Source organism: Hemitrygon akajei, unplaced genomic scaffold, assembly GCF_048418815.1.
Source record: "Hemitrygon akajei unplaced genomic scaffold, sHemAka1.3 Scf000050, whole genome shotgun sequence".
In the NCBI taxonomy this organism is placed as follows: Eukaryota; Metazoa; Chordata; class Chondrichthyes; order Myliobatiformes; family Dasyatidae; genus Hemitrygon; species Hemitrygon akajei.
Genome location: NW_027331936.1, coordinates 6,687,845 through 6,832,023, shown reverse-complemented (window position 1 = coordinate 6,832,023; position 144,179 = coordinate 6,687,845). Strand labels below are relative to the sequence as shown.

The 144,179-nt window shown below is 45.2% G+C and overlaps 2 protein-coding genes, 1 long non-coding RNA gene and 1 other non-coding gene across 4 annotated transcripts; 2 read left to right on the top strand and 2 right to left on the bottom strand.

Moving 5' to 3' along the window:
* Positions 1 to 29,651: 29,651 nt before the first annotated feature.
* On the top strand, positions 29,652 to 75,645 carry LOC140721106 (uncharacterized). Its single transcript, XM_073035970.1, has 11 exons — positions 29,652 to 29,702; positions 31,374 to 31,433; positions 51,264 to 51,432; positions 52,843 to 52,937; positions 55,082 to 55,363; positions 57,176 to 57,342; positions 62,704 to 62,875; positions 62,976 to 63,041; positions 72,780 to 73,026; positions 73,831 to 74,517; positions 75,555 to 75,645. Exons 4-11 carry the CDS (start codon positions 52,928 to 52,930, stop codon positions 75,643 to 75,645), a joined length of 1,722 nt encoding a protein of 573 aa, XP_072892071.1. The 5' UTR covers positions 29,652 to 29,702; positions 31,374 to 31,433; positions 51,264 to 51,432; positions 52,843 to 52,927.
* Positions 75,646 to 75,818: 173 nt separating this feature from the next.
* Positions 75,819 to 77,083, top strand: LOC140721125 (uncharacterized). The gene is made up of 3 exons (XR_012097320.1): positions 75,819 to 75,965; positions 76,121 to 76,288; positions 76,431 to 77,083. It is a non-coding gene; the product is annotated as an uncharacterized lncRNA (long non-coding RNA).
* Positions 77,084 to 88,151: 11,068 nt separating this feature from the next.
* On the bottom strand, positions 88,152 to 99,058 carry LOC140721104 (uncharacterized). The gene is made up of 2 exons (XM_073035969.1): positions 98,996 to 99,058; positions 88,152 to 88,532 (listed from the first exon to the last, which is right to left on the bottom strand). The coding sequence occupies exons 1-2, from the start codon at positions 99,056 to 99,058 to the stop codon at positions 88,152 to 88,154; spliced, it is 444 nt and encodes a 147-aa protein (XP_072892070.1).
* A 4,607-nt stretch (positions 99,059 to 103,665) lies between these two features.
* Positions 103,666 to 103,757, bottom strand: trnar-ucg (transfer RNA arginine (anticodon UCG)). The gene is given in 2 exon segments: positions 103,666 to 103,701; positions 103,721 to 103,757. It is a non-coding gene; the product is annotated as a tRNA-Arg (tRNA).
* Positions 103,758 to 144,179: the final 40,422 nt, after the last annotated feature.

Sequence of the window (144,179 nt, the reverse complement as noted above, 5' to 3'; positions counted from 1 at the left end):
GATTCTAGAGAGAGATTAAGAGCAAAAGGCACAAAGTTGGTCCTCTGGAAGACCGGAATGGCAATCCACGTGAGGAACCAAAGCAGATGGTGGAGATCTTAATTCTTAAATATTTTTCCATCTCTGTTTACTCAGGAGATGGACAAATAGTCTATGGGAGTGTGGAAAAGTGGCATTAAAATCATGGACCCTATACAGATTAAAGAAGAGTAGTTACTTTACTTTTCGAAATAGAAGATAGAAATCTACAGCATATTCCAGGCCATTCAGCCTAAAATGTTGTGCCAACCATGTAACCTACTCTAGTAACTGCCTAGAATTTCCCTAGCACACAGCCCTCTGTTTTTCTAAGCTCCATGTACCTATCTAAGCGGTTGTTAAAAGACCCCATTGTATCTGTCTGGACCACCGCTGCTGGCAGTGCATTCCACGCACGCACCACTCTCTGTGTAAAAATCTTACCCCTGACATCCCTCAGTATCTATTTCCAAGCACCTTAAAACTATGCCCCCTTGTGTTAGTCATTTGAACCCTGGGAAAAAACCTCTGGCTATCCACACGCTCAATGCCCCTCATCATTTTATACACCTAAAAAAGGCTCTAAACATAAAGAAGGAAATTATACATTGGATTGGAGATTTGTTAGAAGTATAGAAAATTATGAGAGTATAGATAGGTTAAATGCAAGCAGCTTTTTCCACTGAGGTTGGGTGGGTTGACAACCAGTGGTCATGGGTAAGTGGGGAAGGTGAATATTTAATGGGAACATGTGGAAAAGCTCTTTACTGAAATGGTTGTGAGAGTGTGGATTGAGATGCCGGTACAAGTGGCGAATATGAGCTCGGTTTCACCACTTAAAGGAAGTTTGGATGGGAGCCTGGATGGTAGGGGTATGAAGTGCGATGGTCCCAGTGCAGGTAGTTGCATTAGACAGCTTAAATGTTTTTTTTCAGCATTGACTAGATGGGCCAAATAGCCCATTTCCATACTGAACTTCTCCATGTTTCTATGACAGAGAAGCTGGCCAAACTTGTTTGGAAGGGAAAGGTAGGAGTGACAACGGAGCAACAATGGCTGGAGTTTCTGGGAGCAAATCGGGAGCTGAGTGATTCCACAGAAGTGGAAATATTAGAAAGACAGGAGTACACAACCGTGGCTAAAATGAGAAGCCAAAGCCAACATAAAGCCAGAGAGAGGACACCTAATAGAGCAAAAACTTTTAGAAGCCAACAGCAGACAACTAAAAAACTCAGATGAGCTCAGTGCATGGAATCATGATATTAATGGGTCTTGGTAGCACCCAACTGTCTGAGGGATTTAGAGGAACAAAATATCTGGGGCCTCGATATCTCTTGAAAACCAAGGTTCCCTGTACCAGTTATCACTCAACTTTTATTTTGGCAGGCACATACAAACTCTACACCCTCAAAATTTCACTTCTGAAGGCCTCCCACTTACAAGTACTCCATTGCCAGGAAACAGCCTGTACCAAACCACACTTGTTAGATCCTTTCTGATACCATCAAAATTGACCTTTCTCCAATATAGAATCTCAACCCATGGTCCAGACCTTTCTTTTTCCATATTTCCTTTGAATCTCATGGCACTATAATCACTAAATTCTGTCACCAGTCTTGGATCATTTCCTAACAGGTTATTGCACACTTCTACATCGGGAATTTTACATACTGATTAAAGGCACATTTGACAAACTTTACCCCATCTAGTCCTTTTACAGCATGGGAGTCCCAGTCAATATATGCAAAGTTAGAATCACTTACTGAATAAACCTAAGTTTATTGACATGGTCTACAATCTCTCTACAAATTTGTTCCTCCAAATCCCTCAGACTGTTGGGTGTAAACAAGTCCCAATAATGGCTACAATATCATAATTCCCTGTCCTGAGCTCATCGGGCTTTCCTACGATGCTTCTTGCATTGTGATATACACAGCTCAGCACATTCATCGCACCATGCTCAACCATTTGATTGCTGACTCTATCTGAGGTCTGAACAACATCTGATTGGTGTCAAGAAAACAAACTCTCCCTCATTGTCACAAAAACAAAGGAGCTGATTGTGGACTACAGGAGGAATGGAGACAGGCTAACCCCTATTGACATTAATCAATCTGTGGTTAAGAAGGTGATGAGCTTTAAGTTCCTTGGCAGAAACACCACCGAGGATATCACATACCCTGACGAAGGGTCTCGGCCAGAAACATCGACAGTGCTTCTTCCTATAGATGCTACCTGGCCTGCTGTGTTACACAAGCATTTTGTGTGTGTTGCTTGAATTTCCAGACATCTGCTGATTTTCTCGTGTATACGTACCGGCTATGTTGTGAAAAAAGCACAACAGCACCTCTTTCACCTCAGACGGCTGAAGAAGTTTGGGATGGGGTCCCAAATACTAAGAACTTTCTACAGGAACACAACTGAGAACACCCTGACTGGCTGCATCACTGCCTGGTATGGGAACTGTACTTCCCTTAATTGCAGGAAACTGCAGAGGGTGGTGCGGACAGCCCAGAACATCTGTAGATGTGAACGTCCCACTATTCAGGACATTTACAGAGACAGGTGTGTAAAAAGGGCCCAAAGGATATCGGGGACCAAATTCACCACAACCACAAACAGTTCCCGCTGCTACCATCCAGGAAACGGTACTACAGCAAAAGGACCAACAGGCTCCTGGACATCATCTTCTACCAGGCCATCAGACTGATTACTTCATGCTGATACAATTGCATTTGTATGTTATATTAACTGTTCTATGTACAAACTATTTATCATAAATGACTATATATTACACATTGCACATTTAGACGGAGACGTAATGTATAGGGAGGATCGATGTAATAAAGTCAATTCAATTCAATTCACACTCTCCACTGTCTGTTCTGTCATTCTGGCTCCCATTCCCCCCTACAACTTATTTTAACCACATTACCCCCCACCCCCCACCCTACCACTAGCAACCATTACCACTAGGATATTAGTCTCCTCTTGTTCTGTCCCCCTAACTAACGAATCCCCTATCAGCCCTTTGACTTTCCTCTGCCAGGTAATTCCCCCCAACAGCTTCTAAACTGTTCCACCTGTTGTTTTTTGGGGATGGCCGCAAGAGTACTCTGCGATGGCTTTTTAACCTCATTCCCCTTCCTGACTCTCATCCCGTTTCCTGTGTCCTGCAACTTGGGTGTAACTCACCTCTCTTCATGTCATATTCATCACCCCCTCCAACTCCTGGATGATCCAGAATTCATCCATTTCTAGCTCCAACTCCTTAAATTGCAGCTGGACACACATCTTGTAGGTGAGGGCATCAGGGACACTGGATGTCTCCCCACCTTCCCTCCAATGTCCAGCATCTGCAGAGTTTGTGATTGGAAGTGTAACAAAGGTGATTTTCTCAACTGGTGATGTAAAAAACCCGATTTTGTTCCCTTTTTCGGAGTTCCGAATCCTTGCATTTAGATAGCTGGAGCTCAGCTTTGTTTGAGAGATCCATTGGTTCCCATTCCCTGATAAGCGGGAAGCTCCCCAGGGGCCCGTGTACGGATCGTGGGGCTGAGAGAGAGGGAGGTGAGCAGGAAGGTCACAGAAACTGTCTGTCAGTCGGTGTTTAGGACAGTCGCCCGGAGATAATCGCCTACCTGCGTCCGATCCAGCAGCCGTGCTCCTGAGGCCTTTTGTAAACTGCGCGCATGCGTGATATTCGTAAACGTCATCAACCTTGACGCCTGCGCATGTGACCGATGCTTCAGCGCAGGCGAATTTTTTAATACAGGGCATTATCGGTAATCACGGTGCCATTAAAAGTTTCTTCAAGCTCCGGTTCCATCTACAAACCTCATTTTTTTTTTTGTATATAGAAAACTCAGCAGCTGTTTTAACGCAGAAAGCGGCTCCCATAAACAATATACTCAATATCAAAGTGTATCTAACTTCAAAGTGCAATCCTCTTACAAAGGCAGATATAAAACACAGGAGATTCTGCAGTTGCTGGAAATACAGAGACGCACACACACAAAATACTGGAGGAACTCTGCAGTTCAGGCAGCAACTAAGCAGAGGATTACTAAAATAGCAAAGGGAAAAACAGAGAGCTGAGAATACTCCACCGCCGACCCGAGGGTGCGGCAAATCCCTTCCCACCATGGCCGGCATCTGACGGCCCAGTACTGTCCGGAATGTCCTTTGGAATTCTGAATAAAGGACAGGATCCAAAATATCCCTGGTTCCTCCGGACCATATTCCTCCCATACTGGTAAAATGATCCTCGGTGGGAGAGGGGTGGGGAGTGGGGCGGAGGGAGAGGCATGTGTGGGTTCCGATTCGGGGCCAAATAGGGACAACGTACAAGTTTAAATCCCGATACATTAAGGCGGGATGAATTTTTAGAGTACGGGGAAGATGTGATGTGCATGTTGCCGGGGCAGTTTCCCTCATGACTTCAGAGAGACGGAAAAAGCGAGGGGCTAGTTTCCGCCATTCCAGTTTGAGTGGACGATCTTTACTTGAACAGAGACCCGCTTGTCAATATTGAAAGAGGGGCCAAGCCGCCTGTGTATGTTGGCCTTGGCCTGCAGCCCGGCTGAACTTCCTTTCCGAGTCTTTGTCATTGAGACATCTTTGAACAAATTACTCGGCGGAGGGGACCCCGACATCTAATTCCTGATCAGGAGACTGAGCGGGCAGAAACTCAATTTGACATTCGAATGGGGTCAGACCCAGCGGTGAATGCTGAAGGGTATTGTGGGCGGACTCGGCCCGGATTAAATGGTCAATCCAAGAGGGCAGATTCTCGGACAGAAGGCAGAGAAGGGCTCGCTCCAGGTCCGGGTCCGTCCTCTCAGCCTGCCCATTAGTCTGAGAGTGGAACACCCACTGACACAAGCTGATGGGGAGGATCAGAGACATTGCCGGGAGTCGGTGGCGAAGAGGAAGATTCAGAAGGAGGGTTCAGTGAGGTGGTGTGTGGTCTTTGGATGTGTGTGAAACGTGTGCGGTGGGTGTCGGTGATTTCAATGCGAAGGGCCTGTGCTGATGGAATGGACTCGGGGGGTTTCCGTGTAGGAGGACCGGGCTCATTCGGACAGGTTATTGGAGGAGACGTGTGTTTACTGGGAGGTGTGTTTAATGAGCAGGCGAGCTGAGGGGGAACGGTCTCTGGTGGAGAGATGTGGGTACAGCCCGTACGGAAGGCGCTGGGTGATTGGAGGAGGTTAGAGGAGGAGTTGTGGTGTCTGTGGGGGCTGAGAGATTCCGATGGTCAGTATCTGTAGCTACTTGGAGACACGCGTAGTCAGTGTGAGATTGTCGTGCAAGAGGCGTGTTTTATTATCGGGAGTCACGAACTCCAGTATTTTATTTCATCTGCTATATTTCCCATTAACCTTCCTCTATATCACGGTTTTGTTTTCCCAGAGTTTTTCCGCTCTCCTTTGATGATTATAAAAATTTGGAAATGCTACTGACATCTGAGGAAGTCCAGTGTGAATCCTTCACCGGTCCGGAGAAACAGCAACATTTCAGGGCTTGGTTCTGCACAGTCGCGCTCCCCGTTATTGCACGTTATCAAATCTCCATGGCAACCCGATTATCCAGCAGCGTTTGGGAGTCAGTAACTGCCCCGTTGCATTAGCTTACGCAACTTCTGCTTCACTGAAGGGTTTTCCCGTGTTACTAAGAAGGATTTTTTTAACAACTTCGTTCTAATATATCTCAATTGTCCCAGTGAATGCAAATTGAGCCCCTTCCCTGCATCTCCATCCTCTGTGCGGAATGTGTTTTGATTCCCGGTCAGATTCTTCGAGACACAGTCACTGTATTCTTCCGGTACCGACCGTCCACAGTCCTTACACCCACTCTGACTCTGCCTTCCAAATTCTCAATCATCCCGGGAGACTCCCCACATCTTCTCTCTTCTAGGCATAATTTAAGTACCTTCTCCAAATCTTCCATATAACTGAAAGCCAACGTTCTTAGCATTTGACTGTCCTACAAAACTTCTATATCATCCGGGCCGATTCCATCACAGCCTCTCATCTTCAAAGGATAATCTAACCCCTCTCGCCAAATCACCCGTATCACTGATAGCAAACGCTCTTAGCAATTATATTGCAAGTTTATCGTTTGATTGTCACGATAAGAAGACAACATAAATAATAAAAATTAACACTGTGATTGACCTTTCTGAAGCAAAATTGCCGGGCACACATTAGTCCGACGGAAGATAATGTCAAAGGTGAAAACCAGGCAGCTTCATCACAATAATAGACTCATGACCGCCCCCTTCAGGAGTAGTTGGGGTAACGCATTCCCTTTCGTCCAATGTGATCACAGGCGATCGGCACGTTTTATCACATCCGTTCAATATGATATTCCTCAACAGACCAGCAAGAGCTTCCGGCCCGGAACGTCGACTGTACTCTTTCCCATAGATGCTGACTGGCCTGCTGAGTTCCTCCAGAATTCTGTGTGTGGAACCTGTAATTCGACAAGAAGTGCATCAGCTGCACGAACTTCCTTCTAAAACCTTCACTCCACGGAATATAAGCATCGAGAAATCGCCATTGACCGCGGTATTCGTGAAATATGGTGGAAATGCTTTCCCGTCATACAGTCAGCATTCAGCATGGGGAATGCTTTCATAGCCTAAGAACGTTGCTGGAAATTTGAACTCGGTTAAACTAATCAATAGAATAAAGTCCCTCCTCTCACTTTGTCTGGGAAGTTAGTCCCATAGTGACATGTGGTTGTACATTTCATTTGGTTCACGTTTGTAAAACTACCGTCCGGCCTGTTCCTGAGCAACAACAACGAGACCGCTCTCACTGCCGACTGGTATGTACAAGCAATTCATTCCGTTCATTTACAACTGATATTTGTGGTTGTTGCCGACTGTGTCAGCGATCCTGCACCACGCGATAGGGGAAATGTGTGAAGGGGTTAAACGATGGCATTGGAGAGCGAGGGGTTGGAAACGGAACTGCAGGAGAGCGAACAACTCCGGACAATCTGGATTTAACGCATTTCCTCTGTCCACAATGCCGGTTATGACGTCAGATCTCCATTGCTATTAGTTATTCTTCTACATTCTTCAGGTTTTATCTTCCGCCCGTTTTAATCTCCGAAAACACTGTAATGAAATGATTTTACATTTATTGGAATCGCACTGACAATCCCTAATTCCAAACACTACACCTACGGATAAACTCAGAGAGCGCGGCTGCATCACCACTGAACGATTCTTTGCTCTAATTGTGTAACATTGAATGTGCTGTCTTCACTAAAAGACATGTAACCCCACTGGGACATTAGAAAGCACCATAACCGATCATGCAGGTAGAATTAGAAAAGGCGCAGCGGGAGACCCAGCATCTTCCAGTAGCTTCGGCATTTCAGAAATATTTTCCTAAGCAATACAAACATGGGACACGACTTTGTCAGTCAGAGACAGACTACTCACGTCAGGAACGAGATACTCAAAGGAATAGGTCTGAATTTTAAATCAGTAATCAGACTCTGCCGGTACCTGCAAGTAGAAGTGAATTCAGGATTTTGCTGCATATCAAGTTTAAAACATTCTAATGGGGATCACTAAACTGAACATACGGCAACCCCACCCTTTCGGCCACTTTTCCTCGGAAAAATTTTACGGGAAACAAAGCAGCACGACAGGTGCAGGAATTTCGAGACGTTTCTGATGTTTCAGTGATTAGAAACGACTTCTCATTGACTTAACGCTGTATATGATACGCCAATTCGGATTGCGTAGTATGTTTCCAGAAATCCCGAATCAGACGAAGGAGCAATTTTAATGGCGGGGACTCGATCGAGATATGAAGTCGCTCCGCTGATTGGGACGTTTCTCCGGAAAGTGTCTTTAAATGCTGCAAACCGGGCAGAGATCAAAATCAGCACGTCAGCTTTATATTGAGTTAATCCTGGGTAGGTAGAGTCAAACATAGTTAATTGAACACTCTTAATTAGATAATCTGTACTGTTTGTGTTTATTTTAATATACCGGCTGTCAACGGGATAAGGACAGACGTCTGAATTTCCAGACGTATCGCGCTCTTTTGAAATTGGAGAATGATGACGAATATATTCAGACCAGCAGGAAAACCGGACAGAAAGTCGCCAGATGATTCTGACTTTGAACTTGCATTTTAAAATCTAAGAACAGGCGTTGAAAGCTTGAGAAACCGGTGTGATGTGTCTTTGAATCAGAATAAATGTAATAAGATCATAAAACCCTTGAAAACAATTAGGCCATTTGGCCAGTCGAATGCACTCCGCCATTCCGTTATGGTTGATTTATAGTTATTTTTCTGCCTTCGCGCCCCTAACCTTTGACGCCCTGATTAACTAAGAAGTTATAAAACTCTGCCTTAAACCCATCCAGTGTCTTGACCTGCACCGCCGTCTGTGCCAATCGATTCACAGATTTACCGTGCGTGGCTAAAGGAAAAAAATCCTCATCCGTGTTCTAAATTGACATCTCTCAATTCTGTATCCTCCCCTCCTAACCTCCCCCACTACTGGAAAATGCCCTTTCCACTCCACTCTATCGAGGCATTGCAACATTCGAAATGTTTCAATCAGATCCCGCCTCATTCTTCTGAACCCCCGCGAATACAGACTCGGAGCCATCAATTCACAGGAATTGTTTACAACCCATTTGCGTGCGACACGTGACACTGCAAAGAGGTCACAGTTCAATACCATCACAGTCCAACAGCCCTGGGAAACAATGAAACCCGGAATATATAAAGCAGGACATTAGCTTGAATGATCCGGGCAGTAATGGCTCGAACTCAATGTGAATGTATACATTTTAGAATTAGTGTAAGGAACAAAGCGTAAGGTCTTTAAACTTGCTTCTAAACGTTCCCCATGTTAGACATCATTACTGTGAAGGGCCGGTGCTGCAAACCTGCTGTAGCAAGGATAACCTGTATTTACTGTGTGGAAATACTGTCAGGCCAATGGGAAATGTGTCCCGATGTGTTGTCAAATTAGAGCGAAGTTGGGCCGAAGCAAAATGATTTCTCATTCATACTGTGGGCTTCGACTTGTGCCGAAACTAGAGAGCTTCAGCCAGACAGAGAAAGAAAAAAAAAACAATCACCCTGCAGAAATAAATTTAGCGAAAACACCGAACAAGAGAGAGAGAGAATGAACGTTGGGTGTCCGGTTCGGGAGCCACGACCAGCACTCTGCAAACTTTTAGGTAATACCCACCTCGAGAATGGGTATATATGTTTTCAATATTAGATACCCGGGTGATTTAATCTGCAAAGGAACATACATTGCTACGGGAGGGATGTAATCAAACGCCGTTATCAATAACGGGAAAGGAGAGTCTGAATGAAAGGCGATGCAGTCCTGCTGGGAAGAAATGTAATCACTGAGAATAACGATTTCAGGGAGTTCAATTTATTACCATCCCTGTGGATCAGGTGTGCGATTACTTCCGATATTGGAACATTATTTGACGCGTTCATTTGAGCGGTACAGACTTCTAAAAAAATTCAAAGCTGAGGTAATGGGGGAGAGCAGAAGAGCTTTCACCTGCTCTCTGAATCTGGTCTGGGTCACTCCGTAGATAAATGTATTTGTGCAGCTGCTGAAATTCTGAATCACAGAACCCCAAAACTGTGCCTGAAAAAGGCGAATAGACATTTCCAGGTCTGTGTAGAGGCATCGCATGAGAATGAAGACCAGAGTGGTTGTCGCCCAACAGAGAAGGAAACTCGCCGACAGGCTGAAGAGCAGAATGATGGATTGTCTCTGACTCTCCATCTCCGGATCTCGCTGTTTCCCGAAATTTCCCCATCCCTTCAGCCTCCTATGGACTCTGCCCGCCGCCAGTTTCTGTCTGACGGTCAGAGCATTGAGGGTCAAAATGAGGAAGAAACGAAGTAGCGGATTCAACAGACGGTCCACCCAATAAAACCCCTCAAACGATCCCGAGAAAAGAAGTACGGACCTATCGAAACAGACCCAGATACCCATCACCAACAACACCTTACATGTATATGACATAAAATGGTATGTTTTTAAAAAAGAAACCGATCGATATTGCGCCAATCACTATACCCGCAATTTTGGGGATGCAGTAATTTGTTTTATATTGAGCGGAGCAAATGGCCACAAAGCGATCGAAATTGAAAGCGACAGTAAACCACACGGAACAGTCAACGGCCACGTGACACAGGACGTAGTGGACAAGGCAGAACGGAGCGTTGTCCAGGAATCTGTGAAGTCTGTTTGCTTGACCCATTTGGTGGAACAGGACTTCGATAATCACCACCATTAGATCCGCCGCAGCCATCGCCACCAGGTACCGCGTGACACATTTGGAGAGACCGCGGTTTCCTCGGCTGAGAATGATGATCGCAACAAGGTTAACTACAGTGAGACAAAAAGGACCAAAAATAAGAATAAAGAAATGCAAACGTATTCTTTGTAGAAACACAGCCGTCAATTGGTCTCTTGAAATTAAATCTCTGCTGGACATTATCAGTGGAAGTAAAAAGATACTTTGTTTGAGCACCTGACCGCAGCATAAAGCGTTTTACAGGAGCGCATGCTCACATTAATCTCTTCACGTTCACCTGTACAGCAGCGATGAGCGAAGTCTAGGAATGATAGATCACAGAAACGAGTCCTTCGGCCCAGTATCTCCATGCTGACCGACATGGTCATCTGATGCCGTTGTCCGTGATTGGGTCAGATTCGTCAAACTGTCCATGTGTACTTTAAATATTGTTAACGACTCTGTTGCTCCCATTTCCTTTCTCAGGCTGTTCAATACACAGAGCAGGTTCTATGTGAGGAAACGTCGCTCGTAATCCAGCTACATTTCTGCCCTCAATAAAATGCCCCTCGGGCGAACCTCTCCCTGTAACTCAACCCCGAGAGTCCCTGCAGCATCTTTGTGAATACTGTCTGCACTCCTTTCAGCGGACTTCTGCCTTTCCTATAACAGGGCGACCAAGACTGTTCACAGAACTCCAAGCGCGGTATCTCCAAGGAGAGGGGAAGTGTAATTGAAGTGCGCATCTACGCTTCTTTCCGAAAGTCTGAGTTTCTATTCGATTGCAAGGTCAGATTCTGAAAACAAGATCTCGCACCCCAGCAACCTTCCCTCTGTTTTTTTTTACTGCTTCGGGGACAAACCATTGCTCTGAGCAGAACATTGTTACCCGGTCTTAAAAGTGCTCGGCACTTGTAATGTTTTTTTTTAATCTGTAATATGCAAGTCAAACGATGACAAAACATAACACACAACACACGTAAACACTGTCAGGCAGTCACAATTGACAGGGAGGATGCAACACTGAAATGTTCTGACGAGACGGTGATGGTGGTTTCTGAACAGTGAGCGACCGACTTCCATTCTGTCTTCATTGTGACCATTTGTGACAGTGTTGTAACTTGAAACAATGACAATGCACGTACGCTGAAGCTGAAATGTTTCAATGTAAATGTGGTTAGTTTAGCGTTTACCCATTTATGGATTATATTCATTAATACAGTTAAACTTATCATTATATTACCAAAGATTTCGAAAGATTTTAGCATATTTTCAAAATGATGTTAACATGGTGTAAAAGAAATTCCAGCTGCTTGTCCACAGATGCCATGTTCGCGGGGAATTTCAATCATGGCGAGGCTGTGGTATGGAATTGATGATAGGCGCAGTAAAATAAGTCCTGATCCTTCGAGCCGGAATCGAACCAGCGACCTAAGGATGACTCCATTTCCTCTACCGTCCTCCGCTCTACCAACTGAGCTATCGAAGGAAAAGCGACACCAAGTTTCTCCACGTTGGCTCCTACCCACAATCATTATGCAGGTTTCAGCTTGGCATCTGTCGACCGATGGCAAAAGCCTGCCTATGGCAACTATCTCGTCCTTCCAGCACTGGGGGCCACAGGCCACGGTGTGACGCCTATCACCGCGCTTCTGACAATTCTAGGGACACTACGATTCCAACACAGCTCTTTGATCGTCCTCGCCCGTTCAAATCAAAGGTTACTCAGCTTTCTCTTTTCACCCAGTAACCAGGGCAATGTCCTTCTAACCACTCACCTGATTTATGCCTGAATCGTCGCCTGCAGCTCATGCATTACTGAAACACCAGCTGCCAGCCGGCTTTCCCTCCTATCGGCTTTCAACGCAGCAAACCTACGACATTTTCTCCCGGCCCTTTGACTGAGACACTTTCCGCTCGCTCTGCGCCAACCGCATCTTTTGTGCATTCCAAGTTCAGGGATTTGATGCGACGAATCCTCTGAATACAAAATGTCAATGGAGAATGCGAGCATCGATCTCGCTACCTCTCGCATGCTAAGCGAGCGCTCTACCATTTGAGCTAATTCCCCAGCACATCGCGCTAAACTCCTATAATTTGCTCCGTTGGACAAACATCATTGCATGCGTGCCACTGTTCACCGATGCACAATCAGCAGCTCACAGACAGGCATACACTCTCACTCACTCATCAGTAGTTGAGAGCGGCGTGAGGTCTCTGCTTCCGTATAAGTAATCGAAAAGTATTTACCCGGGATACCGACAAATATAATCACTGTGTAACAAATAGCCCTGTCTGGAAATATTGTTAATCCATGGCTGTTCTGTTTGGAATGTCAATTTCTAAATTTCATAAAAGTTGTAAATAGCCAGTAAATGTACTCAAACAGTTATAACAACGCCCAGAGAGCAAATGTCTTTCGCGCCTTCTGGGTGAAACTCTTCACCGATCACACGTTGTTGAGAGTCCACCGCGTCTGGATGTTTCCGTCCTCAATGTAGCTGAAGCACAGAATGACGTACTTTTATAGAGCAATCGGTCACCAATAATGAAAACAACTTGTACAGTGATTGGTGCTAATTACCGCTAGTTAGCAGAAATATCTCTGCTCTGACGAACCGTGATGCCAGTGGGGAAATAACACGCCTTATTTCATTGAACTGAACGCAACACCAGTCTGAAGCCTCAAGAGACGGCCGATGCTGGGATGGCAACAACAGATGCGATGTTGTCAAACTACTCCGTGTAATGATAGGACATTATCTGCGCATCGCTGGTGACGACAGGAGTCTGTAATCCTGTGGGAGAGTCCACCTCATCAGCGCTGATTCCGCTCTCACACTGCGAGTGGAGTCTCTGTCTTGTTACTTCCCCGTGATGACGCACCCTTTCATGTGATTCACTGTCACTTTGCTTGCGGGGATTTATTTTTTACTGGACATTAACATGAACGATTTCTGGCGCAAACCCTCACTGTTTGCACTGTTACCGGAGTCAGTCGCAAACACTGATGTTGGCGAGAATGCGGCCCTACGATTAACCGAGGGGTCCGTGGATACGAGGAAGGGAACCCCTGCTGTAAGCCAATTTACTACCGCATTCACAGTGACAAATGACGGAACACTCCGGAGCAACCACTCAGGCCCGACATTGACAAAGGCTTTTTTCTAAAGTCCAGGCGGACATGAGCCACTGCGATTCCTTCATCAGCTTTCCTGGTCACCTCCGCGAAAAACTTTGTAAGATTGTTCAGGCACGACCTAACACGCACAGACCTAATAAGGCCGAGTCTAAGCAAATATTTACATATTCGATCCCGTAGAATATCTGCTAATAATGTATCCAGTTCTGACGTCGTGTTCAAGGACTGAGTCCCAGAATCTATCTTAAGTAACCGAATTCATTTGCAACCATCCAGTTCTCAGGCACCTGATCCGTGACAGACCGCGACAGACCCAAATGCGGTGGAACCAACACGCCGGCAGATTGTGAAAATGAAAGAATGTTGAAATTTGATTTTGAGTTTTACAATAATGAACCGTAAGACGAGGGAACGATTTCAGATGTAGAGAGAGTGAGCAGCTTTAAGTTCCTGGGTGTCAAGATCTCTGAGGATCTAACCTGGTCCCAGTAAATTGATGTAGTCATTAAAAGGGCAAGACAGCGGCTGTACTTTATTAGGAGTTTGCAGCGATTTGGCATGACAGGCTGCATCACTGTCTGGTGTGGAGGGGCTTCTGCACAGGACCGTAAGAAGCTGCAGAAAGTTGTAAATCTAGTCAGCTCCATCTTGTGTACTAGCCTACAAAGTATCCAGGACATCTTTAGGGAGCGGTGTCTCAGAAAGGCAGCGTCCATTATTAAAGACCTCCAGCACCCAGGGCATGCCCTTTTCTCACTGTTGCCTTCAGGGAGGAGATACAGAAACCTGAAGGCACACACTCAGTGATTCAGGAACAGCTTCTTCCCCTCTGCCATCCGATTCCTAAATGGACTTTGAAAGCTTTGGACACTACCTCACATTTTAATATACAGCATTTCTGTTCTTTTTTAACAAATTTTTGATAATCCTTTCACTTGTTTATTATTATGTTTAAATTTATTTATTATTTTTATTATTATCTCTGCTAGATTATGTATTGCATTGAACTGCTGCTGTTAAGTTAACAGATTTCACGTCACATGCCGGTGATAATAAACCTGATTCTGATTCTGGTTTGCTAATATGGGCTTGGACTGCGCTATAAATCTCCGCACTGAGTGCAGTATTGATCCGGTTGCATGGCGGCCCGGTATGGGAACACCGATGCCGCAGAACGGAAACACCTGCACAAGGTAGTGGATGCGTCCCATCCCATCACAGGAAAAGCCCCACACACCCGACAGGTGAAAACACAGGAAACTAGCGACACATCTACAACGTGTGACGTCACAAGGAAGCGGAAGGCGTAATCAGGAGCGCCCACCTTCCAGGTGATTCTCTTCTACCCCGGCTTCCATCGGAAAGAGACACAAGACCAGGTTTAGGAACAGTTCTTCACTCCGACCATCAGGCACCTGAAACAACGCGGATTACTTCACTCACCGCAAAACTGAACAGATTCCATAACCATGGGCACACTTTCAATGACTCTGAGAGTCATGTTCTCGTAATATTGATGTGATGTAATCATCTATCAAGTTATCAATTTTTCTGTCTGTCTAATTTTCTATTTACCTATATCTATCTATCTATCTATCTATCTATCTATCTATCTATCTATCTATCTACCTATCTATCTATCTATCTATCTATCTATCTATCTATCTATCTATCTATCTATCTATCTATCTTTTATTCATTCATTCACTCACTCATTAATTTACTTACTTACTTACGGTTTTGCATTATTATTGACTTCCTCCGTTGGCCAGTGTGATGTGACCGAGTTGTCTCCCTGATACACAAGCCAATATGCAAAGCCATTGCAACAGGACACGCAGAGCACGTTGTGGCCACGTAGCTGTTGTTCCCAACCTTTCCCCGTAGTTTGCTACCGAAGCATTCCCCAGGACTGGGTTTTGTCGTAGGTTTGAGAACAGAATTTTCCATCACGTGATGAGTGCCAACCCCGGCTGACAAGCCCCATCCGTCCGAAGCCATGGTGAGCTGCCTTTGCTCCTCATCCTGTCAATAGAAATGGTTCCGCCGGGCTTAGTAGTTAAACCTCATGTGATGTTCAGGAGCTGGACTGGTTTAGACGGTGTAGACAACTCAGAGGTTGCTTGGGAAAAACACCATTGAGAGAATTTTTATGTACTGGGAGTTAATCAGCATTACCAACCCCGTTAATCTCAAGCATAATGAACTCTTTCATTCTGATTTTTATTTAGTTTTTTTTCAGCTCAAGCTGGTCCAACTTGCTGTATGTGCAGAGCCGAGGACACTTATTCTGGAGTTGTTTAGTATTGTGGCTTTCTGGAGATTTACATGTCTATTGCTGTGTAAGTCTAACTGTTTAATACTAATGCATGGTGTCATTGGGATGAGACCAGTTATGAATATTACTATTGGACAATGTATACTAGACAATGTCTGTTCGGAGGGTCTAAGCTAATCTGGCGGAGGATTGGAACCGAAGTGAACGTGCAGATGATTAGCTGGTCGGTTTACAGAGCCAGTGGGTAGAGAGACTTCTTAACAAAGAGAGGCTGATCATGGGGCAAAATTGCAATCAACAGGATGTTGCAATGCAAAAGGTGGACAAAATCGAAAAGGGTGAATGTAGGACTAAAGGTTTTATACTTGAAAGCGCACAGTATATGGAATAAGGGAGATGAACTTGTAGCACAGCTGCAGATCGGAGTGTGAGGAGTTGTGGGCATCACTGAACAATGGCTGAGAGAAGATTTTAACTGGGAGTTTAATGTCCCAGGATTCACTTTGTACTTGGAGGACAGGCAGATAGGCCGAGGGGTTGGTGTGGCTCTGTTGGTAAAAACAAAATGAAATCAAATCATAAAAAAATAGGTGACATAGTGTTGAAAGGTGTTGAATCATTGTGGGTGGAATTAACAAACTGCGAAAATAAAGAAAAGACCCTGATGGGAGTTATATACAGACGTCCAGACCAGAGTAATGATGTGGTTTGCAAATGACAACGGGAGATGGAAAATACATGCCAAGCGGGCAATGTTCCGATCATCATGAGCGATTTCAATATACAGGTAGATTGGGAAAATGAGGTTGGTGCCAGATCCAAACAGGGGGAACTTCTGGAATGCCTCCGAGATGGCTTTTCGTCCAGCTCTGGTTGAGCGAACTGCGGGATCAGCTGTTCTCGATTCGGTGTTGTGCAATGAACGGAAGTACTGTGGTACACCTGTAACTGCAGACCTCCAGTTAGAGAGGCCACTACCTATTACCACCCTCTGGTAAATCCTACCACATGACAGAATTCACCCTGCAGTTTTGTCTTATGCTCTTATACCCTGATCATTTGCAATAGCATTTCAATCTTCTCTTTTAAGTCAGCACATTGCCGGTGTTTTTTAAAAATTTTGATTTACGAAAGTCGTGTGTGTCTGGAATGGCTATAAGTTGTTGTTGGATCAAGTTCTATTTGTAGTAACGCACGCTGCCTTTTATGAGTTAGCATTTTAAAGCAAGAAATTGGTGAATGATGCTTGTCTACTGATTTCACTTGTATCAGTAATCAAACTGAGTTAATCTGCTGCAGGATCCTGTGCTGCGGTCGATTGTTTCAGTTTTCTCGTGACATTGTCGGCTTGAATTTGTTGTTCTTCTGTATTTTATATTGGTTCAGAGTTCACCACCTTGTGTTTCCCCGTTCCTGGGAAAAGGACTCCTACTCTGAGCCAAACCTTCGACGTTTCCTTGTCGACATCGACTCTGTTCAGATCGTGGGGATGTCCTCCCCAGAGGGTTATGTTCTTCCATTGGTTAACTCTTTCTTCCGAAGTGATAATTTTGTCATTTATTTTCTATATTGTACTTTTATTTAAGTTTATTGATCTGGTATCCATATCAGAATTCCACATGCTCGCTAAATCCTTTCTTCCTTGATGAAAAGTTATCTTTCGAAGTTTAATCTGACTGGTGTGTAAACTTATTACGTCTGTTATTCCTCTTCCGCCTCTGTCCGAGGTACCTGCTCTCAAGTGTATGTAGTGTTTTCTAAAATTTCCATTTCAGTTGTTATTTTTCTTTATCTATTTTTCCAGATTGGTTTTGGAAAAAAAAATATAATGTATTTGCAGCAAATCTGTTTGTTGCCTTTGTTCTCTGTTCAGTATTGAGCTCTTTCTGGCCCATTTTCTTAAGCCCTGAAGGGGTTTATTTTCATTTATCACACTATGATCCAATTCGTTTGCATTTTGATATCCCAGGTGTTTATCTGTTTCATTTCCATCCATCGGGAGTATGGGACATTGCTGGTCTACTCGCTTTATTTCATTGTGTTTAATGTTCTGTGGTTGTCCAGACCAAATGACACGTTTCTCTAGTGTGGGGCAGAATTAAATGATTTTTGGTAGTCAACATAACAACATGAAAGCTTTCAGATATTCATTCGGGCTTGATTTAGAATTACAGAATCTATTATCAGTTATCTTTACATATTTTCACACCCTCACGGCATACTTTCCGCTCTTCTGAAATTATATTGTGATTATCTCAGTGAGTGTCGAATAGCTATGGGATGCATGATGCTACAATTTTATATCCTGTTTGTAAACAGGTAAATTATTATCAATGGTATTATTGCTGCTGCATGTTTTTTTTTCCTTTTGCTCTCAGCTCCGGCTGCTAAACCCTGAGGCACGAGCAAACCTCACACACCTACTTCTCAATTCGTGTGAACTTTCCAGCCACTCTATCCGTGTGAACTATCATGGCGTTCTGGAGACTGACATCAGTATTGCTGTGTCGGCCTCATTGTTTAATGCTACTACGTGCTGACTTTTGGATGATGCAGATGTAGCTTTCACAATTGAGACAATGCGTTACAGGTATTACCCATCAGCAATAGCGATCAGTTAGTAACAGAAGGAGTTTGTATTTATTAACAAGTACCTTTACTGTCTGAGCTAAATCAGCACGTGAATGTGCACAGCCGAATAAGTTTTCATGAACCTGGGTAAACTGTCAAATAAGCGAAACGATGATTGCCGGTGAAGAGTGGGGATCCACAGGGCTCCATGTTGGAACTGATTCTTCTTACGTTTCATGTCAATGATTTCAGTGATGGAATTCATCGCCTTTACTTACAATGTTTGCAGGCGATTTGAAGACAGGTGAATGGGCAGGGAGCTTTGTGTAAGTAGAGAGGCGACAGAGGCACCGACATAGATTAGGAAAATGGGTAAAGAAATGGCAGATGGAGGGTAGTGCCGTCAGAATTATATAAGCGAAGTCAGAATTAGATCCTGGTTTTCACTGTTGAAAAATTATGATTGACACAACCAAGATAATCCGGACGTGGATTATCCCGTGCGAAGTTCGGGCTATGGGACAAATTTGTGAAAGATAGGAGGAGGCGTTGGTAGTGCTGAGGAAGCAATGTGATTGCAGCAGGACACAGGCAAATTTGAAGAATGAGCAAACATGTGGCAGATGGAATACAATATTGGGAAATGTACCATGGTGCTTTTTGGCAAAAGGAACAATAGTGAACTATTATCTGATTGGGGAGAAGGTTCTAACAACAGAAGTACAGAAGGAAATATGAGTCCTCGGGCAAGACTCCCAGAAGGTTAATTGACGGGACGAGCCTGTGCAAAGAAGGCAAATGTAACGCTGGCATTTATTTAGAGTAAAGTAGAAGATATAAGCAAGGAGATAATGCCGGCAGTTTATAAGACCCTATTAGGCCATACTTAAAGCATTTAGGATCCATATCTCGGAAAAAGTGTGCTGTCGTCGGAGAGAGTCCAGAGGATGTTCAAGATGATGATTCCGGGAATGAAGGGGTTAAGTTAAGAGAAGCGTTTGCCAGCCTTGGGCCTGTACTCCTGCACTGACCTAAGTTTATTGAATGCGGGTGGTGGGGCGGCACATCTCACTGAAACCCACTCAACTTGCCTGTCTTTTACTATTTATGTATATGAACAGCTCTTGATATTATTGGCTCACTTACCTTAATTATTCATCTTGACTCTCCTGTGTGTTTTTTTTTGGTTATGTAAAAGCTTTCCAATGTTCTAGCTTCCCACTGTTTTCTTGCTATTTTACACGACCCCGCTTTTGTTTTTATCAAAAAACAGGAGACAATCTGTGGATGCTGGAAATCCGAGCAACACCGACACAAAATGCTGGAGGAACCTCGGAGGCCAGGCAGCATATATGGGAAATAGTAAACAGTCGTAACCCTAGGTGATTTCTAAAGTAAGGACATGTTCGACACAGCTTTGTGGGCTGAAGGGCCTGTATTGTGCTGTAGACTTTCTTTGTTTCGATGAGAGAGAATGGCAGTGAGGAGGTATGGATGAGTGAGAGAGGTGCTGTGACTGGTCGGAAAAATTAGACTAACTGTTTATTCATCCACAGTGCAAAGGTTGTTAGACGTGGCTAATCACAAATCACTGAGCAAATCCAGGGTGAGATTACAGTTTTTGGTCTCTGTATTCCACACCAGGAGTTTCACCAGGGTCTGGTGTAAGCGGCTGTCTGGCCTTGCACATTCCACATTCCAGTGAGTGGTCACTCTGCGAAAATGAAATCCAACCGGTTCAGCATTTCACTCTCATTCCGATGTGACAGCATTCACATTAGTATTCTGCTTAACTATTCCTGCTGCAGGGAAGGTCAGCGAATCTGAAAACTGATATAAAGAACAGTACCAATGGTCTCGAAACTGCAACGTTACCAATTACCAGCTTGCTGTGAGTTTCCGGAATTTTACTACTTTTTCCTTCAGACTCACATTATCTACAGTTGTCTCTAAAAAATTATTTCATGATTCCTTAAAAAAACGAGGTTCTGACATTCACCAGACCATATGACTTGGAGCAGAATTCAGCCTATTGATTCAGCTCCGCCATCCCATCATGGCTGATCCCTGATCCCACTCAACCCCATACATCTGCCTTCTTACCATATCCTTTGATGCCCTGACCGATCAGGAGACTGTCAACCTCTGCCTTAAATATACCCACAGACTTCACCTCCGCTACAGTCTGTGGCAGAGCATTCCACAGATTCACTACTCTCTGTCTAAAGAAAAAAATCCTTTTTTCATTTTTTTCTAAACAGTTACCCCTCAATTTTGAGGCTGCACCCTCTAGGTTTGGATACACCCACCATCCTCTCCACATCTACCCTAGCCGGTCCTTTCAACATTCGGTAGGTTTCAATGAGATCCCCCAGCATTCTTCTAATTCCAGTCAGTACAGGCCCAAAGCTGCCACATGCTCCTCATATGTGAACCCCTTCATTGCTGGAATCATCCTCATGAACCTCCTGCGGTCACTCAACGATGACAACACATGGTTTCTGAGATATTGGGCCCAAAACTGTTGACAATACTGGAAGTATGGCCTGATTAGTGTCTCATAAAGACTCAGAATTCTCTCCTTGCTGTTATATTCTATTCCCTTTTAAATAAAGGACAGCATTGCATTTGCCTTCTTCACCACAAACTTAACCTGTAAATTAACCTGCAGGGAGTGTTGCCCGAGTACTCATGATCTTTTCTACACCTGTGATGTTTGAATCTTCTCCCCATCTAGATGACGGTGCGCACTATTGTCCATTTTACCAAAATGTGTTATCATACATTTCCCAACACTGTATTCCCTTTGACGCTTTTGCCCATTCTTCCAATTTGTCTGAGTCATTGCTTCATCAGCACTACCTATTGCTCCACCTGTCTTCGTATCATCCACAAACTTTGCCACAAAACCATCCATTCCATTATCTAAATCACTGACAAATAATGTGAAGAACTGTGGTCCCAATACTGACCCCTGAGGATCACCCCTAGTCACCGGCAGCCAATGAGAAAAGGCCCCTTTTATTCCCACTGACAGCCTTCTGCCTGTCAGCCATTCCACTATTCCAGTAATGCCATAGGATTTTAGCTTGTTAAGCAGCCTCATGTGTGGTACCTTACCAAACGTCTTCTGAGAATGTAAGCAAATTACATCCACTGTCTCCCCTTTGTCCACCCTGCTTGTTACTTCCTCAAAGAACTCTAGTAAATTTATCGGGCAAGATTTCCCTTTGCAGAAACCATGACGACTTTGACTTATTTTATCATTAGTCTCCAAGTTCCCCAAAACCTCATTCTTAGTAATAGACTCCAACACCTTCCCAACCACTAACTTAAGGATAACTGGCCTATAATTTCCTTTCTTTTAAGGTCCTCGCTTCTTAAAGACATTTGCAATCTTTCAGTCAAACAGATTTGTAGGTGAAGGAATTGGCTGGTGTCGCATTCTGGCTGTACACAGAGATAAGTGCCAGGTGGAAGATTAGTAGGGGAGGATCCCTGCGGAAGGGTAGATGTGTTAGGATCCCTTTGGAGATGACCAAAGTTGTGGAGAGGTGCAAAGGGGATAGACAGGCGGTGGCGGGGCAGGAAAGAGAAGACGGGGGGTGAAGGCACCAGAGAGCGGGGAAGGGTGTGGGGAAAGAAGGAACGGAAGAGAGTAGGAAAAGAGTCTAGCGGGGAGGAGAGAGCATGGGATGAGGAGAGAGCGAGAGGGGGGAGAAGAGAACTGGGGGTAGGTGGGGGAGGAGAGAGCGGGGAGAGGAGAGGGCGGGAGGAAAAGTAGACGGGGGGGTTTCGGAGGAGAGCACAACGGGGAGGGGCGGGTTGGAGGAGAGCACAACGGGGAGGGGCGGGTGGGAGCAGAGCACAACGGGGAGGGGCGGGTGGGAGGAGAGCGAGTGTTTTTGTAATGAGAGACAGACACTCTATAACCAAATGATCTCGGGTGTAGCGGCTCAGACTGGAATCTCCGTGCACGGTGAGTACACCGTTCACCCGGGACCGCACTGAACTCCGTCCGGTTTCAACATCACAGTAAGTGTTGTCTCCGATTCTCCAGAATCAGGGAACGATTACAACGGCGTTCGGCTTCTGTCGGGATCGGGAGGGAATTCAGTGGGAGAAGGGAACTCTGAAATCTTCAAATTAACGAATTAATTATTGACCAAATGGATTAAAAGAAACGATTGCCTTCAATTGCAAACATTCTCCAGTTGTTTTCGTTGCTGCAGAAAAGCCTTTCACACCGACAATGATATGCGAAATGTCCCCACGGGGCAGGGACATAGTCTCTCTCCCTCTTCTCCCTCTCATCCCTCTCACTCCCTGTCACTCACTCACATACACACGAAAAACTATTCGGAATACAGAGCTACTGTAAGATTTTGCCATTCGGATCGTCGCATTGGACAATGCCACAGATATATTTATTTAATTAAATCGTGTATTTTTAATAGATATGTAAAAAACTCTTAAAGTCTGATAGCAATTCTAACAAGTTGACATTCAGATTGCAGACACTGATGAACTTCCATTTCTATACCATCGGTGTTTTTTTTGTTTTTCCCCTGTAACAGAAATATTTAAATGCAGTGTAAAAGTAGCTTTGTTCACAGTTTAAGGTGAGCACGGAAAGTCGAACTGGTTTGTTTGGTTTCAACAGAGAAGCCGCGCCCTGCTGGAATTCGCCCCGGGGACACAGAGAATCGCGCGGTGAGTTTTCACAGATCAGCAACACCCCCGCCCCCCCTTCCCCTCCTCCCCGGTAGCTACTAAATGGCCCTCGCCTGACTGTCTGATCATTCTTAAGGTGAGAATAATTCAGCTTCTGATAACTATTTCTAATCTTTATTTCCAACCGACACGTTACCTGTGTTTTGGATCAGTGATCAAGAAGTTATTTGCAAACAAGAGAAAATTTGCAGATGCCGGAGCAACACACACAAAATGTTGGAGAAACTCAGCAGGCCAGACAGCATCTAGGAAAAGAGTGAACAGACGACGTTTTGGGCCGAAATCCTTCGATAGGACTCCTTTCCGAGATGACGCCTGGCCTGCTGAGTTCCTCCGGCATTTTGTGTGTATTGCAAGAAGTTATTCGCTCTGTTTCAAGACACTTCTGTCGGTCGTGGTATTTGTGTTCTTGCATTATCCTGTCTGCACGGTTGAGATTCTCCACAGTTTACGTCAAGGTTAAAAACAGTTCCCGAATCAGGGGTTACGATTCCAAAGCAAGCGTACGAAAAGCTGTTTAGCCAACACAGCTTCTAATAATAGAAAACTGAACCGTGTTACAATAAGTATCTGTTACTAAAAGTTAAATTAAATAAGTATTGCAAAAATGAATTCAGTGAAGTAGGTTCGTGGGTTTCATGTCAATTCAGAAATCGGATGACAGAGGGAAAGAAGCGGTTCCTGACTAGTTGAGTGTGTGCCCTCAGTCTCCTGCACCACCTTCCTGGTGATACCAATGAGAAGAGGGCATCTTCTTGGTGAAGCAGATCCCTAATGACTGATGCCGCCGTTTTGAGGCATCACTCCATGACGATGTCTTGGATGCTACGGAGGCTACTGCCCATGATGGAGCTGACTGAACTGACAACATTGCTGAGAGTATTTCGATCCTGTGCAGTAGCTTCACCACTTCCCCCACCCCACCATGTCAAGCGATGTGCAGCCAGTTAGAACTATTTTTACGGTACAAGTGTAGCAATCTGGGTTACCTGGGTTTCAGCACTTAAGTTACAGAGAAAGGTTGAACAAGTTAGGTCTCTATTCATTGGAGCGTAGAAGGTTGAGGGGGGATTTGATCGAGGTATTTAAAATGTTGAGAGGGATAGATAGAGTTGACGTGAATAGGCTGTTTCCATTGAGAGTAGGGGAGATTCAAACAAGAGGACATGATTTGAGAGTTAGGGGGCAAAAGTTTAAGGGAATCACGAGGGGGTATTTCTTTACTCAGAGAGTGATAGCTGTGTGGAATGAGCTTCCTGTAGAAGTAGTAGAGGCCAGTTCAGTTGTGTCATTTAAGGTAAAATTGGATAGGTATATGGACAGGAAAGGAGTGGAGGGTTATGGGCTGAGTGCTGGTAGGTGGGACTAGGTGAGATTAAGAGTTTGGCATGGACTAGGAGGGCCGGAATGGCCTGTTTCCGTGCTGTGATTGTTATATGGTTATATGGTTAATCTGTGAGTCTTTGGTCACATCCATAATCTCGTCAAACTCTGAATGAAATGTAATGGCTGCCATGTATTCTTTGTAACTGCATCCGTATGCTGGGCCCTGGATAGATCCTCAGAGATGCTGACACACAGGAACATGAAGTTGCTTACTCTTTCCACTGCTGACCGATCAATGACGATTGGTGTGTGTGTGAGAACTCATCTTACCCAATCAGAAGTCCACAATTAGACCATTGGTCTTACCGATGTATTGAATGTATTCCCAGGATATATTGTATTGAAGGAAAGGCAGATGAGCTTAGGTCATTTATCAACACATGGCATTATGATATTGTCACCATTATTGAGACTGGCTTGCAGAGAACTGGCAGCTCAATATTCTGGGGTTCCGTTGTTTTAGACATGACAGAGCGTGAGGGATTAAAGGGGTAGGGGTGGTTTCACTACTCAGGGAAACGGTCACGGCAGTGTGCAGTAAAGGCAGATGGGAGAGCTAATCTAGTGAGGCTTTATAGGTAGATCGGATAAATAAAATTTGTTTGAACATATTAATGGGTCTGTCTTATAGACCACCCAAGCGTCTATGGTATTTAGAGGAACAAATTAGTACACGCCAGAGAATATTGCAAGAAACATAATTTGTTATAACTTGATTTTAACCTTCCACATACGGACTGGAACTTTCATACTGTAGATGTACTCATGTAGTTGACAAATGTCCTCAGGAAAGTTTCATTAATCAGTACATTGAAGTCCCAAAGACTCAAGTGTGACACTTGATCTCCCGTTAGGGACTGAGATAGGACAGACGTAACAGAAGTTTGTGTAGCGAAACTGTTTGCATCTGGTGATCACAATGCCATCAGATTCAAAGGAAGTATGGAGAACGATGGCTCTGCTCCGTGGGATTGAGGCCCTGGTATAGAAAAAAATTACGTACAAAAATGCTGGATGAACTCAGCAGGTTGGGCAGCATCCGTTGAAAGGAGCAGTCAACGTTTCGGGTTGAGACCCTTTGTCAGCACTAAAGAAGGAGGGGGCAGGGGCCCTATAAAGAATGTGGGGGGAGGGTGGAAAACCAATCAGAGGAAGGATCGAATTCTTGAACATCGAATTCTCCAACTTCCTGTAATTCCCTCCCTCTCCCTTCCCCCAACCCACCTTCAATCTGTCTCCTCTTCTAGCTGCCTATCACCTCTCATGACTCTGCTCCTTCGACGACTCAGAGTGCTTTCCCCTTAAATTCCTTCTTCACCTCTCCTGCCTATCCCCTCCCTGCTTCCCCTCCCACACCCTTTGATCTTTCCTCTGATTGGTTTTCCATCCTCCCCCCACCTTCTTTCTAGGGCTCCTACCCCCTCACTCTTTAGTCCTGATGAAGGGTCTCGACCCGAAACGTTGACCGCTCATTTCAATGGATGATTCCCGACCTGCTGAGTTCATCCAGCTTGTTTGTACGTCTTGATTTGACCACAGCATCTGCAGTGTACTTTGTGTTTAGAAAAAAAATAGAACGGTGCAGGCAGGTAGGAAAAAATTGAGGTACTTGTGGAGTTCAGAAAATGCAAGATAAGATTGAGGAAAGAAACCAGGAAGGCTATAGGGTGGCATAAGGTTGTCCTAACAGACAAGGTGAGGGATCATACAGATGTTTTAAAAGCAAAAGTATTTCAGGGGACACAATTGATTGTCTGGATTATTAGAATGCCAACGTACGCATGGAGCCAAAACAGGTAGAGGTGTTCTTAAGTGGATTTTTGCTTCTGTGTTCACTCGTGAAAATAATCTATATAAGTGAGACAAAGGAGAAGTGAGGCCACGGATGTTATACAAATTACGGATGAGAAAGTGTTTTGGGCAAATTGGGCAACTTCGAGTGTATAAATCCCCAGTAACTGAGAAGTTCAGTCCTTGGAGCCCGATGTAGGTGGATGCAGAAATTACAAAGATGTAACCGTTATGTTTAAATTATGCTCTAAGACAGGAGAGCTACCAGAGGATCGGAGGATAGCTAATTTTGATCAACTGTTTAAAAAAGGCTCCAAAATTAAACCAGGAAATTATAGGCCGGTGCACTTGCCATCAGTTGTCTGAAGACATTGGAAGGACTGGATATAGGAGTATTTAAATAAACAGGACTGATTAGGGACATCCAACATGACTTTGTGTGTTCTAGACAATCTATTGAGTTTTTCGAAGAGGTTACAACGAATGTTACCAGGAAAGTTGATGAAGGCAAGGCTCTAGATATTGTCTACATGGACTTTAGCAAGGCATTTGGCAAGGTCCCGCATAGGGTGTTGACCAATAAATTTAATTCTCTTGGCATTCAATTGAGTTAGTAAATGGGAGTAGATATTAGCATAGAGGAGGAAGGCAGATAGTGGTGGCAATTGGTTGCCTGCCTGACTGGAGACCTGTGACTTGTGGATTTCCAGAGGGATCGGTGCTGATATCCATTGTTGTTTGTCATCTATATCAATGATCTCGATGACAATTGGATTATCCGGATCAGCAAATTTGCAGATGGCACCAAGGTTTGGGGTGTATTTGACAACGAGGAAGACTATTGGAGCTTGCAGTGGGATCTGCACCAGGTGTAAAAATGTCTTATATTGGCAGATGGAGTTTAATGTAGGTTTGTGAGCTGTTACACCTCAGTAGGATCAACCTGGATGGGTCTTACACAATGAAGGGTTCGACACTGAGGGGTGCGGTAGGACAAAGGCATCCAGGAATACGGGTCCATAATTCATTGAAAGTGGCAGCACACCTAGATAAGGTAGTAAAGAAACCTTTGGCACATTGGCCTTCATAAATTAAAGTATTCAGTACAGGAGACTGCATGATATAAGACAGTTATGAGGCCTAATTTGGAGCATGTTTGCAGTTTACGTCACCTGCCCACAGGAAATATGTAAATAAGGTTGACAGAGTACAAGGTAGGTTTACAAGGATGTTGCTGCGATTGGAGGACCTGAGTTATAGGGGAAGAATGAATAGGTTACAACTTTGTTCCTTGGAACGCAGAAGATTTGGGGGAGATTTGATGGAGGTCTACAAAATCATGAGGGGTATAGATAAGGTAGAGGGATGAGGATAGTGAGGGTTAGGTCAGGGGATAGAGCGGAGTGAGGCTCCCATTTTTAATCGGCAAAAAACTCTTCCCTCCCCCATGCTCATTTCTATCAGTGTGTCATTCCCTCCCTGTCGACCATTTTAACGTATGTGATGATTTTCAGTGAGTGCGTCACTCCTGCTCTCGGTAAAACTTCTGGCCATTTGGAATAAATTACTTTTAAGAGAAATAAATTCGACAAGTATTTCCGGTGGGGTGTGGAATGAAACCGTGGGCGAGAAGGGTTCTTGTGACAATAGTTGTCCGGATGGAAATGCAAACATCTTTCCCTTTTTTTTCCGGTTAGTGGAAATATATAGGCGAACGTCTTTGCTTTAATTTCAACAGAAATGCGGCACCCTGGACCTGAACAGGTGAGGGATGTTTGAGCTGAAACTCTATCCATTCCAGTCAGTCTTTCTTACACAGAGGGTGGAGCTCAGACCCTCCCAGAACCCGGACTGGATCAAATTCGCAGCCCAGGACTCGCTGAGTTAAACAGAGGATACTCCGCCCCATTGGTTACGATGAAAGAAAAAGGAGAGATCCACACGGAAATCCGGACAGAAAGGTTAACGCAGCCTGTTTGTTTTCCTCTTTAGTGTTGCTACATTGACCCCACTCCCACCTCCTCCCGCTGTCAGACCCGTCCTGAGCCGGTGAGAGTTAGTGTGACCCGGACTGCTGCAGTCCCGCTCTACTCCGGCTCACCCGGCCCTGTTCATCTGTAATGAGCGACGGACACATCACAGCCGAGTGGGCTCGGGAGCAGCAGCTCAGACTCAACTCTCCGTACAGGGTGAGCACACCGGTGCAGGACCATTGTGGGTCACCCGGGAAGTCAGACTGTGATTTCCCGGGACCACACTGAACGCTGTTCGGTTACAACATCAGAGTTAAGTGTTGTCTTTGACTCTGCACAACTATTCAGCGTTTACAGCGAGACTTGGCTTTGCTTCGAGATCGGGAGTGAATTTAGTGGGAGAAGGGAGTCCTGACATGTTCATGTTACCGAGTCAGTTACCGTCCAAATGGATTAAGAGAAATGACGTCTTTGCCGTCAATCAGAAATACTCTCCTGGGTGATTTCTACTGAGTGTGAGCAGAAGGCATCTTTCACCCCGGTAGTGACATGTGAAATATCCAACTGAGCAGTGACCCGTCATCGATCTGTCTGAAACAAGAGAAAACAGCAAATGCTGGAAATCAGAGCAACACACACAAAATGCTGGAGGAACACTGCAGGCCGGGTAGCGTCTATGGAGAAAAGAACAGTCGACCTTCCAGACCCCAGCTAATGTATTTTACATCGCGTCATTGGTTCTATCGCTCTTCCCTGTACCACAAAGAGTTAAACTTTCTTCACGCTTGAATGACAGTGTTTTCACTGGAACACTGGAATTTAGAAGGATGAGAGGGGATCTGATTGAAACATATAAGATTATTAAGGGATTGGACACGATAGAGGCAGGAAACATGTTCTTGATATTGGGGGAGTCCAAAACCAGAGGCCACATTATAAGAATAAGGGGTAAGCCATTTAGAACAGAGTTGAGGAAAAACTTCTTCACCCAGAGAGTTGTGGATCTATGGAATGCTCCGCCTCAGAAGGCAGTGAAGGCCAATTCTCTGGATGCTTTCAAGAAAGAGTTAGATAGAGCTCTTAAAGATTGCGGAGTCAAGCAATATGGGGAGAGGGCAGGAACGGGGTATTGATTGCGGATGGTCAGCCATGATCACATTGAATGGCGGTGCTGGCTTGAAGGGTCGAATGGCCTACTCCTGAACCTATTGACTGTTGTCTATAAAACTGCACCCTCAGGCACCAACAAACATTCCACTCTCAAAATCACTGAGATCTCATTTAATCTCCATGGTGATGTTTGTTTGGAGACAGAACGTACGCTGTGCTAAGGAACAGAATAGAGAGAGAACCGCTGATAAAGCTGTGCGTTTAGTTAATGATTATCACCAGGAGCTGACTGAATATTAACCAGGGTGTGTTCATTAATTACAGAACCCGTAACGCAGCCTTACTGGGACAGGGTGGTAACAGAACCTGGAGCCGCTGTACACGGTAAGAAGTTCATTTTACTGAAATATAAACATCACAAAGGCAGTCACCCACTTTTATGAACAATTGAATGAGATTGATAACGTATTGTGTTGATCGATATTAGAACTACAGCGAATCGCTTTTAAATGAATTAATAATTCCCTTCATCTAATTGAATGCATTGGCTTCTTGTGCATGTCCCAGCGGGAACTGGTGCAGATGGACCTGTTATCGGAATCGCCGCACTGCCAACCCGGCTGCGAATCATTAGCAAAGGCTCGGGAGGTGCGAGCTTCCCGCATCTCGGAACTGTCCCCGGGCTACTGCTTGCAGTAACAGGAAGCCGATCCGTCCACACTCGGGGTTTTACTGATCCCCGACCGAGGGAACTGAGGATTCGCTTTGCTTATTCCTTCACTAACCGGATCGACACTATCTGTCCATCCTAGATGGCATTTCGGTTGGTGGTCAAAAGCATGGAAGCACCCACATTGGAGATTACAGCCGGGGCGGGGGGTGGTCGTGGGGGAAGGCGGTGTAAGGAGTTGATGGTTCCATTATATAGTCGGTTGGTGGGACCTGTTGTGGACGACCGCCTGCAGTGTTGTTTCCCTTCTGTCAGATGTGAGTGGGTAGGTGGGAGATCAAAAGAAGGTTTAGCAGAGAGACATCTGCCCCCGTGAGTTTTTCTATGAGGAATCTGGTGTGCTCTTGACCTGCGGTATTACCTAAAACAGGGGAGAACTGCTTCTACACATTACAGTTTTTTTTATAACAATGTACTTGATTGTATCCGCGGTAATTTGGTAAAATGATTGGGAACTTCGATGAGACATAAAGTATGCCGCGGAGCTTGACAGGGACTAAATAGTTCCTGCTGTGTGAGGATCTGAAACCAGGCACCGCCAGTTGAAGACAGTTGAGATGTTTTCCCTCTCTCTGTGGGTCTAGTGTGTCATGGGAATGACCGTCCTCAATATTCAGGAGAAGGAGAGTCTTTCAGTTAATATTGTAATCCTGCAGTGTAGTGGCCCTTGATACACAAATGAGTGAGATGTTACAGGTGAGAAGCAGGACTGATGAGCCGAGATCACAGTCAGATCTGCGTTGGTCACAGTGAATGCGGGATGCCAATGTAATTAAATCTCCCGTCAGCCACTTCTGGCTGACAAAAACACATATCAATGGGCACTGTACTGTGCACGTCCCGTACCTAATACTGCGGCCACTGGTTGTATGTCCGTGGTTTTCTACATCTGTAGCCCGTCCATTTCAATGTTCGACATGTTACACGTCCAATGCCACCTCTCTGCACAATGCGTTTGTGGCGTAGTTATTTGAGTTACTGTCGTCTTCCCGGCAGATTGAACCAATCTTGCTTTTCTCATTCAATCTCTCTCATTAACAAAGCGTTTCTGCTCTCCGAACTGCCCCTCACTGATCTTCTTCTGCGCCAGGAGTTCAGCAGTTTCTGCGAAATTCAAACTGCACCCTCCGGCACCGACAAACATTCCACTCTCAAAATCACTGAGATCACATTTCATCTCCATGGTGATGTTTGTTTGGAGACAGAACGTACCCTGTGCTAAGGAAAAGGTCACGGAGAGACCTGCTGGTAACGCTGTGGGTTTAGTTAATAATTATCACCAGGAGCTGACTGAACATTAACCAGAGTGTGTTCATTACTTACAGAACCCGTAACACAGCCTCACTGGGACAGGGTGGCAACAGAACCTGGAGCCGCGGTACACGGTAAGAAGCTCTTTTTACTGAAATATGAACATCACCAAAGCAGTCGGCCACTTAAATGAGATTGAGAACTTATTCAGTTGTTCAACAATTGAACTGTTGCGAATCGTTTTTGAAAGAATTAATAATTCCCTTCGGCTAATTGAATGCATCAACTTCCTGTGCTTCTTCGTATTGATGCTGTTCCACCAGCATTTTGTTTGTGTTGTCTGTTGTCTTGGCTTTTCTCAGTGATTGAGAAGAATTTGACATGACCTAAGTTTACAGGGTGGTGTATACATTGCAGTTTTCTTTTAAATAGCAATGTACTTGATTGTATCCTTAGTAGTTTGGTAAAATCGGTGGGATACATGATGAGAAATAAAGCATCCTGCGGCATCTTTACAGGGATGTCGATAAAATAGTTCCTGTTCTGGGAGGAACTGAAAGCAATTCAATACAGTCTCCACCACCTCCCCCATCTCCCCCCTCTCCCTCCCACTCCTCCCTCCCCCTCTTCCCTCCCCCCTCCCCCTCTTCCCTCCCCCCTCCACACTTCTCCTTACCCCTCCTCCTCCTCTCCCCCCTCTACCCCCACTCTCCTCCTTTCATCTTCAAATTAGTGTTCACTTACTAGAGATAAGTGACCTGGTCAATCAGATAAAATTCTGACGAATATGTCTATTTACATTACTCCAGTTGATGTGTTTCCTTGCTATCACACAAACTTTACAAATATCTAAGATGATGCTCATTACTGTGTGATGAAAATCCCTTTAACGTTAAATTCACTGGATGTGTTTTGTCAGCCGGAGGATGCTGATGGGAGATTTAATAAAATTCACATGCTGAATTTCCTGTGACCGATCTAGGTCTGTCTGATCTCAGCGCCTTAATCCTGCCTCTCACCTGCAACATCTCACTCACTTGTCCTTCAAAGACCATGACACTGCAGAGATGATAGAATTAATGGTAATAATCTGCTTCTGCTGAACATTGAGGAGGCCATTCCAATGAGACGGAGGGAGAGATGGGGAGAGGATTTCCTGTACTAAATTTCACTGGGCGTTGATACAAATATCAAAGTCTACACTCTGTCGGCACTTTATTAGGCACTTCCTGTACCTGACAAAGTAGCAGCTCAGTGTATCTTCGTGGTCTTGGACATGGCATCAAAGGTTACGGTGAAAGGCCGGGAACTGGGGTTGAGGAGGACAGAAATAAAAAGGGTGAGCCATGATTGAACGGTGGAGCAGACCCGATGGGCCAGATGGCCTAATTATGATCCTATTTCTTAAGGTCTTATAGTCTTCTGCTGCCGTAGCCCGTTCACATCAAAGATCAAAATGTTACATGATCAGTGATGCTTTTCTGCACACTAGTTATAGAACATAGAATAGTACAGCACATTACAGGCCCTTCAGCCCACAATGTTGTGCTGACCCTCAAACACTGCCTCCCATATAACCCCCCCCCCCAACTTAAATTTCTCCATATACCTGTCTAGTAGTCTCTTAAACTTCACTAGTGTATCTGCCTCCACCACTGACTCAGGCAGTGCATTCCACGCACCAACCACTTTCTGAGTAAAAACCTTCCTCTAATATCCCCCTTGAACTCCCCTCCCCTTACCTTAAAGCCATGTCCTCTTGTACTGAGCAGTGGTGCCCTGGGGAAGAGGCTCTGGCTCTCCACTATCTATTCCTCTTAATATCTTGTACACCCTATCACGTCTCCTCTCATCCTTCTCTCCAAAGAGTAAAGCCCTAGTTCCCTTAATCTCTGATCATAATCCACATGCTCTAAACCAGGCAGCATCCTAGTAAATCTCCTCTGTACACTTTCCAATGCTTCCAAATCCTTCCTATAGTGAGGTGACCAGAAATGGACATAGTACTCCAAGTGTGGCCTAACCATTGTTTTATAGAGCTGCATCATTACCTTGAGACTCTTAAACTCTATCCCTCGACTTATGAAAGCTAACACCTCATAAGCTTTCTTAACTATCCTATCTACCTTGGAGGCAACTTTTAGGGATCTGTGTACATGTACCCCCAGATCCCTCTATTACACCACCCACCTTTGTGTCGTCTGCAAACTGGCCAACCCACCCTTCAACTCCCACATCCAGATCGTTAATAAAAGTCACAAAAAGTAGAGGTCCCAGAACAGATCCTTGTGGGACACCACTAGTCGCAACCCTCCAATCCGAATATTCTCCCTCCACCATGGCCCTCTGCCCTCTGCAGGCAAGCCAATTCTGAATAAACCTGGCCAAGCTTCCCTGGATCCCATGCCTTCTGACTTTCTGAATAAGCCTACCATGTGGAACCTTGTCAAATGCCTTACTAAAATACATGTAGATCACACCCACTGCACAACCCTCATCTATATCCCTGGTCTCCTCCTCAAAGAACTCTATCAGGCTTGTTAGACACCATCTGCCCCTTACAAAGCCCTGTCCCTGATCAGATCATGATTCTCTAAATGTCCATATATTCTATCTCTAAGAATCTTTTCCAACAGCTTTCCCACCACAGACGTAAGGCTCACTGGTTCATAATTACTGGAACTATCCATACTACCTTTTTTGAACAAGTGGATAACATTCGCCTCCCTCCAATCCTCCGGTACCATTCCCGTGGACAACGAGGACATAAAGAGCCTAGCCAGAGGATCAGCAATCTCTTCCCTTGCCTCGTGGAGCAGCCTGGGGAATATTCCGTCAGGCAACGGAGACTTATCCATCCTAATGTATTTGAACAACTCCAACACCTCCTCTCCGTTCATCTCAACATGCTCCAGAACATCAACCTCACTCATATTGTCCTCACCATCATCAAGTTCTCTCTCATTGGTGAATACCGAAGAGAAGTATTCATTAGGACCTCACTCACTTCCACATCTTTAAGGCACGTCTTCCCACCTTCATCTCTAATCGGTCCTACCTTCACTCCTGTCATCCTTTTGTTCTTCACATAATTGAAGAATGCCTGGGGGTTTTCCCTTACCCTACTCGCCAAGGCCTTCTTATGCCCCCTTCTTGCTCTTCTCAGCCCCTTCTTAAGCTCCTTTCTTGCTACCCTATATTCCTCATTAGCCCCATCTGACCCTTGCTTCCTAAACCTCATGTATGCTGCCTTTTTCCACCTGACTAGATTTTCCACCTCACTTGTCACCCATGGTTCCTTCACCCTACAATACTTTATCTTCCTCACCGGGACAGATACGGTATATCCCTAACATCTTGCAAGAGATCCTTAAATATTGACCACATGTTAATAGCACATTTCCCTGCAAAAACATCATCCCAATTCACACCTGCAAGTTCTAGCCTTATAGCCTCGTAATTTGCCCTTCCCCAATTAAAAATTTTCCTGTCCTCTCTGCTTCTATCCTTTACCATGATCATGCTAAATGCCAGGGAGTGGTGGTCACTATCCCCCAGATGCTCACCCGCTGAGCGATATGTGACCTGACCCAGTTCGTTACCTAATACTATATCTAGTCTGGCATTCCCCCTAGTCAGCCTGTCAACATACTGTGACAGGAATCCATCCTGGACACACTTAACAAACTCTTCCCCATCTAAACCCTTGGAACTAATGAAGTGCCAATCAATATTAGGAAAGTTAAAGTCACCCATGATAACAATCCTGTTATTTTTGCACCTTTCCAAAATCTGCCTCCCAGTCTGCTCCTTGCTGTCTCTGCTGCTACCAGGGGGCCTATAGAATACCCCAAATAGAGTAACTGCTCCCTTCCTGATCCTGACTTCGACCCATACCGACTCAAAAGAGGATCTGCTACATTACGCACCCTTTCTGCAACTGTAATAGTATCCCTGACCAGTAATGCCACTCCTCCTCCCCTTTTCCCCCCTCTGTATCCCTTTGAAAGCACTGCAATCCAGGAATATTGAGAATTCATTCCTGCTCTGGTGCCAGCCAAGTCTCTGAAATGCCACTACATCATAATTCCATGTATGTATCCAAGCTGTCAGTTCATCACCTTTGTTCCTGATGCTTCTTGCATTGAAGTACATACACTTTAGCCCTTCTACCTTACTACTTTTACACCCTTTATTCTGCTTCTCTTTCCTCAAAGCCTCTCTATATGTTAGATCTGGCTTTACTCCATGCACTTCTTTTACTTCTCTATCACTCCAGTCCGATCCCTCTTGCAAATTAGTTTAAACACTCCCGAACCATGCTAGCAAACCTACCTGCAAGGATATTGCTCCCCCTTGAATTCAGGTGCAACCCTTCCAATCTGTACAGGTCCCACTTTCCCCAATGATCCAAAAATCTAAAACCCTGCCCCCTGCACCAATTCCTCAGCAACACATTCAACTGCCATTTCCTTCAATTCTTACCATCACTATCACATAGTACTGGCAGCAATCCTGAGACCACCCTTGAGGTCCTGTTCTTCAGCTTTCTGCCTAGTTCAAGAAACACACACTTCAGGACCTCATCCCTCTTCCTGCCTATGTCGTTGGTACCAACATGTATCACGACTTCTGGTTGCTTTCCCTCTCGTACCAGGATGTCATTCACCCGGTCAGAAGCATCCCGGACCCTGGCACCCGGGAGGCAACAAACCATACGGCTGTCCTTCGCACGTCCACAAAATCTCCTGTCTGCTCCCCTGACTATAGAGTCTCCAATGATAGATAGATAGATAGATAGATAGATAGATAGATAGATAGATACTTTATTCATCCCCATGGGGAAATTCAACTTTTTTTTCCAATGTCCCATACACTTGTTGTAGCAAAACTACTTACATACAATACTTAACTCAGTAAAAAAAAATATGATATGCATCTAAATCACTATCTCAAAAAGCATTAATAATAGCTTTTAAAAAGTTCTTAAGTCCTGGCGGTAGAATTGTAAAGCCTAATGGCATTGGGGAGTATTGACCTCTTCATCCTGTCTGAGGAGCATTGCATCGATAGTAACCTGTCGCTGAAACTGCTTCTCTGTCTCTGGATGGTGCTATGTAGAGGATGTTCAGAGTTATCCATAATTGACCGTAGCCTACTCAGCGCCCTTCGCTCAGCTACCGATGTTAAACTCTCCAGTACTTTGCCCATGACAGAGCCCGCCTTCCTTACCAGCTTATTAAGACGTGAGGCGTCCCTCTTCTTAATGTTTCCTCCCCAACACGCCACCACAAAGAAGAGGGTGCTCTCCACAACTGACCTATAGAACATCTTCAGCATCTCACTACAGACATTGAATGACGCCAACCTTCTTAGGAAGTACAGTCGACTCTGTGCCTTCCTGCACAAGGCATCTGTGTTGGCAGTCCAGTCTAGCTTCTCGTCTAACTGTACTCCCAGATACTTGTAGGTCTTAACCTGCTCCACACATTCTCCATTAATGATCACTGGCTCCATATGAGGCCTAGATCTCCTAAAGTCCACCACCATCTCCTTGGTCTTGGTGATATTGAGACGCAGGTAGTTTGAGTTGCACCATCTCACAAAGTCCTGTATCAGTTTCCTATACTTCTCCTCCTGTCCATTCCTGACACACCCCACTATGGCCGTGTCATCAGCGAACTTCTGCACATGGCAGGACTCCGAGTTATATTGGAAGTCTGATGTGTACAGGGTGAACAGGACCGGAGAGAGTACGGTTCCCTGCGGTGCCCCTGTGCTGCTGACCACCGTGTCAGACCTACAGTCTCCCAACCGCACATACTGAGGTCTATCTGTCAAGTAGTCCACTATCCAATCCACCATGTGAGAGTCTAATCCCATCTCCGTTAGGTTGTGCCTTAAGATCTTGGGCTGGATGGTGTTAAAGGCACTAGAGAAGTCAAGGAATGTAATCCTCACAGCACAACTGACCCCCTCTAGGTGAGAGATTGATTTGTGCAGCAAATACGTGATAGCATCCTCCACTCCCACCTTCTCCTTATACGCAAACTGAAGAGGATCCTGGACGTGCCTGGTTTGTGGCCTCAGATTCTGTATTATCAGCCGCTCCATGGTCTTCATAACGTGCGACGGCAAGGCAACAGGTCTGAAGTCATTCAACTCCTTTGGTTGTGGTTTCTTCGGTACCGGGACAATACAGGATGTTTTCCACTGTCTGGGTACTCTTCTCTGCTCCAGGCTCATGTTGAAGATGCGCTGTAGTGGTTCTCCCAGCTCAGTCGCACAGGCCCTCAGTAATCGTGGGGAAACTCCATCCAGTCCAGCCGCCTTGCTGGTACATATCTTCCTCAGTTGACCTTCCACCTGTGCAGCCGTAATCCTGGGATGACAGCTCTCCTCTTCTCCGTCCCATACTTCTGCATCACAGGATCAGACTCAGTGTCAGAGGCCCTGCCACCGTGGCTCACACATGTTCGGTCATCCCCACCAACTGTGTCCAGGATGGTAAAATTATTATTCATGGGAATGGCTCTGCACTACCTGTCTACTCACATTCGCTATCCCCCCTCTGACTGTCACCCAACGACCTGCTTCCGGCAGCCTAGGTGTGACTACCTCCCTGTAGCTCCCATCTATGACTGCCTCATTCTCCCTTATGAGTCGAAGGTCATCCAGATGCTGCTCCAGATTTCTCACACAGTCTTCCAGATCGCCCAGCCGCATGCACTTCTGGCAGATGTGACTCTGCGGGACAGGGGATTTCCCCCAACACTGTCACATCTCACAGGAGAGGCACATCACCGTCTCGGGAGTCATTGTAAAGACTAACTGGGAACAGGCTCGTCCTCCGCCTCTTCTCGTCGAAGCCTCTCGAGTCAAAGCCACAAAGCTCCACTCCTTCACTGGCCCACTCACCCACCGGCCGATTTCCCTGTTGCAACCTGTGCTTATTAGACTTCCTGTTGCCTTCCCGGCAGCTTGAATCAGTCTGGCTATTCTCCTCCGGTCTCTCTCATACACACGGCGTTTGCCCGTCCAGCACTGACACTCACTGGATGTTTGTCTGTTTGTATTTCGACCCATTGTCTGTAAATCGAGACAGTTGTGCATGACAATCCCAGAGATATTCACACTACTCCATCTGGAACCAACAATTATTTTACTGTCAAAGTCACCAAGATCACATTTTTCCCCAATCTGATGTTTGTTCTGAACAACACCTGCACCTCCTGACCATTTCTGCATGTTTTTACTAAAGTGACTGAGCTGGTGCCACGTGATTTGTTGATCAGCATTAATGAGCTGGTGTACAGGTGCACTTCAAAAAATTACCACTGAGTTTATTTCCAAATTAGACAATGCACTCACCCCCATCTCGGGTGTTATCAAGAATGAGATCTGCATCTATTTATTCATTCCCATGTTTCCCACATCTGGATGGCACAGACAAGACCGTGAACTAAACATTGTCGTGATGATAAGGGTGGGTTAATCTTAAGGGAGCATAAAGTCCTGGAATCTATGCATACTAATCGCTAAGAGCAAATACATTTGAACACGGCACGGTATCGCACTTCCCTATTGATGCACCATCAATAACTCTCTCTGAGACGTAAAGGCGAGATATCGGCTTTTATTGACTGGAAGAAGGAACAAGCAGCGGTTGACCACCATACTACATCTTGGAGACAGAGAGGCCGGGCTCAGACCTCAATCGCCTTTATACAGGGGTCTGTGGGAGGAGCCACAGGAGCAGTCAGCTGGGGGGGGCGTGTCCAGACAGGTATATGTAGTTCACCACACCTGTAACAGACGGGATATTGAGGCTGAAAAGAGCAGCTAAAACTATTTTATCGGCGACACACAGTCATCATGGAAATGGTAATGTGTAGCACACAAAAACTGAATTCACCTCATCAGGGGAATTGTACTGTGAGGCGATCAGGCCCAAGTTCTTTACAATTCAGGCTTAAGGTTGATCACTGAAGATGTAGAAGATGTGCTGTGGATCTGTTGTTTCAGTAGACAAATTGGAGTGGACCAGGTCACTGTTCATACAGGAGCTGATATGCTTCAACGCCATTCCCTCAAAACACTTCAACTGTGGATGTAAGTGCCACTGGGCAATAGCCATTGAGGAATTTAACCACACTCTTCTTGGGTACCGGTATGGTTTAAGCTTCAGTTCGTAGATACAAGGAGTTAGTCACCTCTAGGTTGCAGGAGGAGAGTAACTTGGTGACTGCCGGCAGAAGGAAGTAAAATGAGCAGCCAGTGCAGACAAGCCCCATGGACGTGCCCCTCAATAATAAGTATACCACTTTGAGTATACACCTAGTGAGACGGATGAACTATCAGTTGGAAGCACAGCCTCTGGGTCCTGCCCTCGGAAGAGAACAGAAGGGAAGAGGTCTACAGTGGGTATAAAAGATTCCATAGTCAGAGGAACAGAGTCGAGATTCTGGATGTATGTTGCCTCCCAGGTGACAGGGTCAGGGATGTCTCAGATCGGGTCCATGGCATTCTATAGGGGGTGGGTGAGCAGCCAGATGTCTTGGTGCATACCGGCACCAATGACATGGTTAGGAAAAATGAAGGGGTTCCTGGGTGATAATATAGGAAGCTCGGTAGAAAGCTGTGAAACAGGACCTACAGGGTAGTAATCTGTGAATTGCCTGCTGTGCCACGTGCTAGTGAGGACAAGAATAGAATGATTTGGCAGTGGCTGAGGAACTGGTGCAGAAGGCATAGGTTCAGATATATGGATGATTGGAATCTCGTCTGGGCAAGGTATGACCTGTACAAAAGGGATGAGTTACACCAGAATCCCAGAGGAACCAATACCCTTGAGGGCAGGTTTTTCAGAATGACTCGGGAGGGCTAATTTTGCAGAGGGATGGGAACTGGAGTTATAATAGTGAGAATGGGGTAGTTGGTTCACAAGCAGAGGCAATGTGCAGTCATAGTGATAGAAAGAGGAGGCTGATAATAGGACAAACGCAGTCAATAGGATGAGCTAGAAAGTAAAAGGCAGACAAAATGGTTGGTTCACAAACATGGCAGTGTGCAGTGATACTGCTAGAACGGGAGGCTGATGATAGGGCAAAATTGCAGTCAATGGGATGCTTCAACGTAAAAGCAAACAAAATGGAAATGGGAGAGTACAATACTGACGATGTTACAGTTGAAGGCGAGCAGTATAAGGAATAATAGACGAACGCAGCAAAGTTACAGATTGGCATGTATGACATTGTGGGTGTCACTGAATCGTGCCTGAAAGAATATTACAGCTGGGAGTTTAACATCCAATGATGCACACTGTATCGAAAGGACAGGCAGGTCAGCAGAAAGGGTGGCGTGACTCTTGGTGAAAATGAAATCAAATCATTAGAAAGAGGTGACATGGGGTAGGAAGGTCTTGAATCATTGTGGGTAGAGCTAGGAAACTGCAAGGGTACAAAGGCCCTGATGGGGATTATATACAGATCCCCACACAGTAGTAATGACATGGTCTGAAAATTACAATGGGAGATAGAAAATTTATGTTAAAAGGACAACGTTACGATAGTCATGGGATATTTTAACATGGTAAAATCGGGTTGTTATGGTTTTTTATTACCCCACTTGTCACGATAGTATTTCTAGAGCTTCCACCAGTTCAATATTGTCCAGAAGATCACCTGGATTTACAGATGCGTGTTTTATTTAATTCTGTGTAATTTTGTGAGCAAAGACTGTGTATATCTGTCAGTGATATTTAAAATAAAAAAATCCTGTAGTAAATCTCACTGGCAGTTGTTAAAATTATGGACGTCTACACTTAGTGGGCAATTCTTAACTACTTCCTGTACCTAATAATATGGCCACTGAGTGTATGTTCGGGGTTTACCGCGGCTGTTCCCCGTCCAAATCCAACGTTCGGCGTTCAGTGACACTCTTCTGCACCCCGGCTTTTGGAGCGCTTGGCTATTTAAGTTATTGTCACCTTCCTTTCAGATTTAATCAGTCTGGTCAATCTCCTTGATGTCTCCCATTAACAAGACGTTTTCACCCCCCAGAAATGCTGCTTACTGGATTTTCTTTCATTTTGTTTTCGCACCATTCGCTGTAAACCGAGCGAATTGTGCGTGAAAATCCAAGGAGATGATCAGTTTCCGTAATGCTCACGCCGCCCTGTCTGACACCAGATATCATTCCACGGTCAAGGTCACTTAGACCACATTTATTCCAGATTCGGATCTTTCGCCTGAAAAACAACTGAACTCCTTGTCCATACCTGTATGTTTTTATCCTTTGAGTTCCTGCCACACGATTAACAGATTCCCAGTAATGAGTGGCTGTACAGTTTTACCTAATAACACAGCTATTTAGTGCATTTACCATTTAGACAGGCCCTCACCTATCTCAAATTTGAATATGGGTGAGATTTGGTGCTGATTTTTGTGATTTTCCTGTTTCCAACATCAGGTTGTTGCTGACAAGGCAGTTTGGAGTAACCTGGAGAGAGAGACTGTCACTGTTCCTTCTGAGCTGCGCCGGTATGCGGCTGCGCTGTGATCTCAGTCCATTCTAAATATTAATTGATGCGCATTACAAAAAGGAACATATTGGAGATGCAGTGCTTTTTTCAGGCCATGTGGAAATTTCCAGCTCACAGCAATGGCTGATCCACACAACGGCAAAAATAGTAATTAGTGGGAACACTGGAGATTGCACCACGTTAGATTCTATACATATTAATCGCGATTGAATATGATACATTACTGTGCTTCATTATGATACTTTATTTTGGTATCTTATTTTATATCGTTAGCTAGCTTGCCTTTATATTTCACCATTTCTCTGCTGATTCCTTTTTTAATTGTCTTCTTTTGATTATTAAAAGCTCCCCGATTCACTAGCATCGACTATTTTTGCTATCTAGGATGACATCTTAAATAAGGATGTAGATAGTCCAACAAAAGCAGGAGCTGTACTGAAACTGATGTTGGGTAATTATGCTTGCTAGATACCCGACCATTTGGTGGGTGAATGGTTAGGGCAGAACTCCTTAAGTTTAAGAGAGATATAGAGAAGGAAAGTGTAGACTATGCGGGAGAGTAAATAATTGGATCAGGGTAAATTATGAATTCACTGAGCAAGAACTATGGAGGGTTAATGGGAGACAACTATCTCTGGCAAGTCCACATCTGACATGTGGAGGGTGTTTAAAATCTATCTGCATAGAGTACAGGACGGGTATATTCCAGTATGAAGAAATGACAAGTTTGGCAGTGTCACAGAACCTTAAATATGGAGAGAAGTGATGAATTTAGTCAAGCAGGAAAAGGAAAAGTATGTACTCAGGAAGGTCCAATCAAACAGAGCCCTCGAGAATGTGTGTGAGGTCCTTAATGAGTAACTTACATCAGTATTTACCAAGGAGAAAGACTCGGAGGATAGGGAGATCAGTGCCGAGAGTACTAGTATGCTCGGGCATTCTGAAATAAAGGAGGAGACAGTGTTGGGTCTCTTAAAGTGCATCAAGGCGTATAAGTCTCCAGGGCCTGACGGGATATACCCCAAGTTACAGAGAGAGGCAAGTGAAGAAATTGCTGGGGCCTTGATCAATATCCTTGTGTCCTGCCTAGCTGCCAGCAGACTCCTAGAGAACAAGCGAGTACCTCATGTTGATCCATCATTCAAGACGTGATCCAGGGAAAAATCCTGATGAGCATTGAAACTGCCGAGATACAGACTGCTATCAACCAAGTGTTGATGAATGGGACCAGTGTAGACAGTGAGTGGATGGTCAGAACAGGTATGGCCGGCCAAAGACCTGTTTCCGTGCTGTGTGATCCACCACTCCAGACATGCTAAATTAACGATGGTGGCACCGCAGGGCACTGATTTCAAAACTCCACACCCCTCTCCAACATGAAATAAACCAGACTGTACCCCTTGTCGCCACTGCGAATATCTATTTCTGTCAAGGTAGCATAGAGATTGGTCACTTTTGCTAAACAACTGGCAATTGATGCAGTTTCTGTGTCTTCTTCCATTAATGTTGCTGCCTTACAGCAAAACTAACCCTCTCACTGTGTCAGAATCAGTGATTAAATCAGACCCCAAACACTGTGCTTTCATCCCTGCACATTGTAACTTGAACCATTCCACTGAGGGTCTGATAGAGACACAACCTCTGCCCTCTACACATGTGATCACATCCCCATGCTTCTGACATTTCAAATACCCTCAGAATGGTTTTCTGATTCAGTCTGAAGGTTATGGTACATTCAACTCGTTCTCAGACCTGACAAACCATGTCTTCCCACAGTTGGTTCCACCTGTTGGTGTGTCCTCTTTCCTCCAACTCCAGGGAAGCTGCATTTCCATAAGACCATAAGACGTCCTGCCAATCAGGCATGGATTTATCCATGCTGGAATCTTTCCTGTAATACCATGGTCTCCTAGTTTGTGAAACAGCCTCAAGTGTGGCTCCTTGTCACAGGCCTTTGGAAAATCCAAGTACCCAACATCAACGTATTCACCTCTCTCTAACCCGCCTGTTATTTCTTCAAATAAAAATAGCCGAATATCCTGCTACTAATTCAATATGCCAGCAACAACCTCCGACAAATAAGAGACCCAGGGGTTTAATGTTTCGAGTGTTTCCATCACTCATTGATGAAAAACGGTTGATGTATATGTAAACTAAATGCGATGTCAGGCAAAACCACCTGCAGGAAATGGTCTAAATTTCATATGATGGTGCTGTGATCCTGCAATTTGTTTCCAGTAAGTGAACAATAGACTGAAGGAGAAGAGCATTCATATCGTGCTGTGGACTTTGACCGGTTGTTATCTCTGGGAGATGGTAATCTTGGCACAGCCGCTCCCCAATAACCCATTGCCCAAAGTTTACAACTGAGAAACGGAATGTCCGCTGGTCAAAAAAGAACATTATTCCAAACGCATAATATCCCATCAGAGTTGAGAGCGCCCTTCCCTCTGCTGTCTCTGTGCAATAAACCCACAGTGATCTTTGCCCTGAGCTGTCGCTGGAGTTTATAATCTGACAATAAACTGGTCCTAAATTGAATAATAAATCCAAGTGACAGCACCAACCGAACGGAATCAGGATGCGGGTTATGATTCCTCTCTGGAGGTGGTAAAATTTTGTGCACTGAATTATTAATTCTGGTTTGGAACACAAGTTAGAAAATCTCACTGAAGCAAGGTGAGTCTTTGTGTGGTTTAACACAAGCGCTGTGGAACAGGGTGTGGCGTTACATGCTGAATAGGGTGAAGCTCAGGTTTATGAGCGTGTTATCAACTGAACATTGTTCAGGGTGTGTTCACTTGTTGTTAGGGGCATAAAATTCAGAAGCTCGGATTCCCAGAAACCAGACCCAGGAGTTCTGCATCAGATAGGAAGATGGACTGTATTTGGCAGTGTTATGGTGTTTTAATAGGCCCACTTGTAACGGCAGCATTTCTAATATTTCTACCATATCAATGTTATCATTGAAATCGCGCAGCTTTACGGATCTGTGTGTTTTATTATTCTGTGTGTGTATTTTCTTTAGGACATACAGGGTAGATCTGTCAGTGATATTTATATTGACAAATATTGTGGTAATTCTCAGAGGCCTATATAAAAATAGCAAATTCTACCCTCAGTGGGCACTTTACTATATACCTCCCGTACCTAATAATGTGGCCACTGAGTGCATGTCCGGGGGCTTCTGCAGCTGTTCCCCGTCCATTCCAATGCTCTCCACTGCGCTACCGTCCGCTTCAATGCTGACCACTACCATACCGTCCGCTTCAATGCTGACCACTACCATACCGTCCGCTTCAATGCTGAACACTACCATACTGTCCGCTTCAATGCTGACCACTGGCTACGGTCAGGTTCAATACTGACCACTGCGCTACCGTCCGCTTCAATGCTGACCACTGCGCTACCGTCTGCTTCAATGCTGACCACTGAGCCACCGTCCACTTCAATGCTGACCACTACACTACTGTCCGCTTCAATACTGACCGCTACACTACCATCCGCTTCAATGCTGACCACTGTGCTACCGTCCACTTCAATGCTGACCACCGCGTTACAGTCCACTTCAGTGCTGACCACTGCGCTACCGTCCGCTTCAATGCTGACCACTGCACTACTGTCCGCTTCAATGCTGATCGCTGTGCTACTGTCCGCTTCAATGCTGACCACTGCGATACCGTCCGCTTCAGTGCTGACCACTGACTACCGTCCGCTTCAATGCTGACCACTGCACTACCGTCCGCTTCAGTGCTGACCACTGACTACCGTCCGCTTCAATGCTGACCACTGGCTACCGTCCGCTTCAATGCTGACCACTGCGATACCGTCCGCTTCAGTGCTGACCACTGGCTACCGTCCGCTTCAATTCTGACCACTGGCTACCGTCCGCTTCAATGCTGACCACCGCGCTACCGTCCGCTTCAATGCTGACCATTGCACTACCGTCCGCTTCAGTGCTGACCACTGACTACCGTCCGCTTCAGTGCTGACCACTGACTACCGTCCGCTTCAATGCTGACCACTGGCTACCGTCCGCTTCAATGCTGACCACTGCACTACCGTCCGGTTCAATGCTGACCACCGCGCTACCGTCCGCTTCAATGCTGACCACTGACTACCGTCCGCTTCAATGCTGACCACTGGCTACCATCCGCTTCAATGCTGACCACTGCACTACCGTCCGGTTCAATGCTGACCACCGCGCTACCGTCCGCTTCAATGCTGACCACTGACTACCGTCCGCTTCAATGCTGACCACTGGCTACCGTCCGCTTCAATGCTGACCACTGACTACCGTCCGCTTCAATGCTGACCACTGCGTTACCCTCCGCTTCAATGCTGACCACTGACTACCGTCCGCTTCAATGCTGACCACTGCACTACCGTCCGGTTCAATGCTGACCACCGCGCTACCGTCCGCTTCAATGCTGACCACTGACTACCGTCCGCTTCAATGCTGACCACCGCGCTACCGTCCGCTTCAATGCTGACCACTGGCTACCGTCCGCTTCAATGCTGACCACTGACTACCGTCCGCTTCAATGCTGACCACTGGCTACCGTCCGCTTCAGTGCTGACCACTGACTACCGTCCGCTTCAATGCTGACCACTGGCTACCGTCCGCTTCAATGCTGACCACTGCACTACCGTCCGGTTCAATGCTGACCACCGCGCTACCGTCCGCTTCAATGCTGACCACTGACTACCGTCCGCTTCAATGCTGACCACCGCGCTACCGTCCGCTTCAATGCTGACCACTGACTACCGTCCGCTTCAATGCTGACCACTGGCTACCGTCCGCTTCAGTGCTGACCACTGGCTACCGCACCACCACATTTATCAACCTCAGCTTGTTTGATTTAATAGAATTAGAGGTAAAATGATTTTACCCTCGGGTATTGGATGAATGGGGGCATTTGTATGCATTCGCTGGTATTAGAAATTCACGGGAGTTGATTTTAGTCACTGTTATTTAGATGGTGAGGAGATTTTACAAATGTATATATTATAAATGAATCGAGCCCTTGCTGGATACATTGAATATCAAGCGGAGTCCGGGCAGGAATGTGGAGAAAAAGGTTGCTGCTGTAGGGATAGCTGAAACTGGAGAAGATACATGAGGCTATTGCCAGGAGGTGTAAATTCTGTGTGTTTGGAATTCTCGTCCTTAAAGGGAAAGAGAAGCAGAGTTTTTTTTTCAATGTGTTTAATTCCGCAGAACACAGATTCTCTACAAACAAGGGAGCGACGTGTTACAGACAGTCGCATGGAAGTGTCGCTGTGATCATTGAGAATGGCGGAACAGGACTGACGGGACGAATGTCCTGTTACTAATTCAACACTCTAACAAATAAGAGACCCAGTGAATTTAATCTTTAGTGTTTTTGCATTGTTCTCTGACCATGAATGATACAACTATTTGTAAAGTAAATGGGATGCCAGGCAAATTCACCAGCAGGAAATGGTCATAATTTCATATGATTGCTGCTGTGATGCGGTAACTTGTTTCCAGTAAGTGAGCAATAAACTGAAGGAGAAGGATTTCCTTATCTTGCTGTCAACTTTGACTGGTTGTCATCTCTGGGGGCGGGGGGCTGCGGGCTATCTCGGCACAGTTGGGGTAACCTGGAGAGAGAGACTGTCACTGTTCTTTCGGAGCTGCGCCGGTGTGCGACCGCGCTGTAAATAAAATGCTTCTGCCATGGAGCCTTTGTTGCAGCGCGGTTAGAATTGAATGCAGCTCGTAAAACGTTTAGGAAACCTGATTTTCTTTTTCTTTGTTTTACTGTATTTTATCATATCCTCCAATTAACAATTAAAAACAAAATATGCGACTTGTATTAATTTTTCACTCTAAGTATTCATAGATGCATATTGCAAAACACACACACATCTAAGGTGCCGCTTTTTCCAGGCTGTCTGAAAATTTCCGGCTGAAGCCAATGGTTTATCGACGCAGCTGCAAAAATAGTAATTAGATGGAACATTGGAGACTGGAACACGTTAGATGTTATGCATATTAAAATCGATTGAATATGGTACACAGTCGTGATTCCTGTTATAGATATTAAGTTCAATAGACTGGAGATAACTGTTTCACCGGGGGCCTCTCTGTTATTGAGTGATTAGTAATGAATACCGTAAAATGAAACACGCCTTGTCCGAGGGAGTGTACTGTGCGGCAATGAGGCTCAGGTGCTTAACAATACAGAATTAATGTTGAACGGCGAATACAAAGAAGGTCCAATTTAAATATATGAGATTTTCGTTTCTCGAAAGATAACTATTAATGCCCCGATATCTCTTTAACTAGCTCTCTCAGAACCCTGGTGTGCAGTACTTCTCCCATTGTAGGTATGAGCATTTGTCTGGGACAAATTACGCAATTGAGTGGTCAGCAGATTAGGCGGTCCCAGTTCTGATCCTGGGTCTTTTAGTGTTTCCACAGATCCAATTTGATGTTTCCAGCACTTTAATTTCAATTTTATATTAAAAGCATTGCTCTTTTTATTCATTTACATGGTGCCGGCAGCTCAGCCAGCATCCACAGATACACTTCAGAAGATGGTGATGAGTTGCTTTCTTGAACCGCTGCACTCCCTGAGTGTAGGTACACCCACCGTGTTGTTTGGCAGGGAATTCCATGATTTTGACCCAGCGGAAATGAAGTAACAGCGATATGTTTCCCAGTCAGGATGGCGACTGACTTGGAGGGGGATTCCCAAGTGGCGATGTTAATCTTTTTATTCTGCTCAAAATGTGTTGTTCAGTTGTGTTGGGCAATATCTCATTTAATAATAAGATCATGATAAAATATATTCAGTTTAGCTGCTGGAGACGATGTAAAACATCTCCTCACCCTCTCGTAACTCACACCCAGGATATCCAGCCGACCTCTGGCCAGTCAGATCATCCGGTTCCCGTCGTGCCGTAGGTTGATGACGGGATGTTAATTTTTGAACTCTGAATGGCCGAGACAGTGCTGCATGTTACTGGCAGCAATGATTACATGAAGAGTTGGTGCTCGGGCTGTAATGCTGGGATGGGGACTTCGGGAATATGGAGCTGTCAGAATTTGGGATTTGGCTCTTGCATTAACTGCTACAGATGGGGCTTAATGTTCCTTCTTCCGCAATGAAGCAGAAGTGTACGGTTGCTGGACATTGGTCGTGGCAAATTACTCACTATACCATTCAGTGTGGATGAAGTGCAAGGATTTTGGGGTGGGGTGACTGTGTTCCTACGAGGTTGGGTCCTGGGATAACACAGTTTTTGGCCCAGATAATGTGAACCGAGTGATCAGTAGCCCAGCTTTATGAGGTGTTGAGCAAGTTTTGCATGAGTTCCGGACTCAGGTATTTGTTTCTGAGATTTCCTTGGAAGCAGCGATTGTTAATCTGAGGATGGAGTGAGTTCCCATTCCATCCCTGACAGAGAGAGACGGCGATTGAATGGGTGTTCCATGTTTGCAACAATAGGATTGGACCCAGAGGATTTCAGTGTTCTGACGCTGTTTGAAAATTCCCTTTCACTGTCATCTGTCTGTCAGGCAGTGGAAATCAAACAGAAACTCAGGATGCTGGCGATCTGCATTAAGAACTGAAAACATTTGAGGCCATTCTGACGGAAGGTCAAAAACACAAATTGATTAATTTGTGACTCTTCCATAGCTGTTCCTTACCTATTGAGCTGTTCTAGTGATTCCACTGTCTTTTTATTACATTCACCCTGGAATGGTTTACATCTGCTGGAAATGGAAAGTGCACAGGAGTTTGTTTTGCGATTTAGACAGGAAAGAAACCACAGCTTTTCCCTGGTAACTATCTTTTTACCAAGTTGCCTGCTATTTCTGGAAATGTGTTTATTGACGTTCTAAATTCAGAGTACATATATTACAAAAGTGTCTATACTATATACTCCCCTGGGATTCGTCACTTTACAGGAAGCCACAAAACAAAGAAACTCAATGGAAATCATTAAGAAAAGAAGACCGTCAAACACCTAATGTGCAGGGAAAACAATGTGCATCCAAAACAATAAGCAACTGACATTCAGAACCGATGATCACAAAAATGTGCCACGAACCAGATCATCCGAGCAACCGCCTGAGGAAACTATTAGTTGCAAACTACAGCCTCAGTTCAGCGCAGAGACGAGTAAACCTCACGGAGTCCCTCTGCTCCGGCACCGACACCCTGACCATTTTCAATCTGGCCCGGCGCTCAAATTGAGCAAACATGGCGTCATTCCTTGCTCTTGGAACCAGACCCTGCCACTTCAAATTGCTCTGGCCCGGACCCAGCTGCCTCGATTCCGAACGTATCCAACTTTCAAATTTGACCCAGCGCTTAAATTGTTCAAACCTCGCGCCCTTCCTTAATTCAGGCCCGAATCCTTTGACCATCGCCTTGCCCCGGTTCTGCCGAATTTGCCTTCAAGTCCACTGCTGCTATGGCCAAGCATTGGCTTATTCTCCGCTCTCGAACCTGGGCCTCGATTCAGCCCGTACAGGCCACGATGTAACCCTTCTAAACCTTAGAGACTTCAGTTCACACCGCAAAAATGTCAGGTTATAAAAGCTGTTCAAATGTTCATCTCCGAAAGGGAAGTTATGGGCTATTGTTTGCAGTATGTCCGAGAAATATGTGTAAATAATACAATAATTTGTAGTTCTGTTTACTAGCGGCAAGGCGTGGCTGTGTCTCACCAGCATCATCTTAAACTGGACAGTACAGTTGTTGCTTACAAGGCTTACCAGAATGATAGTTATTATGTATCCGGAGCTTTTGAAGGCGTACGTGTTAGTCCTTATTTATGAGGCCCATTTGATGACTCTTGGCCTGTAGTGAATGGAGTTCAGTGATGGTGATGGGGCTGGGGGTCGGGGTGTATTTACTTAAACCTATCGAATGCTGAAAAAAACCTGGATACTGTGAACATGGAGAGGAAGTCTCCATCTGTTCAGAGCGCAAGCTGATAATAAATGTTTTCCTCTAAAACTGCGATGGAGGATTCTTTTTCTCAGCCAAAGCTTAGTTGATGCGTGAATATGCTGCCATATTTGCGATGGAGGCAATTACTGAAGACATTTATGCCAGAGTTTGACATATTCTTGATTGCTAAGTAACTTCGGTGTTACATGAGGAATAAATAGAGCGTTGTGGGGGTGGGTTGGTGGTAATCACATGGATCGAATAACTTGATTCTGCTCTGATATCGTATGTTACCATGACTGAACGATGACTCCTTCATCTCAGGTTCTGTGATGTGTGAGGGACAATTACAGATTTATTCACTGAGGTTGTTAAATTTGTCTTCAATGTTTAAATTTCAGTGAGTTTTGCTTTCAGGATATTGAGCACAAATGTTTTGTTCTCCTTTATACTGTTAACATGCTTTATTATCCCTCTAATTAAAGTTAGACCTGCGGTGAGAGATTTATTAGTAGAAATGCCCACATCTGGAAGCAAACCATGACTGAAGACAAGCGAACAGTAACAAGTGAACAAACCTGAGGATTGAGAGTATCAACTGGAGAGAACCCATCTGACTTAGATTTGCCACTGATTCAGTCAGGAGAGAGTTCGGTGAGTACCATTGAAACACTGGTCCTTTAGATATTATATACCGGTACAATGGAAGGTAAAAAATAGTTGGAGTAAGACTGATTGTGCCCAGAAGTACCAGTTATGCCACTGCCAGACCCAGTTGCAATCACTTCAGGTCTGGTAATGTGCTTTCAGCAGCCCAGCTCTTTAAAACCACTCACATTCCCTCAGTGTTTGCTCATTTCAAATCTTGCATCTTCCGATGGTAACTTGTGCTCGGTTCCGATGCTTCCTTGCTTGTCTGCGTTACCGCATAATCATCTCAAAATGTGATAACGATTTATACCATAAATGCTTTGCGCTGTAGTGATTGCAGAAATATGGAATTACCATGAGCTACAGTAACATGTCATTGACCGCTCTGGTTGTTGCAAGCTGCAATATTTACTTACACTCGAGTATATCGACATAGAAGCCACTGCTGATAGCAAACCTTTTTGTAACACAATGTACAAACACCACAGTTCATTCAGTCCTCACAAGCAAATGACAACCAATGCTTTATATTTACGCACCCTGACGTCATCAAGTACTTTTCTACTAATTACATTGTCAGAACCTGTGAACCAGACATTAAGCAGAGGTGAAAATTCGAAGATATTTTCCCATGGATGTTCTGTATTAGACTTCAGCAAAATCTTTGATAAGATCCCACATGGCAGCCTGGTCTGAAAGTTTAGGCCCTTCATGCGGACAACAGAAAGAGCAAGTTAGATGGATTTAACTTTAGCATAAAGTAGCAAGCAAAGTATAGTGATTGAAGTTTTCTCCTCGTGATGAAGGTGGGTAACAAGTGGTGTGCCGCCAGGGCTACAGGCTATGAACTTTTAAAATTCGTTATTTTGTAGCAATGATTTGAATGCAAGTGCAGAAGGCTTGACCAGTAAGTTCACGGATGACATAAAATTAGTAGACTGTGCTGACAGTGAAGATTGCCGTAACTTATAGGTGATCTAAGTTGGCAGGAGTGGTAAATAGATTGCAAAACCAACAACGGTTTCATGCAAGAGTTTGGTGATTATGTGAAGGGAACTGCCAGGGGAAGTGGATGAGGCAGCACAATTGTCTAATTACAGAAGCAGTTGGGATGTGTAGATGGAGTGAGGAAGCCAGGAGAGAAATGGATCCATCATAGGAAATTGGGTCCATCTTGGTGGGCACTGTGGTTGGCATTGTCTCATTGGGCAGAAGGGTTTGTATCAGTGCTCTGTTGATCTGTGACTCTATCAATAGGAAGCATCAGATATCACTGGACAGACTTACAAAAGTTGATAGAAACGGGGAAGGGTTGGCCCCTAATCCAACAGCTGCTCTGACACAGGGGATGGACCTGTTGTCATATTTTCAATCGTACTCTGACTCACTGTTTGCTTGTTGTGTAATTCACAGCATCACCAGCAGCTGGAGCTTCTCTGCACCGGAAACAAAGTGTAAACAAGTCGACGACAATTAGCAATCTTCAGTCAGAATCAGAATGGCTACAGGTATGTTCACTGGGAAGTTTATAATTAAACTTCCGTCCTGTTACTGCACAAGATTTCAGATGAAGAAACTTGCACAGATGTTAAAGTTTCATCCAAAAGGGCCATTGATCCTACTGGTATTGCGGCCTTGAGTAATTTATCAACGTAACAGGTGCAGCGCAGGGACCTGTCACCGGTAATGGTGAAATCACTCCGCTCGCCATGCAAAGCTTCTCTTGTGTGAAAAAACCAGGAGGTTCTGAATTAGGTGGTGGTGAGTGAAACAGGAATGCAACAGCAGGTTTGTAGGTTATGTAAAAGTCAAGAGTCAGGGTCTGTTTTGCCTCTAGAGAGGTACTGATGTGTGAGACATCTCCAACTTTTATTAATAAAACTCAGTGCCAGCTGATAGGAACTTTTCCACAATTTCAGAAATTGCGTGATAACACAGCATTTCATGTTTTGGACAGGCAGCTATCATACCCCCCACCCCCGGTTTTCTTGGCTGCTGCGGAAAGGAGATGAGGGGAGTTTACGAAATGTATTTTTTGTAGCCGAGCCGAGAACATTGCCAGCGTTGGGAATGGCAAAGGATCAGGAGACGACTTACTGTAGATATGTAGATATACTTGTGGTTTGTTTCGGAGTTTTAATACCCCAATGAATGTCTGCGCTGTGGACAAATGGTGAATTTGGTTTCTCAAAAAAAAAGTTTTTACGACGTTGAATGCTGAAATGCCACAGGAAAAATAAAACAGCTGGAGACAAACATAGAATCAAATAAGGAATCGGGTCAATATAATGTTATCGGTGTGTAGGAATAAAATGAATCCCACTGCATTTCAAGATGGGATCTAGAGCGGGTAACACACACACACACACACACACACACACACACACACACACACACACACACACACACACACACACACACACACACACACACACACACACACACACACACACACACACACAATGATGGAAGAACTCAGCAGGTCAGGCAGCAACTATGGAGGGAAATGAATAATCTAAGTCTGAGCTGAGACTCTGAATCAGAAAATGTGCTCATCCAATCCAATCTCTTGTCATTGAAATGTTCAATTTGCAATCTCTCGGGTGCTAATACATCCTTCCTCAGGTATTATTACAAGATCCTATTATGACAAGATCCGCACACGCTATTCCAACTTATCCAACCAATAGTTTATAACCTTGTCACAAGATCTCCCTGCGCCTATATTCTGCGCTGCAGCTAATAACGGCAAACATTCTGTCGACTCCACACATTGTATACCTGGAAACTTCGGGGTTCAAAGTTAATTGAATTTATTATCAGTGTACATATAGACACCACAAAAAATACTGAGGTTATTTTCTTGCGGGCAAGCCAGCCATCTGGATACAAAACTGGCTAGGAGGAAGGAATACGAAGGTTAATAATTGGCGGGCTATTCAGTTTGGAGGCTTATGACCTGTAGTGTGGATGGGCACAAGGTCTACTGTTTGCTCCTTATTTTAAAGATTAGGTCGGTAAAGTTGTTAATGTTGTTCGGAAGTTTGCAGGTGTCAGCAATATTGGTGGTAGAACGGACAGTGAAGGGGGTTATGTAAATTTACAAGGGGTCTGAGATGAACGTGAAAAGTGCACCAAAGAATAGGTTCATTTTGTAAAGTTAAAGAGAGCAGGAGATGCATAGCAAATAGTTGTTTTTCACCTAGTGGTGTGGACAGTTTGTTGCACAGTGAATGAAGTATGTGTGATCAAACGGATAGGACAGTCTGTAATCCAGTGACTCATCTGTGTGTGACACAGACGATTGGACAACGTGTAACCCAGGGATTTTTCTGCTTGTGGAAAATACACTCAGTAATATTTCCCGGTATCACCTGACGCTGTTCCCTTTAGATTCCCTGGTCATCAGCACCAAGTTAGTGATCAGTATTACTGTGTCTATCCTGTTCTTTCTCTGGGAGTGCATGTGTCCTGTCACCGGCTTATCAGAGTCAGTAACTAGTAGGAAGTGCAGTTCACGTTCACCAGCTCAGTCCCAATCCAAATCTGGTCAGCCAGAGTTTTGGCTCAGTTGTGCCCACCCATTGTGAATCCTTGTTCTGCTCAGCTCCAAATCACTCCAGTATAACCTGCAATTCATCATTTATTTCAGGTGGGAAATGGTTCTGGACAGCAGTCAAGAGATTCTTCCCAGGCAATGCATCGATGGAAGATAATCAGGACACGGGAAGCAAGGCACCAAAGCAGCGTCGGATTGAGAGCGGTGCCCCAGGCGGATGCAGTCCGGCCGCAGAGAAAGCCGAACAAAATCAGCCCAGACACAGAGGTATCAGGGACACTGATCCGTACTCTGGAACCAGCACAAGTGGGGTCACTGTCTGTGATCTTGGAAGCTCATTAAATACGGAATTGTCAAATCCCCAACAAGGAGCGGGTGAGTGAAATATGAGGGTGATGTGTTCACAGAATGCGGCAGGGAGGAGAACATAAAAACATAAGAGCATAAGAAATAGGAGCAGGGTAAGGCCATCCAGCCCATCGAGCCTGCCCCGACATTCTATTAGATCATGGCTGATCTGTCTGTAAACTCAGCTCCATCAACCTGCGTTTTCCCCTGAACACTTAATTCCCTTACTATGTAAAAATCTATCTAACTGTATCTTAAATATATTTAGTGAGGAAGCCTCAACTGCTTCCCTGGGCAGAGAATTCCACAGATTCACCACTCTTTGGGAAAAACGTTTCTCCTCATCTCTTTCCTAAATCTTCTCCCCTGAATCTTAAGGCAATGTCCCCTAGTTCTAGGCTCACCGACAAATGGAAACAACTTTCCTACTTCTGTCTTATCTATCCCTTTCAAATTTTTGTATGTTCCTATAAGATCCCCTCTCATTCTTCTGAATTCCAGAATATAGTCCCAGGCAACTCAATCTCTCCTCATAGATTAACCCCTTCATTTCTGGAATCAACCTGGAGAACCTCCTCTGCACTGCCTCCAAAGCCAGTATATCCTTCCTCAAGTATGGAGAGCAGAACTGCACGCAGTACTCCAGGTGCAGCCTCACCGGTACCCTGTATAGTTGTAGCATGAGCTCCCTGCTCTTGAATTCAATCCCTCTAGCAATGAAGACCAACATTCTGTTTGCTTTCTCAATAACCTGTTGTACCTGCAAGCCAACTTTTTGCGATTCATGAACAAGCACTCCCAAGTCCTTTTGCACAACAGCATGCTGTAATCTTTCACCATTTAAATAATATCTGCTCTTCTATTATTCCTTACAAAGTGGATGATATTGCATTCAGCATTGTTATATTCCATCTGCCAGACATTGACCTACTCTCTTAACCTATCTATATCCCTCTGCAGACTCTCCACATCCTCTGTACAATTTGCTTTTCCACTCAGTTTTGTGTCATCAGCAAATTTTGCTATGCTACACTCAGTCCAGTCTTTCAAAACATCAATGTGAATGGTAAACATCTGCGGGCCCAGCACCGACCCCTGCGGCACCCCACTCACCATAGACTGCCAACTGGAGAAACACCCATTTATATCAACTCTCTGCCTTCTATTGGTTAACCAATCCACTATCCATGCCAATACACTTCCTCCAACTCCATGCATCCGTATCTTATTCTTAAGTCTCTTGTGCGGCAACTTATCGAACGCCTTCTGGAAATCCAAGTATACGACATCCACCTGTCCCCCCGTCTTTTGCTACATCCTTTTTTCAAAAAGTGATATGACATTTGCTGTCTTCCAATCGGGAGGGTAAGTGTGAAGTCTTATTGGAGGGTAGGTCAGAGGGGAGGGGAAATGTGTGGGACTGGTATATGTGATGTAGTGGTGTACCTGTTACCCCACTACTGGAAATGTGTATTAGAAAATATGGAGCTGTACAAATGAAGAGTGCATTTTCGGTATGAGAATTAAGGGACACCTGGATGGATAGAGTATCTCTGGGAAGTGAATAGCATTGGCATCCCCATCATGTATTGCCCATCCTAAATTGAACCGAATGAGGGGGTGGCGTGGAGGGGTTGATTTCTTGCAAATGTGGTCCTTCTGGTAAAGTAACTCCCAGAGCGTTGTTGGGTTGGCTTTAAGGCTAGTGTTGGAGTTTGGGAGAAAATCTGTGTTTGTAGCTGAATGCTGGAGTTTCGAGACATGATGTGAGTGCTGTAAAAGCGGTGGAGAAGAGGCATATTTGGGTTGGTGCCCACTTGCTCCTTTTTATATTCGCAGACTCAGAGTCTACAATCTCTGACATCCTGGCAGACGGGGCTGAATATCGACTATACCAACTGACAAAATTCTACAGGGACAGACTGAAACAAGCGATAGAAGAAGGTGTTGAAAGACTCAGTTGGATGTTGAGACAGGAGGGGCATTTCACTGCACAGGAACATGGGGTGAGTCTATTTAATGTATCGTCACTGGTATCAGAGGGAAAAGTGATCAAAATTAATCTCCGACGTGTTCTAACATTTCTACATGGCCAACGAGATCCCTGAATTGTCTGCAGAAGATCTGGCCTCAGCTGTAAAACCTGGTAAGGTGTGGAGCGTTGGGAACTACAGTTTCAGTGTCACATTTTCCTCTCGCACCGGTATTTATCAGTGGGGTTTAAGAACAGTGGCTGTATATCTGGACTGTTGGAAAGGCACTCAGACTACAATTCAATCCTCATCTCGTCAGGGCTGTCAGTCAAATTCAGTTGACCCTCTGGCTTCACTGCAGTCAGTGAGGGAAGGAGGGAGGGAAAGCTGCCAATCACTCCTGCTCTGCTGTCCATCTGAGTTCCCAAACAAATGGGTGGCTGACCATTCAAAGAGTCATAGAGAAGTACTGCGCCAGCTATATCATGCCGAACCATTTAAACTGCCTACTCCCATCAACCTCCAAACAGACCACAGCCCTCCATACCACTACCATCCATATCCGTATCGAAACTTCCCTTAAACGTCGAGATCCACCTGGCTTGCTCCACTTTCATTGACCGCTTGTTCCACACTTTCACGACCATCTGAGTGAAAAGGTACCTCCTCGTGTTCCCCTTGAACATTTTGTTTTAACCCATGACCTCTAGTCGTAGTCTAACCGAACGTTAGTGGTAAAAGCCTGCTTGCGTTTATCGTATCTGTAAACATCTATCAAATCTCCCCTCAGTCCTCTACACTCCAAAGTATTCTGTGCGAATTCATTTAGTATTTCCTTATAATTCATGCCCTCCAGTCCCAGTAATATCTTGGTCAAATTTCCCTATGCACCTTCACTCTTATTTGCATCTTTCCTGCAGATAGATGACCTAAACTGCACACAGTCCTCCAAATTAGGCCTTACTGGCATCTTATACAACTTCAATATAGCATCCCAACTCTGTAATCAATATTTTGATTTATGATGCCAGAGTTCCAAAAGATGATTTACGAACTATCTACCTGTGCCGCCTCTTTCAATGATTTATGTACCTCTATTTCCAGATCCCTTTCTTCTACCACACTCTTCAGTGCCTGGCCATTCAGTGTGCAAGACTTACCCTGGCTGGTCCTTACAAAGTGCAACACCACAATTGTCTGCATTAAATTCCATCTGCCATTACTCAGCCCATGTTTTGAGCTGGTCCAGATGCCACTGAAAGCTCTAGTGTTCCTCGGTGTCCACTGTAGTACCAGTCTTTGTGTCCTCCGCAAAATCTGCAGAACCAGTTAACTGCGTTATTACACAGATCATTGATATTGTCTGCAAACAATAACAGACCCAGTACCAATCACTGCTGCACTCCACTCGTCACAGGTCTCCAGTCAGAGAGGCAAATATCTGCTACCGCTCTCTGGCTTCCCCCATGAAGCCAGAATCTTATCCATTTTATTAACACATCTTGAATGCTGAGTGAATGAACTTCCTTGACCGACCTCCTATGTGGGACCTTGTCATGTGCATTGCTAAAGTTCATGTGGACAACATCAATGTCTTGCCTTCAGCAACTCTCCGGGTAACTTGCTTGAAAAAATCTATGTTTTTTTTTCTAAGAACCCTACACTTCGTGATTTTTTATAAATGACCTGGAATATGAAGTGGAGGGATGGGTTAGTAAGTTTGCTGATGACACAAAGGTTGGGAGTTTTGTGAATAGTGTGCAGGGCTGTCAGAGGTTACACAGGACATTAATAGGATGCAAAACTGGGCTGAAAAGTGGCAGATGGAGTTCAACCCAGATAAGTGTGAGCTGGTTCATTTTGGTAGGTCAATAATGATGGCAAAATATAGCTTTAAGGGTAAGACTCCTGGCAGTGTGGAGGATCAGAGGGATCTTGGTGTCTGAGTCCATAGGTCTCCCAAAGCTGCTAAGCAGGTTGACTCTGTGCCTCTGTGAAGGCATACAGTGCATTGACCTTCAAACTGATTTTAAGAGCCGAGAGTTAATGCTGCAGCTATACAGGACCCTGGTCAGACCCCACTTGGAGTACTGTGGTCAATTCTGTTCGCCTCACTAGGCGAGGGACGTGGAATCCATAGAAAAGGTGCAGAGAAGGTTTACAAGGACACTGCCTGGATTGGGGAGCATGTCTTAAGAGAATAGGTTGAGTGAACTCGGCCGTTTCTCTTAGAGTAATAGAGGATGAGAAGTGACCTGATAGGGATGTACAAGACAATGAGAAGCTTTGATCGTGTGGGTAGTCAAAGGCTTTTCCCCAGGGCTGAAACGGCTAGCACGAAAGGGCATAGTTTTAAGGTGCTTGGAAGTAGGTACAGAGGTGTCAGAGGTAAGTTTTTTTTTTACACGGACAGTGGTGAGTGTGTGGGATGGGCTGCCAGCGGCTTTGGGGGAGGCGGAAGTGATAGGGTCCCTTAAGAAACTCCTGGATGACTACATGGAGCTTAGAAAAATAGAGTGTTATAGGTAAAGCCTAGGTAGTTCTAAGGTAGGAATGTGTTCGGCACAGCTTTGCAGGCCGAAGGGCCTGTATTGTGCTGTATGTTTACTATGTTTCTATCCGTTAGACATGACCTGCCACACATGAAGCCATGCTGACTACTCCCAATCACTCCACGTCTATCTAAGTACCAATATATTCCATCCCTTGGAATACCTTCCAGTAACTTTCCCACGACTGGTGTCAGGCTCATCAACCTATAATTCCCCGGGTTATTTTTAGATCCTTTCTGAAACAGCAGAACAACTTTTTTAGGTTATGAGGACACTCAGTCCTCGTTTATTGTCATTTAGAAATGCACGCACATATTAAGAAATGATACAATGTTCCTCCAGAGTGATACCACAAAAAAACAGACAAAACAAAGACTCACACTGTCAAAACCACATAATTATAACATATAGCTACAGCAGTGCAAAGCAATACCATAATTTGATAAAAGCAGACCATGGGCACTGTTAAAAAAAAGTCTCAAGTCCCGATCGACTCCAATAGTCCCGATATCAGGCAGCAGAAAGGGAGAAACTCTCCCTGCTATAAACCTCCAGGCACCAACAACTGATGCATTGGAAGCACCCGACCCCAGCAGACTCTGAGTCTGTCCGAAAACATCGAGCCTCCGACCAGCCCCTCTGATAGAGCCTCCCAAGTGCCATCCTCTGCCGAGGGCCTTCGACCTCGTCCCGGCCGCCGAAACAAGCAAAGCCGAGGTCTCGGAGGCCTTCTCCTCCGGAGATTCCGGACCGCACAGTAGCAGCGGCAGTGAAGCGGGCATTTCAGAAGTTTCTCCAGATGTTCCTCCACGCTCTCACGTCTGTCTCTATCAAATCAGAATTGTGCACGGTAATCTACTTAACAAATAACAGATATCGTTCACCGGAGAGACCACACGCGCTGCGTCGCAGCACCATCTTCTCCTCCCTCCAACTTTGATTATCCTCTAATCCTTTGCTTCTTCTGCTATCTCTAAGGATGATTTTATTATCTCTGCCCAGGCCGTGGCAATGTGTACACTTGCCTCCCACAAGCAACACCTAGTCAGGCTTTCGGGATTCACCTCAAAATAGCAGACACCTTATCTATAATGTGTATAGATCTTATGAAGTTGATGCAGTTTGGGCTCACTTCAAAATACTTTGTCCGTCTCCTGAGTATATATAAATGCAAAGAATGCATTTAAAATCTCCCCCATCTCCTTTGGTTCCATGCATGAATACCCTTCTGGTATTCCAAAGGACCAATTTTGACCCCTGCAATCCTTTTGCTCTTAACATGTATGAGGAATCCCTTGATATTTGGAATCACCTTGTCTGCTCAAGGAACCTCGTGCCTTATTTTGGCCCTCGTAGTATCCTGATTAAGTGCAATCTTGTATTTTTTCATGCTGACACAACTGTATTTCCATGTTGTATTGACTGTTGTACATATACTTATTATGACAACAAACACCAGAAAATCTGCAGATGCTGGAAATTCAAGCAACACACACAAAATGCTGGTGGAATGCAGCAGGCCAGGCAGCATCTATAGGGAGAAGTACAGTCAACGTTCAGGTCCAGACCCTTCGGCAGGACTAAGAGTCTCGACCCGAAGCATCGACAGCGCTTCTCCCTATAGATGCTGCCTGTCCTGCTGCGTTCCACCAGCATTTGGTGTGTGTTGCTACTTATTATCAATTACTTCAAACTACACATTGCACATTTAGATGGATACGTAACGCAAAGATTTTTACTCCTCTAGTATATTAAGAATGTAAGTGGTAAAGTCAATTCATTCGATTCATGTCATGGATGCCACACAAAACATGACTGTAAGGGCAGGACAGGGGCTCCATGTCTCTCGTTTAAGTGAATCCTTTCATTACTTTGAAGATGTGAGTTAGGAGTGTGATGGTGCCGCCGGCATTTGCCTCGGCATGTTACCCCTGCAACAGCTGAAACTGAGCATCACGCGGAGTAGATGGTTCTGGCATCAAGTTAATGAATATTATGTATCCTTTTGCTCCGTCAGGAACTGTCTGCAGTTTGTGCAGAAGTTCAGCAGCACTGATTGCATCTCCCAAACCTGCAAATCCATCAAATCACGGCTAGGCAGTGGAAATGTTGCTCACTGCCACCTGGCGCATCCACTTCAAGTCTCAGCTCACCCTGACTTTGGGAAATCTCACCGTTCCTTCATCAGCACCGGGAATTCATCCTGGAGATCCCCGCTCATGGCTGCGTGATTTATCTTCATTAGCAGTTATAAACAGTTACTCCTCAACGGACAAATAGGGATGAAGAGTCAACAGTGGGTTTGTAATGGTAGTTATTTAACATGCATTTTCAGATATGATTCCCACCCGTATCTGTTCCAGGCCATGCTGAATGCCTGTTAATCTGAATGTGGCTGTTCTGATTACCTGCATTGCAGCTTCTGAGAATTCAATTTTCTCCCAATGTGTCTGAGATTCGGTCCCAAAATCCATTTTTTTTTGCTCCCTCAGTCCCCCCTCTCTTTTGCTTTTGTTGTTACATGCTGGTTTACTCTGCTTTGTTTCCGCATAATTGTGTTAATGCAGACCCTATCAGGAACGTCCCTGGAAATTTTTTCTTTGGATGAAAAATAACATTCATAGAATTCTTTGCTGCACTAATCCTCAAACCTATGGCTAAATATGTGGTGTAGGTTTTATATCAGCAGTTGTTGTGCCAGAAGAAAACATCTAACATGTCAGACATAAATTCTTAAATGTATTCAATTCTTATTAAAGCAACAGGAGCTGACAGGATCATGTGAAAACTCTTTATGATTTTCTATCTGCTCCACAATAAATTCATTGTTTTCCTTTTGTAGAAAGTCACTGAACTGACAGAGAAGGGAAACCGGACAGAGAGTTCCAGACTCTTCCTCAGTTTGGTGATGGGCAAAGGCTCCCGGGCCCGGAGGGCGATGTGGGAATCCTTTGTGACGTGGAGGACTGAGTTACCGAAGTTGGACAGAATACTGAGGGAAATACAGGAGCTCGGTATGTTAAAGCCAAGCACTGAACATAAATGCACATTGAAATAAACAGTTTACATTATTTTAGTTCTGCTTTCAAGGACGTTCTTCTTTGAATTAAACAGACCCTGATCCACAGGAGTACATTAACATCGCCCGAGGGTTATCTGAATTACCCACTCAACTGATAGGTGAGTGATGACATTCCCAGTCATGGGTCACTTCTCTATACGTTATCTGTCTTTTTTAATCATTCAAAATAATGCAAGGGCAAGTGAAGCGATCATTCCTCAGGCCATCATTGCTGTGAGTGGGTCAGAGTGTGATGTAGTTTTGGCTCTTCAGGCTTGGGCTATGGGAAGTTTCTGGTAAGATTCCATTTTTGTTCTTAATACTTCATTCCTTATCTGATAGGGCATAGGAGTGGAGTGTGGAGTGACAGTACCTCCAGGGGCAGTCTTTTGTACTGTGCTGAGATGTGCGAGTTCTTGGAGACCTCCAGTCTCCTGGACAACCACAACAGCAGCAGGTGCACCCAGCTACAGCACTGGAGTAGTAGCTCGAGGACCTTTTGCTCATATGGGAGAATGAGGAGGTGATAGATAGGAGCTGCAGGGAAGGGGCAAGAGACAGGGAGCTGGGTGACTATCAGGAGAAGGAAAAGAAATGCACAATCAGTGCAGAGTATACTTGTGGCCGTTTCCCTCTATAATAAGTATACCACTTTAGATACTGTTGAAGAGAATGTCTAACCAGGGGAGAGCTGCAGTCACAGGGTTTCTGGGACTAAGTCTGGTGTTGTGGCTTAGAAGATACGAGAGGTGAATAGGACGGCAGTGGTGATAGGAAATTCCATAGTCGGAGGATAAGCGACGAGGTTCTGTGGGCACGATAGAGATACACAGATGGTATGTTGCTTCCCAGGTGTCAGTGTCATGGATGTCTCAGAATGGATCCATAGCATTCTAAAGCAGCCAGAGGTCTTGAAACAAATTGGCAGAAATGACACAAGTAGGAAATGTGATTAGGTCCTGAAGAGAGATTTTATGGAGTTACGTAGAAAGTTGAAAATCGGGACATCTAGGTTAGTTATCTCAGAGTAAGAGTACAATGAATTGAAAGGTAAATTTCAGAGCAACTCACGCAAGGGGCAGGGGATTGTCTTGCTGCTTGATCCTAATCCAACTCACATACTTTCACTTCTTCATTGGGCAGAAGATACATAAACCTGAAAGTATCAAGGACAACTTTAATTCTGCATTTCTAAGACTATTAAAAGGTCACATTCTATGTTAAGATGAGCTCTTATTTACAACACATATAATAATATCAAAGTAAAAAGTAAGTTTATTATCACCACTTATATGTCACCATATGCGACCCAGAGATTCATTTTGTTCCTGGCCTACTCAATAAGTACAATAACCATAATAGGGCCAGTGAAGGACTGTACCGAACAGGTTGGACAACCAGTCTGCAAGATACAAAAGACTGCAAATACAGAAGAAATACATAATAATAAATATATAAGCGGATTCATAGGATATGGGAACAATCCTATGGGGCAAGTTTAGTTTCCGCTCTGTTTGAAGAATTATTTGTTGAGGGATAATAACTGTTCCTGAACCTCTTGGCATGAGTCCTGAAGAGGTTCAGTGTTTTAAATGTAATGTAAATCAAAGTCTCAGTTCTTTTCTCCATAAATGTGATATGATGCTTTGTTGAAGAAGAGCTGAGAGGTTCTTGCAACGTCAGCACCACTAATCCTTCAGCAGCACTTGTAAAAAAACTGACCATCTGATCAATTGATTCATGCATCTGTTATTTAAATTACACTTCTTGCAGAGTGTTGGATTCCATCAGATTGTATTGTCCGTGTTGTTGATGGGTTTTCTTTCCCTGATTTGCAATTGATGCAAATTGATTCAGGAGCAGCTTCTTCTTCTAAGTTAGCCTTCTGAACAGTCCATGAACATGACCTTGCTAATCCTGCTTTGCGGTATATAGTTCTTTCATTTCTTATTGTCAATTATACTAGTTTTTATGTCCTGCGCTCTACTGTGCCAAAAAGCAACACATTTCATAAAGTTTCTTAGATATAATAAGGCGTATTTTGCGAGTTGTAAGCCACTGGCATAAAACAACAGAGCAAATGACCTATTCTGGAGTTTTATTCACATGATTTATGAAGGAAGACTGAGTTTATACTTGTTGGAGTTTAGACATTTAAGATTAGATTTCAGTGAAACATAAGATCCTCAGACATTTTATTAGGGTGCATCTGAGGGGAGTGGGGAGGACGTCCCCTCCTGTGGGGTTATCCAGAAGAAACATCTGCTCTTTAATATTAAAAAAGACCATATTTGAAAGAGGTGAGATAATAATAATTACTTTTGAATAATAAGATAAAACGGATCTTTTGCCTAAAGGAGAAATCACAAATAACCCATCAAAATAGCCTCCTATTGTTTTACAAACTAAATATGAAATTGTAACATCATGCATCTCACTACTAATCACCGCTCATTTAGGTAACCACAGTATACTTGCGAAGAGCAGAAAGTGTGCAGTAAGGGTATGAAAAGCTGTAAGGAACAACTGAGAATAGCCAATTCAAGCCAACAGGAAAAGCAAAAAATCATTCACTTTGTTACATTGACTATCAAAAACATTCGATTCTGTCCCACACTCACTGTTAATAGAAGTTCATAATGTACACAAATACACCCAACACTTGCGAAATTCGCACAATATATGATGAGGCATTGGCGTGCTCTAATCGCTCTGTCTATTCTCATTCAAAAAAGAACAACCACCAATAAATAAAAAGAGATATTTCTCGGTGTGACTCTTTAAATCCACGGTGGTTTTGCCTGGTTTTAAATTTTCTCTCTAATTTACTGAATTGTATAAAGATAGGGAAACAAATTAGCAAAATGAAACATACAGACAAACAAATTATACCTTGGCATACCTTCTATACATGGATACATGGATGAATTAAAATTATACTCTCCATCCATAAAAGGTAAAACAATTAATTCAAATAGTAGAGCTATTTTGAAAAGATAGAAACATCACCTTTGGTCTTGATAAGTGCAGAACATACAACAGATTTTGTAGTACCATTAAGAAGGCCACTCATGCAAGCAGCCCTGATGGAAATAAATCAAATATTCTCATGTTAGATTTCCAGAGCTGGAATCCACAACTAAACACTTAAATAATGCAGCAAGCAACATCATGTTAAGGTGGTTAAAATCTCTATTGCTACTCAAAGCTGATAAATATCGTATGGTGGTCTCCAGACGCTAGAGCGCTTCCCCTTTACGGAAAGCAGAAAGCAGAAACTGGGCTGGATTAAAAGTTTGTTTACGGAGAAGAGGTTTCTTACTTGCATATGCTATTTTGCTGACAGATATACAGTTTCTGGAAAATATAATCGAAGTTTGCAGAGGATGATTGTTGTGTTCTTCTGCTTTCGGGAGACCTGGATATCCCCGTCACTCTAGATGCAGTTTTACAGATCGCGGACATCACATTTACTATCAAGATGGGACTGATGAATATTTCAAAGGCAGAGGAGTAGGAGCATGCTTCATTATCCACTGCTGGTGGTGTACAAACATGGCAGTTCTGTTCCAGTCCTGCTCTCTGAACCTGGAAGATCTTGGGAACAACTATACTCCACTTTATCTCTCATGGGAGTTTTCAGCAATCATCTTGGTGGCGGGGTATAGCCCACCACAGGCCCGAGTCCAACAGTCTCTATTGAGCGGGGCGACAGGCATCAATAAACAGCACACCCTGATGTTTTCCCCGTCGTCTTGGGGAATTTTAACCGAGCTAGCGTGAAACAGTCTCTAAATAGTTATTAACAACATATCACTTGTGGAACCAGAGGAGTAACACATAGGACCACTGTGATGCAACAATCATCTCACTTACTGTGCCATTCTACACCTGTAATTTGGAAAGTCTGATCTATGGATAGATATTGAAGACCACAGCAACAATAGAGGGGACCAATTAGGTTTAGATACAGGAGACACAGGAGCACTTACAAAACAACTTTGAGTTCATAGACTGGACTGTTCAGCATTTTTATTCAAATCTGAATGAATACTCCCCAGTTATTACTGACTCTAAAAACCTGTGTGGATGTGTCTATGCCTACCAGAATATATTATACATAGCTGAATCAAAATCCGTACATGAACCAAGAGATTTGTAAACGTCTGGGGAAGGACAATATCGGTGCATTAAAGTCTGGTGATCCAGGACTGCGCAAGAAGTCCAGGTATGACATACGGAGGATTATCTCAAGAGCAAAATAACCATTTTGATTGAGGTTGGAGGCGTAATTGGATGCACGTCAAATCTGGCAGTGCTTGCAGGCCATTACTTCCAACAAAGCGCAAACACAATGAATTGCGGAGATGTTTCGCTCCCAGTGGGGATTAACACCTTTTATGCACGCATTGAAAGGGGGAATACAACTACTGCAATGAGAGTCTCTGCAGCATCCACTGACCCTGGGATCTCTGACTCGGAAGCCGATTTCGGAAGGTCTTTCAATACGTTAAGTGCTTGCAAGGGAGCAGCCCCGATGCCGTACCTGGTAGGGCTCTGAAATTCTGTGTCAACTAACTGTCGTGTGTATTCAATGGTATTTTCAACTTCTCATTGCTCCGATTGTAAGTTCCCACCTGCTTTAATAGGGAGAAGTCATACCAATTCCCAAGAAGAACAGGGTGAGATGCCTTAATGACTATTGTCCAGCAGCACTCAGTTCCACAATGAAGGACTTTGAGAGGTTGACTATGGCTTGAATCAACCCCTGCCTCAGCTAGGACATAGACCCAATGTAATTTGCATATCACCACTATTTGTCTACAGCGGATGTGATTTCATTGGCTCTTTCCGCGGCCATGGATCACCTGGAGGATAATAATACTTACGTCAGACATAACACGATCGTTTGAACAGGTATGATCAAAAAGCTCCAAAACCTGGGCTGCCGAACCTATCACTGCAAATGAATCGTTAAGTTCCTCACCAGAAGACCACTGTCTGTGCAGAATGGAAATAATATCTCCACTTGGCTGATAATCAAGACTGGCGCAACTTAATGATGAGTGCTTATCCCACTGTTCTTTTCTCTCTGCATCCATAATTGTGTGGCTAGACACAGCTCTAGTGCTATCTCTAACGTTGCTGAAGACACAACTATTATTGTCAGAGTTTCAGATGGTGATGGAAGTGCGCAGAGGAGCGAAACATTTCAGCTTGTTGAGTGGTGTTGTAGCAAAAATCTTGAGCACAATGTCAGTAGGACAAGGGAATTGATATTGGACTTCACAAAGATTAAGATGAGGGGGCACACACCTGTCCTCAAAAAGGTGTCAAGATCTCTGAGCATCCTACCTGATCCCAACATTGTCTACCTTCAGATCGTTCATCTTCCAAAGAACCTTCTCTCTAGTAATGGTAACTTCAGATACTCATGACCCGTCAATACCTGGAACTTCCACCATACTGCTGATGTCTTCCACATGAAGATTGATGCAAAATACTTTTTCAGATCGTTCACCATTTGCTTGTCCCACATTAGTACATCTTCAGCCTCATTTTCCAGCGGTCCAATATTCATTCTTTCTTCTCTTTTATGCATCTGAAGAAACTTCTGGAATCGACTTTTTATATAATTGTCTAGCTTACTGTCATATTCCATCTTTAACTTCATGATTTTTAGTTGATATTTATTGATATTTAAAAGCTTCCTCTAATTTCCCACTGTTTTTTGTTCTGTTATGCTCACTCTCTTTGGGATTGACTTCTTTTGTTAGCCACGGTTGTGTCTTCTTGTTTTTGGAACACTTCTTCCTCCATGGGACGGATATATCATGTGCCTTCTGAATTGCTTCCAGAAATTCCAGCCATTGCTGCTCTGCCGTCATTCCTGCCAGTGTTATTTTCCAATCAATTCTGCACACCTCCTATCTCATGCCTCTATAATTTCCTTTACTCCACTGTAATATTGATATATCTGACCTTAACTTCTCCTTCTCAAATTTCAGGGTGAATGCCATCATATTATAGTCACTTACCCCGATAGGGTTTTTTACCTAATGCTCTCTAATCAATTCCAGTCTATTGCACAATATGCAATCCAAAATAGCTGATCCACTAGTGGTCTCAACCACAGGCATTCAAGAGATTCCCCCTCTTGGAATCCCACAACATCCTGACTACCAATCCTACCTGCAAATTGAAATCCCCCATGACAATTGTAACATTGTCCTTTTGGCATGCATTTTCTATCTCCCGCTGTAACTTGTCGATCACATCCTTTTACTGTTTGGGGGTTTGTATATAACTACCATTAGGGTCTTTTTACATCTTCAAAGCCCGATGCTCCAAAGAGGCACATCCATCAGTTAGGAACCGCATCACTCATGCCATGCCCAATTCTTATTGCTACAGTTGGGGAGGAGGTACCTGAGCTTGAGGACATTCACACAAGGAACCACTTTTTCCCCTGTGCTATCAGCAGAATACAATGCAACCGATGGATGAATATGAAATATATAAGTATTGTCGATATCAACAAACAATGAAAATACCTCATTCTGCAATAAAGGGAAATGTTTAATTGGAATTTACTTCAATGATTAAGAAAATCTGCGATGCAATCGTCAAAATGCAGCAAAGTGATAAACGCTTTCGCTATACCTATATTAATATTCTTTTGGTGCAATATGTTGGCCTGTTACCGATCTGGAAAACTTACAAAGAAAAAACGAGGGACTGAATGAAAAGTTTTAGGAACACATTATGTGCACTCGAACGCACTGAGTTAAGCAATAGCCTATAACTTTCCTTTGGACTTGGAGGCAATTTGATGCAGCAGGGCTGAGGCCGAGAGCCAGGAGAATCCCGAAGTCCGATTGACTTGTGCACCAGGCCGAGTTGGAAATGTTGGGTACAGTTCCCCGGAGTATTGAAGCGACAGAACCAGATATTTTGGAAGGCACTGGGGGCCGGGTTGAAATTGAAAAGTCGGGTACAGAACGATACCGGAGTCTACGCCCCCAGACCGTATCGAAGTGAGTGAAGTGGTGCTTGGATGATGATTTAAGCTCTTGGCCAGACTGATAAACGTTAGAGTATCAGGGTCTGAGGCGAAAGAGAGGGGCGGTTCAACACTGAGGAGTCCAGTAGAACAGAGGGATCTAGGAATACAGATACAAAATTCCCTAAAAGTGGCGTCACATCTAGACAAGAGTAGTAAAGAGAGCTTTTGGTACAGTGCCCTTTATAAATCAAAGTATTGAGTATAAGAGTTGGAATGTAATGGTGAGGTTGTATAAGACATTGGTGAGACCGAAATTGGAGTATTGTGTGCAGTGTTGATCACCTAATTACAGGGAGGATATTAATAAGGTTGAAAAAGTGCAGAGAAGGTTTACCAGGATGTTGCCGGGACTTGAGAAACTGAGCTACAGAGAATAGTTGACTAGTTTAGGAATTTATTCCCTGGAGCGTAGGAGAATGAGGGTAAATTTGATAGAGGTGTATAAAATTATGATGGGTATAGATGAGTGAATGCAAGCAGGCTTTTTCCACTGAGGCTAGGGGAGGAAAAATAAACAGAGGACATGGGTTAAGGGTGAAGGAGGAAAAGTTTAAAGGGAACATTGGGGAAGGTGCTTCTTCTCGCAGAGAGTGGTGGGAGTGTGGAATGAGCTGCCAGATGAAGTGGTAAATGCGGGCTCACTGTTAACATTTAAGAAAAACTTGGACAGGTACATGGATGAGAGGTATATGGAGGAATATAGTTCAGGTTCAGGTCAGTGGGACTAGGCAGAAAAATAGTTTGGCACAGCCAAGAACGGCCAAAAGGCCTGTTTGGTGCTGGAATGTTCTATGGTTCTATGGTTCTAAAAAGATAACGAATGGAAGAGCATGTCCTTCCATGGAAGATATCGCCACGATTTGAGCAGACTAGATTTTGACAAGAACGGCTGGCTCTTAATTGAAGGTTTCATCCCAGAAACAGAAGGATTTCTTACGGCAACATGGGAACAGTTGGTTAGCATGAAAATATCTAAAATACAAAAACAAAAGACCAACAAATTGAAGATGATAAATTCAGACAAAGACAAGAGATACAATCCAACACATTACAAGATCCTGCAGCATTGATTAATTACAGTGGAAAGCATCATTCATCAAAATATTGCTTCACAGTGCACATTCTTAAAAGACACAGTACCTTACTATAAATACAAACCTGATTCAGTTTTAGAATCAAAGTCCTGCAAATTGCACTATGGCTGATCCATCATTACAGAGAGGACAATGTATCCAGGATAAAAAGGCAAGAAGAACTTACTTACTGAATAGACATAACCATTCCAAACACATGTGACATACAGAAATCAATTGCTGAAAAACACCAGAGATCTGCTGAATTAGCAAAATAAACTGAAAGACTGTGCAGCACGCTGTCCCAATAGTAATATCTGCAACTGGTATCATCCCAAAGTCACTACATAATAACATTAAACAATTAGTTCTACAAAGAAATATTTATGTAAATCCACAGAAAGCAACAATGTTAAACACCACTAGAGTAGTCCGGAATTTCCTATCAATTGAGAGATGAGTGTGTTTGGCTTGCCTGCGCCTCAGGAAAAACCAGTTTGAGCTTAGAAAAAATAAATCATAACCTATTAATAAAGCAATTCTTACCCTGACGATGTAGTTCATAGTGCATTACAATGGGATAAAGTGCAAACTAGGAAATAAAAGACAAAATGAAGGTTCAATATAAAGGCTTTGCATTGGTGTTTAAAAGTGACAGCTTCAGTCTGCATCCTTTACACATTAGTAGCAAATATCCGAGTCTATGCGGTTTATATATATATATGTGTGTTTGTCTGTACCTCAGACATTTGCACAGTACAGTAGTTTTAGGTGAGGATCTCTGCAGTTTAGGAGCGTAGTTCAATTAAAATCTGACCTGCCAATGACCCTTTGGCCTTGTACCTTATTGTCTGCCTGCTCTGCATTTTCTCAGCAACTGAAACACTGTTTCCCTGAGCTATTCTGTTCTCTTTTTCCTTGTACGGCCTCATTGCGCCGATATGATGAAATGATGTATTTGCATCTCATGCAGAAAGGTTGTCTATTGTACCTCGGTGCATGTGCCAATAATATGGCAATTTACCGATTTATTGTTGTCAACAATACAGCGCCTCACAGAGTGATCGTCAGCAGTTGCCAACACTTCACTAAGCTCTCTGACAAATACGACGTCCATCACTAAGACGCTTCTGGTCTCTCCCATTCATGGAGATTCATCTCCACTTTTCCACCCCTCCTCCATCACTGAAATTGAAAACTACCAGCCTTCTTTCTTCTCATTCTGTTGGGTTATCATTACGAAACATCACTGTGACTCTCTCCACAGAGGCTGCCCGACCGGAGTATTTCCCGCATATTCTGCTCCTGTTTTGATGCAAGAGCAGTGGACACTTACCAAAATGCACAGTGTCCTGCTCTCCATATTTCCACAGCAGATGAACATTAACATCGTCTGATAATGATGCAAACAATGCGTTAAATAGTGTGAAATGTTGTTGTTGATGTTGATGTGCAGTCAGGATTGCAATAGGATATCAGGGGAATGTTCGCCTTCACATGTAAGTAGTATCACAATATCAGTATTGTATCTTTTCTAAGACATACATCGCTGTTAGTTCCGATGTCTGTTAACAGCATTTTACTTTATGTCCTAATATCCAAGGATGCATTGAATTAATTCATGTAATCTCAAACACTGAATCTTGAAATGCAGTTATAATATTCTTTGTCAGTTGAGCTACTGAACTTTTTGACTATGTTCTCTGTTCCCATGAAAGACGTTCAACAGATACACAAGGAGACTCTGCGGGCACAGACTGAAACACTGAGAGTGAACACGATCCTGATGAGGGAGAAGGTGAAGGTTTTCCAGCTGGTTGATCGATACGCTGAGCTCACGGTCATTTCTACTGTTCAACATCGGAGTCTGGTGGAATATGAGCTACTGGCAAGAGGCAGAGTCCACGAGGAGTGGAGACAGAAGCATCTCAGTGGAGAGCTGGAAAAAATCGGGATAGATCGCTTGTTCCAGAGCACCTTTTCCCAGACTAAATCCAAATCTGGGAGTTCTGCAGCATTGGTCGGAATCCCTGGGATTGGGAAAACAACAATGGTGCAAAAGATTGTTTATGACTGGGCCGCAGGGAAAATATATCAGCAATTCCAGTTTGTCTTCAGTTTCAAATTCCGGGATTTAAACACCATTAATTGTCGAATAAACTTGAGGGACCTGATTCTGGATCAGTATCCTTACTTTGGGAACATCCTGAGAGAGGTCTGGAAGAACCCAGAAGGATTGCTGTTTATATTCGATGGTTTGGATGAATTTAAGCACACAATTCATTTTGCTGACAATCGAAGAGACACAGAATGCGACCACCAGTGCTCAGATCCCGAGTGGTGGTGTGAAGTGTCTGACATTGTGTACAGTTTAATCCAGGGCAAGCTGCTCCCAGGGTGTTCAGTGCTGGTGACCAGCCGAACCACTGCGTTACCCTTATTGGAAAAGGCAGAGATTAGTGTCTGGGCTGAAATCCTGGGATTGGTTGATGAAAAACGGAAGGAATATTTCATCAGACATTTTGAAGATCAGACGGTGGCAGCAGCTGTTTTCAAATATGTGAAGGAGAACGAGATCCTGTACACCATGAGCTACAACCCCTCCTACTGCTGGATCCTCGCTCTGGCACTGGGTCCCTTCTTCACACAAAGAGTCAGGGACCCGCAGCGAGTTCCCAAGACCATCACCCAACTGTACTCCTACTATATTTACAACATCCTGAAAAACCACGGCCGTGAGATTGAGAACGCCCATGATGCGTTACTCAGGGTTGGTCAGATGGCCTTCAGAGGAGTGTATGATAGGACGATTGTGTTTACAGATGGAGATTTGATCAAGAACAATCTTCAGCCTTCCCAGTTCATGTCCGGGTACTTGATGGAGCTATTGGAAGGAGGGGATGCTCCCCCGTGTGTGGTGTACACATTCCCACATCTCACTATCCAAGAATTTGTAGCTGCAGTTGCAGAATTCCTGAATCCACATCCCGGGGATATCCTGAAATTCCTCACTGAAGCCCAGAACACGACAGATGGGCGATTTGAGGTATTTCTTCGTTTTATTGCTGGTCTCTCCTCCCCAATGACAGCTCGGGGCCTGGAGGAGTTTCTGGGTCCATTTCCTCATGAAACAACCTGCCAGGTGATTGACTGGGTGAAGGAGGAGGTTAAACGCCAGAGTGGAAACACGAGGAGTGAAGCTGGTAAAAAGAGCCTCCTGAACACATTGCACTACCTGTTTGAGTCTCAGAATCGCTGGCTGGCTCAGGCCGCACTGGGATCTGTGAAAACACTTTCATTCAGTGGATTGACACTGACCCCGATTGACTGCGCGGTCCTGTCTCATGTCATCGGACTCTGTGATACAATAAAACACCTCGACCTGGAGAACTGTCACATTCAGTGTGAAGGAATCCAGCGGCTGGGACCCGGGCTGCACAAGTGCCAGGAGTTGAGGTAACTTGATTTGTCTCTCCAAACTATGAAACTGTTCCATTGTGCAGTTTCAATGTAAAACGATTTGGCTAAAACTGTAGGATATCAGGTAATAAAAGACTGTGTTAAATTACCAGGGTATAGGTCAGTAATTCCCAAGGACGGGAGGGTTTTGTGGTTCCTTGTGAAGGGATGTTGGAGGCTTCATCAGATCAGTGGACAACGGCCATTGGTTTAATGGTAGTAAATCACAGGAATGGCCGTGTTTCTCACTGCCTGTGACACGTCCATTGATAATATTCCTTCTCACTGTTACTGACACCCAGACCGACACTGACTGCAGCAGTGGGTCAGAGATTCACTCCCCCTTCCCGGTGAGGGACAAGAGACCGTCAGCAGACTGTCCCAGTGAGAAGGAAAGAAATACCATTGTGAGATTGTCCTCCCCTGCCCTTCCCCATGTGTGACTATCACCATCACTCACTACTAGATACTCAGACTCCATGGGCTCATCTCCCGTTCCAAATTTGGGTCTCAGTTCAGACACACCCCTCCCGTGCAAAATTTTACTGGATCAACCTATCATGTTGGACTCTTCCCCATTCTCCTTCCTCCTGTTGGATCTCTCTTCCCCATTACCCTTACTCCTGCATGTTCTGTCTTCCTATCCCTTTTCCTCAGGTGGTGCCTCTTCCACATCTCCTATCGGAATTATAATTTATGAAGTTATAATTCACAAATCCTCCTCACTGTGGGTATATCTCCCACATTTCTGCCCTGACCCTACCAATGCTCTCAAGTCAGTAACACTTCTTTTCACCATCTGGGAGTGACACAGAATGTGTGGAGTTTACAGGGTCACACCGACAGACTAAATTACTGACATTCGGTGAATACCCTGGAGCTGGTCGGTGAGGGACATTGACAGTGATGGGAACTCCAATCAGTGATTTACTGAAGATTTTAATGTTTCCTGAAATATCCGAGTGAGAGAGGTTTTCTCAGACTCACGGTTTTTGAATCACTTTTTTTAAATCTATTTGTCTGTTTGGCTTTAGACTTGGGGCAAATAAACTGGGAGATTCTGGAGTGAAACTGGTGTCTGCGGCTCTGAGGAACCCAGAGTGTAAAATACAGCAACTGTGGTAAGTACCAGACTGTCGGAGATTGTGTTTACCGTCACTGGGTGTCTGACACTGAACATTAATGTGATCAGTAATTGTGTTACTGATAAACACTGGGGATTTGCACCGTCTCCTGTCTCTGTGTCCTTCACCCTCACTCTCTCTCATCTCCAGGTTGAGGGATGTCGGTCTCACAGATTCTGGTGCCGAGGATCTCGCCTCCGCTCTCAGTGCAAACCCATCACTGACGGAGCTGGACCTGAGTGATAATAAACTGGGAGATTCAGGAGTGAAACTGGTGTCTGCGGCTCTGGGGAACCCGTAGTGTAAAATACAGAAACTGGAGTAAGTACCAGACTGTGGGAGATTGTGTTTACAGTCACCAGGTGTCTGACCCTGAATATTAATGGGATCAGTAATTGTGTTACTGATAAACACTGGGGATTTTTACCAACCCTGTCTCTCTGTCTTTCATTCCCACTCTCTCTCGTTATCTGCAGGCTGAGGAAGGTTGGCCTCACAGATTCTGGAGCCGAGCATCTCGTCTCCGCACTCAGTACAAACCCATCACTGATGGAGCTGAACCTGGGAATTAACTCCCTCACAGACCGATCTGCACCCGCTCTCTGTCGCCTCATATTGACCCTCCCAAATCTGGAGTGGATCCGGTGAGTGTTTGTGTTAACGTTCAATGTGATAAAATATCAGGGGTATTGGTCTGTGAGCATGTTGAAACATTATCCCCGTACCCTGTTACTGACAATGATGTGTAAACTGTTTATTTCATCTCTGTTCTTCAATGTGTTTCAGACTGGTGGGGAATCGGTTCAGTGAGGCCGGGGAGAAGGAACTAAGATCGGTGCAGGATCACAGACCTGGACTGATAGTGATCCTTTGAACATCTGAATGCGTGAACATCCCCACACTTATGGTGACATTTTCACCGATTCCCCAAGCTCCTCTTTAATGCCCGCACTCCAGGTTTGATTCCTAATGATTCTAACGGAACGGGCTCTAGTCTCGCGCTTTGTGACTTTTGAAGCTGTCCTGCAGTGACGTATTTCCTCCTCTTGTCCAATGCCTCTGATTCTGACGCATGACCAAGTTCGAGATCTCACACAAGTTAGGCTCTGCGGAATTGCACAGTCAGGAAGAGCCCAGTGGCCGGGTTCATTCTAGGACACGAGTATCCCGGGGTGGGATTATCCGGGGAGAGAATCCTTTTGTTTACTTTGCTGAGGACAGTACTTTCGGCTGTCTGGCCGATACAATGAAGTTAAATTGACAAATACTTCGGCAGTGACCCTGGATCTACAGGGATCTCTGAAGTGTGATTTTATAATCATCGGTTCCCCGATGCAGAGTGACGGTGAGAAACGGGACTGATGATTCAACCTGTCATTCGGTGTCGCCGGTCAGTTAATTTTGTGTGACTGTGAGTGAGTCGGGAGCAGCTTATTTATTCCCGCACGTTACATTGTACATTTGTCATGATGAAATCAATAAACAGCTGTAACTTCCTGTCTTGTCGGACTTTAGTCTCATTAGAGGAGAATCAGTGACCTGGGGTTACTGCTGCCCCCCAGCACCCGGTGAACTGAAATAATGGGTCTGAGCTCCTCACACTGGTACAGCAGCGTCTCAGCTGAGGGATGTCAGTCTGGTGGCGTCTGGTCTTCAGGACCTCTTCACTCCTCATCCCCCAGTCAGTCTGATACACCACTTCCTCATACCCCAGAATCACGCACTCCCCTGACCACCGCCTTCCTGCGTGCTCTCCTTGCCCCCGCAGACAAATACGACAAAAGATATTGGAAGCTCATACACTGTATGATATCTGACCTGCATCGACAAAGGTTGCGAACAAGACAGGGATGGGGAATCGAACAGAAGCAATCAACACGGAGTGAAGCTCCCTCTACACCGCCCATCTCATACTCCCGGTGTCTGACACTGACTTAAGCTCCACACGAAGGATCCCATTACACACTCCCAGGTCACACACATAGTGAAGCTCCCTTCACGCCATCCCAATACACACTCTCCGTGTCAGGCTCAGAGTGAAGTTCCCTCTGCATCTCCCCATCACGCACTCCCATTGTCAGACACTGACTGAAGCTTCTCCTGCATATTCCCATGACACACTCTGAGGATCAGTCACAGTTTTAATCTTCGTCCTCCCCATCTATTCACACAGTCCCGGTGTCAGAAATAGAGTGTACCTCTGTCCACATCATCCCATCATACATTTCCGGGTCAGACGCAGAGTGGTTCATAAAACACAGTCCAATCACACATTCCCAGGGTCAAACACAGAGTGGACCTCTCACAACGGCATACCATCACACACTTCCGGGGTTAGGCAAAGGATTAAGCTACCCCCAACCCTTCAGAACGCACACTCCCAGTGTCAGACATAGTGTTAAGCTCCCAAAACACTGTCCCAACAAATAGTCCTGGAGTCAAGCACTGAGTGAAGATCCCTCCGCATCGTCCCATCATACACTCTGGGGCTCAGATACAGAGAGAATTCCCTCTACCCTGTCCCATCGCACACTCCCAGAGTCGGACTTTGAGAAAATCTCCCTCCAGACAGACCCATCATAAAATTCCTGTGTCAGACACAGAGAGTGGCAGCTTCCATGACATAGGAAGGGAAAGCAAAGAGGTCCTGAAAAGAAATTTTTTAAATCCAAGTCGAAAGCTGAGAAGCAGGACCTCCCAGTTGGTAATTTCTGGATTGGTGTCTATGCCACGGACTTGTGCAGAACTCTGTGAATGTTAATTTGCATGTGGAGTCAGTGGCGAGGAAGGTTCTAGAATGCAAGAGCAGGGATGCAATGTTGAGGCTTCACAAGGCACCTGAGAGGTCTCACCTTGAGGATTGTGTACAGTTTTCGGCTCCTCATCTTAGTAGAGATAAGCTTGTGTTGGAGAAGTTCAAGAGGAGGTTCATTAGGATAATTCCAGGAATGAAAGGTTTATCATACCAGGAACTTTTGATTGCTCTGGGTCTGCACTCGCTGGAATTTAGAACGAAGAGGAGGATCTCGTTGAAACCATTCGAATGGTGAAAGGCCGAGACAGAATAGATGTGGAAAGGGTGTTCTCCATGTTGGAAGAGTCAAGGACAAGACGACACACCCTCAGGTTAGAGAGGCGTCCCTTCAAAACAGAGATGCGAAACCAAAGGGCGGTGAATTTGTGGAATTGCATATGTAACCCCCTGGGTCGCCTCAGGCTCGCTCAGCTCGTTCTCGTCTAGGGGGAGCAGCCTTCGGCCCCGCCAAACTGGGTAATCAGCTGGTATGGATGCTGTGTGATGTCCCCGCCTCGCCATAAACAGACAGTACACCATATGCGATTAAATGAGTACAATTTATAAAGGTTACTATAACTAAGTGATTAATAACGATACAGTATATATGAAGGAAAAACAATAAAGAAAAGGCGCCAAACTTATCAAAATCCAAACCACTTCGTGCACAACCGTTGGAGCTCAATTACTGAAGTCTTCTGGCCACCATTCGATCCCCTCCGAACTCCTCGACTCGCAGCTCAGGACCACCCGAAGTGGTCAACCAAACACATCTATCGTCGTCTCTTCTCCTCAGGGTACCTCCTGACCTCGGACCCCCGCTTGGGGTCCGTTCCTCGCCCAGTTTACAGCATCGCGTCCTCTCTCTCTCTCACCCCCTCGCGCCGATCTGCCCAAAAGCCCGCCAACAATAGCTTACAGACTCAGAAGAAAAAACAACATTAATCCCAATTGGTTTACAAAGGAAGACAATTCTCGTTATCAGTAAATTTTAACCCAAACAAGCTTCTAGCACTCTCTCGCAACAAAGAAGTATTCCTACTTTTAACAAAACAAAGAAGCCATTTTGATTACATACACAGTAACAAAGAAAAAGAAGAAATCCCCTTTACACTTATACTGCTGTGGAGGCCAGATCGTTGGGTGTTTTTAAGGCAAAGATTTATTGGTTCTTAATTGGAGATGGCATCAAAGGTTACAGGGAGAAGGCCGCGCAATGGAGTTGAGGAGGAGGAAAAAATGATGTGCGACGATTGCAAGGCTGATCCTTCTCGATGGGCCAAATGGCCTAATTCTGCTACTATGTCTGAAGTTCTTATGGTCCGTGGAAACGGAGAGAAGGTTAGACTGATCCATGGAGCAATCGCTGGTGGTGGGGTGGGGGGGGGGGGATCCCCGACACTGCTGGGGTTGGCTGTACTTTTGAGCTCGAGGATTCTCTGGTCCTGATGTCAAACAGGTGAAAGCGCGGTAATGCGACGTTGGGCTGTGAGGGGGAGCTCCTCGATGGAGAGTGGGGAGTCGTTGTATGGTCTCAATTTCCCTCGGTAGATTTCTTTAACGATTTATGGAATAAATCAAACCCAAACCACATGCAAAATATAATACAATTTATATTTTACTGTGATTCACTCTGTTCCAGCAGCCTCTCTTCACAAACGGAGAGCATATTCTGATTGCACAGCCCCCTGTTAGTACCCGAAGTAATTCCTCTGTCCCGTCATACCTTCACAGACCGTCGGTCCCCAAATTAATTCTATTGCCTCGTGTTCTCCCTACAGCCCCACATCAGTTCCCAAACTAATCCCACTACCCTGCTCATTTCCCCTGTCCGTGTCAGACCTTAAACTAATCACACTGTCTCTCGCAACAGCCAGGGTCGGTGCCCGAGCTAATCACACTGTCTCACTCTCTCCCCACAGCCCGTGTCAGTCCCCGAACTAATCACACTGTCCCACTCTCTCCCCACCGTCTTTTGTCAGTCTCTGAATTAATCACACTGTCCCACTCTCTCCCCACAGTCCTGTGTCAGTCAGAAATAGAAATATAGTCATCAGCAACTCTCTGAATGCCCCATTCTAAAGATGCTATGCAGGATATGGTTCAGCTGCAACAGACCAGATGCCCCCGAGCCCACATCCCATTCTTCCGATGCTATGTGGGATACGGTCTGTTTGGAAGTGGAAAGCAGGAATTCAGAGTGTTGCGGGCTCAGTCTCTACACTCCGGCTGGAGGACAATTACGAAATGGAATGGCGGTGGATTGGTGATCTTCGACAAATTAGAGTGATGCGCGGTGAGCAGTCGATTGCTCCTGTAAGCAACACAATTTCCATTATTAGAGGTGAAATAGCTGAAGGGATTGTTTGTAGCCGTGACAAAGTGGAGTCAAATGATACAAAACACAATTTATCATTTACTGACTTATGTTAAAACAGACCTACGTGTCGAAAATAGACTGGACCGTCATTTAAATAAGCTGCCACGTTGTTATAAGATCGAAGTGTCTGCACTGATAGAGACTCGGACCTAGAAAAGCAGAGACCAGCATCACTTCAGAAAGCCTAGCGAGGTGAAATTATGAAACAGTGACGATATCACCAACTTAATTCACAACAGAAGAAGAAAACATTGCGATCGAAGTATGGAAAATGTAAAACCATTTGATGCCTGAAACCTCCATTCCGGAAACGCGTTTCAGCCGATGGTAGCATCTGTGCTCAGTAACAGTGCGGATACCGCAGCAGAGTAACGACGGCACCATACATAAAGTGAGCAGCTCCGGCATCTTACCGGGGACACCAACCGCTACAAGCGTAGGATAGAAAATGGCCGCGATGTAGTAAATCGTCGAATATCCCATATTCCGTCAAAAGCGGCGTTTCAGCTGCTCAAATGGGCTGGTGATCGGTTTAGCAGACTTTTATTGAGGTGAGAGCAATTCCGCTGGGGCAATTAGCGTGGGATTCACGTCAGGGCCATTAGTGACAACCAACTGCAGAAACACTAACGTTAATCTATTTTTACTCGCTGTTCCCGTGTAATGAATTTCTCTCCTCAAGGGATATTGCAATCTATTTACTGTAAAACAAAATATGATGTGAATTTTCCATGAAACCTGAATTCAGCTATTTAAATAGAATATTTTTATATCATTGTTGCTTTAAAACAGGCATTCATCTTGGAATCGATTTATTTTGTAACGTTTGTCGGAGCACATTCGCTTCTGAAATTGAGGGAAGGAGATCGTTCTGGCGGGTGAAATGGAGAACACTTCTTTATTAAAGGGAAACATTCGTTCATTCTTTTCTTTTGTTTGTTCCAGTCATTCCGGGCGGTGCGAGTGATGGAATAAACAATGACAGCTGGCATGTATTAGAATAACACTGCACTTATATTCCTCCACAAACAATTTAAAAGATCCATAGCGATAGTCCAGAGACCTGTGATCAAAAAGGGAGCGTGTCTTCGGGAAATTAGCGAGGGCTGTGGAAAGTTTGAAGAACAATGTTTTCTAGCGCACACATGGGCCGTTTGGCAGGAACCTGACATCTGCCAGTGAATGACTTGACCACCCCATACCCGTGACGTGAGATGCAGTCTATTTAACTTTAAAGGTACTCTCAAATCTGCCACAATTCTACCACCATTTCTCCATCCATTCTCAGTTTGAACAAATATAGTAAGTAAAATCTGTGCACAATCCGCAGGTTCTCAGTCTGTTGTATTATTTGCCACGAAGTTGGGTTATTTTTCTCCTGATTTACTTTCAGATATATTGCCTTTCGAGCGTCACTATAAGTCTGTGTGGAACACCGGATGTGTTCAAGCTCACCTGTCAATCACACTTGCTTCTGCTCCTGCAGTGCACCGCTCCGTGCCGATTGTGGTTCTCGTACCGATGAGCGGAGCTCGGCTTGTTGGAGAAAGTCTCATCACTCTTGTTTCCATTGTGGAACTCGTACTAATGTGCGACCCTCTGTTGACTCGAGAAAGGATCACCTCTGCCTTCAAATCCATCCTTCCAAAGTGAATCACTTCGTACCTTTCCGGTTTGAACTCCGTCTGTAACTGCTCAGCACTGCTCTGCGTCCTGTCACTGTCCTGTTGGTAATCTGTGACACACTTCTATACTCTCCGTAACTGCACCAACCTTCAAATCTCTGAAAATACAATAAACCACCCTTCCACCTCCTCATACAAATCATTCATAAAAGCACAATAATCCGGAGGTTTCAGAACAGATCTCTGCAGCACTCCACTGTTCATGGACATCCGGGGAGAATTTTTTCCATCCACAACTATCCTTTGCTTTCTGCAAGTTAACACACGGTCCTTCGACGGAGCATATCCTGAAACTGCTTTTCCTGCCGATTTTTCTGGGTTCTCACTGGGCACAAATCAAACAATTCTTGTAATAATGTACATCTCCGCTCAGATTTGGACACCAACACAGATTCTTCAACCGTTCCATAGATCTATCTGATCCTTGATGCCCACAAATGTCACGGTGTCATGCATCATCTGGTTTCTTTCACAATTCCGCTCCTCAAATTTACCACTCTCAAGTGTAATCCAAATCCATGCCTGTATCCATCGATATTTCCCATAAATATCAGGATCCTCTCCTGTTTGTACCTTTTCTAACTCCTGATCCTGTTGCTGTGTCATGACTAAGTCTATGTGTGTACAGTCTGCTGGTTTTTCTGTCATTCCTACCTCTATATCTGGATTCCATTTCACCACCCAACTTGAATCTAGTTTGGCTAACTCACCAGCACTCCTGCTCCCTTCCACGGATGTCTTTAAGTGATCCTCCATCTTTTTAATCCATCAGTTGTTTCTCTTGCCTTCTCAAATATTTACTTCAACAAGGGATCTGATGACAAAGGTTTGCCTTCTATTGGGATACAACGTCTAGATTCCCATAGCGGTAAATATTCAGTCAAAGCAGATGAGCATCCAGTGAATGAAGGGAGACGGGTCATGTACAGTCATCAGAGTTTAGTCTCATTCGGTATCGTGTTCAGTGCAGAAGTAGTGAGTCACAGGGCTTGTTCCTTTACTCTACTGTTCCATGAACTCAGCATGCCCAGGTGATGTGTTCACACTATAATGTCAATCCATTCACCATCTGCTGTCCATTCACCCCCATTCATCTTGGTCTTCTGTACTGACGGGTGTAATATAGGACACGATGTCTTGCAACACCGGAACAAGCTCTCCCGCCAGCCATGTCCCTGACGAGCGGGACGTTCCTGGCTGTGCAGTGACGTAGCACTGACAGCAATTTCTCAGAGTTCATCAGGCAACCGCGTGCAGCAATGTGGTACTTTAGATGATTCCAAATGTCAAACCTGAGCCTCCCTCGCAATCCGACTCACAAACTCTCTCAGTGCTGCACAGAACAACGTAGTTACAATTTTCTCAATCAAAAATTCATGGCATATTGCAGACGAGTCCGAAACTGTCATAAGAAAATCGAAATGATTCTTATATTATTTATGAGTGGGAATAATGTTACAGTGTAACAACCCCTACGGCGCTGAATGTGTTGCCCAGTACAACCGTCATTATTCATCAGTGCACTGTCTCTCTCACAATTTTAACATCATCCAATTGTAGCAGGCTCTTGTTCTAAGAATAGCTCAGTGAATACAGATTCTAATTTAAGAGGATTCACTAGATTGCTGGAACAGCGGGAAAGAAGGAGAAAAAAAAACCACCGGCTCACACTGAGTCAGATGTTCACAGGTACGGGACTGAGACAACAGCAGTAACGCTGGAGCAGACAGATACAGCATGAAACCCACACTCTCACACTGTAACAGAGACTGACAGATACAGAATGAAACCCACACTCTCACACTGTAACAGAGACTAACAGATACAGAATGAAACCCACACTGTCACACTGTAACAGAGACAGAGAGATACAGAATGAAACCAACACCCTCACACTCTAACAGAGACTGACAGATACAGAATGAAACCCACACCCTCACACTGTAACAGAGACTGACAGATACAGAATGAAACCCACACCCTCACACTGTAACAGAGACTGACAGATACAACATGAAACCCACACTCTGACACTGTAACAGAGACTGACAGATACAGAATGAAACCCACACTGTCACACTGTAACAGAGACAGAGAGATACAGAATGAAACCAACACTCTCACACTCTAACAGAGACTGACAGATACAGAATGAAACCCACACCCTCACACTGTAACAGAGACTGACAGATACAGAATGAAACCCACACCCTCACACTGTAACAGAGACTGACAGATACAGAATGAAACCAAAACTCTCACACTCTAACAGAGACTGACAGATACAGTATGAAACCCACACTGTCACACTGTAACAGAGACTGACAGATACAGTATGAAACCCACACTGTCACACTGTAACAGAGACTGACAGATACAGTATGAAACCCACACTGTCACACTGTAACAGAGACTGACAGATACAGAATGAAACCCACACTCACACACTGCAGCAGAGACTGACAGATACAGAATGAAACCCACACTCACACACTGTAACAGAGACTGACAGATACAGAATGAAACCCACACTCTCACACTGTAACAGAGACTGACAGATACAGAATGAAACCCACACTGTCACACTGTAACAGAGACTGATAGAATGAAACCCACCTCCTCACACTGTAACAGAGACTGACAGATACAGAATGAAACCCACACTCACACACTGCAGCAGAGACTGACAGATACAGAATGAAACCCACACTCACACACTGTAACAGAGACTGACAGATACAGAATGAAACCCACACTCTCACACTGTAACAGAGACTGACAGATACAGAATGAAACCCATACTCTCACACTGTAGCAGAGACTGACAGATACAGAATGAAACCCACACTCTCACATTGTAACAGAGACTGACAGATACAGAATGAAACCCACACTCTCACACTGTAACAGAGACTGACAGATACAGAATGAAACCCACACTGTCACACTGTAACAGAGACTGACAGATACAGAATGAAACCCACACTCACACACTGCAGCAGAGACTGACAGATACAGAATGAAACCCACACTCTCACACTGTAACAGAGACTGACAGATACAGAATGAAACACACACTCTCACATTGTAACAGAGACTGACAGATACAGAATGAAACCCACACTCTCACACTGTAACAGAGACTGACAGATACAGAATGAAACCCACACTGTCACACTGTAACAGAGACTGACAGATACAGAATGAAACCCACACTCACACACTGTAACAGAGACTAACAGATACAGAATGAAACCCACACTCTCACATTGTAACAGAGACAGACAGATACAGAATGAAACCCACACTCACACACTGTAACAGAGACCGACAGATACAGAATGAAACCCACAATCTCACACTGTAACAGAGACTGACAGATACAGAATGAAACCCACACTCTCACACTGTAACAGAGACTGACAGATACAGAATGAAGTGCTTACGAAATGTTCAGAAAAACAGGTAATAATAATGAACCAGAAGATTTTAATGCTACCAGGATGGAGATTAGGATCGAAATCACGAGAGCCTGAGGTGCGATAACAAGGACTTTCCGAGCAGTTTTAATGAAAACCTCAAGGCTGTCTAAAAGTATGTGAAGAACAAGATGATAAGATGTGAGAGAATAGTACCAATCAATGGTGAACGTGGAAAAGTGTGTAGGGAGCCGGAGGAGATAGTAATACTTTATGAATACTTTGCTTCAGTATTGACTACGGGAAAAAAAGGATCTTGGCGATTGTAGATATGACTTGCAGTGGACTGGAAAGATTAAGTGTGTAGATGTTAAGGAAAAGGACGTGCTTGTTACAACGAATGACGCGAACCCAAGTGCAGGACACAGGCACGGAGAATTGGTTAGGATGCAGACGTGAACGGAAAACAGGAGGGAGAGCAGGTAGGCAGGAGACGTCGGACAGAATTTATCTTGAGTCGGAGCGTCGAGAAAGAAACGGCGGGTAAAACTCTTCTTATTACGGAGAGACAGAGTTACAATGAAGTAAAACATTAGAAGACTTATTTTGATGCGAACAGGCTGTGTTTCACGGGTAAACCTCTGAAATGGAATTCAACTTAGAAAGCTGAACTTGACATGAAGAGATGGAGTTTCACAGGCAATTCTCGATACTGGAGAAAAACTTAGAATATAAGGTCCTAAGCGGTCGGGAAATGTTAATTACCACACAGGCAAAAGCAACGATCAGGCAACTAGTGGGTTCAAATCCGCGGTTTTTCTGCTGCAGGTCCTGATGAAATATAGATATGCCGTTATCAAATGGATTTAGCAGCAAATGGGAAATTAACAGTTGGAATCGTGGCGCAATCAAAGGAAAAGAAAAGAAAATACGGAATTGACGATCAGGACCATGTTGGTACCACCTCCACCACCCCCCCCCCCATCTCAACGGGAGCTTCCAGGCAGAGATGCACGGTGAAGGCACCAAATTAGAATCGCTGAGGGAAACGTATTCATATAAATAATGCTGGTACATGAAACAAGCTGCCTTGCTGGGTTTTATTTCGATCAATTTATTAAATTAATTACGCACTTATTTATTTAAATTAATATATACATTACGTCCGGCCGAGTGGTCTGTTTGGCACATGACCCTATGGCGCTGAATATGTTGATCAACACAACCGTCATTATTCATCAGTGCACTGTCCCTCTCACAGTTTTAACATCTTCCAACTGCAGAAGACTCTTGTTCTCCAGACTTGAGAGACAAATTGGAGACCCCGGTCAGAAATAATATCCGAGAGAATTCCATGAAGGCGGAAGACGTGATGAACAAGGAGGTCGGCTGTTTCACGGGGTTTTAGGGCGTTTGGGAAGGGCTGCGAAGTGCGCTGCTTCGGAGCAGCGGTCCACCACGGTGAGTACAGCAGTGTTACCATGTGACAGGGGTAGCAAACAAGGGACAGGTAGGGGACGAAGCAACCCAGCAGGTGGTCGATGGGAGGCTTTTCCGTGGCCACATACTGAACAGGCAGAGACCGAGGAGCGAGTGTCAGCATCCATGGAGGACCACCAGAAATGTCTCTTCAGAAGGGACAGAGTCCGATCGATCCCGGGATGGCAGGCGAAACGAGAAGTGCCCCCACTGAATAAACTGAGACCGAACAGCGTCGGGCAGGAAGAGACGACTGGCGGGTCCATTCCCTGGGTCAGGATGAGTCCGTTGGGCCTCGCTGACTATGGATTCCATCTCCCAGGTGAGGGCAGCCACCACACCTGATGGTGGAAGGATGGTCTCGGGGTTCGGAAGGCCCTCCTCGGAGATATATTGACGAGAGAGAGAGCTTCGGGCTTCCCGTTCTTGGGACCAGGACGATAGGCGAGTGTGAATCTGAAACGGCCAAAATATAATGCCCAAATGGCTTGGCGGGAGGTCAGGCGTTTAGCGGTTTGGAGTTATGCGAGGTTCCGGTGTTCCGTCCAGACGATGAATGGATGTTCAGTGTCTCCACTCCTCCAAAGCGAGTTTGACGGCCAGTGACTCCCGGTTCACTACGTCGTAGTTCCTGTTCGGGGGGGTGGGGTGGGTACAGGCGGCGAGAGAAGGAGGCGCAGGGACGGAACTCTTGGTCTGGGCTGGAGAGTTGGAACAGGACCGCTCCCACCCCAGAGTCGGAGGCGTCGACTACCACAAGGAATTGACTAGAAGGGTCAGGTTGGGCCAGGATGGGAGCGGAAGTGAAAGCATCTTTAGCTCCGAGAAGGCCGAGTTCGCTTCGGGGGTCCAGTTTAAAGGGGTCGCAGGAGAGGTGAATCGAGTAAGGGGCGCTGCCACCCGGCTGTAATCCCTGATGAAGCGACGGTAGAAATTTGCGAACCCCAGAAATCGCTGGAGTTGCTTAAGCGTCGTGGGGTTTGGCCACTCCGCCACCGCCCGGATCTTTTCGGGATCCGCCCTCAATTCCCCGCTCTCAGTGATGTACTCCAGCAAACTGACGGAACGGGCATGGAACTTGCAGTTCTCTACCTTAACGAATAGCTTGTTCTCCAAAAGCCTCTGAAGAACCTAACGGACGTGGTGCGTGTGTTCCTGGAGATTACGGGAGAAGATTGAGATGTCATCCAAATAAAAGAAAATGAAACGGTTAATAAATTTCGTAAGGACATAGTTTATCAGGGCTCGAAAAACAGCGGGGGCACTGATGAGGCCGAATGGCATGATCAGGTATTCGAAATGACTAAGAGGGGTGTTACAAGCTGTTTTCCCACTCATCTCCCTCCCTTATCCTGACCAGGTGATAGGCACTCCGCAGGTCCAACTTAGAGAAAATTGTGGCTCCGTGAAGGGGCTCGAAGGCAGAGGTGATAAGGGGCAGTGGAGACTTATTCTTTATGGTAATGCTACTCAGGCCACGGTAGACAATGCAGGGGCTCAGAGAGCTGTCCTTCTTCCCCACGAAGAAGAATCCTGCCCCTACAGGGGAAGATGAGGGTCGGATAATGCCCGCCGCGAAAGAGTCATTTAGGTAAGCCTCCATTGCTTCCCTTACTGGTCGGGCAGGTTATACAGCCGACAGATGGGTAGAGGGACCCGGGGAGAAGGACCCACTTGTAAATTGTCCAGAATGTCCCATTACTAACATGACTCAGTGTGTTTCATCATACTACTTTGCGGCGTTCGTAACAGGAGCCAACGGATGTGATCACAGGAACGGAGAGAAAGGGTGAAGACCGCGAAGACCAGTTTAGGAAAGCGAGATCGAGGATACGGTGTGGGAAGGAGAGTGGTTAAGCAGGCGGGGTGAGAGAGGTCAGCGAGATGACACGGGTTGCTTGTTTCTGAAGGACTTTAGAATGGAAGCGCTGTAATCCCAGAATTCCCTGCAGAAAGGAACGTCCTCTAATCGCTCAGTGCATTTATGGACAGTATTCTCTGACTCACACTTACCGACCTCATCCCAGTCTCTCTCTCAACCCGTAGTGTCTATTTCCCTCCCAAGTATTTTAATTTCGCGTCTCTCTGTATCCGCCAGTCTCCCCTACCCACCCCCCCCCCCGGCCAATTACTCTCCCTACCCGCTTTCACTCATATCTTACTCCCCTCACCGCTGTCTTGGGCTCTCCTCTTCCGAGTTCTCTTCCAATCTTCCTCCTCACACTGATCTTTCCACATCACAAATATCTGTTCTCACTCCAGATCTCTCGACTTCCCCGGTCTCCCTCCCCCTGGTCTTTCTCTAAGCCCTCGGTCTCTCCCTCTACCCCGCCCCACCCGGTCTCGCTCAGTTTCTCTCGCCCTCTACCGTTTCTCCTCTCCTAAATTCTCGGCTGCTTCTCTCTCCCTTCCGTCCTTCTGAGACTCTCGCCGCCGTCTCTTTACATTCATTAGTCTCTTTCTCCTCAGTGAGGAAGACTAACGGAGCATTAAGCGGGATCTGGACCAACTTGAACAACGGGCTGAGAAACGGCGGGTCGGATTTAACACATACACAAGTGTTCGATGTTGCACTTTGTGAGGACCAGCCAGGGTTGATCTGACACACTGCGAAACAGGGCACTGAAGAGTACGATAGAACAAAATAATCTGGGAATGCAGGTCCTTATTCAATGAAAGTTGTGGCGCAGTTAGACAAGGTCGCGAAAAAAAAAATTCGTACATTGGCCCTCATAGACGAAAGTACTGAGTACAGGAGTTGGGATGTTATGTCGATGCTGTTTAAAAAATTATTGAGGCCTAATTAGGAATATTGTTGTGTTTTTGCTCAACTACTAACAGGGCAGATATCAATACGTTTGAACGAATACAGAACAAAGTTACCCGGCTATTGCCGGGATTGGATGTTTTGAATTAAAAGGAACGATTACGTATGTTAGCACTTTATTTCCGAGCGGGTAGAAGGTATACAACCGAGGGGAGATTTGATAGAGGTATACAACATTAAGACGAGTATAGAGAGTGTAAATGCAAGCGGGACTTCTCCACTGATGTTCGGCGAGAATACAACTAGAGATCATGGGTGAAGGGTGAAATGTGAAATGTTTAAGGAAAATAGGAGGGGAAACTTCTTCACCCAGATGGACCCCAGAGTGTAGACAGTGCTGTCTACGCAAATGCTTATTGAGATTCCGATGTGAACGTTTAAGAGATGATTGGATTAGTACACGGATGAGAGGGATATGGATGGCCACGGTCCGGGTGAGGTCGATGGGAGTAGGCAGTTTAAATAATTCCTCACTGACCGGACGGGCTGAAGACTCTGTTTCTGTGCAGTGGTTCCCTCTGACTGTCTGACTGTATATCTGGGTTAGAGCTTTAGTGTCTCACAGCACCGACCAATCTAGAAAGTCGTTGATACTGTCCGATCCCTCTGTCCTTGCACACACTGGAGCATGGAGACTGAGTGAATGAATGGTTATAGCATGAGAAGATGGAAGCTTTGGAAGTTGTTTATTCTAAATTCTCCAATTCCCTGCGATGGTTTGAAGGAAGGAAAAAAATGTGAGCCCGGTTATTTGCTTTGCTTTCGCTGCGTTTTTAGTTTGTGTAGTTTTGAGTGTTTCATTTATTATTGATTTCAGAGGGAGACACGGATTTCACACCGCCCATGTGGATTCAGGGTTAAATGGATCGAAATGTGAGCGTATCTACACCCGATACGATAAAACAACGATTCAGAGGTAAATTGGCGTTTGGATAACTTGGTGCGTACTTGAACTGGGAATTTGGAATTGGCATTTTGGAAGGCTAGTTATTTTAATGAGCAGAAAGACCTGCTGCTGAACACTTTGAAATGCTGTTTTTAAGTTGTAGGGCTCCATTGGAAATGATTGCTTTGAAGTCATTGCAGCATCTGCCCTGTAATATGTTAATGACAGGTCAGTTTAGATAACGTGGCGGTACAGTCAATAGCTGAGCGATCTGCTTACGTTTTCAGCCCTATTTCAATAAATTAGCAACTTTACTGTAATATGTAAATGACGGGATAGTTAAGATAACGTTCTGGTGCAGTCACTATTTCAGCGATTTGCTTATAATCGTCATCCCTAATTCCATTAACTTTCCAGCTGTTGCTGGGTGGTCAGATTAAATCGGTTATTTCCCTAAACCCTGTTTCTCGGAACACTGTACTTGCAGAGTCCGAAATAGAGTTGTAACTTGTACCACAATTTCGACCCATCGTGCGGAACACGGTTGTCTGCTGTCTTCCAGCAAGAATTCACCCTATCTACTACATGATCTACCTTCTGTTAGGAAGCCAAATCTGAATCAACGCAACCAGGTTTCCCTCGATCCCATGCCTCTGACTTTCTGAATGAGTCTACTATGGGGAACTGATCAAACGCCTGACCAGAATTAATGCACCCACATCGACTGTCCTGATTCATCTGTTGGTTTTTATTTTCTTTTTTTTTCAAATAATTCAATCTGGCTCATAAAGGACAACATGCCATATTGTCTCTCTGTAGCCAGACTACGTTTCTCCAAATACTCATAATTTCCTTCTTCAATAATCCTCTCCAGTAGTTTACCCACTACTGATGTAAGGCTCCCTTGTCTGTAATTCCAAGAAGTATCCCTCTTATCTTTCGTCAACAATTGAATAATATTTTCCACCCCCGCCCCCCCCCCCCCCCCCATGTCATCTAGTTCTACTTCCGTGGCCAGCGAAGAGACAAAGATCCTGTCCAAAAGCTCAGGAATATCTTCTCTCGCTTTCCCACATTACCTGGACTATATCCCTTCTTTCACTGGGGAAGCATCCATCATAATGTTTTCGAAGTTTCCGCCGAATCCTCTTTCTGAGCGTCAGCCTTTTTACGCTGTGTTCACATTCATCAATGTATTCAGTGAGGAGCTTCACTGCCTTTTTGGACTCCAGAAATAAGTTTTCCTCTGATCTGCCCAGACTCTCTCCAGTCTCCGCCTGTTCTTCACAGTGCAATTCGCCAAGAACTTCTCAAGTCCCCTTCTACCTCTTCTAACTCCATTGTTAAATTCTTTTCTTTCTACATCCTGACCCGCTATAGCCTTACCTGATTCTTTCTTTCTAATTTTTAAGTATCGTTCTTTCCTCCTCTTGTGGAGTTGTTCCAACTTTCTTGTCAACCAGAGTTACTTTACGCTATCATCCTTTCCCTGCTTCACGGAGACAAGCCTATACTGAACCCTATGTCAGTGCTCCCTATACAATCCCCTCATATTTGTTGCGCATTTCCCTGAGTACATCAGTTCCCAATTTACTTTCCCAAGTTCCTGCCAGGTAGCACCATAATTCGCTGATCCCCAATTAAATAGATCCCATGCTCCCTGGTCAAGGTAAGTGGAGGGGAGTTGTGCCCTGTTGTTCTGTAATGCTGAGCCGCGGAAAGATTTGTCTCCTGATCCGTTTCTTTTTCTAATATTAGATCCGGTACGGACTGTTCGCTAGTCCACCTGTCTTCATATCGTGACATTAATCCTTCCTGGACACAACTGAGAAATTATGTTATACCGAAAATTTTTACCTTGGGGAGTTGCCAAATAATATTATGAACGTTTAAGTTACCCATGCCAATAACATGGCAAATGTCCATGTCCCGCTTCCCGGTCGATTGCTCACTGTTCTCGTTGCTGGTTTTTTTTTGTCAGAGGGGCGGCTGTATAGAATAATCCAAGTGAGGTGATCACATATCTCTGTTTGTCTCACTGTTGCCCTCCGTATCTGCAGCTGCGATACTATCCCTGGTTTCCCATCGCACTCACTTTCCACTTTGTTACCCGAATCTGTCCATTTTGAAACATCTAAACCCCGGAAATTCCTGAAGCCATCCCTGCCCTTGTGACAGTCGAGTGTCTGTGATAGTTTGGAACATACTTCAACCAGTGTAACAATCACGCCGGCAGCATTCAGCGTTTGTATTGCTACCTCCCTGAACCGTATGACGTCAGCAATACTCCGCCAATTCTGCATTTCCCGGATTACCAGGCATATGATTGTTTGGATTAATGACATATTTGCCAAACCGGTTCATTATAAAACAGCTTTATTTGAAAACTCCGCTGAATTGTCATTAGACGTGGGCGTTATCTACACCGATGGCCATTTAATGTAAACACATACTTCATTCCATTCCTCAGCTCTTCTCTGAATTTCCTCTGTGTCAGTGTATAGATACAAGTATTGGTGCAAATGCTGAGCAATTGCAACATGAACCCAAATTGCTGTAGGAAGTATACCGGGGAACTCAAATATCTGTCCTCGTAAAAAAGGTTTTGCACTTGCCATTTTAGAGAACGGGCTACAGAGGGCATCCAAAATAATATGAAATTAGCTGATATAGAAAACAACAAAATCATCGATTTTCTGCGTTTTTCCACCTCGGCATCTTTCTGATTGTCGCTGCTGTGCCGAAGCTTTCTGCGGACTCTATTTGCCACAACGATATGCCTTCCGGTTAACCCGTTAAACACCAGGATTAAGCCGATTGGTAGCAATGGTGTTAAAATACTGTCCAGTAATTCGTATCCTCTCCACACGGGTGAAGTAGCGTATTCATATGTACCGGTGCACCGCCACGGCGTGTTGTCAATGATGACGTGCGGTTCAAGGGCAAAGTAAAACGGGGCACATTTCCCGCAGCTCACTATAACCACGGTCACGATAACCACCGTTGCTGTTCTCTCGGTGCAGTATCGCTCCCGCAGCTTTCGACAACATATTGCGATGAAGCGATCGAAGGTAAAACTGACCGTGAACCAAACAGAACAGTCCCTCGTTACAACCCGAAATACAAGTGTCAGAGCGCATACAGGAGTGATGAGCAGTGATCTGGAATAAATGTAGATATTGTTGGTCTGGTCCAGTAAAGCAACAACGATAACCACCATCAGATCCGCTGTTGCCATTCCAACCAGGTAACGGGTGATGCATTTGGAGAGTCCGCATTTTCCCCGAGATAGGATCACAATCGCCGTTAAATTAACTGCAAGAAATTTGGAAACAAAATAGAAATATGGTCAGCTCCCTGAATGCCCCCATTCTACCGATGCTATGCAGGGTATGGTCTGTTTGGAAGTGGAAAGCGGGAATCCAGTGTGTGCGGTCTCGGTGGCTGCACTCCGGCTGGAGGACAATCACGGATGTGAGTACCAGTCGATTGGCGACCTTCTCACAGTTTAGAGCGAGGCATCCGAGTTCCAGGACTCACGGACCAGTGAGCAGTCGATCGCTCCTGTAAACAACACCATTTCCATTATTAGAGGTGAAATAGCTGACGGGATTATTTTTAGCGGTTACAACATGGAATCAAGGAGATATAAAGCACGAGTTCTCATTTACTGACTTACAGAACAGACCTACGTGTCGAAAATACAGTGGTCCGTCATTTAAATCAGCTGCCACGTCTGTATAAGATCGAACTGTCTGCACTGATAGGGACTCGGACCTAGGAAAGCAGAGACCAGCATCACTTCAGAAAGCCTAGCGAGGTGAAATTATGAAACAGTGACAACATCGGCACCAACTTAATTGACAAAAGTAGAAGAAAACACTGCGGTCGATGTATGGACAATGAAAATAAAACTATTAGATGCCTGAATCCTCCATTCCGGAAACACGTTTCAGCCGACGGTAACATCTGTGCTCAGTAACAGTGCGGATACCGCAGCAGAGTAACGAAGACTCCATACATAAAGTGACCAGCTCCGGCATCTTACCTGGGACACCAACCGCTACAAGTGTGAGGTAGTAAATGGCCGCGATGTGGTAAATCGCCGGATATCCCATATTCCGTCAGAAGTAGCGTTCAATTGTGCGGAGCTGCTCAGATGGACTGGTAATCGGTTTCCTAGACTTTTATCCAGGTTAAAACAATTCCACTGAGGCAATTTGCGTGGCTATTACGCCAGGGACATTAGTGATGACGAACTGCACTAACAATTACGTAAACAATTTTAATCACTCTGTACCTGTGTCATGAATCTGACTCACCAAGGGATACTGCAATATTTTTACTTTTAAAAAAATGATGTGAATTTTCCATGTTTTTTTCATGATACCTTGCTTCAGCTATTTAAATTTGATATTTTTATACCAGCGTTATTCTTAAAGTAGGCATTCATCTTGAAATAGATTTATTTTGTAACATTTGACGGAGCACATTCGCTTCTGAAATTGAGAGAAGGAGTTTGTTCTGACAGGTGAAATGGAGAACACTTCATTATTAAAGGGGAACATTCGTTCATTCTTTTCTTTCGTTCTTTCCAGTCATTTGGGGGGTGAGTGCTGGAAATCACAGTGACAGCTGACGTGTTACAATGACATGCACTGCACTTATCTTCTTCGAAACTACTTAAAAGATCCACAGCGATATTCCAGAGATCTGTGATAAAAAAGGGAGCGTGTCTTCGGGAGATTAGCGAGGGCTGTGGATAGTCTGAAGAACAATGTTTTCCAGCGCACACATGGGCCGTTTGGCAGGAACAGAACTCTGCCAGTGAATGACCTGACCACCCCACAGCCGTGACGTGTGATACAGTCCATTTAACTTTGAATATATTCGCAAACCTGCGACAATTCCACCGCTATTTCTCCATCCATTCTCTGTCTGAAACAAAGTAGCAAGTAAAACCTCTGAACTATCCGCAGGTTCCCAGGCTGTTCTATTATTTGCCACGAAGTTGTATTTTTTCTCCTGATCTACTGTCAGGTATATTGCCTTACGAGCGTCACTATGAGCATGTGCAGAACAGCGGATGTGTTCAAGCTCACCTGTCAATCACACTTCTTTCTGCTCCTGCAGTGCACCGCTCCGTGCCGATTGTGGTTCTCGTACCGATGAGCGGCCCTCGGCTTATTGGAGAAAGTCTCATCACTCTGTTTCCATTGTGGAACTCGTACTAATGTGCGGCCCTCGGTTGACTGGAGAAAGTATCACCTCTGCTTTCAAATTCATCCTTCCAAAGTGAATCGCTCTGTAACGTTCTGGGTTGAACTCCATCTGTAACTTCTCAGCTCTGTCCTGCGTCCTGTCACTGTCCTGGTGTAATCTCCACAAATGTGTAACCTGCAGGAAACTGCGAGGCAAGTTGGAAGCTCAACGTATGGCGGACCTCCCACCAGAACGGCTTGAAGCCTGCCCTCCTTTTGCATATGTGGGGCTCGGTGTATTTGGTCCCTGGTCTATCGCTACGAGACGCACCAGAGGAGGACAAGCAGAGAGCAAGCGGTGGACCGTCATGTTCAGCTGCATGTGTTCAAGAGCGGTGCACAGTGAGGTCATCGAATCTTTGGATACATCCAGCTGCATTAACGCTCTCAGGCGCTTCTTTGCGCTAAGAGGCCCTGCAAAACAGTTAAGGTCTGATTGCGGCACGAACTTTGTTGGAGCGTCCAAGGAGCTGGGGATGGACAAAACGGTGCAAAAGTACCTCAGTCAGCAGGGATGCAACTGGGCGTTTAACACACCACACGCCTCTCACATGGGAGGCGCATGGGAGCGGATGATTGGTATCGCCAGAAGAATTCTTGATTCAAAGTTTCTGCAGCAACGCACCCGACTGACCCACAAGGTACTGTGCACACTAATGGCAGAGGTCACAGCCATTATAAATGCACGACCACTCCTACCTGTGTCTTCTGACCCGGAAACCCCCTTCATACTCTCGCCATCAATGCTCCTTACGCAGAAGGCAGGAGCTCCCCCTCCACCTGGGGACTTCTCTGATAAGGATTTGTACACAAAGCAATGGAGACAGGTTCAGGCTCTTGCAAATCGTTTCTGGTCTAGTTGGAGACATGAATATCTACCTTTATTGCAACACAGACAAAAGTGGACAGAACCCTGCAGGAATCTTCAAGTTGGAGATTTAGTCCTGCTCAGGGACAAGCAAATCGCCCGCAACTGCTGGCCAATGGCCAGAATCACTGCCACATTCCCTAGTAGGGATGGACATGTCAGGAAGGTTGAGTTGAAAACTACCGACCAAGGTGATGTGAAAACTTACCAAAGGCCAGTTGCAGAAGTTATTCTACTTCTACCTAAGGACTGATTTAGAGACTGAAGTTTTGTATTATGTTCATAGTGACCTTACGAAGGCATTTCGTGAAGGCAGTGTGTTGCCTTTAAGGCATTTGTTTAGTTTATTATATTTTCGCTTTAGTAATTCGTTTGTAATCGTTTTCTAGTTAAAGTTAAGGTTGTTTAAAGTAAATTCGTTGTCTGTGATATATCGCGGCATGCGATGACGTCACACCCGGTTTCGCCGCGTCTTGTGGGAAAATACCGGTTTGGAGAAACGGGAAGGAGGGGGCTTATGTGTGCAGGATCAGCGCGAGAAAAGTTTTCTTTCTACGCACCAGAAACATCAGAGAAGCAAAGCCGTAAGTTAATAAGATAATCGATATGTTGAATTAAAAATGTTAATGCTGATTCTGTTAAAAGTAATAACGGTCGATAAAGTTTATGTTTTTTGTTATTTAAAGAGTTGCGGATAGCTTGTGTTGATGTATTTAAAGCCAGTCGATGGCGTAGGTAGATTCTGAATGTATGTTGCACTTTAATGTAATATAGTTGTTATAGTTTTACTTTTGCAAGTATTTATGATGTAAATGTGATGTCAAGAAGGAAACAAATACTGTCTATATTTTGTATTGTTTTATCAACAGTTTTCACCATACGTTAATGTGGAAGAGTGAACAGTAAACGGTTAATCTTACTGGGACCGCCTCATTGACAGGTTTCTGCTTGGTGTTTAGTTCAGAGTTCTTTTACACCTGTGCGAGAACACTACATAATGAATAAATGTGATAAATATTGCCACGAATCTACTGCACAGCACTTTGCAGATCTCTTGTTCACCCAGTGTTTCAGCTTAAGGAACACTCTGGACTCTGAATGAATCAGTGGGTAACACTCGTTCTCCAGTGTCTTTATAAAGATTGAGACATTCACATTCTCTTCTGAGTCCTGGGTCATTTTTTGTTTCTGTCTGTCGCCTCGAAGCAATTCAGAAGTCGGCCCTCCGATTCCCGCAACATTGTTGCCGATACATCCGGTGTCTTGTTCCTCACCCTCCGCCTGGGTGGAGGTAGGAGAAAGAAAACCAGACGTTCAGAATGCCCGAAATATGGTCTGGGGGTGAAATGGTAGGCTTTCCTGATCGTGCTGCAACAGTGGTCGAGAGTGCGGGAGCCCCTGGTACTGTGGATGACGTGCTGATGACAAATAAGCCGAGAATTTCTTAAATAAGCCTGACAGAAACCCCCGCAATGATTTGAAAGTCATCAGGTTAGGCAGTTCCTTGCTTGCTGGTCGCGGCACTCAGTACATGGTATGCTTGCTTAACATCTGCTCTGGCGGTATGTGAAGTGCCGTCCGGATCAATGAGGAGAACCTCTCGGTAAGCAGCACCGACAGAACTCAATCATTGGATGTTGTGATTGGGGGAACAAGGGTGCGGCAAGACCGCTATATACGGACAGCATGAAGAATTTATCATGAAACAACACCGCCGTTCCACCCCCTGCCCACCCACCAGCACCACAATACCTTCTTATCTTCTCCGAACGGTGGATCGAGAAGCCTTCCGGCTGTTCCACCGAACTGAGCCATGTTTCCATGAAACAGAGAAGACAGCAGCCCCTCATTTCCCTCCGAAACTGCAATGTTGCGCTTACATAATGTATCTTGTTTTCAAGTCATTGGCCTTTGGCTAAGAAGATGCCGGGTAAAGGATGCTTCATAGCCCGGCGATTTAGTCTGGCTTGAAGTCTTCCGAACCGACCTTTTTTCTGGCAATGGTAATGGCTGACCTTCGCAGATCGCTGAAAGGTGCCGCACCTGCATTCCCGAGAGTCAAGTCCACCTGGTCCTTCAGCAGCTCGTTACTCTGCCGGTTAATTTAGACAGATCAACAGTACGTTTCTTAAAGGGAAATTAGGGGCTTCAGATTGCAGCGACTGTGATTCAAAAGAAATACATCTAGACATTTTGCGAGCTGTCGGCAATACGTCACGTGTATCGCCAGTGCCATCGTGGATCTTTGGATTTATAAACAAATCTCAAAATTCCTAAAGCCGTATCAATAATGTAGACATCCCTCTTTTACTTTTGCCTACAAAATGCATCACCTCGCACATCATGGTTAAATACGATCTGTCTTTGATCTGTACAGCAAATGGAACAACGATGTATAAAATGCAGGCCATTGAGTCTAACAGCGTTGGTGGAAGAGTGACAGGAGGGGAAGCGGGTGTTGGGATCTGTCAGCATTTAAACAGGCAGAGGCTAATTTGAGGTAATCAGGTGGTTCCTAAATTTGGAACTGACATCAGTATCGGTGGTGTCTTGGACAATGAACCGGATAGACCAACTTAGAAAGTGGTCAAGGATTGGCAGGTGGAATTTAATTTGACAAAATGTAGCACTTTGTAAAGTTAAGGCAGGGCAGTTCTTGCATAGTAAATGGCAGGACACTGGGAATTTTGCAGAATTGGGTAAACCAAGCCGAAGGATGCATATTCGCAGAAACCGGTTATACACGTAGAAAAGGCACAGAAAGGATGCCATGAGACTGGAAACATACCGGGAACGTTTCGTGAGAATATTTCTTTGAACACTCGATTATTATATAAGGATAGTTTGTGTAAGCTGAGAGATTTCTCCTTGCTGCATAGGACGCCGAGGGGTGATATTCACGACGGTCACAGATAGGCGTCAATATGTTGTGATGCGTCTAGTGTGATAGTATAGTGGGTAGTGTTTGTGGCTCTCACTTTCGGCGAGGAGAAAAGGAGAGCTGAACGTGTAATTCTCTCCCTGCCAGCGCACAGCCTCTCCGACAGAAAGCCTCATGTAGTGTCTACTCGCTGGCGACACAGGCAAACTGAATTACCTTTGGACGCAGGCTGAACTACAAAGGGCAGGGAGGACGTCTGGCTCCTGCACACGTAGCTGGCAGGACCACCGGTGCGTGGACGCGTCCTGGTGCTCGTGTACAGATCCCTATGGGCAGCCTCGGGAGAGACGAACGCTATGGGAGTAGCACGGTCAGCAGATCCGGAATGGAGCTCCTTACCGGCTGAACGTCACAGAGCCCCCTTCCGGCAAAATCCCCTCGCGCTTCTCTGGGTTGAACTCCATTTGCCACTTCTCAGCCCAGTTTTGCATCCTATCAATGTCGCATTGTAAACTCTGACAGCACCCCACCCTATCCACAGCACACCCAACCTTTGTGTCATCATCAAATTTACTAACCCATCCCTCCACTTCCTCATCCAGGTCATTTATAAAAATCACAAAGACTTGGGGTCCCAGAACAGATCCCTGAGACACTCCACTGGTCACCGGCCTCCATGCAGAATATGACCCGTCTACAACCACTCTTTGCCTTCAGCGTGCAAGCCAGTTCTGGATCCACAAAGCAATGCCCCTTTGGATCCCATGTCTCCTTACTTTCTCAATAAGCCGTGCACGGTGTACCTTATCAAATGCCTTGCTGAAATCCATATACACTACATCTACTGCTCTACCTTCATCGATGTGTTCAGTCACATCCTCAAAAAAATCATTCAGGCCTGTAAGGCACGACCTGCCTTTCACAAAGCCATGCTGACTATTCCTAATCATATTATGTCTTTCCAAATGTCAATAAATACTGCCTCTCAGGATCTTTTCCATCAGCTTACCAACGACTGAAGTAAGCCTCACTGGTCTACAATTTCCTGGGCTATTTCTACTCCCTTTCTTGAATAAGGGAAGAACATCTGGCAACCCTCCAATCCTCCGGAACCTCTCCTGTCCCCATTGATGATGCAATGGGGACGGTGTGATCCCGAAATTAAAGGGATTACGTGTGAGAAGCGTTTGATTAAATGTGGGTGCATATTATTGACAACTATAGAATATTGAAAGACTGCGAGAGTATGGATGTGGTGGGAATAATTCACATAGTGGAGGGAATCTAGGTCCAGACGACACTGCCTCAGAATACAAGGGCGCCCCTTTAGACGAAAGACGAGGATAAAATTCTGCCATCTCGGGAACTCATTGCTATCGACGGCTGTAAAGGCGGAACAAGTGGGTTTTTTATATAGCAAAAGTTTCTGATCAGTCAGGGCGTCAAAGGTCACAGGCAGAAGGCGGGAAAATGGGGGTTGAGGGGAATAATAAAGCTGCACAAGCAACAACAAAGGTATCAATAGCCCCCCCCCCAACGTTTCAGCAAAAATCATCAGCGCCCACCACCCACCATGTAAGCAATGGCAAAGTCCCTAAAGATAGATGTGTTCAATAGTGGGACAGCTTTACCAGACATGTACTGGGCCGAACCCACAACATTCTGTAGGAACTTACGTTCATTGACATTGATGTTCCCATACCGAGCCATGAGGCAGCCAGTCGATACACTCGGTATCACATTTACAGAAATGTATCAAGGTTCCAGATGTCCTGCCGATCTCCGCAAACTCTGACGAAACCAGAGGCGCTGCCGAGCTTGCTTCGCATTTGCACTTGTGGTGGGTCCAGGGCGGATCCTGTGAAATAGGAACACCCGGGGATTTAAAGTTGCTCACCCTCACTGATCCTCCGATGAGGACTGGCTCGTGGAACTCTGGTTTCCTCTCCCTTTGCTTTCCTGGCATTGAGTGGGACGTTCACGGGCGGGGTGGAAGCTGGAGGCGAAGTGGGTGACATTGTCGAGCTCAGTGTGAATGCAGGAAGCGGCAGCAATACATTGGTTTCCTCTGGTTTCTTCTCCCTTTGCTTTGCTCGCATTGAGTGGGACGTTCAAGGGCGGGATGGAAGCTGGAGGCGAAGTGGGTGACATTGTCGAGCTCAGTGTGAATGCAGGAAACGGCAACAATACATTGGTTTCCTCTGGTTTCTTCTCCCTTTGTTTTGCTCGCATTGAGTGGGACGTTCAAGGGCGGGGTGGAAGCTGGAGGCGAAGTGGGTGACATTGTCGAGCTCAGTGTGAATGCAGGAAGCGGAGGCAATACATTGGTCGACGTAGCGCTGGGAGCGCTGGGGTGAGTTACCGGTGAAGGTGTGGTACATTGGTTTGGTAGATTGATTTACTTAGGCAACGAAAAGTGAGACATATATGGGACACATGCGGGTGTCCATGGCTACCCATTAAATTTGGAGTAAGTGGGAGGAGCCGGAGGAGAAACTGTTGAGGTGAGGACCGGTTCTGCCAGACGCAGGGTGGTGATGATAGAGGGAAGCTGGTTGGTTGTTTCCTTTAGAAATGTGGAGAGTTTTAAGGCCCTCTTGATGAGGGACTGGAAATCCATGGAGAAAATGCGACGGTCGGGGCCAGGGAATCGAAAGTTTGTGAGTTGATCGAGAGCACAGGAAGCTTCGTGAATGTAGGTGGGAAGGGGTTGAATTATGGAGCATAGTTCGGACTGGAACTGTAAGAACACAGGATAGTGGGGCAGGAATTGGCAGAGACAACGGGCCTAACCAGACATTTAGGTTTATGAATGAGTAGGAGGTCGAAGCGGACAGTTCAGGGCAATGGAAACACTAGTTATCCACTGTGAATGGAGGTTCTCTGGAGTTGATGATGTCAGTGATAATGCCGGATGCAGTTCTCTGATGATCCGGAGTCTGGATTCTTCGAGGTGTAGGCATCATGATGTGTGTGAAAGTTACCGCCTAGTCTCAGCCAGGTGGAGATCGGTCCGTCACTCTACAACAGCAGCACTTTGTCAGCAGGTTGGATGGTAACTTTGGGACCGGTGCTGAGAGATTGGAGGGCAGTAAATTCAGTGGGGGTAAGGTTCGAGAAGCGGTGAAGATTCCTGATGTTGACGCGTTTGATGTCTGCTCGGGAATTAGTGATGAAGACATCCCACAGCAGGCAGATAACCAGCGTGCTGTGTCCGAGAGGAGGAGGGTTGGAACCGGAAGAAATCACACTCAGTGCTGTGTGGTGAATTCTTGCCGATAAGATCTACCCGGAGACGGAGCTGAATGTGAAATAAACTTCACCATCCCAGCAGCAGCTCCTCCTGAAGGTCTGAGAAGCTCCAGCAAATTACTTATGAAAGTGTCTGCAGAAATACTACACAGACTAGGCACATAATATTATATGTTGCGAACAACGAAGACGAAGCATTACGTTTTCCCTGGGGGTGGAGTACTCCGATTAATCCCCACGCGGACAATTATGCTGCAGGGAGTGAACAGAATCCACCAGTTTGTCAAAACGACCGTGGCAGGACTCGAACCTGCGATCTTCTGATAACTTCCACCATTCAAGCACCGAAGTCAGACGCCTTATCCATTAGGCCACACGGCCGTATTCTGTGAGAAAGGCCAAGGGGGAAAATGGGGAACACGCTGTCTGCTGCAAGGCGTTTCCACCTGTAAAATCATTTCCTGACAGGGCTAACTGTACTCGCCTGCAGTGATTTCATCCCTAGGTGAACATTCGACCATTGTTGTGTCAATATCACTCCATGCATTCCTGCTTTGGGCTGTTGAATATTCTGTTTCTGTCACACAGAAAGGAATTGTCAAAGGCACACGACACTGTCTTTTGCAGCGGCGTTATATTCTGGGATTTGAATCAGTGACAATGGTACACCACGTTCAATACATTGTTGATCGAGTGAACTCGATTTCTTTTTAGGTATTTCAGCCGTTGGTTTGTTATTCCAGAACCGTGTAGCCATGCATTTGTGTCGGGAAAGCGTTAGGATGTTTGGATCTGCTGCTCAGCACAGCCGGACGTGCCCTTCAGCGTGTCTGTAATGTGGTAGGTATCAGGTTATTGCATTTGCCCAGTACACAGAAAGACGTCATTCTCTAACCTGATGCCAAATTCCTATAATATCTGTTTACATGAAATCGAGCGATATAATGACAAAGCTACGGAAATTTTATTTAATTCAACATAAATTGATCTTATTTTACAACTCAAAACACTCACAGGTATTCCAAGTTACCGAGCACGGAATCGATCCTTTTGCATTAGCACGTCCACGGCGTCTGCGTCTGCATGAGCTATTTCCCTGTTTTATGTGGTTGGTACAAATCTCTCTGAACTGTCCTTATCCACATCCATGAATTCTGGTAAACACGGCGAGCAAAGGAAGTCGGCATAGAATCTGAACACAAATCTGTGGATCATAAGCAGAGTTTGTAAGTGCTCTGAAGAAATTCAGAACTATAATCACAAGAGCAAGAAGAACAGACAAGGTGGTCGAGAGGGTAAGGCGATGGACTGCTGATCCATTGTGCTTTGTACGCGTGGGTTCGAATCCCATTCTCGGTGTTTATCTGGGAGTCCATCTTTGAAACGATCACTTTAACATTTCCGAGCCTCCAACTTTTGTCTCAGGGGCGCCAGACAGGTTGGTATGTTGGGTCATGAAAAGCAGTATTCACCATTAGTCCCTCATCAAATTTGGCCACAACGCCACAAGATCTAGGAGTTGAATTAGGCTATTCGGCTCATCTCATCTATCCGCCATTCCATCATGACAGATATATTAACTCTCTCAGCCCATTTTTCCTGGCTTCTCCTCGCCACCTTTGACAACCTTACTAATCAAGAAGCTGTCAAACTCCGCTTCAAATAAACACAATAAGATGGGTTCCACAGTTAGCCATGGCAATGGATTCCACAGATCCTTTACTTCAGCTGCCTAATGTCCTCCTCATGCCTGTTCTAAAGGGACCTTCTTATCTGAGTTTGTGCCCTCTGCCCCTAGACTCTGCCACTACATTTTAATCGGCCTTTCAATATTCGATAGATGTCAATGAGATTCAGGGGAATGGACAAAAAAGTGGCTAATGAAATACAACATTGGAAAGTGTATGGTAATGCACCTTGCAGGAAGTCCCAGGGCTGTATTACCTGGAGTTCAGGAGAATGAGGTGGGATCTCACAGAAATATCCCGAATGTTAAAAGGCCTGAACAGTTTGGGTATGGCAAAGTTATTTTCCGTGGTTAGGGAGTCTAGGACAAGAGGCTACAACTTCAGGTCTGAAGGACGTCCATTTAGAACAGAGTTGCAGAGAAATTACTTTAGTCAGAGGGTGGTGGATATATGGAATCTGTTGCCACGAGCGGCTGTGGAGGCTAAGGCATTGGGTGCATTTAAAGAATAGATAGATAGGCAGAGGTTCGTGATTAGCCAGTGCACAAAGGGTATGGGGAGAAGGCAGCGGAGTGGGGAGGACTGGAGGAATTGGATTGGCCCATGATTTAATGGCAGAGTAGACTGGATGGTTTGAATGGCCTACTTCTGCTCCTATATCTTATGGTCTTATGTTAGCATTGATATGAAGGATATGAAAGCAAGGATGTAAGGATGTAATGTTGAAAAGATATGAGCACTGTGATGCCCGACAGAACTTGGAGTTTTGTGAGTAGGTTTGGGCCCCTTATCTTAGTGCTGAAACTGAACAGATTATCATATGAAGTGCGTCTGATGTCAGTGGGCCTCTATCCACAGGACCTTAGAAGAATCAGGGGTGACCTCACTGATATCTATCGAATGGTGAAAGGCCTTGTTAGAGTGGTGAGGAGAGGATGTTTCCTGCTGTGGGAGAGTCTGAGACGAGACGATACAGCTTCAGTGTAATGGGACATCTTTTTAGAACTGAGATGACGAGGAATTTATTTAGACAGAGAGAGGAGAATCTATGAAATTCTTTGCAACAGGCTGCTTTGGAGGAAAATGTGTATGCATATTTACGACAGACGTTGATAGGTTCTTGATTGGCCACGGCATGAAGGGATACGGGGAAAAGACAGGAGATTGGGACAGATTGGAAAATTGCCTCAGACATGCTGAAATGCGGAGCAAACTCGACATGCAAATGACGTAATTTGGCTCCTGTATCTTATATTGCTATGGTCATATGGTCCAAAATGCCGGCAGAACTCAACAGGTCAAGCAGTTTCTATGGAAACAATTTCTGTCATAGACCTTTCAAATTAATTAACGCCTCGTCCAGCAGTTCAGATCTGTCAATAAAGAACCGAATTTCTCAGTGGCCAATCATTTAAATTCCTATCCCCCATTCACGCTCTGGTATAACTGTCCATGGTTTCCTGTTCTTGTCATAGTCCGGTCTGGCAAATCCCCATCTTGCTTTTAGTTCCTTAATTGGGCCTTAATCCCCTCGTCTGTTTTCCAATCATTCCTATTTCCACTAGAGCAAGTTCCCATTAGCGAACATAGAATAGAAATCGGTTGGCACAGCCAAGTTTTGCCAGTTCGTTGGCCGACTCCAGTGTGATTAAACCTCGTTTCCTGATTCTTTAGGACTGTCAGTTCTAAGCTCCGCATCATCTCCTGGATACTCGACGTAAACCTTGCCTCTGGGTAAAGACTATCCTGGATACCGGTTCCCGTTCGCGGCGGTGCTAACGCCTCACGACTCTGCCTGCGAGCCTCTGTCCTGCACTTGGGTTCATCCTCAGCCTTGTCCTTGCAGTACAAATGCCCGTTAATGTCAAGTTCAATTATCCTCTCCAATAGCTAACCCACTACTGACGTAAGATTCACTGGTCTATAATGCAAACAATTCTCCCTATTATATTTCGTTAACAGAGGAATAACATTTGCCACCCTCCCACCGCCCAGTCATCTAGTTCTACTTCCGTGGCCAGTGAAGTCGCAGATATCCTCTCCAAACGCTCCGCAAAATCGTTTTTTCTCTGTCCCAAATTAACTGGACTATATCCCTTCCTGTTCCGGGGAAGAATCTATCATAATATTTTCCAAGTTTCGAGCGCATCCTCTTTCTCAGTGTCGGCAGGTTCTGGCATATCTGCCATTTTTCGGTGTGTTCACATTCATGCAATTATTCAGTAAGGATCTTCCCGGCCTCCTTGGACTCCAGATATAAGTTTTGCTCTGATCTGCCCACATTCCCCCCAGTCTGCTCCTGTTCTTCACAGTGCAACTCCCCAAGGACTTTTGAAGTTCCCTTGTAACTCTTCTCAGTCCATTGTTAAATTCTTCCTTATCTGCATTGTGACTCGCCATAACCCTATCTGATCCTTTCTTCCCAGCTCTCAAGTATCTTTCTTTCTTCCTCTGGAATCGTTCCAACTTTCTTGTCAGCCAGGGTTATTTTACACTCTCAGCCTTGCCCTGCCTCACTGAGAGAGGCCTATACTGAACCCCATGTCATTGTTCCCTCAGCAATCTCCAGATATGTGTTGCGCATTTCCGTGAGGACAACATTTCCCAATTTACCTTCCCAAGTTCCTGCCAGGTAGCACCATACATCACATACCCCAATTAAAAAAATGCCATGCTCCCTGGTCCTGTCTCTGTGCAAGGTAAATGGAGGGGAGTTATCCCTATCGATCTGAAATGCGGACCCGCGGAGAGACCTGTCACCTGATCCGCTTCCTTTTCTACTGTCATATCCGGAATGAACTGTTCGCTAGTCCGCCTGTCTTCATATAGTAACGTGAATCCTTCCTGGACACAACTGATAAATTATGCCGTACCTAAACCTTTTACGCTGTGGAGGTGCCAAAGAATATTAGGGAAGTTTTATTAGGGAAGTTTTCCTTTCCAATAACATTGCACACGTCCAAGTTCAGCTACCGATCGTTTCCCCATTGTTCCCGATGCATTTTTTTAATAAACCAGTTGACGGCTGTACAGAGTATTCCATATAGGGTGTTCGCGCCGTTCATGTTTCTCTGTTCGTCTCACAGTCTATTAACAGACGAACGCTCCACGTTGTCCTCCCTTTCTGCAGCTGCGATACTATTCCTGGTTTCCCATCGCACTCCCTTTACACTCTGTTACCCGACCCTGTCCATTTTGAAACATCTAAAACCCGGAAAGTCCTGAAGCCATCCCTGCCCTTGTGACAGTCGAGTGTCTGTGATGGACTGGAACATACTTCAAACAATGCAGCAATCTTCTGCGAATTCGACAATTTCCGGATGACCAGGCATATGGTTGCCTGAATTTATGAAATTTGCCAAAACTGTTCATTGTAAAACGGAAAATTTGAAATTTTACATTTATTGGAAAACTCCACTGAATTGTCATTAGACGCGGGCGTTATCTACACAGATGGCCATTTAATGTAAACACATAATTCATTCCATTCCTCAGCTCTTCTCTGAATTTCCTCTGTGTCAGTGAATAGATACAAGTATTGGTGCAGACACTGAGCATTTGCAACATGAACCCAAATTGCTGTAGGATGTATACCGGGTAACTCAAATATCTGTCCTGGTAGTAATAGTTTTCCTTTTGCCATTTTAAGGAATGGACTACATAGGGCATCCAAAATAATATGAAATTAGCTGATATAGAAAACAACAAAATCATTGATTTTCTGCGTTTTTCCACCTCCGCATCTTTCTGATTGTCGCTGCTGTGCCGAGGCCTCCTACGGACTCCATTTGCCACAACGATATGGCTTACGGTTAACCCGTTAAACACCAGGATTAAGCCGATTGGTAGCAACGGTGTTAAAATGTTGGCAAGTAATGCGTATCCTCTCCACACGGGTGAAGTACGGTATTCATGTGTGGCGGTGCACCGCCATGGCATGTTGTCAATGATGACGTAAGGTTCAATGGCAAAGTAAAACGGGGCACATCTCCCACAGCTCACTATAACCACGGTCACGATAACCACCGTTGCTGTTCTCTCGGTGCAGTATCGCTCCCGCAGCTTTCGGCAACATATTGCAATGAAACGATCGAAGGTAAAACTGACCGTGAACCAAACAGAACAGTCCATCGCTACAACCCTAAATACAACTGTCAGAGCGCATACAGGAGTGATGAGCAGGGATCTGGAATAAATATAGATATTGTTGGTCTGTTCCACTAAAGCTACAACGATAACCACCATCAGATCCGCTGTTGCCATTCCAAACAGGTAACGGGTGATGCATTTGGAGAGTCCGCATTTTCCCCGAGATAGGATCAGAATCGTCGTTAAATTAACTGCAATAAATTGGAAAAAATTAGAAATATAAGCAGAATAAATGTAGATATTGTTAGTCTGCTCCATAAAGCAACAATGATAACAACCATTAGATCCGTTGTTTCCATTCCAAACAGGTAACTACAAGAAATTTGAAAACAAAATGAAAATATGGTCAGCAGCAACTCTCTGAATGCCCCCAGGTATGGCCTGTTTGGAAGTGGAAAGCGGGAATCCAGTGTGTGCGGTCTCGGTCGCTGCACTCCGGCTGGAGGACAATGACGGATGTGAGTGTCAGTGGATTGGCGACATTCCCACAGTTTAGAGCGAGGCATCCGAGTTCCACCACTCACGGACCGGTGAACGGAAGATCGTCACAGTAAACAACACTATTTCCATTATTAGGGGCGAAATAGTTGAAGGGATTGTTTGCAGCGGTGACAAAGTGGAGTCAGAGAGATATAAAGCACGAGTTCTCATTTACTGACCTACAGAAGAACAGACCTACGTGTCGAAAATAGACGGGACCGTCATTTAAATAAGCTGCCACGTTGTTACAAGCTCGGAGTGTCTACACTGATAGAGACTCGGAGCTAGAAAAGCAGAGACCAGCGTCACTTCAGAACGCCTAGCGAGGTGAAATTATAAAACAATGTCAATATCGACACCAACTTAATTGAGAAAAGAGGAAAACAATGCGATCGAAATATAGAAAATGGAAATAAAACCATTAGATGCCTGAATCCTCCATTCCGGAAACACGTTTCAGCCGATGGTAGCATCTGTGCTCAGTAACAGTGCGGATACCGCAGCAGAGTAACGACGGCACCATACATAAAGTAACCAGCTCCGGCATCTTACCGGGGACCCCAACCGCTACAAGTGTGGGATAGAAAATGGCTGCGATGTAGTAAATCGCCGGATATCCCATATTCCGCCAGAAGCAGCGTTCAGTTGTACGGAGCGTTTCAGCTGCTCAGATGGACTGGTGATCGGATTTGCAGACTTTTATTGAGGTGAGAGCAATTCCACTGAGGCAATTAGCGTGGCGATCACGTCAGGGACAATAGTGACGACCAACTGCACAAACAATTTCGTTAAACTATTTTTACTCACTGCTCCCGTATCCCGAGTTTGACTCCCCAAGGGATACTGGAATCTATTTACTCTAAAAGGAAATATAATGTGGTGTTTTCCATATTATTTTCCATGATACCTGGCTTCAGAAATTTTTATCCCAGTGTTGTATTTAAAATAGACATTCATCTTGAAATAGATTTATTTGGTAACATTTAACGGAGCGCATTCGCTTCTGAAATTGTAGGAAGGAGTTTGTTCTTCTTTATTAAAGGAGACAATTCGTTCATTCTTTTCTTTCGTTCGTTCCAGTCATTCCGGGCGCTTTGAGTGATGGAAATCACAGTGACAGCTGACGTGCTTTACAATAAAACGCACTGAAAAATATTCCACGAAACACAGCGATATTCCAGAGACCTCTGATCAAAAAAGGATACGTGTCTTCGGGAGATTAGCGAGGGCTGTGGACAGTTTGAAGAACAATGTTTTCCAGCGCACACATGGACCGTTTGGCACGAACCTGACCTCTGGCAGTGAATGACTTGTCCGCCTCATACCCGTCACGTGCGATCATGGTTTAAAGATATTCCCAAACCTGCCACAATTCTACCACTAATTTTCCATCCATTCTCTGTTTGAACAAATATAGCAAGTGAAACCTGTGAACTATCCCCGGGTTCTCAGGCTGTTGTATTATTTGCCATGAAGTTGTATTTTTCCCTCCTGATTTACTGTCGGGTATATTGCCTATCGAGCGTCACTATGAGTATGTGCAGAACAGCGGATGTGTTCAAGCTCACCTGTCAATCACACTTCCTTCTGCTCCTGCCGTGCACCGCTCCATGCCGATTGTGGTTCTCGTACCGATGAACGGCTCTCGGCTTATTGGAGAAAGTCTCATCACTGTTTCAATTGCGGAACTCGTACTAATGTGCGGCCCTCGATTAAACCGAGAAAGTATCACCTCTGCCTTCAAATTCACCTTCGAAAGTGAATCACTTCGTACTTTTCCGGGTTGAACTCCATCTGTAACTTCTCAGCACTGCACTGCGTCCTGTCACTGTCCCGTTGTAATCTGTGACAAACTTCTACACCATCCATATTTGCACCAACTTCCACATCACTGCAAATACAATAAACCACTCTTCCACCTCCTCATTCAAATCATTCTTAAACGCAAAAGAATACGGGGGTCTAAGAACAGATCTCTGCAGGACACCTGTCACCAACATCCAGGGAGGAAACGCTTCGTCCACAACTATCCTCTTCCTTCTGTGGGCGCCAGTTCTGAATCCATCAGCCAACTTTCCCTGGATACCAAACTTTCTGATATTATGAATTGTCCTGCCATGGTTAACCAATCAAAAATCCATTCATATCTGATCAATTATCGCCCACCTTATTACCAAAAGACCACGCAACAAACACGTTCTCCCATCTGTTTCCCTCTTTCAGTGTCTCCGCCTGGGCTCGGGCGAGTGCAGAGATGTGAACTGTTCTTATCCTCCGGGTACAAAATGGAAGTAGTCGCCCAACCCACTGAGGGAGCAACTACTCCATCATCCACATCACCGTCGGTTGCCTGAAACATAAATCTAGAGATTCATCTCATCTCGGACCAGAGTATCCCATTGACAAAATGTTTTCTGGAACTCAGCTGCTAGAGGACAATAACTATCTCCAAGGGGTCAGATGATCAGACCGGATTTATTAAAACCCGTTTTTGCACATTTTAATATACGCATTAGGGTTAGGGTTAGGGTTTTAGTCTCCTTCTCAGGAGATATCCAAATGTGTGATATCCTTAGATGCTGAGAAGGCCTTCGAACGGCTTGAATGGAATTATCTATTTAAAACCTTAGAAAAATTTCATTTTTGGACCGGATTTTATTCAATGGATTAAATTACTTTATTTATCTCCTGCTCGGGTTCTTACTAATTTTCAAAATTCCATCCATTTAAACTTCACCGTGGAACTAGTCAACGCTGCTGTTGAGACCTTTGCTTTTTGATCTAGCGTTAGAACCCCTTGCCATTGCTTTTCCAGAATCTAATGATATCTGTGGGATTTTAAGGAGAGGTATCACCCACAAACTCTCGCTTTATGCTGATGATAGATTGCTTTTTATCTCTAATGTTGAGAGCTCGTTACCTTGCATACTTTCTTTACTGTCCCGCTTTAGCCAGTTTTCAGGATATAAATTGAACCTACGTAAGAGTAAATTATTTCTTTTAAATAATTTTGTATCAATTAATACTAATCTCCCTTTTAAAATTGTAAGGAATCAATTTACTTATTTGGGTGTAAAAGTCACTAAGAATTACAAACACCTGCTTAAAGAAAACTTCCTTACTTTATTGAACTATTAAAAAAAATATCATTAAATTGGGCACCTCTTTCAATATCGTTGTTTGGACGAATTAATTCTATTAAAATGAATATTCTACTTAAGTTTATATACCTTTTTCAGGTCTTACCCGTTTTTATTCCTGTACTTTTTTTGATTCTCTTGAATCTATTTTATCCTCCTACATGTAGAAAAATGAACGTCCTCGTTTAAATAAAATTCATCTTCAAATACCTAAAAATTCTGGAGGTTTAGCTTTACCTAATGTTGGATTAGGTGACTGGGCAGTTAATATAAGATATCTTACGTTTTGGTTACATTATATCAATCGTATAGACTGTCCGGTATGGGCTTCTTTAGAAGCTAACTCTGTTAATAAATTTTCTATTATTTCTCTTCTTGGATCCTCACTTCCTTTATTTGTAAGTAAACTAACTGATAATTTAGTAGTTAAACATACTCTGGGGATCTGAATACAATTTAGAAAACATTTTGGTTTCTTGAGATTTTCCCGTTCTAGTCCCATTTATACTATTTTTTAAACCCTCCATGACTGATTTTGTTTTTAAAGAAAGGGACAGATTGGGCATTAAAAGTTTTTGTGATCTGTTTGTTGGAGGAAATCCTTTTTTTTTTTCCAGTTGAGCAATTGTCGTCTAAATATAGCTTACCCAAAACTCACTTTTTTAGATATCTACAAATTAGAGACTTTATAAGATCTCAATTATGCACATTTCCTATAAGCTCAGATAAGAACTTACTAGACGTAGTTTTGAAATTGACACTTTTTCATAAAGGTTCGATATCTAATATTTATGGTACGTTACTGAAGATGAGGAGTGTTCCCTTCGACAAAATTAAGATTCTCTGGTTACAAGATTTACAGACATCAATATCTGAGGAAACTTGGAATGAAATTTTTAAACTGGTTGATACTTCATCGCTATGTGCTCGCCATTCCCTCATACACTTTAAGGTGGTACATACAGCCCATATGGCTGAATATAAGCTACTCGTTTTTATTCGAATATATCTGCCGACTGTCACATTAGTATATTTCAATGTAACTATTGACTAACCTACTTGAATACAGGTTAATGAGATTGTTATTATGATACAATGTAATTGGTAGCTTTTTCGTATGGCTTTTGACCTTTTATATATACTTTTTGTACTCTGTATTCTTCTATGTAGAAACTAATAAAAATATTGAAAAGACTATCTCCAAGGGGTTTGAATTGGTTAATATGATGCCAACCCAACTTATATGGAGCAGTCTGGATTCGATTTACCGATGGATTGGGTCCGTCCCGACAAATCGCGAAGGTGTAAAGGGGGTCGGCTGATGAAGTGACATCATCTCCTTCGGTCCTATTTCCAACGCCCGCGGTTTTGCTCGCATCTCGAAACAAGCTTCACTCTGCCGTTTCTTCTGTCACGTATTATGGGCGGCATCATAATAGACATACTTAATAGAGTGAATTTATTGTTGCTTGCATTTGTTCTTTTCAATGTATTATACTCGGCCTCCGAGAAATCTAGCCAAGCAGGAATACTAACTCATTTTTCTCCCGATCATACTTAAAACGTGTAAATGCAGGAGAGGATGCTTCTGTGGTGAGGACTATTATAATAACATAGTGTAAGACAGTAATGCATGAACCGTTTAGCCAATTGAGACAACATTGTTCTCAAATGGCTAAATTCCAGCTCATCCATTCCACAATCACACTATTGTGGTCGATAGGGGAAATACAACCTCTGTTTTACCTCAAAGAGTTTAATTAGATTTTGTGCCACCTGCGTGGTGTAGCAGGGTCCATGATCTGATTCTAGAGTCTTTGGCAATCCACAACGGGTAAAGACTCCCTAGGACAAAATCGTGGCTGTAACGTCAGCGGTTTTCATTATCTAGCCACTTGGTGAACGCATCCACTATCGCGAGGATTTATTTCAGTCCTCCAGTGGATGGAGATGAAGATTCAACAAAATAAACCTGCTGATTAACACATGGTCCTTCTGCGGGACGTGTCTTAAAACGGCTCCTCTAGCCAATTTATCTGGGTTATTACTGGGAACAAATCAAACAATTCTTACAATAATGTTGTACATCTCGCAATTTCGGCCACCAACAGAGATTCTTCAACTGTTCTATAGTTCTATCTGCTCCTTGATACCCACAAATGTCATGGTGACAATACATCACCTGGTTTCTTTCACATTCTGGCACCAAAAGTTTACCATTATTAAGTACAATCCGATTCCGTGCCTGATCTCTCGATATTTCCCAAACTCTTCAGAATCCTCTCCTCTTTGTAGCCTTGCTAATTCCTGACCCAGTTACTGTGTCATGACTAAGTCTATATCTGTACAGTTTGCTGGTTTCTCTCTCATCCCTACCTCTACATGTGGATTCCCTTTCACCACCCAGCTTGATTCTTGTTTGGCTAATTCACCAGCCTTCCTGCTCCCTTCCCGGGAAGTCTGTAACTGAGCCTTCACCTTTTAGTTTAATCGATAAATGTTTCCACTAAAACTCTCAGATACTTAATTCAACATGGGAGCTGATGGCACTGGTTTGCCATCTTTTGAGTTATAACCTCTAGCATCATTCTGAATGCAATTCAGTACAAGCCCAGAGCCATCAAATGTCCCTCATACATAAGGAATATCATTCTGAACATCAAATGTCCCTCATACATAAGGACTATCACTCTGTCCATCAAATGTCCCTCATACATAAGGACTATCATTCAGGACATCAAATGCTCCGGAGATATAAAGACGATCATGCTTGTGAGCCTTGTAAGCAACAACTCTACTGTCTACTTTAAGATGGCGCTGATGAAGCGCAGACACGCCTTGCTGCTGGTAAACAGAACTATAAATTATTGTATTATTCACATATTTTCTCGGACATGATCGCTGCAATTAATAGCCTGTAACTTCCCTTTCGGAGATGAACATTTGAACCCCTTATAAAACTTGGCAATTTTGCGGTGTGAACTGAAGTCGCCAAGGTTTAGGGCGTTTATGTCATGGCGTGTACGGGCTGAATCGAGGCGCCGCGCCCAGGCTCGAGAGTGGGTAATGAGTCGATGCTTGGCCATAGCTGCAGTGAACTTGAAGACGATTCGGCAGAACCGGGGTGAGGCGATGGTCTCCGAACTCGGGTCCGAAATAAGGAAGGGCACGAGGTCGGTCTAATTTAGGCGCTGGGTCGAATTTGAATGTTGGACTACGGGCCGAATCGAGGCAGCTGGACCCTGGCCAGAGCAATAGGAAGTGGCAGGGACCGGGTCCGAGAGCTAGAAACGAAACCACGTTTGCCCGATTTGAGCGCCGGGCCAGATTGAAAATGGTCAGGGTATCGGTGCCGGAGCAGAGGGACTCCGGTTCAGCTCACGGCTCCGCGAGGTTTACTCGTCTCTGCGCTGATCTGAGGCTGTGGCCTGCAACGAATAGTTTCCTCAGGCGGCTGCTCTGATGATCAGGGTCGCGGCACATTTTCGGGAGCCTCGGTTCCGAATGTCATTTACGTACGTTTATAGGATGCACATTAGCTTTTCCCTGCACACTGGGTGTTTGACGGTCTTATTTTTAATGGGGTCTATTGAGATTCTTTGTTTTGTGGCTTCCTGTAAAGTGACGAATCCCAGGGGTGTATGCAGTATGGACATAATATATGGACTGTGAACTTAGAACAGCACTGAACAAATTTCCGGAAGTTGCAGGCAAATTGGTAAAAAGATATTTGATTGGGAAAAGCTGTGGTTCTTTACTGTTCTACTGTCGCAAAACGAATATCTGTGCATTTTCCATTTCAGGCAGATTTCAACAGTTCCAGAGGGAATGTAATGGAAAGACAGTGCAATTACAAGCAACGCTCAGCAGGTAATGAACATCTATGGGAGAGGTACAAACTAATCGATTCGGGTTTTCGACCTTTCGTCAGATTGGCCTCAAACGTTTTCAGTTCTCAGTGCAGATCTCCCGCATCTCGAGTTTCTGTTTGATTCCTGCTGCCTGACAGACAGGAGACAGTGAGGGGGAATTTCCAAACTCTGCTTGAGCACTGAAACCCGGGACCCAATTCTACTGTTGCAGGCACAGAACAGCCCACGGAATCACAGCCTCTTCCTCTGAGGGGTAGAATGGGAACGAATCGTCTCCTCAGACTAGCAATCATTGCTTCCAAAGAAATGTCGGAAATAAACACATGAGCCCGGAACAAGTGCAGTTTTTCAACACCTCTTTAATTTGAGAGGCCTGATCATTTGGAGCACTTTACCTGTGTCAAAGACTGGGATATCCCAGGACCCTACCTCACAGGAACGCAGCTGAATCTGTCACATACCTACCCCAGAATCCTTGCATATCGTCCCCACGTCCCACACTGGGTGGTGTAGTCAGTAATTTGCCCCAACCAATGTCCAGGCACCGGAGGCTTCCACTTCGTTGTGGAAGGAGGAACATCCAGTCCAATCTCTAGAAGTACTTACCGGGGCCAAAACCCAAATATTGATAGTTCCATATTCCCGATGAACCCATTCCAGGTTGACCCAAGCACCAGCTCCTCCCGGACTCAATGCTGCCGGTAATATGCTACCGTGTCTTGGCCATTCAGAGTTCAAAACATAACACTCTATATCAACCTATGGTAGAATGGAAACATGATGATCCTCTGACTGAGCCAGAGATCGGGCTGGAAAACCCGGCTGTGGGTCACCAGAGGGCGGGAATACGTCTCACATTGTCTCCTGAAGCTAAATTGAACACATGCGTTCATTATGTTATTGAATGAGACCTCGCTTAGCATAATTAACGACCACATTTCCTGCAGGGTAACAGGAATAAAATGTTAATTATGATACTGAAAATTGTGTGCTGGAAACAGTGTCTGAGGAAGGATCAGTGGAAAGAGAAATAGTGGAAGACCTGGTATCGGAATCGTGACAGAGCAAGATGCTGCCCAATTATCGAATGCACTGACCATGGAATATAGGAGCATAAATAGGTCGTTTGGCCCATCGAGTCTGTTCTTCTATTTCATAGCTGTTCCATTGTCCCACTGAGCCACAATCTCCTGCTTTCATCCTACATCACTTTCATCTTCCACGGCGAAAACTGATCAAAAATACTTTTTCGGTTCATCCTCTATTTTCTTGTCCCACATTACTATTTTCTCAAATTGCAGGGTAAATTCTATCATGTTATGATCACTGGCCCTGAACGGTTTTTTTTTTACCTCAAGCTCTCTAATCACTTTCAGTTCAATACAGAATAGTTGATCCCCGCATGGGATCAACCACAAGCTGCTCTCAAAAGACATCCTAAAGGCATCTAGAAATTCTGCCCCTTGGGATCGAGCACCAACCCATGACTATCGGAAAATTGACCTTTTAACATACATTTTCTACCTCCCGTTGTAAATTTTAGACCATGTCATTACTACTGTGTGGAGGATCTGTATATAATCCCCATCAGGGTCTTTGTCCCCTTGCAGTTTCCTAGCTCTACCCACAATGATTCAAGACCTTCCTACCCCATGTCAGCTCTTTCTAATGATTTGATTTCATTTCCACCAAGAGTCACGCCAGCCGTTCTGCCGACCTACCTGTCCTTTCGATACAGTGTGTATCCTTGGTTGTTAAACTCCCAGCTGTAATCGTGTTCTGTCAGCCACGATTCAGTGACGCCCACAATGTCATACATACCAATCTGTAACTTTGCTGCGTTCATCTACCTTATTCCATATGCTGCTCGCCTCCAACTATAACACCGTCAGTCTTGTACTCCCCCTTTCCCATTTTGTCTGCCTTTTACGTTGCAGCTCATCCCATTGACTGCAATGTTGCCCTATCGTCAGCTTCTCCTTGCTAGCAGTATCACGGCACATTGCCTCTGCTTGTGAACCAACTACCCCATCCTCAGCACTATTACCCCAGCTACCAACCCCTGCCAAATTAGCTTAACCCTCCTGAATAGCTCTGGCAAACCTGCCACAAGCATATTGATTCCCCTGGGATTCACAGATATGCACTATGGAGACAAAACGGTCTGGTCCGGTTTATTTCACGTTGGAGATGTGTATGGTGTTTTAAAATCAATGGCTTGTTGTGCAACCATTATTAATTTAGCATATCCTGAGTGGTGGATCACACAGCAAGGAAACTGGCGTTTCACTGGCTCTACCTGTTCTGACCATCCACTCACTGTCTACACTGGTCCCATGTATCAGCACTTGGTTCATAGCTGTCTGTATCTCGGCAGTTCCAATGCTCATCCAGGATTATCCCTGGTACCCTTTTTGTATAATGGATCAACATGAGCTCTTCATCAGTCCTCCAGGAATTTGTCAAGTCTCTATCAAACTCTTCACTTGCTTTTCTCAGTAACCTGGGTTATCCCATCATGCTCTGGAGACTCCTACACCTTAATGCTCTTTAGGAGACCCTAGAGTATCTTCATTATTTAAAAATGACATGACATATTAATAATCTCGGCACTGACCTTCCTATACACCATGCCTTTCTCCTTGGTAAATACTGATCTGAGGTGCTCATTATGGACCTCACGCACATCCTCAAGGGCTCTGTTTGATTCGACCTTCCTAAGCTTTACATACGTTTCCTTTTTTTTCCTAGACAAATTCATCACTTCTCTTGACATTCAAGGTTTCCTTGCCCCGCCATCCTTGTTATTGCTTCGACAGGAATATTGCCTTCCTACGTCTTGTAGATGATTCTTCAACGCCCTCCGCATGAAGGATGTGGATTTGCCCAAAAATAGCTGTTTCCTATTAACTCTCCATAGTTCTTGTCTGATCCAATTCAATACTCTCACGCAATGTCCATATTTCCTTCTCCATAGCAATCTTAAAACTTAAAAGAGTTCTGCCCTAACTGTTCACCCACTGAGTACTGAGACATCAGACCAGGCTCATTTCCCAATACTGTACCAGGTTCAGTATAGCTGCTCCTTTTGTTGCACTATTTAAATTTTGAGTTAAGATATCATCATCCTAGATAGCAAAAATAGTTAAAGCTAAGGAATTAGGAAACACTTAAAATGAAAGAATCCAAATTTTAAAAAGAAAGCAGTAGGGAAAAAAATGGTGAAATACGAATGGAAGCAAGGGAATAATCTAAAGGATGAGAAAAATATTTTTTCCTTTATCTGGCGAATATAAGAGAGGCCAGTGTGGTTATCGAACCACGGTCTGGAGAGGTTGTAAAACAAATAGCGGATAAAATCTCTAAATATTGTGTGTCAGTCTTTACTAGCAGTCTGTCAAAATTCGAGTCAGGGGCTGATGTGCGAGCACTTGCCATTACAAAAGTGATAGAGCTTGAGGGTCCGAAAGGCAAGAATATGGGTAAGTCACCTGGACCAAATGACCTCCACCCAGGGTACGACTAGAAGCAGCTGAAGATATTGCAGAGACATTAGTTGTGATCTTGTAGAAATGAAAACTAGAAGCTCCAAACATTAAAATAATTGGAGCTTCTCTGTATCTATTGATCGATATTAATCCTGAATTGTTAACCACTTGTTCCCCATGGCCTCACAATACATTTCCCCTGATGAGGCGACTTGAGTTGGTGTGTGTTATACCATTCCTTTGATACCTGAGAGCAGCCAGGTGAAAATTTGGTCATTCTATTCAACCTTAATATCCTGTCTGTAACAGGAAGTACCATACAGTGCCAGGTATTTGTTGATCGCAGTTAATATGTATAGACCCCAGCAATGTACCTTCCTTCAAGATTATCCAACCATTTGTCAGCAGAGAACCACAACACATGGGATCAGGATTAGGTCAGTCAGCCCATCAGGTCTGCTCCACCAATCCTTCATGGCTCATCTCAGATCCTAGGCAACCCCATTAACCTGCCTCCTCGCCATAACCACTGATGACTTGGTTAATCCAGAAACTATCAATTTTCACTTTAAATATACCCATGGTCTTGGACTCAAATAACGCACAGTCACTCATTGGGACTTCTATGTAGTGATTCAGGAAACATTCACAGAAAACATTGACATACAAAACCTAAAGCACAATACAGGCCCTTTGGTCCGCAAAGCTGTGCCGAAGATATCCCTACCTTAGAAATTACCCGGGGTTACCCATAGCCCTCTATTTTTCTGAGCTCCATGTACCTATCCAGGAGTCTCCTAAAAGACCCTATCGTAACGCCTCCAACTCCGTCGTCGGCAATACATTCCATACACTTATCACACTTTGCCTAAAACAAAACAATACCCTTAACATCTCCTCTGTTTCTACTTCCAAGCATCTTAAAGTAATGCCCTCTCGTCATAGCGATTTCAGCCCTGGGAAAAAGCCTCTGACTACCCACATGATCAATGTCTCTTATCATCTTTTACACCTCTATCAGGTCAACTCTCATCCTCCGTTGCTCCAAGGAAAAAAGTAGAGTTCACTCTACCTTTGCTCCCCAATCCAGGCAAAATCCTCGCAATTCTCCTCTGCACACTTGTCTATGGTTTCCACATCCTTCCTCTAGAAGGGCGACCAGAACTGAGCACAGCACTCCAAGTGGGGTTTGACCAGGGTCCTATATAGCTGCAACATTACCTCCCGGCTCCTCAACTCATTCCCGCGATTGATGAAGGCCAATGCACCGAATGCTTTCTTAACCACAGAGTCAACCTGCGCAGCAACTTTGAGTTTCCTATGTATTCTGACACCAAGATCCCTCTGATCCTTCACACTGTCTTACTATTAACATGATATTCTGTCATCATATTTTACCTACCAAAATGAACCACTTCGCACTTATCTGGGTTGATCTCCACCTGCTACTTCTCAGCCCAGTTTGCATCATATCAATGTCTCGCTGTTACCTCGGACAGCCCTCCACACTATCCACAACACCCCCGACCTTTGTATCATCAGCAAATTTACTAACCCAACCCACCACTTCCTCATCCAGGTCATTTATAAAATGACAGAAATAGGGGTCCCAGAGCAGATCACTGAGGCACACCACTGGTCACCGATCTCCATGCAGAATATGACCTGTCTACAACCATTCTTTGCCTTCTGTGGCCAAGCCAGTTCTGATTCCACAAAGCAATGTCCCCTTGGATCCCATGCCTCCTTACTTTCTCAATAAGCCTTGCATAGGATATTGTGTCAAATGCCTTGCTGAAATCCATATACACTACATCTACTGCTCTAACTTCATCGCTGTGTTTTGTCACATCCTCCGAAAATTCAATCAGTCTCATAAGGCACGACCTGCCTTTCACAAAGCCATACAGACTATTCCTAATTATATTATGCCTCTCCAAATGTTCATAAATCTTGCCTCTCAGGAAATTCTCCAACAACTTACCAAGCACTGAATTAAGACTCACTGGTCGATAATTTTCTGGGCTATCTCTACTCACTTTCTTGAATAATGGAACAATATCCGCAACCCTCCAATCCTCCGGAACCTCTCTCGTCCTCATTGATCATGCAAAGCTAATTTCCAGGGGATCAGCAATCTTCTCCCTTCCCTCTGGGGTACATCCCGTCGGGTCCCGGATCTCATCGAACCTGATGCTCCCCAAAAGCTCCAGCGACATCTTCTTACTTAATAACTGCATGCTAAAGCTTTTCAGTCAGCTGCATTTCATCCCTACAATCACCAAGATAGTTTTCCATAGTGAATACTGAAGCAAAGTACTCATTAAGTACCTCTGCTGTCTTCTCCGATTCCATACACACTTTCCCAGTGTCACACTTGATTGGTCCTATTCTCTCACATCTCATCCTCCTGCTCTTCACATACTTGTAGAATGCTTGGGGTTTTCCTTAATCCTAAACGCCAAGGCCTTCCCATGGCCCCTTCTGGCTTTCCTAATTTCTTTCTTAAGCTCCCTCCTGCTAGCCTTATAATCTTCTAGATCTTTATCATTACCTAGTCTTTGGAACCTCTCGTAAGCTCTTCTTTTCTTCTTGACTGGATTTACAACAGCCATCCACAGAATCGCCCTTCTGATCCACTAACTATGGAGATCCCTATCACTGCTGCCATCCTCTTCTCTTCCCTGCCCTTCTGAGCCACAGGGCCAGACACGGTGGCAGAGACGCAGCCACTGTTGCTTCTTCCAGGTAGGCCGTCCCCCCAATAGTACACAAACAGGAGTACTTATTGTTAAGGGGGACAGCCACAGGGGTACTATGTAGCGTTTGACTCATGTCCTTCCCTCTTCTGACTGTTTCCCACTTATCCGTCTCCCCAGGCCCCAGTGTGACTACCTGCCTATAGCTCCTCTCCATCACCTCCTCACACACACATTCCTGAACACATTTGACAAACTCTACCCCATCGAATCCTTTTAGAGTATGGGAACCCCAGTCAAGAAGTGGAAATGGCTAAAGCATCATAATTCCAGGTATTGATCTATTCCCTGAGCTCATTTACATTTCCTTCAATGCTTATTCCATTGGAATAGGACCACAAGGCCATAAGATACAGCACCAGAGATCCACCATTCAGCCCATCGAGCCCATTCATTCCATCATGGCAGATCCCGGGTCCCACACTACGCCATACACCTGCCTTCTCGCCATATTCTTTGATGCCGTGACCGATCAACGGTCAGCATACCAACAGTTTTCTTCACCACCCCATCCACATGATATTCCACCTTCAGGGAACTATGCACCATTATTCCCCGATCACTGCCTCTCCTTTGCCTGTTACTTCTTCATGAGTTCTTACAGATTTGCCATGTAAGATTTTCCTTTACAGAAAATATGCTGAGTGCCTTATTTTATTATTATGCTCCAAGAACCCTAAAACCGCACCCTTAATAATAGATTCCAACACTTTCCAGCGTCTGAGGTTAGGCTAACTGGTCTTTCATTTGCTTTCTCTTCCCTTCCTCCCTATTTAAAGAGTGCTGTGACATTTGCAAGTTTCAAGTCCTCCAGTACCAAAGAATCAAATGATTCTTGAAAGACCTCTGGCACACAGCCAGTTTCTTGTACATGTACATAACAGAGTTTGGTTCACGGTCTTGTCAGCAGCATCCTGCTGTGAGAACCTGGGCAATCAGCAATACGCCCATATCTCATTCTTGATAATAAGTGAGGTGTGGGTGAGTAGGCGTCCAGAATACAGGAAGTGTGTGGAAACTATAGAAAGGGTGCACAGCAGATTTACAATGATGTTGTCTGGATTGAGGAGCGCGCCTTATGAAAACAGGTTGAGTGAACTCTGCCTTTTCTTCTTGGAGTGGTGGAGGATGAGAGGTGACCTGGAACATGTGTATAAGATGACGAATGGCGTTGATTCCGTGGATAGTCAGAGGCTTTCTCCCACGGCTGAAATGGCTAGCATGAGAGGACACAGTTTTAAGCTGCTTGGTAGCAGGTACTGAAGAGATGTCAGGGGTAATATTTTTCAAACACGCTGAGAGTGCTGAGTGCATGGAAGGGGCTTCTGGCAACGGTGGTGGAGGTGGACACGATAGGGACTTTTAAGAGACTCCTGGATAGGTACATCGAGCGTAGAGAAATAGAGGTCTAGAGGTAACCCTAGGTAGTTTCTAAAGAACATGTTCGGCACAGCATTGTGAGCAGAAGAGACCATATTCTGCTGCAGGTTTTCTATTTTTTTATGTTTGTATATGTGTGTTAATTTGGTTAGACATTTCCACCTGTCGTGAAATATGGTTACCGTTGGTTTGGGACGCCAGGGCAGGGTTGCCTATACTCCTCCCGGGAAGTGTATTTTCACAGATGTGTCGGCAAATGTGCGTGTTATAGCCCTGGTGTGACAGTTGCATGCAAATATATCATTAGAAGAGAAAAGATAAATTATGAACACAAGCCCTAATCTGCTGCCTTCTCCCTGTATCCCTTCATGCTCTGACTAATCAAGGATCTATCAATTACTTGATTGCCCAATGACTCGAACTCCTCAGCCGTCTGTGACAAAGAAATGTCTGCTTATTCCTGTTCCAAATGGAAGATCCTCTGTTCTTAGGCTGCGTACTCAAGTCCGAGAGTGTCCCACCAGAGGAAACTCACCACACACGTCTACTCTGTCAAGGTCATTCTTCTGAATGACAGTGAGTGCAGGCCCAGACCCATCAAAGGAAACTCACCACACACGTCTAATCTGTCAAGGCCAATCTTCTGAATGACAGTGAGTGCAGGCCCAGACCCATCAAACAAGTCATTCAATCAAGAAAGGGAGGGAATGAGGAAAGCCAAGGAGGACCATGAAATGTCCTTGGCAAGTAGTATTCCGGAGAATCCCAAGGCTTTTCTAACGTACATCAAGAGCAAGTGAATAACTCGGGGGAGGGTGGGACCACTCAGGGATGAAGGGGGAACATTTCCTTGTCTGCGGAGAATGTGCGTGAGGCATTTCATGAGTACTTTGCTTCAGTATTTACCAAGGAAAAGGTCATGAAGGCCCAGGAGATCAGTGCTGAGCGTATAAACACGTTACGGTGTTTAGAGATCAAACAGAAGGAAGTGTTGGACGTCCTAATGAGTCTTAAGGTGGAGAACTACAGGGCCTCATGGGATGTACACCAGGTTATTGAAGGAGGCGAGGGACAAGAGTGCTGCGGTCTTGACCAGCATGTTCGTGTCCTCTAGGCACAGTCGAGGTCCCGGATGACTGGTCAGTATCTCTATATAAGAAAGGAAAAAGGGGAATTTCTGGGAACTATAGACTGGAGAGTTTCTCATCAGTTGTAGGGAATTTGCTGGCGAAAATTCGTAGGAATAGTATACAGGAGCGTTTGGAAACCCATGGAGTAATTAGGCTTTGTGCGGGGCTGGTCTTGTCTTACGAACTCGAGTGATGATTTGGACAATGTGACGAGAGGGATTGACGAGAGTAGTGTAAACGATGTTGTCTGCATGGAGTCCCTTATGAGAGTCGGATCCAGACAATTTAGCTGAATGTGGTCCATGGAGAATTGGCTGTTTGGTTTTGGAACTGGCTTGTCCACAGTACACAGTGTATAGTGGTGGAAGGGTCTTATTCGAGCTGCAGGACTGTAATTCCCGGAGTTTCACTGGGGTCTGTGCTGGGACCTCTGCTGTTTGTAGGGGATATAAATGACCCGGATGAAAATGTAGATGGAACAGTTGTTAAGTTTGAGGATGATACCAAGTTTGGTGGAGTTGTGGATCGTGCAGAAGACTGGCAAAGAATACAGCGCGATATGGATCAGAGGCAGATTTGGACAGAGAAATAGCAGTTGGAGTTCAACCCAAATAAATGTGACGTGTTGCACCTGGGTGGTGTAAGTACAAGGAGACAGTGTACTGTTAAAGGCACGTTCCGTGTTGCGGAGTACAGAGAATTTGAGATCCAGGTTCATATCGCCTAGAAAGTGGCTACACATGTCGATAAAGATGTTAAGAAGGCTTATTGAATTGTTGTTTGTATTAGTTGGGACATTCAGTTCAAAAGTCAGGAGGCTATGTTGCAACTTTATAAAACCCTGCTCAGCCCACATCTGGAGTATTGCAAACAGTTCCGGATGCCCGACCATAAGAAGGATGGTCAGGCTTTGACGGGGACGGTGCAGAAGAGGTTTACCAGAATGCTGTCTAGTTTAGAGTGGGTGTGTTAACGTGAGAGGCTGGATGAATGTGGGTTGTTTTCTCTGGAGCATCGGGGACGGAGGGGAGATCAGATAGAGGCTTATAAGATTATGAGAGGCGTAGTTGGAGCAGACAGGGAGTGTCTGTTCCACATTGCTGAAATGTCCGATATCAGAGGGGCATGCATTGAAAGTGAGAGGGTATAGGATCAAGGGTAATGTGAGAGGCAAGTACCATTACTCAGAGAGTGGCGGATGCCTGGAATGCGCTGCCCGGTGTGGTGGTAGAGGCAAGTACATCAAAGGCTTTCAAAAGACGTTTGGGTTGGCTCATGGACATTAGGTAGACGGAAGGATATTAACATTGTGTCACAAGAAGAGATAAGTGCTTCGTTGTATTTGATTTCTTTGTTTGTTAACTAGTCAGCATAACATTGAGGGCCGAATGGCTTGTTCCTGTACTGTACTGTTTTATGTTCTATGTTCTACGCTCAGAGATGTTCACCGTTCAGAGCTCAACACAAAACTCAAGAGTGGTCTAACCACACTTTTCTGTAACATTACTTCACGGAAAATATACTGGCGTTGGAGATAGTGAGGACGAATTGATTGAGGAGACGACGGGGTTATGCTTATGAACCTCCTGCGAGGAAACTGACTGTACTTCAGGAGAAAGGGAGGGAATCGTACGGGTGCATATCAAACAATGATAGAGAGATGGGAGAAACAGGGGCAGGAAAGTCATTACTGGGAGGTGAGACTGCACTTTGGGGACATAGCCTCCAGATTTTTGGGAAAATGCTTTAGGACGGAGATGCAGAGGACGTGCTTTACTCATAAGAAATCCTCTGCCCAGGGAAGTTGTAGCGGGTCCGTCAGTAAATAGACCCTCAGTGTCACTTCATTAGGTACATGAGTGGGACCTGGTGTGGTCCTCTGCTACTGTCGACCATCTGCTACAAGTTTCTACGTGTCAAAGAGGCGGGAGGAACTTAAGATGGCTCAAAACGGCGATTCCTTTTTCTTGCATCTTCGAAAACAGCTTTATTTCTATCATTGATTGCTCTTTTAATACCTTTTCAGGGCTAATGTGCACGGAGAGCTGCGACTTTTTGCTACCGATACCCCGCGAGCAGAGCTCAGAAAAAGCGACGCAACAGACTTTTCAAATTGTGAATCTGCCAGTTGTTTGTTATGTCTCCCCTCGCGCTTTGACACGGAGACACAGAGAGAGCCTGTGGTTTGTCGAATTATCGGGTGAGCGAGTAGTCTTCGGGATACTGCAAGTCTGTGTCTTCATTGATGCTTTGCTGCGGGCTTGAGCGCTCGGTGGAGGCGGCTGATGCTTCCATTTGCTGGTGGTGGGATGGGGTGTCGCTGCTTTTCTGCTTGTGCGTGGGAGGGGGGAGCTGGGGATGGGCGGGGGCTTCGCGTTTCTAACGTGTTATCTATCACTCATTCTTTTGTGCACTTCTCTGTTTCCGCGGATGTTCGCGAAGAAAGAGAATTTCAGCATGTATATTGTATCCATTTCCCCGACATTAAATGCACCTTTTGAACCTGCCTACAGTCTGTGCGTTCAGAGATGCTCTTCTGCACACCGCCGTTACACATTTGTTAGTTTGAGTTTCTGTCATGCGTCACAATCCCAGGAGATTATTCGTTTCGGAGATTCTCAAACCACCCCATCTGGCAGCATCAATCATTCCACGGTCACACTTCGTGAAATTACCATAAGACAATAAGACAAAGGGGCAGAAGTCGGCCATTCTTTCACTGGCACTTACTTCCCATTTTACCACTTCCTCATTCTCCATCATTTCTTCGCTCCTTCACCCACCCTCTCCTATCTTTTACGCCCACTCTCCCCCATCTCGTTCCCTCTGTATCGATCCCGCTGGTCCCACTATCCTTCTTTCCTTCTATCACCCTTTCTCTTACTCCAGCATGTCTCACTTTCGCTTTCGCTCCCTCCACCCAGTCTCCTTTTCGGTTTATCACTCTCCACCCTCTCTGCCTAGAGGATCTGTCTCTGCCCCTTCATTCCCCATCTCCCATTTTCCCCACTCACCAACATCTCGCGATCTCACTCCCCTCACAACTCTTTCTCTCCTCTCTCCCTCCTTTCACTCTCCTCTCACTCACTCTCACTCCCCTCTCCTCTGTGTCTCCCCTCTCTCCCACTTCTCTCTCACTCCACTCTTTCTCCTTTCTCTCTCTCCCCATCTCTCTCGCCCTTTTCTATCACTCCCTTCTCTCTCTCTCTCTCTTTCGCTCTCATTCCTCCCATGTGTCTCACTCGTTTCTCCCTTCACCCCCACTCGCTTCCTGCACTCTCTTTCTCCCCGACGCCCTTCTGCCCATCGTTCCACAGTTTACCCTTTGTCTCTCCACCTGTGGTGAAAGAGTGCTGCCGATGGATTATTTTGGGGACTGTCTCTGGAAGATAGTGCAGAAGCATTGGGACAAGTTTGAGGATCGATACAGTGCTGTGGAGAGCGAGGGGACAGTGGGATGAGTTTATGACGTATATCGTGGTGTCGACAGAGAGAGCGGGGCAGTGGGAGTAGTTAAGGGACTGGTACAGTGCTGTGAATAAGAGGGAGCGCTGGGATTAGTTTAGAGGCTGATTGTGTGCTGCGGAGAAAGAGATGGCAGTGGGTTTAGTTTAGGGACTGATAGAGTGCTCTGCGGGAAAAGGGGGCAGTGTGATTAGTCTAGGGACCGATACAATGCTGTGGAGAGCACACATACACAAGTACACTTTTTTATCCGGCCCTCCAGCACTCCGTCCTGGTCTTTGACACACAGTCATTCCCTTAGACTGCGGAGTTTGGTGGCCATGCATTAGGTTTATGGATGGATTCTGAAGGAGTCCCCAAATATTCTGACTGTGAGGGAGTCACTGAAGATACTTGACAGGTTAGTGGATATGACAGTGTTTATTCATCACCACAAATAGACATTTTCTTGGACACACTCTCGGCAGTGACATTCCAACTCAAATTACGTCAAGAGTTTATGCTTGCAATGGTAGGAATAGGCGATTCAATACCACAAACTACACTGTTACAAATCAAGATGTTGCGTCTGACAAAAGTTTCCTTTGAAGTACAGATTTACAGTGGAAGAAATTTGGAATTGATGAGACAGCTGTGAAGGTTTAGTCACTTTTGGTGGTTGCAACTAATCCACACAGATGGTCAAAAAGCTTCTGGGAACTGAGATCCCAGAAGCCCAAGATTGTTGTTGTGAGGGTTGTCACGTGGACAGTCAGGGACTGTAGGGGGCCTGATCAAGTGTTGGTAGGTGGGTTCCCTTTTATATGACGTCATGGCTGGTACAGTAACTGTGGGCTGAAGGGTCTGTTCCTTTTCTTTACCTTTCTCCGTCTAAGGTGGACAAACAGAAGGCAGAAGTTTCTTTTCTCAGAGCAAACATTTCTCTCAGTGCTGATGAACGTTGACATGTTTACGACCCAGGACAACTTTTGATACATTTCATCCAAACAAGCTGAGGATGGTTTCTTGTATCGGGAGTTGGAGATAAGATTACAGTGAGATGAGCTGTGATTACAATTGGTGGAGAATCAGAGTGGAGAGGCTACTTGACTCTCAGTTGATCTGCTCAGCCGATGGACCAGAGTCGCACTGACACAAGGTCACGTGGGTAGTTGGGTCTGATGGAGTTTGAAACAATATCCCCTTTGCTGCAGGAATACCACGTGGAATTTACAACCCTTAGTCACATCAGAATTTCCATTGTGTCAGTTCCACAATTAATTCACTGAGGTAATCACCGTGTTGCAAACAGGGACTGCACTTGGCTGAGGTAATCAGATTGTAAATACATTTCAGAAATGTTTATTTTTATATCTGTTGAAACCTGTCCCCGTGGTGTCGCGAAATAGCATAAAACCCCAGGTTTGTGCAGCCTCGACAGTTCATTCCGAGAGATCTTCTGTAGCACACGGGGCCAGATCACTCGCCGGAGGAAATGCCTGCATTGTTTGATAGGTTCCAACCTGTGTATGGAATATTGAACGTGTTCATTGTCGCCACTGGAGTTCCTGGTGAGTGAGCACAGCTCATATTTGTCACTTCTGTCGGTTTACTGGTGTGAGCCTGTTCGGGTTTATTTTACAAGCTTCCCCCTTGATGCTCGTGGCAGTAATTTCCGTCAGTGATATTGATCCTCACAATTCCATATTCTGATTTAATAACAAACTTAACTAAACCCTTGTCTCTCCTCTAACTTACGGGATCGACCCGAACGTTGTTCTTGCATTTCATGGAATTTTGCTCAGAGTGGTACCAATGCTGGGGATAGGCAGCTCTCCGGGAATGTGAGACTAGGAATGTTATACATTGAGGTGACGACTGTTTATGAGTTATTGACCGGAGTGAATACTTGGTCCTTTAATGAAACACTGTCCATGATATGCCACTGTTGGGATCCGGGAATCCTACGGGAAGGTGTGACTGGGAAGTATTAATATCGCCTTGTCCTTGGTGTCCCAATTCTGAGGACAGGCAGCTCTCCAGGAAGGGGAGACTAGGAGACATTCAGTGGCACCGTCTCCAGAGTTGTCCCAGTCTTGGGAACGGGCAGCACTCCGGAACAGTGTGAAAGGGAGCGATTTCCAGAGACTGAAATCAGTCATTGTGTTTCTGATCAGATTGAACCCTTGCTCCTGTGTTTCACTTCTCCCTGTGGAACCTGTCACAGTCGCATTCTATTGCCTGTTTGTCAATAACCGGGTCCGATCCCCTGAACCTGAGATCACGGATCTACTGACGCGGGTTTTCGAAATGAGCTGCGCTGTAGAAGTAATCCATTAACGGAGCCACTGGGCATCTGGTTACTATGTTGTCCCGGCTTTCCCTCAGAGGCCCGACCTCGCTCGGTGCATCCTTCGGCCCTGAAGAAAGGTCTCGGACGGATATCTCGAGTGTCTGTTCAATATCGCGAAAACAGCTGAGATCCAGCAGCAATTTGTGTGTGTTTTCGCCCTGTGGATACTGTTTCGGCCCCGTCAGGTGCTGAGTTTCCAGAGGTCCGCACAGTCCCTGGAAATCAGTGAAACCGGCCCCACCAGCGACTAGAATCGCGTTAAGCACCGATCGTTGCTGTTCGTCCAGCTCGTGTTTAACCCCGACGATTACCGACACATCGCTTATCTCCACATTGAAGAAGGCAGGTCGGAGACAGTGTGATCCATGTTTGGTGTTGGATGAGCAGCCGTTCACCGCATCTAGTCTCCTGACCTCTGGCTGAAACCCGAACCTGTGTCCATTCCCGGAGAATGAGTCTAATAATGCCTGGTGTCTGTTCTTTTCTCTCTCCCTGCAGTGAATTTACTGGCGATTGTGATCCTGTCCCGGGGAAAGTGCGGACTCTCTACCTGCACCACTCGCTACCTGGTGGCCATGGCAGCGGGGGATCTGCTGACCGTAGTCATAGAGGTCCTTGGGCGTCAAGTCTTCGATTATTACATTCCGTGGAATTTTCTGAGGATTTACCCTGTGTGCAAGGTTATTGAGGTACTAAGACTAACAGCCACATACTGTTCTGTCTGGTTCACCGTCACATTCACTTTCGATCGGTTTGTCGCCATCTGCTGTCAGAAGCTGAAAACACAATATTCAACCGGGAAATCTGCGGCTGTGGTTCTCACAGCAACCGGCGTGCTGTGCTTTCTGAGAAACGTTCCCCGCTACTTCCTCTGGGAACCCAGACAGATAATCAACAATGTACCGTGGCGCTGTAAACTCACGGCCAACACTTCAACTGACATCGGATGGGTCGTAAACCGTTGGCTCGATATAGTTTTAAATCCGTTCATCCCGTTCATTGTGATTCTGCTGCTCAACGCTCTGACGGTCAGGCACATTGTTGTGGCCAGTCGGGTCCGTAAGGAGCTGAGGGGTCAGAGCAAGGGGGAGAAAAGCAGGGACCCGGAGATGGAGAGCCGGAGGAGGTCTGTTGTTTTACTCTTCACCCTCTCGGGCAGCTTCATCCTCCTGTGGATGACGAACGTAGTAAATTTCCTGTATTATGAGATCAAGGGAATACGATTCAATTTCAATGATTCTGAATGGATTTTTCACCTCGTCGGAGCCTTGCTGAAGAATTTCAGCTGCTGCACGAACACATTTATTTACGCGGTCACTCAATCGAAATTCAGGGAGCAGGTGATCAGCGCGGTGGAAAATCCGTTCACCTCGGTGATTCAGTTCATTACTCAAGCCGCGAAATGAGCGGAGTCTGGAGGCGGCAACAGTGTCTCCAGTTCGGGCCGCAAATGCTCTCATTCACCGCTTGATCTCTCATGTGTTATTTCCGGGAGGAGAGTCTCATGGACCGGCAGTTCCTGGACATTAGGTGCAGCGGTGTGGACCAGAAAAGGATGGAGGAGTGTGCATCATGATTGACGGAGAGAGGGATGTGGTTGTGAGGGGGAGCCGTGAGACAGTGGTTGAATGAGGTGTGGAATGGAGAGCAGTGCTCGCGTGTGCTTGGGGTGATTTGGAAAACGAGCGAGCGAGAGAGAGAGAGGGAGGGAGAGAGAGAGAGAGAGAGAGAGAGAGAGAGAGAGAGAGAGAGAGAGAGAGAGAGAGAGAGAGAGAGAGAGAGAGAGAGAGAGAGAGAGAGAGAGAGAGAAGTGGGGTGGAGGAGTTGTGTTATAGAGTTTGTCTAGCCCGGGTCCTTATTCTCATTCATGAGTGACCAGCCTTGATTGTAAGTTATACCCACCGTCAATGCGGGGCTTGAAATGGGGAAGGTGAACAATTCACATGCATTTTTGTAGTTTTGCAGACGGGACATAGTGCACCGTGTGGTTGTAGTGGTGGGTCTGAATTCTGGGACGAGCGCACAGTCAACGTAGGCTCGTAGGATTTTTCGATCAGCACAGGTCGGTGACTTTTCAGTTCATAACAAAAGTCGGAGACCTTTACTTTGATTCCAAAAAAAACAAACCCAGTCGCTCTACACTTCCGTCATTAGGTCAGACACCGCCTCGTAAAGTGAACACAGCAGTTCTATGATGGAGTTTGTGAATGATGTGGAGCATTTCCTCTGACGAACAGCTCGTGTCATTTGCCTCAGTTTACTTTGCCCCACAAATGTTCCGTGACAGGGGGACTTGTTGCGACGGAGGGGACAATCATTCATATTTAATCACCACGTTCATATTTGGGATCAAAGCACAGTCACTATCCAGTCTCCTCCAGACTCAAGTCCTCCCGTTGTGAATTCTTTAGTCCTTTCTGAGGCGGGCGACCAGAGATTCACACGTTTCTCCAGCAGTGGTCTCACCAAACCAGAAAAGGGCAGAACGTGATCAGGCTTTTCAGATCACTTTGTGTTCTGAACCAATTGAACTAGTAATTTCATGCCGAGCTGAGCCAATCCCGTCTGCCCACACAAGGCCCACATCCATCCATTCTCCTCATATTGACGTGGATTCCAATACCCTGCATCGCTTCTGTCACTACCCGTCACCACTACGAGTATGAAAAAAAAAGACTCGCAACGCACGTCTCCTGAAAACATCATTGGTCAGGTTTACTATTTTACTGTTTTTTTTCCGCATCAATCTCGGAAAAAGATACAAAATGACACTTAATCAAACATAAATAAATAAATAAATAAATAAATACTGAGAAGACAATTGCCTGCGTTTGACCCATCTCCCCGGGACAGGAATTGGCTCGAATAGACCCCCGTCGCTTTGCACATGCGCTGAAGGATTTTTTTTCCTCCGCCGTCGGTGTGTGTGACCAAACTATCACTATTCAGCAAGCATACAAAACCATGAGGAGATATAAACACGACCGCTAAGGAGGTCGTATTGGGTCTTTTAAAGAGCATTAAGCGGGATATGTTTCCTGCGCCTGGCGGGATTTACTGCACATTATTGAGAGGGAGGAGATGGGTAGACTGTGGATTTGACCAATGCATTTGGGTTCTCCCTACCCACAAGCAAGATTCAGAAGGCCAATTATAAATGTTATTGTAAATTTAGAACCGGGGTGGGTTCTCTAGAAAAACATAAACCAACCTCACGTCAGGGGTAGGTGAGTTACTGGACAGGATTCTTAGGGAAAGGATGTAGAGTTATAGAACAGCACGCACACTAACAGACCCCATGGCCCTTCCAAAATGTACCGATCTGCTTTCTAGCCTCGTCCTCTCGGTATGCACCGGGACAATAGCCTTCCAAACCCCTTCCCATCCGTGCGCCTACCGAGATAGGAGCGAGACGAATAGAGAATAAAAAACCCTTTCGGAGAGAAACATCAACCCTACACCGCACAGAAAGGAACGGCATCCCGATCGTCAACGCTAATGCCCCGCGCAAAACAGAACAAAAATATGGACTCCAAAATCCACGCCCTTCACAAATCAAAAGGGAAGGAAATGGGCGAAAAACACGGAACATAGAAACCATTAGTGTGAGATCGCCACTCTCCTTAAACGCCATTATGTCCAAAATGTCACGCAGAAACACGGAAACATCTTGATTCGTCAACGAAAAGTGAGACACCACACGATCAGGGGAGAGAAAGAAGGAGGCTGGGAGAAACAGAGTGATAGATAGGGAGCGAGGACAGAGATAGGAAGAGAGACTGAACCTTCGGAGGAGATCGAACCAGAGGAAAAAGGGAAAGAGAATCAGCCGATCAGATCCGGGGACAGCAGAGAGACTCTGCAGATTAACGACACTAATCCGCTCAACAGTAAACCATGCCCTCCACATGAGGTAATGAGAGAGCAGGAGTGGGTGCGCAGAATGGCCACTGCATTCTAACCCTTCCCTCAGACCTCCGATGGGGAGTTGGGTGGGAAGTGGGTATTTGGCTATGCACAGGAAGATCCGGTAGATACACCTCACGGGGATATTGAACCACCCGGGTGAGTGGGGCGTCTAGTCAATAGCCCGTCGTGTCTCCCCCCCACCCCCCCCCCCACACACCCCCGTGTTACTGATTGTCGGTGTGTTGTGCCTGGGGTGTGCGAGCACGGGGCGATGGTGCAGGGGCTTTGAGGGTCCTGTTGGTGGGAGATCCGGGGAGTGTGGGTTGGGATGTTGGTGGCTGAAGCAGAGAGAGGCGGAGTCCTCACTCCCTCCCCCGCCCATGGAGGAGGGGAACCTGAAAGTCGTTCCTCGCGTAGTTCCCCTCAAGTGCGAACCGGGGCGACTTCACAATGCCGAGAAAGCGGTTTAAGGTGGAGATTCTTTGGGGTCTGTCCGGCATGAAACTCTGGATGAGAGTCGTTCGCTCCTTCCCTCCCGTTTGCTCCACACAGTCTCCGACAACCGCTCCCTCACCGATAGCCCCCCACCCCCCGACTCACCGCTCCCACCTCTGAACATAGCGCTCTCACCACCCCCTTAGTCACTTTCAGTACTGCAACGTAACTTCGTCTCCCAGTCTCTTCCAAATTTGCGACTCCATCTCTTGCCCATCCTCTCCCTATCCTGCACCCCACACCATTTTCGTCACTCCTCCTTCCCCTACACACCTCCGGGAATCCATTGCCGCTTCCTTCATCTACAACACTCCCCGTCTCCTTCAGTTCCTCCCTCGCCGCACCTCTCACAAATTTGCGACGCTCCCTTGCGCAGACATTACCTTGATCAGTCCAGCTGGAGCCAATCACTTCCCACTGACGAAGATTTACCGCAGTGAAGCAAGACATTTTCGCATCGAAGTTCCTGTGCACTGTCCGCTCCATTTAAACCGGGCAGGAACAGCAACAGGGCAAATGTCTGAGAGAACCTTGGAATTGGGCTTTATGATCTGATATGTTTGCGGTGTGAAACGAAGTATCGAGTGTGCAAGGCTCTGTGTTCCTGTTCTCCCAAGACCAAGTCAAGGCTTCGGGGTCTCGCCCTGTCCTTGTGCCTCGTCCTGCCCAGGAAAGCCTCGTAGAATCCAAGCCTAGTCCAGTCCTGTGGCCACTTCATGTCTTCCCCTAGTTCCGGAGTCCGAGTTTGATTCAGGTCCCAGGTTCGGGGTCCCTGCCGAACCTGTGGCTCGGAGTCCTTACACAAGCCTCGAGGAACCCAAGTCTCGCCTAGTCCTGCAGCCAAGCCTCGAGGAAAACAAGCTTTGGAGAACCCAAACCTCGAAGAACCCAAGCTTCGTCATGTCCTCGCTTAGTTCCGGAGTTAGAGCCCGAGTCGAAACCGAGGTTCTGGATCCTTGTGCAGTCTCTGGTCCGGCGTCCAAGCCCAGGCTTCTGTTTCCCAGTTCCTTGTCGTGGTCCTGCTTTCCTAGCCAAAGTCCTAGCCCAGGTCAGTGTTCCTTTCCCAGCTCCTAGACTGTGTCTTTCATTTGGGTCCACTCCCAGCGCCCACCGTATGACAAACTCACGGGATCGGCTCGAACGTTGTTCTTGCATTTGATGGAATTTTGTTCAGAGTGGTACCATTGCTGGGGCCAGGCAGCTCTCTGGAACTGTGAGATTAGTAATGTTATACATTGTGGTGATGAATGGTTATGAGTTATTGACCCGAGTGAATACTTGGTCCTTTAATGAGTGTCCCGGTGATGGAGTTTTAATCGATTAACAACATACGACTTATCTCCATATTGAAGAAGGAAGGTCAGAGACAGTGTGACCCATGTTTGGTGTTGGATGAGCAGCCGTTCACCGCATCTAGTATCCAGACCTCTGGTTGAAACCCGAACCTGTGTCCATTCCCGGAGAATGAGTTTAATAATGCACAGTGTCTGTTCACTTCCTTCTCCCTGCAGTGAATTTAGCGGCGATTGTGATCCTGTCCCGGGGAAAGTGCGGCCTCTCTACCTGCACCACTCGCTACCTGGTGGCCATGGCAGCGGGGGATCTCCTGACCGTTGTCATAGAGGTCCTTGTGCGCCAAGTCATAAATGAGCGAGGTGGGGAAGCGAGCAAGGAGCTCGGGTAGGCTTGGGGTGATTGGGAAACGAGTGTGTGTGTGTGTGCGTGTGTGTGTGTGTGTGTGTGTGTGTGTGTGTGTGTGTGTGTGTGTGTGTGTGTGTGTGTGTGTGTGTGCGTGTGTGAGTGTGCGTGTGCGTGTGTGCGTGTGCGTGTGTGTGTGTGTGTGTGTGTGTGTGTGTGTGTGTGTGTGTGTGTGTGTGTGTGTGTGTTAAACAGCCCGGGTCCTTATTATAAGTTCTACCCACCATCAATGCGGGGCTGGAGATGGGGAAGGTGGACTATTCACATACATTTTTGTAGTTTTGCAGTCAGGACATAGTGCACCATGTGGTTGTAGTGGTGGGTCTGAATTCTGGGATGAGTGCGCAGTCAACGCAGGCTCGTAGGATTTTGCGAGTAAAACATGTCGGTGACTTTTCAGTTTATAACAAAAGTCGGAGACCTTTACTTTGAACCGGAATAAACCAAAACCAGTCGCACTACACTTTCGTCATTAGGTCAGATACCGCCTCGTAGAGTGAACACAACAATTCTATGATGGAGTTTGTAAATGATGTCGAGCATTTCCTCTGACGAACAGCTTGTGTCATTTGCCTCAGTTTACAGTGCCCCACAAATGTTTCGCGACAGTGGGACTTGTTGTGACGGTGGGGACAATCATTGTTGCACCACGCTTATATTTGGGATCAGAGCACAGTCACTATCCAGTCTCCTCCTGACCCGAGTCCTCCCGTCCCGGTAACAAAAGACCTGAATCCTTACCGCACCTGTCTAGGTTAATTACGTCCTTTCTGAGGCGGGCAACCAGAGATTCACTCGGTTCTCCAGCTGTGGTCCCACCAAACCAGAAAGGGACTGAACGGGAACAGGCCTTTCGGATCACTGCGTGTTCTGAACCAATTGAACTGGTAATTTCATGCCGAGCTGAAGCAATCTCGTCTTCCCATACAGGGTCCACATCTCTACATGTTCCTTATATTCCTGTAGATTCCAGACTCCTCCATCGTCTCTGCCTCTACCTTCGCCCATGCAATTCATTCCAGACACGCACATGAATGTGAAAAGTCTTGCAACGCACAAAACATTATGGGTCAGGTTTAACATTACTATGTTTTACAAGTTGTTTTTTTAGCGCAACAATCTCGGGAAAAGATACAAAATGACTCTAAATTAGAAAAATAAATAAAGAAATAGTGAGAACACAAGTGTCTGCGTTTGACCCATCTCCCGTGGGACAGGAATTGGCTCGAATATACGCCTGTCGCTTTGCACATGCGCTGAAGGGTCTTTTTTCCCGCCGTCGATATCTATTGCCAAACCTTCACTATCTTGCGAGCATACAAGACCATGAGGAGATACAAAACGTCTTTTAAGTTTGTATGAGCATGTGGCCACTAAGGAGTTCGTGTTCCAGTCTGTTAAAGAGCATTTAAGCGCGAGATGTCTCCAGCGTCTTGCGTGATTTTCTACACATTCTTGGGATGGAGGAGATGAGTGTACTGCGGATTTGACCAAGGCATTATGGGTTCTCCCCACCCACAATCAAGATTCCAGAAAGCCAATAATAAATGTTCTTGTCGATTTAGAACAGAGATGGTTGCTCTTGACAAACATAGACCCATCTCACGTCAGGGGTAGGTGAGTTACTCGACGGGATTCTCAGGGCGAGACTGTAGAGTTATCGAACAGCACGCACACAAACTGACCCAGGGAAATTATAGACCAGTATGTTTCACATCGGTAGTAGGTAAATTATTGGCAGGAGTACTAAGAGATAGGCTGTACAAGTATTTAGATAGACAGGAATTTATTAGGGAGAGTCAACACGGCTTTGTGCGTGGTAGGTCATGTTTAATAGATCTATTAGATTTTCTCGATGAGGTTACAAGGAAAGTTGATGAATGGAAGGCAGAGGACGTTGTCTACATGGACTTCAGTAAGGCCTTTGACAAGATCCCGCATAGGAGGTTATTCAGGAAGATTCAGTCGTTAGGTATACATGGAGAGATAGTAAATTGGATTAGACAATGACTCAATGGGAGAAGCTAGAGAGTGGTAGTGGAGGTTTGCTTCTCTGAGTGGAGGCCTGTGACTAGTGGTGTGCAACAGGGATCAGTGCTGTGTCCATTGTTATTTGCCATTTATATCAATGATCTGGATGATAATGTGGTAAATTGGATCAGGAAATTTGCTAATGATACAAAGATCGGAGGTGCAGTGGACAGTGAGGAAGGTTTTCAAAGCTTGCAGCGGGATCTGAAACAGTTGGGAAAATGGGCTGTAAATGGAAGATGGAGTTTAATAAAAACAAATGTGAGGTATTGCACTTCGGAAGGAAAAGCCAAGGTAGAACATACAAGGTAAATGGTAAGGCAATGAGGAGTGCAGTAGAACAGAGGGATCTGGGAATACAGATACAAAATTCCCTAAAAGTGCCTTTACATGTTGATAGGGTAGTAAAGAGAGCGTTTGGTACATTGGCCTTTATAAATCAAAGTATTGAGTATAAAAGTTGGAATGTTATGGTAAGGTTTTATAAGGCATTGGTGAGGCCGAATCTGGAGTACTGTGTTCAGTTTTGGTCACCGAATTACAGGAAGGATATTAATAAGATTGAAAGAGTGCCGGGGAGGTTTACAAGGATGTTGCTGGGACTTGAGAAACTGAGATACAGTGAAAAGTTGAATAGATTAGGACTTTATTCCATTGAGCGTAGAAGAATGAGGGGAGACTCGATAGAGGTATATATAATTATGATGGGTATAGATAGAGCAAATGCAAGCAGGATCTTTTCACTGAGGCTTGGTTAGAAAAAAATCCAGAGGACATGTGTTAAGGGTGAAAGGGGAAAATTTTAAAGAGAACATTGCGGGGAAGACTGGGCTTCTTCACGCAGAGACTGGTGGAATTGTGTAAAGAACTGCCAGACGAATTTGTAAATGTGGGCTCACTTCTAACATTTAAGGAAAACTTGGTATAGAGCTGTGTGGTGGGATATGGGTCAGGTGCAGGTCTGTGGGACTAAGCAGAAAAATGTTTCGGCACAGCCAGGAAGCGCCAGAAGGCCTGTTTCTGTGCTGTAATGTTCTACGGTTCTATGGACCTTGGCCCTTCCATTCAGCGCCGCCCTGCTTTCCAGCCTCGTCCTCCCGGCGTGCACCGAGACATTAGCCTTCCACACCCCTTCCCATCCGTGCACCTACCGGGATAGGAACGAGAAGAGGAGGGAATAGAAAAGCCGCTCGGAGTGAAACATCAACCTCACACCGCACAGAAAGGAACAACATCAGGACCGCCAACGCTCCAAACCCCCCGCAAAACAGAACAAAACTATCGACTCCAAACCCCACTCCCCTCGCAAATCAAACTGGAAACACGTAACATAGAAACCATGAGCGTGTGGGCCTTTTGATGTTTTCTTCTCTTCCTCTTAATTACTGTTTGCTAAAGTTGGAATTAGTAAACATACTCACGTTATATTTGTATGCGGTGTATGATCTGCTATTCCTTGCCGATGTACAACAGCACATGGGTAATATTTACACGGCCATCGCTCTGTTATTGGAAACCTCCCAGATTTCTGGTTTGCTGGGACAGAAGTCACACCGACCCTGGACAGCCCGGTGGCTGTCAGCAGAGCCGACAAACGGCGAAGTTTCTATACAAGTGGGAGAGAAACGGGAATAAATGTTAAAAAATTACAGTGGAGAGGTTGTGATGGAGCACCGCTCCCCCTCCTGCCACTGACCATCTCTGCTCCCACTGACTCCGCCACCTATTCTCTCTGACTCCGTCTGTCATCCTGCAAACCCCACTGTCTCAGCTATACTCCTCACACCGATGGTCCTCTGGTTGGCCTTCAGTGTTGAGCGGAAAACTAAGCGGGTTGGACCTGAGCCCACAACAGTTCACCCTCCATATCACCGGGTTGGAACAGGGGACACAGCGATGCGAAGTTCATTTTACTGATCACACTAAACTGAAAAGTAGATTAATTTTGGATGTGGATAGTCTGCACAGTGATAGGTACAGGTTCCGAGAGAGGGCAAAGGTAATTCGGATGTATTACAACGTTGGGAATGCGAGATTCTCCACTTTGGAGACTTTCAAAGCAGGGGGATTATGTTGCATATTTTCAGGGTAGTGCTGACGCAACAGCCAGTGTACCGTATGCAGTTCTGTCCTCCCTCCTTGAGGAAAGATCGAACACAGGACTGGCCCTCCGGCCCAGGGTGTGCTGACTATTCAATTTACCCCTCCATCAAATTAGCACTTCCCTCCAACACAGTATATATCCTTCCATTTTTCTTTCATACACACGGAGACCCAGAAGTCTCTGAAATTCCCCCAAAGTATCTGCCTCTTACTTCCTCCCCGTTTACGTGTTCCGTGCATCCACCAGTCTCTGTAGAAAATTCCAATCTCAGACAACCCCGAAAATTTCCCTTAATTACTTCAACAAACGTCCTCTGTTCCTCATCTTTTCCGCCCTCAGGAAAATAGTTCTGTATATTTGCACTATCGGTGCCTCTTGTCATCTTGTACATCCCTGTCAATTCACCTCTCTTTCCCCTTCGCTCCAAAGTGAAGAGCCCTAGCTCGCTCAAACTATCCTCACAAGACATACTCTCTAACCAAGGCAGCATCGGGGTAAATCTCCTCTGCACCCTCTCTAAAGCTTCCCCATCCTTCCTCTAGCAAGGCGATCAGAACCCAGGACTATGAACGGTGCAATCGCACTGATGGGATTGTACTACAGGCCCACAAATAGCCCCAGGGACTGTGTGGAGCAGAGGTTTAATGCGATTCAGGGAACACCAGTTTGTCATAAGGCGTTTCACCCACCCTACAGTAATCTGGGACATTCTTAGTGCAGGGGCTTCAGATGGGGCTGAGTTTGTTCAGTACATGTTTGACAGTTTATTGAATCAACATGTGGACTGTCCAAAGAGAGAAGGGGCCGTAGTGGACCTGGTGTTGGGTAATGAGCCTGGCCAGGTGACTGACCTCTCAGTTGGGGAGCAGTTAGGGAACAGTGATCACATCTCGCTCGCTTTCAGACTAGCTGTAGATAAGGATTGGTTTGGTCCTTGCGGGAGAGTTTTAAATTGGAGTGGGACAAATCAGGTAAGAAAGGGCTATTTGTGAAGACCTTTTCTCGGCCAACTCCACCTCAGTCATGCGGAGAGTGTTTGAAGACCTATAGCACAGAGTACAGGAATGTTGTTTTCCCCTTAGTAGGAAGGAAGGGGATGGGAAGATAAGACAACCTTGGATGTCCAGAGAGGTGATGAATGCAGTCAAGATGAAAAAGGAGAAGTCGGTAACGCTTCCGAAGTCAGGATCAAAGGAAGCCCGTGAGGAGAATAAAGACGCCTGGAAAGAAGAAAGGAAGGGAATGAGGAAAGCCGGGGGGACCATGAAATGTCCTTGGCAAGTAGGATTCAGGAGAATCCCAAGGCTTTTCGTACGTACATCCAGAGCAAGAGGATAACTCGGGAGAGGGTGAGATCACTCAGAGATAAAGGGGGAACAATTGCTTGTCTGCGGAGAATGTGCGTGAGGCATTTCATGAGTACTTTGCTTCAGTATTTACCAAGGAAAAGGACATGAAGGCCCGGGAGATCAGTGCTGAGAGTATAAACACGTTACGGTGTTTAGAGATCAAGCAGGAGGAAGTGTTGGACCTACTAATGAGTAATAAGGCGCAGGAATGCAGGGCCTCATGGGATGTACACCGGTTATTGAAGGAGGCGAGGGACAAGAGTGCTGCGGTCTTAATCTGTATGTTCGTGTCCTCTTGGCACAGGCGTGGTCCCGGATGACTGGTCGGTATCTCTATACAAGAAAGGAAAAAGTGGAAGTTCTGGGAACTACAGACTGGAGAGTTTCTCATCAGTTGTAGGGAATTTGCTGGCGGAAATTCGTAGGGACAGTATACAGGAGCGTTTGGAAACCCATGGAGTAATTAGGGAGAGCCATCATGGCTTTGTGCGGGGCTGGCCTTTTCTAAAAAAACTCGAATGAAGATTTGGACAATGTGACGAGAGGGATTGACGAGAGTAGGGCAAACGATGTTGTCTGCATGGTGTCCCTTATAAGAGTCTGATCCAGACAATTTAGCTGAATGTGGTCCACGGTGAATTGGCTGTATGGTTTTGGAACTGGCTTGTCCATAGTACACAGTGTGCAGTGGTGGAAGCGTCTTATTCGAGCTGGAGGACTGTAACTCCTGGAGTTTCACTGGGCTGTGCTGGGACCTCTGCTGTTTGTGGTGGATATAAATGACCCGGATGAAAATGTAGATGGAACAGTTGTTAAGTTTGCGGATGATACCAAGTTTGGTGGATTTGTGGATCGTGTAGAAGACTGGCAAAGAATACAGCGCGATATGGATCAGAGGCAGATTTGGACAGAGAAATGGCAGTTGGAGTTCAACCCACATAAATGTGAGGTGTTGCACCTGGGTGGTGTAAGTACAAGGAGACAGTGTACTGTTAAAGGCACGATCCGTGTTGCGGAGTAGAGGGAACTTGAGATCCAGGTTCATAGCGCCTAGAAATTGGCTACACATGTCGATAAAGATGTTAAGAAGGCTTATTGAATGGTTGTTTGTATTAGTTGGGACATTCAGTTCAAACGTCAGGAGGCTATGTTGCAACTTTATAAAACCCTGCTCAGCCCACATCTGGAGTATTGCAAACAGTTCCGGACGCCCCACCATAAGAAGGATGGTCAGGCTTTGACGGGGGTGCGGAAGAGGTTTACCAGGGTGGTGTCTGGTTTAGAGTGGGTGTGCTAACATGAGAGGCTGGATGAATGTGGGTTGTTTTCTCTGG

Excerpts from the sequence above, each read along its gene's own strand:
- LOC140721106 (XM_073035970.1), top strand. Across the intron at positions 57,343-62,703 it reads TCACTGCACAGGAACATGGG|AAAGTCACTGAACTGACAGA; the intron begins GTGAGTCTATTT and ends TTCCTTTTGTAG. Across the intron at positions 73,027-73,830 it reads AAAATCGGGATAGATCGCTT|GGTTGGTCAGATGGCCTTCA; the intron begins GTTCCAGAGCAC and ends TGCGTTACTCAG.
- LOC140721104 (XM_073035969.1), bottom strand. The coding sequence starts at position 99,058 with ATGGCTCAGTTCGGTGGAACAGCCGGAAGGCTTCTCGATCCACCGTTC. Across the intron at positions 88,533-98,995 it reads CGTTCGGAGAAGATAAGAAG|GTTCTTCAGAGGCTTTTGGA; the intron begins GTATTGTGGTGC and ends CACGTCCGTTAG.